This window comes from Podarcis melisellensis (assembly GCF_964234715.1).
Source record: "Podarcis melisellensis genome assembly, chromosome: 2".
Lineage (NCBI taxonomy): Eukaryota > Metazoa > Chordata > Lepidosauria > Squamata > Lacertidae > Podarcis > Podarcis melisellensis.
The window spans coordinates 116,380,415-116,519,300 of record NC_138529.1 but is presented as its reverse complement, the minus strand read 5'-3'; the positions used below and the strand labels follow the sequence as shown (position 1 = coordinate 116,519,300).

Here is a 138,886-nt window from a genome sequence, read left to right as displayed (position 1 = left end):
CCAAACATCATTAACCTTCTGCTTGTTTATTTCACGCAGAGAAGAAACCTTCAAGGACCCTCTTGAACTATAATAATAATAATAAATTTTATTTATACCCCGCCCTCCCCAGCCAAGACCGGGCTCAGGGCGGCTAACACCAGGTATAAAAAAACAATTGATTGAAATACAACTTAAAAAACAAGATTAAAATGCAACATTAAAATGCAGCTTCATTTCTGCAGAAACTCAAAAACTTTTGGGGGGATGAAAACATCAAATCTTTACCAAGGCTAACTATCCAGACTGGTCCTACGTGGGCCAGAAAAAAGCCAGGGAAGTCCCCAAGTAGGAGTTCCATCACAGATGGAACTATGCAGAATAGGAAAGATCTTTATACATCAGATCAATACTTTCTGTACTAAGAAATGCAAACTGACACCTTAGTCCTGCCCTCTCCTGCTCTCTGTGCCCGATGGGATCTTTGTTTTTGTTGCAGGTGCCGGCAAAAGAGAGAGGCCTGGATTTCGCTGCGGCAGAAGAGGCTCTGCTGGACTGTGACCCGAACCGGGCGTTTGGGGCGGGTGACACGGTTGCCACCAGCTTGCTGGGTAAGGATTAGCAGGGTTTTGGACGCTTTGAAGCCATCACAGTCTTTATCAGGAGGTGGAATGACGCCTAGATGGACAGGCCTAAGGTCCAGGACTGGCCTAAGGTCCAATGAGGCAGGGTCCTCAATCTGTGTATGCCAGAGATGGGGCAGAAAGTGGATTGTAATTATTTCTTGGTAGTTCACCTGAAGCATTTCTGACTCGCAAGGATTTAGCAACAGCAACAGGAGAAAGATTCCCTCCTCAAAGTTTGGGAGTTAAAATGTCTTGTTGGAGTAACTCAGGTGGTGTTTTTTTTAAGGGTCTCCCGTTTGCTTGTTTTTGTTTTTTAAATATTTATTGAGAATTTTCAATAAAGGTGTAGAGGCAGCAAAACAAGAAACAATAATTGGGTATACAGAAACAATAATTGGGTATACAGAATTCTAGAATCATAGAATGGTAGAGTTGGATGGGACCCTGAGGGTCATCTAGTTGAATGCCCTGCAATGCAGGAATCTTTTGCCCAAGGTGGGACTCAAACCTACAACCCTGAGATTAAGATTAAGAGTCTCGTGCTCCGCCAGCTGAGCTAGGCTCCTCCAGATGCTGGACTCAACGGGCTGTGGTCTGATCCAATAGGGGGCCCCTTTACAAACCGCCCAGGGAGAGGTTTCTATAATCTGGGCGCCACCTTGAAGCAGAGCCTTGGCAGAAGGTCTGAAAGACAAGAGGCGGGTTCTTATAGTTCCTTATTAATTACCTGATCGGTGCGTTTGAATAGCACCATTGTTGGTGTTGTGGTTAGGGCGGATAACTAGGACCAGGTGGACCACAGCTTGAGACACGCTCTCTCTCTCTCTCTTTTAAAATAATTTTTATTGAATGATTTTATGTGACAAAAAACATTACAACCATACTACCACAAAATATAATTGAGAAATAAAAATTACATACATCAATATTTTGTTTGTTATTTGTTATTTACCATCTTATTTCCTCCCAAACAATCCATACAGAACACACACCCGCAGAAACACACACACACACATATATAAATGAAATGATAGTGATAATAATGAAAATAAATATTTCCCCCCTTTTATCTTACAAAATCTTTTCTTCAATTTTGACTTCCTGTCAAGTCCCTTCGCATATATTTTATCTTACAATTGAATGTACACAAAACAATAAACCATTCTATATAGATTTTCCAATACATTCAGAAAACATAATAAATCCTTAATTGTTGCCCACCTCCTTTCACTTCCTTTGTCACTCAAACGCTAGCACGGAGTCAAAACTATTAGTGTATTTTTGAACATCTCTCTCTCTCTCTCTCTCGCCTACCTCACCGGGTTGTTCTGTGGATAAAAGTTAGCGTGGATCATGCCACCATGATCTCCTCAAGGTGAAACACAGGATATAAATGCAGCAAATAAAAGCAGCATACGGTTCTTTTCTTACCACCCCTTCCTGTGAGGTAGCTCAGACAGAGAGGCAGCAACTGGCCCAGTGAGCTGCATGTCTGGATTTGAACACAGATCTTCCTGGCAACATAGGTGGGCCCATGTATGATGGTTGCCGTAGCTCATTTTGAACCCTAAGCAGGCTTTCAAATTCTTCTCTCCTGTGTGGTGTAGTGGTTAAGAGCGGTAGTCTCGTAATCTGGTGACCCGGGTTCGAGTCTCCGCTCTTCCACATGCAGCTGCTGGGTGACCTTGGGCCAGTCACACTTCTCTGAAGTCTCTCAGCCCCACTCACCTCACAGAGTGTTTGTTATGGGGGAGGAAGGGAAAGGAGAATGTTAGCCGTTTTGAGACTCCTTAAAGGGAGTGAAAGGCGGGATATCAAATCCAAACTCTTCCTTCTTCTTCTTTCTGTCTACCTCAGCAGGCGAGGAGCCGATGACCCCCAATGAAGAGCGAGATCGGCCGGAGCGTTCCGATGACGAAGACGAAACAAGCGGGGTTGTGATGGGCAGCCTGGAAGAGGAGGGGGAGCCCCGGTGCGTTAAGCCCGAAGAGGCCTCTGCAAGTTGGCTGGGGCCCAAGGAGCTTCAAGGAAGTTCCCCAGTGGCGAAGCCCGTTTCTCCTCAGGAGAGGGACGAGACGCTCGGTGAAACCGTGAGCCAGCCGAGGATCCGCACAGTGAAGAACGAGGATGCCAGCATTGAGGACGCTGGCGGCTTCCCGGACAGCTCGAGCATTATCGAGTTCAAGGTGACGCACACGGGCGACATGCCTTACAAGTGCTTGGACTGCGGGAAGAGCTTCAATTACAGCACCAGCCTCGTCCGGCACCAGAGGATCCACACAGGGGAGAAGCCGTACAAGTGCTTGGACTGCGGCAAGTGTTTCTGCCAGAGCTCGGGTCTGACGATCCACCAGAGGATCCACGCTGGGGAGAAGGCCTACCAGTGCCTGGACTGCGGGAAGAGCTTCCGGGTCAAGTCTCACCTGGTCCGGCACTCCATCATCCACAAGGGAGAGAAGCCGTACAAGTGTTTGGAGTGCGGCGTCGGCTTCTGCGAGAGGTCAGAGCTGAGGATCCACCAGAGGATCCACACGGGCGAGAAGCCGTACAACTGCGCCGACTGCGGGAAGAACTTCTGCCGGAAGGCGGATCTCACCCTTCATCAGAGAATCCACACAGGGGAAATGCCCTACACGTGCCTGGAGTGCGGGAAAGGCTTCCGGTGGAGCTCGAACCTCATCACGCACCAGAAGACGCACTCCGGGGTGAAGCCTTTTGAGTGCGCCGAGTGCGGGAAGAGCTACTATTCCAACATGAGCCTTATCCGTCATCAGAGAGTCCACACGGGGGGAACCCCGTACATCTGCTCGGACTGCGGGAAAAGCTTCTGCGACAGCACCAGCCTCACCAGGCACCAGAAGATCCACACGGGCGAGAAGCCCTACGTCTGCCTGGATTGCGGGAAGAGCTTCAACCGGAACTCCAACCTTATCTCTCATCAGAGAACCCACACAGGGGCCAAGCCGTTTCTGTGCGCGGACTGCGGGAAAAACTTCAGGTCCAAGTCGGAACTGCACAGGCATTACACAGTCCATGCGGGAGAGAAGGGAGAGAAAAGCGCAGCCAGCGGGGATCCCGAGGTTCTTCCTCGCGAGAAAACCCACAGCGAGCAGGAAGTTAGAAACGAATAGTGGAGCGCCGGGGAAGAGATCTCTTTCTTCTAAGAATGTACTAATCCGTGCAATGTATCATCCTGCCCGTTGATGTACTTTGACACTCTGCCTAGCCTTTTTCTTCTCTTCCTTTGCAATCCCAAGAATTTAGGTTTTTATCCCTTCTCGATTTGGACAACCATCGTTACATCTCATGCCAGCTTCTTAATTTTTTTCCTCCCCTTGGGGTTCATGAGAAACCCTTCCCCTCTTTCTTCCCCCTGCCCCGGGGTAGGGGAGTTCGCGGGAAACGTTTTTTAAAAACTGCCTGTTTCGCTCTTCTCCCTTCTCAAGCTGGGATCCACGGGAAACTTTTAAAATGACAACTTCTCCATTTTTTATTTTTTTGAAAATCATGTTGTTATGTGCTGATTATATCATGAATTGCTAATTGCATGATTTGAAATAATTATATTCCATTTTTTGTTTTTTAAAAAAACACTAATCTTTTTGGCATTTTGGCATATTCCTTTAGGGCACTTGGCCGGCACCACATTCCAGGTTCTGCTGTGGTCTGGCTGCTTCTATGCCTTGGTAACTGAGCTCAGCTTCTGTTGATAATCTCTCTCTCCGCCCAGAGACTGGCAGGAGACCTTGCACTCTCAATCCTACAGGGGCGTGTCTTAAAAATCACGCAAGGTTTGCTACACAGATCTATCTATCAGCAGCATGTAGGGATGAAAAATGGCTAATACTCTAAGTATTTAAATAATGTAGGGTTTTATTTTGTTCTTTTTGAAGTACTTACTCCTAAGTTATCAGGAAATGTTTTGAAGGCCTGAAAGGCAGAAACTTAATAATATTGTTTAAGATTAAGCTTCCTTCCTAACAAACTTTGTCTGAGTTCCTCTTAAGAACCCTTTCCTGTATGTCTGTTTTAAAAAATATGTTGCTTTGCTCCTGTTATGTCTTGCATGATATTCCTTAGGTGGCGATTTATTCTTCGTTCCCCCTCTCCTCCATAGCTAACATGTTCTGAACATGTTTATTCAGTAAAATTTGTCTAAAGATCTGTTCCAGACGTAGTCATTATCACCTGGGTTGTATTATTATTATTATTATTATTATTATTATTATTATTATTATTATTATCATATTTCATTTATGACTCATTTTCTGTGAAGCATCTCAAAGTGATTTCACAATACAATGCATGAAATCTATTGGGAAAAAACATTATTATACATAAAAACATTATCGCATCTAACACACAAACAGACTGGGGTAAAAAATATCGACCTGTAAGGTTTGTTGAAAGGGGGAAATCTAGGAATAAAAGCAGAGTGATCCATTCTTATGATTATCCCCCAAAATGGATAGAACTGCAGTGTTTTCGGAGAGGGCGGCGATTTATGTTTTAAGGCAAATGTGGAGAATCTCTGGCTATTGCAGGTGTTGCTGATGACGTCTCCCATCAGCCCTGCCCAGTGGGCATCCTTTCGGGAACCAATCAGAGTTTTAGTTTAGCAGCATCATCTCCTCCCTGTTTTAAAGGAAGGAAGGTGGTCCATTCTGGACTTCAGTAATATATTGCATAAATTGGTAGGCATGCATTTTAAAAAGGTAAAGGACCCCTGGTCCAGTCAAAGGCGATTATGGGGTTGCGGTGCTCAGCTCGCTTTCAGGCCGAGGGAGCCAGCGTTTGTCCACAGACAGCTTTCCGGGTCTTTGGCCAGCATGACTAAACCGCTTCTGGCACAACGGGACACCGTGACAGAAACCAGAGCACACAGAAACGCCGTTTACCTTCTTGCCACAGCTGTACCTATTTATCTACTTGCGCTGGCGTGCTTTCGAACTGCTAGGCTGGCAGGAGCTGGGACAGAGCAACGGGAGCTCACTCCGTCACAGGGACTCGAACCATTGACCTTCCAGTCAGCAAGCCCAAGAGGCTCAGTGGTGCTTCAGGTTAAGAACAGACCTCCAGAACGAAGTACGTAATCAGAGGTACCACTGTGGCCGTGAAGAGCCCTGCCAGGCAATAAAAATCACACTGGTTGCCCTACTTATGGAGCCTCTTCTCTTTATTGCATCCCCCCAAACATACATCCAGAGTCTTATATGGGGCAGGGACCCATTTGTCCTTTGCTCATGCGACTCAAATACATCCAAATTATGTTCCATTATAAACAGACACCAACGATGCAATGTCAAAACATTAAATCCATTTCATTTTAATGTGGTAAAGTGTGGGAAAATGATTGCTTGTACATGAGAGCATGAGCAAAGTTCTTATTGTTATAGGGTGATTTCATAGCTAGAAGCATCCTTGGAACATGAACAGCGCGTGGACAGCTCGTGATGTCCTATATGATTGGCTAACGTGGCATGGCCTGATGCTCGCATGGTCTAGTGCGAAGGTTCTTATCTGCTTGCTAGAACAAATTGCTTGGCTTGTACTTTGTATCTTTCTGATTTCACACAATAAAAGCTGTGCTGCATGAGCCCTAAGAGCTGCCATATTTCGGAACCTATTATGGTGTGAGACTGATTTTTCCTTGAATGCCGAGCTGCAACTCGACAATTGGTGCCCCGTGTGAGGCCTTCGGACTTCACGTTGTTTTTCATTATTCAGCACTCACCAACACGTCGTTCATCCACGTAGTGGATCCCTGGTGAGTGCTCCCGTGTGACTGCCTTCGGACTTCACGTTGTTTTTCATTGTTCAGCACTCACCAACACGTCGTTCATCCACGTTGTGGATCCCTGGTGAGTGCTCCCGTGTGATTTCTTTCGGACTTCATGCTGTTTTACAACGTTCAGCCTCACCTCGCCCGGCAGGGCTGCAGACGCGTCGTTCATCCACGTAGTGGATCCCCGGTGAGAGCTCCCGTGTGAATGTGATTCTGGATCAGCACTTATCTCCGCCCGGACAGGGCAAAAGGCGCCTCCCTCATCCTCCTAAGGATCCCTCGGTAAGTGCTCCCTGCTCTTTTTTGCAACTCTTGCAATCATGGGAAAATCTCTCTCTGCACCACAGAAAAAATTTTTTAAAGACCTTAAATTCCTTTTGGCCAGTAACAACCTTGCTGTTCGGAAAGCTGACCTTAAGTCCCTTATAAAAGCCCTGGACACCCACTGCCCGTGGTTTCCCCAGGATGGAAATTGGGGGTTAGACGATTGGAAAAAAATTGGACACTTCTTTCAAAATCATCCGCAGATTGATGTGAAGGTTTTACATGCCTGGGGTAACGTCTACAAAGCTATGTCGTGCTTAACTCCTTCAAACATTCTTCTGGCTGCTGCACCAGCTTCTTCAGACGCCCCCCCGGTTCCCGCTTTGCCTGCCTCAAACCTTCCTCCTATAACTCCGGACATTCTCTCTTCGCCTCATCCTGTCACTCCCCTGCATTCTTCAAATTCTGCAGCACCCCCCGCTCTTCCACCTCCTCTGCCCAAGGCATCTGGCACCGCTTCCACCCCACTTCAAGAATCTCTTCGCGCCGCTGCTCCGTTGCTAGCTTTTGATTCTACAACTCCTAATCTTTTTCCTGTGATTGCTCCTGCCGCGCCAGGGGGAGGCCCAGCCCGGCACGAACAGTTTGATTTGAGATTCATAAAAGAACTGTATTCCTCTGTCCAGAACAATGGCTTGCAATCTCCTTACACCCTGGGTTTGTTAGGCACTATTTTTCAACAAAATTTGATACCAGAGGATGTTAAGCTGTTGGCCCGCACTGTAATGCAGCCTCATCAAATGATTTTGTTTATACAAGCTTGGCACTGGGCCTGCCAACGTCGTGTTGATGGGATTCGGAATAATCTTAATAATGTTGCATTGGCTAATCATCAGGCTGCTTTGGCTGCTGCCGCTGCTGGTGCCGCCCCACCCCCAGCCCCCGTCATGTTAACCCAAGCTGATGTCCTCGATGGGTTAACGGGAGGAGGCAACTTTCTTACTGTTGCCCAACAGCTAACTCTCGATCCTCAATATTGGGAGGCCACTACGGCTGCTGCTCAGGAGGCCTTGGCTTCTGTCCCTGATGACAAAACTGAGCGCGATGGCCGATGGGGGAGCGTTAGACAAGGTCCTACAGAGCCTTATGGACAATTTGTCGATCGCTTGTATAACACCCTTAAACGGCAAGTTCAGGACGTAGCAGCCCAAGAAGTGATTGTCCGCCAGCTTGCGTTTGATAATGCGAATGAGGACTGTAAGCAAGCACTACGCCCTTTGATGGCAACTCCCAATGTAGCCATTGCAGATATGCTTAAAGCCTGCCAATCGGTGGGGACTGAGATACATAAAGCTCGCTTGCTAGCCGCAGCTCTATCCTCCACTGTGTCCAAAAATCCTGCAAAGGATAAAACCTGCTATGGATGTGGCAAAGTGGGCCATTTTCGTGCACAGTGCAGATCTAATACAGAGCAATGTCGTCCTAGCAAAAAATGCCCCATTTGCAAAAAAGGTTTCCACTGGGCCAATCAGTGTCGCTCCGCCACGCCTCAGCAGAACCAGCAAAATCAGCCGACGGGAAACCGGCAGTCGGGCCCACCCCGGGCCCAGGCTCAACAATAGGGGATCCAGTGCATTCTCCAGCCATCCCACCTCCGGCTTTACCTCGCCTCCTTTTAATTCAGGACTTATACCTGCCAGTCCCCTTTGTACCACACCAAGCCAGGGTGTCGATAGGGGCTGGTTTTTCTTCTTCAGCACAATGCCTTGTTTTTCCACTGTCAGAGGTTTTGCAGCAAGGGATCCACCTTGTTCCAGATGTTTTACATGGATTACATCAAAATGACCCCTATGTGACTGTATTTTCTGATCGCGAGGCGCGTTTGCAATCAGGTTCTCCTATAGCAAAACTTATATGCGTCCCGAAGCCAACCCAGGACCATGACCCCCTCATTGCTGCTACCTTCCCAGTCACAGAGAAGCGTCCAAAGATCCACATGACCCTTGGGGGTCGCACGATTGAAGGGGTCTTGGACACGGGGGCAGACTGTTCTGTGATCGCTATCAAGGATTGGCCCTCTGCCTGGCCACTTGAGCCAGCTTCTTCTGTCATTGGCGTTGGTGGCGCTGCAGCTGCCCAGCGCAGCAGGAACCCTATTTTGATTCAAGGCTCACAAGGCTTTGAAATGACTATCTTACCACTGGTTCTAGACATTCCCGTCTCCCTTTGGGGGCGAGACCTGCTTGCTGCAGCGGAAACTACTATTTCTACAAATTTATGCTAAGGGCTGCCCCTGCCATGCCCCGGACTGCGCTTTCTCTTTGCTGGACCACAGACACCCCCGTATGGGTGGATCAGTGGCCTTTGCCTAGACAGAAGCTTGCAGTGGCAGCCCAGTTAATTGCGGAACAACTTGAACTGGGGCATATTGAACCTTCTACCAGCCCATGGAATACGCCTATTTTTGTCATCAGAAAAAAGACATCTGGAAAATACCGTCTGTTGCACGATCTACGAAGGGTTAACAACCAATTGCACCCTATGGGGACCTTGCAACCTGGCATTCTAAATCCCAACATGTTGCCACAAGACCATCAGCTTGCAGTCATCGATCTCAAGGACTGTTTTTTCTCTATCCCTTTGGCACCACAAGACAGACAGCGTTTTGCATTCACTTTGCCAGTCCTGAACAACTCCAAGCCAACCCAGCGCTTTCAATGGTCGGTTCTCCCACAAGGTATGAAAAATTCTCCGACCTTATGCCAGTATTATGTGGATAAGGCGCTTCAACCATTCCGTGAGCGCCACCTAGCGGTCATCTGTTGTCATTACATGGATGATATTTTAATTTCATCATCACACATCCCTGACACTCTTCTCGAGGACCTAATCCATACTCTGATGCAAGCAGGATTGACAGTGGCTAAAGAAAAAATCCAGCGGACTTTACCTATTACGTACCTGGGACACAAACTGACAGCATCTGCAGCCATTCCAGTTATGCCTCAACTACAGTTTCCTGGTCATCTTAGACTGGTGGATTTACAACAAATCCTTGGACAGCTGAATTGGATAAAGAGTTATTTGGACCTGCCCACCTCTACTTTGTCTCCACTATTTTCTGCCCTTAAAGGACATAAGGATCCAGCAGACAAGATCACAGTCACCTCTGCAATGAAAGAGGCTCTAACCACTGTGAACAACCATCTCCGCAGGTGTATGGTGGACAGGATTCCTTCTCTTTCCATGGCACAATTATCACTTGCAGTATTTGCCACCCCGCTCCTTCCAACAGCTATATTGTACACCACAGGCCAAAAGCCTGGGACTGTGTCTATTGTGGAGTGGCTTCATTTGCCTCATACTCCTCCACGGAACGTGTATGCTACACCCAACAGCGTCATGGACCTTGTTGCTAAGGGCCGACATCGAGCCCTTGCCCTCTCTGGAATGGACTTACAGTCAGTGTACCTGCCCTTTTCACAGGAAGAATTTCAGCATCTGATGATGACAGCCGTTTCTACCCAAATAGCTTTTGCTGATTTCTTGGGACATATCTTTCATACTCCTCCTAAAGACCCTCGTTTGTCTTTCCTTACAGGGCTACGTTATGTCTTGCAAACTGCTTTGTCCCCCTTACCCTTACCCTCCGCCCTTACTGTGTTCACTGATGGTAACAAATCCAGAGGGGTGGTGGTGTGGGAAGAGGAGGGGGGATGGAAAAGTTTGTATACTACTGAGCAGACCTCAGCACAACGTGCTGAATTGGCAGCTGTAATTTTGGCATTTCAACAGTTTGCTAATATCCCTTTCAATCTCATTGTGGATTCTCAGTATGTATATAATCTTTTGAATGTCTTACCATTGTCTTATATCACTCCTGCTATTGACAAAAATTTGTTTACATTGTTTTCCACTTTGCAGAACTTGGTACAAGCTAGAACTTGTCAGTTTTATGTTGCCCATCTCAGATCTCACACTGGCCACCCTGGGTATTTGGCAGAAGGTAATGCCCGGGCAGACCATGCTTTGAAAACTGGTATTTTTTCATTGTTTTCCGACCCATTTGAAAGTCATTCTGTATTTCATCAAAATGCTAAAGTTCTGGCAAAATCTTTTTCCTTGCCCATTTCTCAAGCTCGAGACATTGTGTCACAGTGCGCAGTATGCGCTAAATCTCCCACAGTCATTCCTTTTGATGCAGTTAACCCTAGAGGCCTGCATCCTCTGGCAATTTGGCAAATGGATGTCACCCACACGCCTTCTTTGGCTCCATTTTCTAGGGTACATCTCACTGTGGACACTGCCTCTGCTTTTATCTGGGCCACTCCTCTCAAAGGAGAGACCACTCGTCATGTTATTCAACATTTAATGCGCTGTTTTGCTGTTATGGGAAAACCCCATACCTTAAAAACTGACAATGGCCCTGCGTACACTTCTCAGGCCTTTTCTGATTTTTGTTCTTTGTGGGATATAAGGTTGACTCATGGCATTCCTTTCAATTCTACAGGGCAGGCGATAGTCGAGCGTTCTCATTTGACCTTTAAGACCCTTCTCAACAAGCAATTGGGAGGTCGATCGCCTGCTGTATCTGAAATACCTAATGCTGTACATCAAGTATTGTTTACTCTAAATCATCTCTTGTATCCCCACAATAAGGATTTTACGCCTGCTGAACTCCATTTCCGGAAGGAGGAAGTATTGCAACGCCCTTTAGTGTCTTACAGGTTGCTTCCAGATCCACAGTGGAAGGGTCCAACTTCCTTGATTTCCTGGGGTCGCGGGTTTGCGGCAATTGACGTAGACGGAGTTCCCCGATGGGTTCCAGCCCGCTGCGTTCGACCTTGGCGCTCTTCTGTTGCCTCGTCTTCGCCCGAGGAGACACCAGCACCTTGAAACCGTATTTTACGCTGTTTGCCGGTGATGACCTCTCACCTGACCTCAACCCACATTGCAGTTGGAGACATCGCCATATTGATGTGCCCTGGATTACGTCACCTTCCACAGCGGTTCCAGTGTTTCCTGGCACGTTGAAAGGCCATCTTCAACCCTATCGCGTTGGCCCCCCTTCCCCCTGGGAAGCCACCGTTTCTACCACTTATCGTTACAGTTTTGCCGCCTCTTGTCTGGGAAATGAACCTGGCTTTGAAGGATGCCCTCGTCAGACCGGCATCGCTTGGATTTTACCCCCCAGATATTTTTGTTTCTCCTCCCTCAGGAGTCCTGCCCTATGATGTGTTCCCCTGAGCATGTACAGAGGGCTGTCTTGAAACTATTGTGGACTCTTGGCAAGGGAGGGGGTGAGGGGGTTTTCAGTGTGTTCCAGTTGTTTCATTCTTGTGCTTTGGCATGGTTCCCGGACAGAAAGCAAGTTGCAACATGGTTTTTTTTTAACAAGGCCTGCGAAGACAATGGCCCCTGTTCTCGACCTTGTTGCAATCTTTTTAATTACAGCAAGCGGAATATGCTTGGCTAGTGCCTTTTAGCTGCTGAGAAAAATGATTTTAAAAAGCTTCTCGAAGCTTTGAGCCTTTTTTGGTGGTGGTATTCTAGCATTCCAGTAAATGCTTCATATAAGATTAGCAATAATATGAAGGACAATCGCATAAGTTTACCTCCTGTATTTCTATCGCTTGTAGAATTAGCTCCTTATTGTTTTCATTTTAATCACAATAGCAAAAAATTTTTAGGTCATTATCCATATTGTAATTGGACACATGAATACATTAATGGATCTTCTTGTTTTCTTAATGTTACAACCATGAGTGGCAGACCAAACGTTTTAATTAATAATGTCACAACTTACATGACCTATGAACAACAAGCTGCGTGTAGAGACTTTTATGTTTGGTTCGAATGGATGAGAAAGAGCAGCAGAACTACATGTTTGCTTCAATCTGATTTATGGTTACTTTGTGGCACACGTGCCTACAAAGAAATCCCCTCTGCCTTTTCTGGTACCTGCACGTTAGGTATAGTAGTACCCTTGGTATATAAAATAGATAAGCTCCCAGCGGTCCGTTTGCGTAACAAAAGGGAAGTACTATCACCTATTTCTCAATATACAGGGACGGCCATCTCTAGGTCCCTTCTGCCTTCTTTAGGTGCAGCCATGAATTACCGTGATTTGCATAAATTGGCAAACTGGACAGAAAATTTGTTTAATTCCACCATTTTGGCTTTAAAAATGATTAACAAAGAAATATCAGAAATAAGAAATGTAGTTCTTCAACATCGTTATGCTTTAGATGTGATCCTTGCTTCTAAAGGTGGAATTTGTGCCTTAATTCATTCTCATTGCTGCATGTATATAACTGATCAATCGACCAATATCTCTGCTACTATTAATCATATGGAACAAATGATAGCCCATAATCCTTTAAATCCACCTGAAGGTTTTGATCCATGGGAGTGGTTGTCTTCTTGGTTACCTAATGGATTGTGGTTAAGAAAAGTATTATTGATTGTAATTGCATGTATTGTTGGTTTTATTATGGTGTGTTGTTGCATTCAATGCATACCCTCTTTGATTTCCCAATGCACTGCATGGTGGTACCGACCACGGCCCACCACAGGGGTTACAAGAGGAATTTATGTTGCAAAGTGTAGACGTGTAGACGCTTAGGCAATGAAGTGTACGATTTGGACTAATGGTCCCTCTTTTCCTCTAATAATATAAACAAGAAAAGGGGATATGTGGGAAAATGATTGCTTGTACATGAGAGCATGAGCAAAGTTCTTATTGTTATAGGGTGATTTCATAGCTAGAAGCATCCTTGGAACATGAACAGCGCGTGGACAGCTCGTGATGTCCTATATGATTGGCTAACGTGGCATGGCCTGATGCTCGCATGGTCTAGTGCGAAGGTTCTTATCTGCTTGCTAGAACAAATTGCTTGGCTTGTACTTTGTATCTTTCTGATTTCACACAATAAAAGCTGTGCTGCATGAGCCCTAAGAGCTGCCATATTTCGGAACCTATTATGGTGTGAGACTGATTTTTCCTTGAATGCCGAGCTGCAACTCGACAGTAAAGGTAAAGGGACCCCTGACCTTTAGGTCCAGTTGTGGCCGACTGGGGTTGCGGCACTCGTCTCGCTTTATTGGCCGAGGGAGCCGGCGTACAGCTTCCGGGTCATGTGGCCAGCAAGACTAAGCCGCTTCTGGCGAACCAGAGCAGCGCACGGAAACACCGTTTACCTTCCCGCCAGAGTGGTTCCTATTTATCTACTTGCACTTTGACGTGCTTTCGAACTGCTAGGTTGGCAGGAGCAGGGACTGAGCAACAGGAGCTCAACCCGTTGCGGGGATTCGAACCGCCAACCTTCTGATCGGCAAGTCCTAGGCTCTGTGGTTTAACCCACAGCGCCACCCGCATCCCTTTTATTATTATATAACCCAACACTAATTCAGAGTTGAATCCCTAAGGCGGCTGGATGGCACCTTGTACCCCTCCTTCTGGCAACTGCAGCCAAGCTGGTGCCAAATTTACTGCTCTGGTTTCCTTTGGACCATATCAGTAAGGCCGAGAGGGGGGTTGTGTCGTCTGGCCAGCCCAGGACCTCACTTTGCCACTGCTATTGCAGCGGTTTGGCTCCACCCCCAGATGCACACTGCATTGCCTCTTGAGACAGACAGATGCCAACAACAACCGGGTAGGCATGCATTGTCACTTGTCAGCTTGTGAGACCGGTGCACCCATTGGCTGCCCTGCTCTGACATCATGGAATGTTCACGCACACTCTTAATGGCTCAGGTGACAGAGCAGCCATCACCCGCCCTTCAGTGGGTATGGCAGAATGAATATGGCATATAGGGGCACGGTGATACAGTACACATGTACTAGGAACAAGAAGGCAGTAGTGCAGGAGTAGAGCATGACAGCTGCATGTACTTGAGGCTGAGACGTTCTGTGGGGAAGAAGGATGGAGGTGAGATCAAGGTCCAGCTCTGAGGGCCTTCTGGCGGTTCCCTCACTGCGAGAAGCCAAGTTACAGGGAACCAGGCAGAGGGCCTTCTTGGTAGTGGCGCCTGCCCTATGGAACGCCCTCCCACCAGATGTCAAAGAGAACAACAACTACCAGACTTTTAGAAGACCTCTGAAGGCAGCCCTGTTTAGGGAAGCTTTTAATGCTTGATGTATTACGGTATTTTAATATTTTATTGGAAGCTGCCCAGAGTGGCTGGGGAAGCCCAGCCAGATGGGTGGGGTATAAATAATATTTTAATAATAATAATAATAATAATAATAATAATAATAATAATAATAATAATTAATGAGGAGGAGGATGATAATGTTAACCAAACAACAACGATCGCAATAACCGAACGCGAGGCAGCTGCTAAATGCACAGGAGCAGGGAAAAACATTTGGCAACCTTCCCATCTGCCAAGGAGCAGGGGAAGAAGGAAAGGAAATTGGGCCACCCTGTTGTCACCTGGCTCATCTGCTAAATGCACAGGAGCAGGAAGCGGCGAGCAAGCTGGCAACACCCCTGCCGAAAGCACAGGAGCCCTGCCAGAAGGGGGAAACAGGAAAGGTGGCAATCTCTGAGCAGCTCAGCACGGACCTGCGTTTCCAGCAGGAATGGAAGGGTTAAACATCCGAGCTGAGATTCCTAGAGGGGCCCAGAAATTGGGGGAGGAGTGGGGGCTCTCAGACAGAGCAGGCTGTTACTTCCTGCCCAGCCTTCTTTTTGTGTGTGTGCATTGGGGAGGGGGGCGTATTTGCGTGTGTGCATGTATTTTGGATTTCCTTTTTTTTTTCCTTTTTCCAAATAGCGACTCAGGAACAGCAGAGGCGGTGAGAGAGGCAGGTAGCTATGCACATATCTATAGACCTATATTTTGCATTTTGCAGGAGCTGATGAGCGATTTGCAAGGCTGGAGGTGTTGGGTTGGGGCCCCCGGATAATTTATTATTAGTATTGTTATTTACGAGGAAGATCTGCAGCCTCCCTAGCTTCTAGAACAACCTTGCAGGCCTTTTGATTTTTTTGAACCAACAGCCTGAATTGAATTCCCTTGGCTGCCCTCCCATCAGATTTGAGGTTTGCATTCCATCTTTTGGAAATCCGCTCTCTCCTTGTCCTGAAACGCTGTGCTGGGTTTCGGATCAATTTGATTATTTCTCGCCGGTTGTTTTGCACGTGTATTTTAAAATGTTCAGATGGGCGTTTTAGAACCCTGTATTTAAAGAAATGAATGAAAGTTTGAAAAGCCAGTTATACATTCTTTGCAAGATGCAACCTGGGGCCTTTTTGGAGATGCAGGTTTATGACGTTCACACATTACATTAAAGCAGTGTACAATCTGCGCGCTTGTGTACACCAATGGAAGATATTGTCCACTTATCCACATGTATGTGCAAGCAGCGCAGTTAAAGTGTTAGCTGCCCTGAGCCCGGCCTTGGCTGGGGAGGGCGGGATATAAATAAAATATTATTATTATTATTATTATTATTATTATTATTATTATTATTATTATTATTAAAGTATACAAATCGACATGTATGATCTCTTACATGCAAACACACGTGTAGAGGCAACATGTACCTGCCTTTAGTGTAATGTGTGAGCGAGTCTAAAATGATGAAGAAGGTGGAGGAAGGGTGGAGGTATGAGGATAGCTCAGTGAGGAAAGCTCAGTCGTACTATTTGGGGGGACAGGGGGCAGGCAGGTATGGGGGGCTACCTGGTCCTGAATGGGGTAACTGTGCCCCTGAATGACCAGGTGCGCAGCCTGGGAGTCATTTTGGACTCACAGCTGTCCATGGAGGTGCAGGTCAGTTCTGTGTCCAGGGCAGCTGTCTACCAGCTCCATCCGGTTTGCAGGCTGAGACCCTACCTGCCTGCGGACTGTCTCGCCAGAGTCGTGCATGCTCTAGTTATCTCCCGCTTGGACTACTGCAATGCGCTCTACGTGGGGCTACCTTTGAAGGTGACCCGGAAACTACAACTAATCCAGAATGCGGCAGCTAGACTGGTGACTGGGAGCGGCCGCCGAGACCATATAACACCGGTCCTGAAAGACCTACATTGGCTCCCAGTCTGTTTCCGTGCACAATTCAAAGTGTTGGTGCTGACCTTTAATGCCCTAAACCATCAGTGTGTTTTTACATGAGTAGAATGTGTCCTTTTATTTAAAATGCATCTCTGGGTTATTTGTGGGGCATAGGAATTTGTTCATAATTGTTTTTTAACATAATATAGTCCGCCCCCCCCACAAAGTCTGAGGGACACTCGACCGACCCCCTGCTGAAAAAGTTTGCTGACCCCCACCCTAAACAGCCTCAGCCCAGTATACCTGAAGGAGCGTCTCCACCCCCATCGTTCACCCAGACACTGAGGTCCAGCTCCAAGGGCCTTCTGGCTGTTCCCTCCCTGCAAGAAGTGAAGTTACAGTTAACCAAGCAGAGGGCCTTCTTGGTAGTGGTGCCCGCATTGTGGAACACCTCCCACCAAATGTCAAGGAAATAAACAACTATCTGACTTTTAGAAGACATCTGAAGGCAGTCTTGTTTAGGGAAGTTCTTAATGTTTGATGTTGTGTCGTGTTTTTAATATTCTGTTGTGAGCTGCCCAGAGTGGTTGGGGAAACCCAGCCAAATGGGTGGGGTATAAATAAATTGTTGTTGTGGTTGTTGCAGGAAACTTAATCTCCGGGTCATGGGTTTGAGTCCCACGTTGGGCAAAAGATTCCTGCATTGCAGGAGGTTGGACTAGATGACCCTCAGGGGTACCTTCCAACTCTGCAATTCTAAGGGGCTACCCCCCCCTACTGGCAATTATCAGTCTCGTGGTTTGTAGGCACAAGCGGAGGTGTGGATGAGTCCTTGGAGGAAACAAGGAAGACCTGAATGCAACAGCACAGCTCTTCCTGCCCGAAATTCCCAGGAGCCATTATTCAGAAGCAATTACTACCACTTGGAGTGGAGGGTCAGCGTTGCCATTCTGACTAGTAGGCATACTTCCTTTGTAAAGATGTCATAAAGGTAAAGGAACCCCTGAACGTTAGGTCCAGTCGTGGCCGACTCTGGGGTTGCGGTGCTCATCTCTCTTTATTGGCCGAGGGAGCCGGCGTTCAGCTTCTGGGTCATGTGGCCAGCATGACTAAGCCGCTTCTGGTGAACCAGAGCAGCGCACGGAAACACTGTTTACCTTCCCACCGGAGTGGTACCTATTTATCTACTTGCACTTCGAAGTGCTTTCAGACTGCTAGGTGGGCAGGAGCAGGGACTGAGCAATGGGAGCTGCCAACCTTCTGATTGGCAAGTCCTAGGCTCTGTGGTTTAACCCACAGCGCCACCCACGTCCCTAAGATGTCATAGAATCATAGAATCATACAATTGTAGAGCTGAAAAGGAGCCTGAGGTTCATCATATCCCCTGCAATGCAGGAATGGTAACAACAACAACAATTTATTATTTATACCCTGCCACTCTGCGTGGCTCCCAACAGAAAATTAGAAACACGATAAAACATCAAACATTAAATACTTTTCGTCCTGAATTTCTCACCATTCAGCTTCATCGGTTGATCCTGTTGGGTTCCGTTGTTCTCTAAGAGAGGGGAGAAACCTCCTCACAGTGCATCATAATTTTATACATCTCAGGCCTAACATGCATAGGATTGTGCTGCAGGATTGTCACTAACTCATTTTCAGAAATCTGAACGTTTCGGAAAACAAAGCTTGGATTCAAAGCTTCTTACTTTCTCAAATTTCGGAATGTTTCCTTCGTCATCACAGCCCTGTTCTCGATTTGTTGTCAGGACGAAAGGGCCGTTGAGCATGATGGAGCCGCCCTCTCAGAGCTTTCTGCTCCAGTCCGCGGGGATACAGTGCCGGGTGAAGCAGGAGCCCGACGAAGGTTGGGGGTCGCCCGAGTTCTTGACGGTCGTGCAGATCTCTGATGGGAGGCTCGGAAACCCGGACGCGCCGTGGGACGAGGCAGACGCTCCCATTGAGGGGGCTGGGAAAAAGCAACAGGCAGTGTGCGCTCCAGGCCTCAAAAGGGATTCCGAGCAGATGTATACTACCGGTAAGTGCCCAGTTTAATAATAATAATAATAATAATAATAATAATAATAATAATAATAATAATAATAATAATTTATTATTTATACCCCACCTAGGCTGGGTTTCCCCAGCCACTCTGGGCGGCTTCCAACAGAACACTAAAATACAATAACCTATTAAACATTAAAAGCTTTCCTAAACAGGGCTACCTTCAGATGTCTTCTAAAAATGTTCTTCTCTTTGACATCTGGTGGGAGGGCGCTCCACAGGGTGGGTGCCACTACCGAGAAGGCCCTATGCCTGGTTCCCTGTAACTTGGCTTCTCGCAATGAGGAAACCACCAGAAGGCCCTCAGCGCTGGACCTCAGTGTCCAGGCTGAACAATGCGGGTGGAGACGCTCCTTCAGGTATACTGGTGTGAGACTGTTTAGGGCTTTAAAGGTCAGCACCAACACTTGGAATTGTACTTGGAAACGTACTGGGAGCCAGTGTAGGTCTTTCAGGACTGGTGTTATATGGTCTTGGCAGTCATAGGATTGTAGAGTTGGAAGGGACCCCAGGGGTCATCTAGTCCAGCCCCCGCCCCGCCCCCGTACTGCTGTTTTATCTACAAAGCAGATCACTCTGATCTGTGGGGCAGCTTCCCCTTCCGACACCCAAAGGTCTCAGAAAGTTTTTCCACTGTGACGCGGGGCTTTTAGCGTGGATGCCCCTGTTCTGTGGAGCAGCATTATTGTCAAGATACGATGTGTCCCCGCTCTCTGCCCTTTCCGGAAACTTCCATTTTGACAGGTTTCCAGATAAACAAGTGCCTGCCGTACGGGTCTACTTATTGGGGCTGGAATAACAGCTAACAAATACAGCCGTACCTTGGAAGTCGAACGCAAGCTCCTGCAGCCAATCGGAAGCCCCATCGAACATCCGGCTCCCAAAAATAGTTCGCAAACTGGAACCGTCACTTCCAGAGTTGCGGCGTTAGGGAGCCAAAATGTTTGAGAACTAAGCTGTCAGATGCTGGTGGTGGTTGCTCGTGAGTAACCAGGCAGGACTCCGACCTGTCTTTTACAGGTTTTATTGTGCAAACTATTTACAGTGCAGATCCACAAAGTTCATGTCCGTCTTAGTCACTTGCAGAATCCGGGAGTGGCCCCTTCCGGCTTCTCCCCCAACATAAGAACTTAGGCACCCCAAACCTCCTCCTCCCCTCCTTGTCTTTCACCCCTCTGTGCAAGCTGGGCTACGGAAGTGGCATGCGTCCCTCCTGGTCACCTGGGGCTCTCAGCAGCATCCTTGAGCCCTTTCCTCGCTCGGCTGACCCCTTCCCTCTCTTCTCTCTCTTTTTTTAAAAAGATTTTTATTAAAGTTTCAAAAATTATATAAAAGCAAAACAAAACAATAATACAAACAGACAAAAATGAAAAACAAGTATAATTTCAATCCCTTATTTTCTTGTAACTTACTTCCCCGACTTCCTCATACCTCCCCTCTCTGTATTCCAATTTCTAATTTATTAATTCAGCAAATCCTTTCCCTTAATTTTCATTTAATTTTTGGCTTTTCTTTTCTTATTACTTATCCATTACAGCTGGAAACCACATAATTTCTAAACCAACGTCATTCTAACATTCATTAATTTTGCAATATTTTTTAAGATAGTCCTTAAATTTCTTCCAATCTTCTTCCGCTGTCTCTCTCCCCTGGTCTCGGATTCTGCCAGTCATTTCTGCCAGTCCCATATAGTCTATCACCTTCATCTGCCATTCTTCCAGGGTGGGTAGACCTTGTGTCTTCCAATACTTTGCGATGAGTTTTCTTGCTGCTGTTGTAGCATACATAAAGAATGTTCTATCCTTCTTTGGCACCAATTGGCCGACAATACCCAAGAGAAAGGCCTCTGGTTTCTTCAGGAAGGTATATTTAAATACCTTTTTCAGTTCATTATATATCATTTCCCAGAACGCCTTAATCTTTGGGCACGTCCACCAAAGGTGGAAGAAAGTACCTTCATTTTCTTTACATTTCCAACATTTATTATCAGGCAAGTGGTAAATTTTTGCAGCAGCATCCTTGAGCCCTTTCCTCGCTTGGCCGTCCCCTTCCCTCTCTTCTCCACTGGAGGTGTGGCTTTCCCCACCGCTGGAAGAGGAACTGCTCCTCAGGAGTTTTGGAGGCTCTCTGTATCCCAACGGCCCCTCTGCCTCCCTCCCCTGTTCCGATGGCAGTCCCCTGACATAAGCTGTTCAAAAACCAAGGTACGACTTCTAAATATTTCTTCCTTGTTGGACTAGATGTTGACAGAGCATCTCTGCAAGCCTACGAGAGCCGCGATGGAGAACGGGCGCCAGTGAAGGAAGAGGCCTTTTGCGAGTCGGATGCCCTGGAGGCAGAGGCCTACCGCCAGTGTTTCCGGGCCTTCCTCTACCAGGAGGCCGAAGGGCCAAGGGAGGCGTGCCGGCAACTCTGGGAACTTTGTCGGCACTGGCTGAAGCCGGAGAGGAACACCAAGGGTCAGATCCTGGAGCTGCTGATCCTGGAGCAGTTCCTGGCCATCCTGCCTCTGGAGATCCAGAGCTGGGTCAGGGAAGGCACACCAGAGACCTGCTCCCAGGCGGTGGCCCTGGCCGAGGATTTCCTCCTGAGGCGGGAAGAGGCGGAGGAGAGACAAGGAAAAGAGGTGAGGCCGAGATCAGGAGGGAGGGAGGGAGAAACCAGTGATACCTTAGCGTGGTGGTAGGGCACTGTAATGGTTATATGGGGTTGCTCGTGCGTAAGTTGCCGCCACTCCTGGCTAGGTAGCCTGGTTAAACCTTTCCTGGCTGGACAGCCCTTCACTTCGTGGCTGTTCAGTCGCTAGCAGAATCCGTCAGTGGGCGTTTCTTGAACTTCTTCCAGCAAAGACGTTCTTTGACGCCAAGTCTACGCCTACTTTCCCTGCGCGGAAGTCTTCTGCGCAGGGTGGGTGTGGGTAGCGGAGGACCCGTGCTCTCCCCGCTGGTCTCCAGCGAAGAGTCCTGGAGCCCCCTTTCCGATTCCCCCATCCGTCCCCCTTTATCCCTGGTGTTACGCTGATTTCCTTCCCCAGCCGATGAGTCCCCTCTCTCCTTGCTTGGCCCTTCTCCAGCATTGCTTGGGAGCCCTGCCTCCACTTCTGGCTCCAATGTCAGTTCCCTGACAGGCACCTACCGTATATTTCGCTCTATAAGACGCACTTTTTCCCTCCTAAAAAGTAAGGGGAAATGTGTGTGCGTCTCATGGAGCGAATGCAGGCTGCGCGGCTAAGCCAGAAGAGGGAGAGGGAACGCTGCGCAGCGCTCCGTCTCGCTGTTCTAGCTTTGGGCTTAGCTGCGCTCCCTCTAGCTATCCTGGCTTTTGGATACCCCCCGCAAAGCCTCCGTAGGGCAGCGGGACGAAGGCTCCCCGCTGTCCTGCGGAGGCTTCGTGCGGCTCTTGCGGGAAGAGGGGGGAAGGGACAGAGCGCGCAACTCTGTCCCTTCCCCCACCTCCCAGAAAAGCCCCCAAGAACCGCGCGCCCTTTAAAGAGCACGCGGTTCTTGCGAGAGATGGGGGAAGGTACAGAGGGCAGCTTACCCGCACGTAGCCTCTTCCAGGCAGGGGGAGCCTTCATCCCACTGCCTGGGAGAGGCTTCAGCGGCTATCCCAGAAGCCAGATCCCTCTTGCTGTTCTGGCTTCTGGGATTCAGAATTCCACCCCCCTTGTTTCCTCCCCCCCAAAACTAGGTGCGTCTTATTGTCTGGTGCGTCCTATAGAGCGAAAAGTACGGTAATTTGCGTGCAGAAGGTCCCAGGTTCAATCCTAAGCCTTCAGGTAATGGCCCCTGCCTGAAATGGTAGAGAACTGCTGCCAGTCAGTGTAGACAACACTGTGTTAGATGGTCTCCCTTAGTATGACACAGCTTCGCCCGTTCCTAGTCCTTTGCAGGGGAGCCCCAGCTCAGCAGTAGAGGACCTGTTTTGCATGGACACAGTTTCCATTCAGTCCCAACATTTTCAGGTAAGGCTGGGAGAGAGGCCATGTGAAACCCTGGAGAGCTGCTGCCAGTCAGTGCAAGCACTACTGAACTAGATGGACCAATGCCCTACTTTGGATTCTGACTTAAATCCGCCTGCTTTCAGGTGCTGCTTCACCAGGTGTCTGCCAGTCTCCCGGAATCAGATGGAGCTCCGTTGGGTATTGAAGCAAAACAGCTTTTCAGGGAACCTAAGCGGGAGGAGGAAGACGATGACGACGAAGGCACCGAAACTGGGGGTGAGAATTCCTTTGTGTTGTCCCTCTTCTGGCATAGCCTGAGTGGTGGGGTGGCTCTGGATATCCTCTCATGCCACTCTTTTCAAATACTGTTGAGCATGGCTTAGAGCCCTCGTATCTACGGGACCGCCTCTCCTGGTCTGCCCCGCAGAGGACCTTAAGGTCCCTGAATAACCATAGTTTAGAGGTCCTGGACCCTAAGGAAGTCAGACTATCCTCCACCAGGGCCAGGGCCTTCTCAGTGATGGCTCCGCCCTGGTGGAATGCTCTGTCCCATGAGACTAGGGCCCTTCAGGATTTAACCTCCTTTCATGAGGCCTGTAAGACAGAGCTGTTCCGCCTGGCCTTTAATTTGAATTCAGCCTGATCTTTTATTTCCCTTCTCTTCCCTCTCCCTCCCCTTTTATGAAGATCACCCGCTCTAAGACCTCACAGTTAATTCTTCCCTGGCCTCCTCACTGGCCCAAGTAGGACCAATTCAGCCAGCTAGCCCTGGGGATTATCTAATGCTTATTTCCCCTAAATTAATTTTTGATTTTTGATTTTTATTGTTATTTATGTTTTTATACTGTATTTTATGCTGCTTTTATAATTAAGTGTTTTAAATTTGTTGTTAGCCGCCCTGAGCCCGGTTTTTAAACCGGGAAGGGCGGGGTATTAAAAAAAATATATATTATAGTAGAAGTGGGCTGTGCATAGCATGGATTGGCTGGCACCTGTGACGTCTCAAACCCATTTCCCTTCCCCATTCCTAGAGCAGTTTCGCAATCTGGGCCTGGTTTTGCCAAGTGGGCCTGGTCTGGAAACTCCAGCTAACGCAGAATGTGGTGGCTAGACTGCTGCTGAGTGGGGAGGGAGAAGCAGATGGCCAAGAAATATGTGATACCACTGTTAAAACATCTGCATCCATGGCCTAACAGCTATTGAGCCAGGTTGAAGATCCTTGTATTCATTTACAAATCCCTGAAAAACTTGTGCCCAGGATACCTGAATCTTTAAGACCAAGCTCGACTGTGAAATTTTTTGGGGGGGAAATCAAATACCAACTTCGGTGGTATTTGCTCAGCTATACTGAATCCAACAGAAATTCTGTAGGCATCTTCATTACCTGCTAAATGTTTCTTGACAGTTTTTTTTTTTAAATACTGCTAGACTAATGCAGATGGTTAAGAAGAATCATTTCCATAACAGTGGCTTTACATTTCATACTTGGCTTTTATTGTGTTTATATTTGCCACAATCTCCTTTGCGGTTTCTAATGACATTGCGGTATCCAAGCAGGTTGCCCCCCAAAACCTTGTTATTGTGTGGCCTCTTTTTGGTGGGCCAAAGAGAAGGGCTTCTGATGAAGACTGCCAGGTCTGGGCTGGTTCATATGGGAAGAAGCCATCTTGAAGAACTGCAGCGCTGAGCCGTATAGGGCCAAAAGAGGTGCAGAATTTGTGAACCTGAAAAATGTGTGTGGTTTTTCCCCTTTTTGTTTAAAATAAATAACAACGGCAAGTGGCTAGTCCATAAGGAAGTATGGGTTTCATTTGCGCTCGATGCAGGATTTTGTTGTTTGTTTCGTACAGTGGTACCTGGGGTTAGAGACCCTTCAGGTTACATATGCTTCAGGTTACAGATTCCGCTAACCCAGAAATAGCACCTTGGGTTAAGAACTTTGCTTCAGGATGAGAACAGAAATTGTGCTCCAGCGGCGCAGCGGCAGCGGGAGGACCCATTAGCTAAGTGGTGCTTCAGGTTAAGAACCATTTCAGGTTAAGAATGGACCTCCAGAACAAATTAAGTACTTTAACCTGAGGTACCACTGTACTTGCAAATAATTTGGGGTCATGCCCTAATATTAGATTTGAGCTTATTACACCAATCCTGGTCTGACTGCACTGGCTACCAATTAGTTTCCGGGCCCCATTCAAAGTGCTGGTTCTGACCTATAAAGCCTTAAACGGCTCAGGACTGCAATTCTTCACGGACCGCCTCTTTCCATATGAACCTACCCTGACTCTGAGATCATCTTCTGAGGTCCTTCTTTGTGTGCCTCCTCCTCAAGAGGTCCAGAGGGAGACAAAGCAAGAACAGGGCCTTCTCTGCAGTGGCTCCCTGCCTGTGGAATGCTCTCCCCAGGGAAGTTAACCTGTCACCTTCATTATACACCTTTAGGCGCCAGGCAAAAATGTTCCTTTTTAACCAGGCCTTTGGTTGATCTGTTTGACATCCTATACCCTTTTAAAATGCGGCTCTTTTCATGGGGGGGGGGCATTATTGTGTTGTTATTTTTATTCTGATCTTATATGTTAGTTTCTTTTCTGTGAACCGCCCTGAGACCTCCGGGTACAGATCTGTATATAAACCCAATTAATAATAATAATAATAATAATAATAATAATAATAATAATAATAATAATAATAACAGCCTCAGTCCTGTATACCTGAAGGAGCGTCTCCACCCCCCATCGTTCTGCCCGGACACTGAGGTCCAGCTCTGAGGGCCTTCTGGCGCTTCCCTCACTGCGAGAAGCCAAGTTACAGGGAACCAGGCAGAGGGCCTTCTCGGTAGTGGCACCCACCCTGTGGAACGCCCTCCCACCAGATGTCAAAGAGAAGAACAACTTCCAGACTTTTAGAAGACATCTGAAGGCAGCTCTGTTTAGGGAAGCTTTTAATGTTTAATAGGTTATTGTATTTTAGTGTTCTGTTGAAAGCCGCACAGAGTGGCTGGGGAAACCCAGCCAGATGGGCGGGGTATAAATATTATTATTATTATTATTATTATTATTATTATTATTATTATTATTATTAGTTTGCCTGTTTTATGTGTTTCAGCTGGTTTCGGTTGGGCTCATGACGATGAGGAAGAAGAGAAGGAAGAGAGGCCGTGTCTGGGGGCCCCTGAGCAAATGGAAACGCAGGGTTTGTCCCGAGAAAGACTCTCCTGGTGCGAGGAGAATGGAGGCATTTCTTCTCATCAGCCCGACTCAGAACGGAAGACCCACTCTGGAAAACGACCAGGCAGCTCCCTTCCTCCTTGGGGAGGTGACGAGGATCTTGGCGGAAGTGAAGAGGAGGATATCCTCCAGCCCGAAGAAGAACGTTCATGCGTTCTGGGCGAGAAGACCCTTGGTCACATTTGCCACCCGAGGACCCACGCGGGAGAGAAACCGCAGAGTTGCGCGGTGTCCTCGAAAACCTTTGCGCCGAGATCTGGGCTGGTTGCCCACGAGAGGACGGCGCACGCAGGAGAGAAGTCCTATCTCTGCCTGCACTGCGGGGAAAGCTTTGACACGAGCTCCCATTTTGCCTGGCACTTGCGGAGCCACGCCGGGGGGAAGCCGTACGAGTGCTTCAAATGCGGGAAGAGCTTCCGCAGCAGCCACTCCTTCGCCGGCCACCTGCGGAGCCACGTCGGGGGCGAGCCCCTCGAGTGCTTGCGCTGCGGGAAAAGCTTCGGCGCCCGCTCGGATCTGACCCGGCACGCGAGCGAGAAGCCCTACCAGTGCTTGGATTGCGAGAGGAGCTTTGGCCAGAGCTCGCAGCTCGCCGCCCGTCGGCGGGCCCATGCGGGAGAGAAACCTTTCACGTGCGGCGAGTGCGGGAAGATCTTTAGCCGCAGCTCGCACCTCCACGGGCACCAGAGGATGCACTGCAGCGAGAAGGCCCACAAGTGCCTGGACTGCGGGAAAACCTTCAGCGGGAGGTCGCACCTCAACCGGCACCAGAGGATCCACACGGGGGAGAAGCTCTTCAAGTGCTTGGTGTGCGGGAAGAGCTTCTGCATGAACTCCGACCTGGTGGCGCACGAGAGGATCCACACGGGGCACAAGCCGTACAAGTGCGCCGACTGCGGGAAGAGCTTCAGCCAGAAGCAGCACCTTACCAGCCACCAGAGGACCCACACGGGCGAGAAGCCCTACGTCTGCCTGCACTGCGGCAAAGGCTTCAGCGTCAGCTCCAACCTCAACACGCACGAGAGGACGCACACCGGCGTGCGGCCCTTCAAGTGCTCCGACTGCGGGAAGAGCTTCAGCCAGAAGTCGCACCTCATTGGCCACCAGAGGATCCACACAGGGGAGAAGCCCTACCTGTGCGTGGACTGCGGGAAGAGCTTCAGCTCCAGCTCAAACCTGATGGCGCACGCAAGGACCCACACCGGGGGGGAGAAAGCATAGGGTCCTCTGGGAGACCCGCTGGAAATCCATCGGCGCCTCGGTTTTTGAACGTCTCCGTTGACCAACGTTTTGGTTTTCGAACGCCGTAAAGCCAGAAGTAAATGCTTTGGTTTTCGAACACGCTTTGGAAGTCAAACATGCCATGCAGCTTCCACTAAGTGCAAAATCCTGAGGCCTAAAAAGGTAAAGATAAAGGGACCCCTGACCATTAGGTCCAGTCGTGGCCGACTCTGGGGTTGTGGCGCTCATCTCGTTTTATTGGCCGAGGGAGCCGATGTACAGCTTCCAGGTTATGTGGCCAGCATGACTAAGCCGCTTCTGGCGAACCAGAGCAGCACACGGAAAAGCCGTTTACCTTCCCGCCAGAGCGGTACCTATTTATCTACTTGCACTTTGACATGCTTTTGAACTGCTAGGTTGGCAGGAGCAGGCACCGAGCAATGGGAGCTCACCCCGTTGCAGAGATTCGAACCACCAATCTTCTGACCGGCAAGTCCTAGGCTCTGTGGTTTAACCCACAGCGCCACACACGTCCCTATCTGACGTCCCATCCTGAGGCCTAGCTGTCGGCTATTGAGTTTTCGGTTTTTAAACGTTTCAGAACTCAAACTGTCTTCCAAAACGGATTATGTTCGAAAACCGAGGTACCACAGGAAATCCGACGGACAAGGGGTCTCAGTCAAGTAAACGCCCTACTTTCAGCAGCACTCATTCCAGCGGCTGCCGTTCAGAGACAGCCTCTAGACATGTCCTCCATGAATTTGTCTCGCCCCATTTTAAAGCCGTCCAAATCTGGCCTCCTATGGGAGCAGATGTCATAGCTGAACTCTGTGCTGTGGGATCAAGTACCTCTTTTTGTCTCTCCTGAATCTCCCGACGTTCACCTTCATTAGGATAGAGGAAGCGGCCGCATCCCAGGCCAGACCATTGGTCTACTTAGCTCAAGACTGTCTACACTGACTGGCAGCCGCTCTCTGAGAAGTTTCAGTGGGTGTTCTTCTCCTGCCTCCCTGGAAGATTTTGAACCTGTGATTTTCTGCCTCTGGTTTATATTTGCTCTCAAGAATTCGAATCCGCATTCGCCCAAATAGAATTCCCTTTTCCTTGTACCACCACCCCGATATTCCCAATGGGCGATATTGTAGGATTTGGGGATCTTAGGGGTGGGTTGGAGGGGGGGAAACTAAAGATATAAAGGACTATGTATGGCATGTTGGTGCTCAGCTGTTGGTGACTTGTAAGGCAATAAAAACTAAGACAGAAGAGGGCATGGTTGATCTCTGAGGCCCCCAGACACAGGGTTAGATCTTACCAGCGAGGAAATTTCAGCTGAGCATTGTGAGAAACCTCGATTCCACACAGACTGCTCTTTTATCACAGGGGCATTCTGCAACCTGACACATTCAACGTGCGTTCTGCAGCCTGCCAATAAGAGTGCAGTTGGCATGGATTTATACTGGACTGTCCACACATCATCCTTTATCAGTTTGTTCCCGACCCTCCCACATTATTGCATCTACATTTTAAGAACATACGAAGTGGATCAGGCCAGGGACCCATCAAGTCCAGATTCCCCAGTGGAAGTCTAATAATAATAATAATAATAATAATAATAATAATAATAATTTATACCCTGCCCATCTGGCTGGGTTTCCCTAGCCACTCTGGGTGGCTCCCAGCAGAATATTATTAATAAAAAGCGATAAAACATCAAACATTAAAAACTTCCTTAAACAGGGCTGCCTTCAGGTGTCTTCTAAAAATCAGATAGTTGTTTGTTTATTATTAAGCGGGACCTGAGTGCATCAGCACTTTCCAGCAACTGATATTCAGTAGTGTATGTTGCCTCTTAACTGTTGAGGCAGAGCATAGCCTTTGTGGCCAGTAGCCATGGTTTCGTTTAGCCACCTTTTAAAGCCAGCCAAGTTGGTGGCCGCCAATGTCCCTTGTGGCCCTCTGCCCATTCCACTGTCTCTGTTCATGCCATCTCTCCAAGCAGAGACTGGATACCGGGGCATAAATTTCCCCAGCGTGTTATTTTTCCACAGAAAATTCCTCCGCTTCTTTCCCTGCTCTCCTCTGCTCAGTATGCAAGGAGTTGCAGGTGCTGGCATTGTCAAACTAAATGGCCGTGGGCTGAGGAGGCACGTGGAAGGCTGTGGGCCTGAGGCCTACTGTTTGAGAAACACTGGTCCAGAAGTCAGAGGGTTTAGCCAGGACCTGTGAGGCCAGGGTTCAAACCCCTATTCAGCCATGAGGCTCACTGGGAGTCCTTGGGCCGGTCGCTCTCTCTCAGCCTGGCCTACCCGGCAGGGTTGTTGAGAGGAAAATATATAGATGAACAGAGGGACATAAATTTAATCCTTCAATGAAAGCCCCTCGGAGTTCATTTTACACTCCCAAGTAATGGTGGCAGCTGCCCCACATACAATGTCAGGTGTGGGGCAGGTGGCCATTGTTTATGAGGAATGAACTTCTGGGCCCAGATTTAGCCAATAGGGCCGGAAGTTCCCAATCCCTGCTGTAAATAAACCAGTGCCCCTTAACCCCAAATGTGCATGTGGACAGACTTCAGCTCTTCCCATTCTTGAAGCCACTTTTTCTACTACATGGCTTCAGGCCTATAAATCTGGCTCGGCCCAATCTGGTTGCCAAGGAACGTCAATGAAGTTCGAGTTCTGGAAAAAAACAAACCCAAGGATTTCCCCACCAGAAACAGCAGCCAACTGGTTCACTTTTTGCTTTCTTTCTTTTTTAACTTGATGCCGGGGCTCAACGTTTATTTAAAAAGAAAGAAAATACTTTATTTTTAAAATAGGGTTTTCGTTAGCTTTCGGCAATGGCAGAACAAACAGCTGTTATGGCGAAGCCTTCGGTCTGTTGATAGCGCTCTCTTTTTAACCCTAATGGGAAAGCAGGGGTGTGTGTGGAGAGGTTAACCGAATTAAAGAATGAAACACGGCAAGCTGAAAACCGCAAGCTCTTGTAGGGGATTGCAAAAGGTGAGAGTCAAGGGCTGTAGTTCTGAGGCCGCCTCCTGGTACGGGCCCTGGGTGTCAACGGCCGCCTGGGGACGCCCAGGCGGGAGGAAGAAGGGCCTGCCGGCCGGTGGTTGGATTGGGCCGTCCGTGGCGGCCATGCTTGCCGTGAGGGGGCAGTGGACATGGCCGCCGGAGTGGACTGCCGCTGCCATATGAGCAGCTCCAGAAGTTCTGTCTGCCGTTGCATGATGGCAATGATCTGCTCCGTGCCCACCCTGTCCTTCTCGCGGTCCTCCAGGTCTGCTTTGGCGTAGCCGTCGAGGGCGGAAAGGATTCTGTCGGTAGCCGCCTGCATCCGCAGGTCCGCTGCCATCGCCAGCTCCGCAGCCAAATCGTTCCTGGTCTTCTTGTGCCGGTTCCGGATGTTGGCAAGGCGTTCAGCGGCCGAGAGGCCCGTTGGCCCAGGCAAGGGGCTGTGGCAAGGGGTCGGGTGCACGTCTGGGAGCAATTTGGGAAGCGGGGAGGGTGAGAAACACAAAAGCAGAGTGAGGGCATTTTGAAAGGCTGCAAGGGATTCTGGGAAGGGGACGGTCAAGCTTATGAGCATCACTTGAAGGAGCTGGGATGGGGAGTCTGTGGCCCTTCCAGATGTTGCTCTAATTCACATCACCCTCAGAGGCCGGGGATGATGGGAGTTGTAGTCCAGCAGCACCTGGAAGGCCACAGCTTCCCTGACCCTGCTAATATTAAACCTATTCTCTGGGTGTGGATTTTTAAGGTGGTCAACATGCCAAGTTCCTGGAAAAGACCAGGCGACCTCTAAGGTCCCATCCAACTCCCTGAGGTTCTGCAGAATTCATTCAGCACTCTGAATTCATTCATTAAACATACGAAACATTCAGCATACGAAATTCATTCCGCATTCCCTCTTACCTGCTGTGGAGCCAGTGGTGGCTGGGCTGCCAGGGAGACTGGGCGGGGCAGGTGGCAAGGGGTTGAGCAAATGATCAGCTTCTAAAAAACAAAGGGAAGGGCATTAAATATAATTTTGCATCGCAATATACCGCCTCTTTCCACCCGAACCAACTCAGACCTTGCGTTCACCATCAGAGGCTCTATTTGTCCTCCCACCACTGAGGGTCGTGTGGAACGTGTTGACATGGGAACAGCCTTTTTAGTAGTGGCTCCTCGTTTGTGGAATGCTCTCCCCACGGAAGCTCACCTGGCACCGCTGCTGTCTGCTTTTAATCACCAGGCAAAGGCATTCTTATTTCCCCTGTCAGATATGTGAGCGGCCTTTGTTCCGCTCATCCTTTAAGCAGTGTGAGTAGGATTTAGTCCTTTTAAGCATTTTGTCAGATGACAATCTTAGCTCTTGTTTATTGCCGTTTTTATGTCTGATTATAATGCTTTCGTTATTTTTTTTTTAACGGCGTGAGTCGCTTTGAGGCAATGCTGAGGCTGCTGATAGCCTTAGCAAAGGCCACTGACAGCAGTAAATCACACCAAACAAGTTGGAGTTAACTATTTATTAGCAAAAACAGGAGTGTCAGGCCTAATGAGCACAGCAACTCATCTCCGGCAGGTATTGCCCCATGAAGCAATTGCAGAGATTGAAGGTCCCTGCCTCCCCTTGTCTCCAGGGTTTTACTGAAGCAATCTGAGACTACGCCTGCGTGAAGCTTACTTCTCCCTCCACCCTTTTCATGCCTCTCCTGGTTCTGGGAATTGGAGGGGAGCTTCTTGGAGCAGGAGGGGGAGACACCTGACCCATCTCTGCCTCTTGGTCTTCCTCCTCTCCTGCTTCAGCTTCTGCCTGATTCTAGACTTCTCTCTGCCACAGACTCTCCCCGCTCACTAAGCCCTGTTACCTCTTTGGCTTCCAACACTGCCTCCTCCCAGTCTTCTCCCTCCGACCCCTCACCACTCCCTGGGCTCTGAGCCTTCTTCCCCTGTAGGTTCCCCAGCTGGTTCCGCCTACCATTACTCCGGGTCCGGCCAGCCCATGACAGCCGCTAAACTTAGGTGGCTTAAAACAGCGGTGAGCAAGCGCTGGGAGGGAGAGATAATTCCCTGAGACAAGCAGCTGCAGAATGGCTGGATTTAATTTTAATATGCCAAACGCAGGATTTAGATGATGGCAATGCTGGGCTAACCAGGTCATGCATGGAGCGCTGGGCCAAACGGCAGGAGGACGAGCTAGAGGATTTGCTGAGCTTATCGACATGAAAATTGTGCATCCTCTCAAATTAGCTCAAGACTGGGTTTCCCACAGGAGGAGGAAAGTGCAAACTGGGAAACTGGCTCATAAGCTAAAACTAAAACTGAAGGCCAGAACGAAACCACAAAGAAGACTCCAGAGATATAAGAAGAGTCAAAAGGGGGCCCCATCCCCAAAACCTGGACCCACTCCAAAATAGTCTCCATCCCAAAACCACTAAAAGATAGCCTCAAAGTAGAATCATACCGCCCAATCTCATTAATAAACCAAGACTACAAGATATTCACATCAATCTTGGCCAACCGCCTAAAAACCTTCCTACACAAATTAATAGCCCCAGACCAGACTGGCTTTGTCCCTGGCCGCAATATAACAGACCCCATCAGGAAACTACTGAACCTGATCGAACACAGCAAGGCAACCAAACTCCCATTGACAATTATGTCCCTAGACATCCTCAAAGCCTTTGACTGCTTGGAGTGGAAATACATATTAGCAGTACTAACTAACATGAAATTTGGCCCCAACTTCCTACAAATCCTCAAACAAATATACTCCCAAGCCTCAGCAAAATGCAGAACTAATAATATGGATTCTAATACTATAGCTATCCAAAGAGGCACGAAACAAGGATGCCCACTGTCTCCCTTCTTATTTATCCTGGCTCTGGAACCCTTAGCAATCCGCATCCGAGCAGCCACAGACATCAAGGGAGTGGAAATAAAAGGCAGAACCTATAAATTAGGGCTCTTTGCAGATGACCTAATGGTCACAACACCAGACCCCATAAGCACAGCAACCTCCCTAATCAGAGAACTCAACACATTTGCAATGGTGTCGGGCCTACAGGTAAATTTTACAAAGTCAGAAGCTATGTGCTTTAACACCCCTCCTCACACCCAAAAAGAACTCACGAAGGTCACCAAAATAAAACTTTGCCACACCAAATTCAGATACCTAGGGGTACAAATAACCAGAAACCTCAATAAATTGTACCTCCACAACTACAACCCCCTGTGGCGACAAATTAACAAAGACCTAAAGAGATGGAATAACATGAATTTCACTCTCTCAGACAAAATAGCCATGATCAAAATGATCACACTCCCAAAACTAACCTACCTATTCCAAACCCTCCCAATCTGGATCCCCTCAACCCAATTTCGCAGTTGGCAGAGAAAACTACACTCTTTCATCTTCTCACATAAAAAACCAAGAATAAGCTCCAAATACCTGCACCTCCCCACCTCAGAAGGAGGATGGGGAATCCCCAACATAGAAGCATATTACAATGCCAACCAAATACGCCATATAATCCCATATATACTAGAAGATGAGACAAAACAATGGGTACACCTAGAGAGGGACACAATTGAAAACACCTGCACCACAACATACCCACTCCTCCCAAACAAACTAAAGAAAATTCCCACAACGCTTAACAGGTACACACAGACCATGCTCAAAGCATGGAAAACACAAATAGGCAAACTATCCCCAAGCCCATCCCCACTAATCCCCCTGGCGCACCACCCATTATTCTACCATGCAGCACAAAACCTCCAGACAAAAGCCTGGCGAACCAAAGGCTTATATCGCCTAATAGACTTTTATAAAAATAACAAACCCTTGTCAACACAAGAAATACAAGACAAACTAGAAGACACCCAAATGACCTGGTTAACACAACACCAACTACATGCCCTCTTAAACAACCCAACAGTAAAATCAGCAGCAACTAGGCCCCTGATAACCTTCGAAAACCTCCTCCTAACAACAAAGGGAAACGGTAAAGGGACGGTATCCGCAATATACAAAATACTACTCCAAAATCCCGCAAATCCCCTAGACGCAATCAAAAAACAATGGGAGAATGACATAGGCTATGAGATTAACCCCACTCAATGGACCAGAATGTGGTCTAAACCCCCCTTTAAATCCATATCAACGAAAAGAAAAGAACTCACACTGAAACTCACCTACAGGTGGTACCTAACACCAAGGAAACTAGCGCTAATACACCCAGGAACCTCACCAAAATGCTGGAGAGGGTGCACCTCCACAGGCACATACCTTCACATGTGGTGGGAGTGTCCCAAAATTCAACTATTCTGGACAACAGCCATACAAGAAATATGTAAAATAACTAAGCAAGTAATAGACATCACCCCAGAATTGGCCCTACTAAACATCTTCCAAGACAACAATGCCCATTTACACCACAAAGAACTCATAACCCACCTGCTCTCAGCAGCCAGAAACACCATAACCAGACACTGGAGAGACCTGTCAGGAGTAAGCATGGACCAATGGTTCCAAATAGTATGGGAAACAGCCCTACTAGAAAAATTAACTAATAAACTGAAACTGACACGGGGACAAACAGAAGAAGACGCCTTCACCCCGGTATGGCTCCCCTTTATCACATACACAGCCCAACAGGACAATGACAATAATCCACCAACAGCATACAAATCAATATGGCTAACCTGATCCAAAACACCCACCCACCTCACTCACACACGAAAACAAAGATCACCACAGCCAACCACAAGCAAACAATCACACCCTAGGCCAACCCCAACCTCTCACCACCAAAGGAACACAAGTGAACAACACAGGCAACGCTGACACCAAACTCTACATGCATGAAACATAATAGAAACACCGCCACCCGACCCCACCCCCATCCATCTTCCCTCTCTCCACCCCCTTTCTTTTTTCTTTCTTTTTTCTTCTCCCCCTAATGCCTCAACAAATGAAACAGATTTGTAAAAACGCTACGTGGAAGAAGAAGAAGAAAAAAATACGAGGCACTACACTTCTGTAAAACAAGAAAATCCTTAATAAAAAATATTAAAAAAAAAAAAAGATATAAGAAGAGTCAATGGCCCACGCAGTCCAGCATCCTTCTCTTAACATGGCTGACAAGTTGGGGAGTCCAGAAGAAGTACCTGTTTGCAGCAGTGCTCTCTCCCCTTCTGCGGTTTCTGGCAACTGATATTCGGAGACGCATTGCCTCCGACAGTGGTGGCAGAACACAACCATCAGGGGTAGCAGCCAGCCTTATTCTCCTTCGTGAGTTTGTCTCTTAAAGCCATCCAAGATGGCGGCCATTGCTGCCTCTTGTGGGAGCAAATATTATAGTTTAACTGTAAAGTGGGATGATACCCAGCTCTAACTCGCTTTTAAATCAGAACCAGTGAAGGCCGTGAATGTCCTGTGTGAGTGTCTGGAGGCAGATGGAGGATGGATGGGGGCTAACAGATTGAGGTTGAATCCTGACACGACAAGGGTACTATTTTTAGGGGACAGGGGGCAGACAGGTGTGGGAGACTCCCTGGTCCTGGACGGGGAAACTGTGCCCCTGAAGGACCAGGTGAGCAGCCTGGGAGTCATTTTGGACTCACAGCGGTCCATGGAGGCGCAGGTCAATTCTGTGTCCAGGGCAGCTGTCTACCAGCTCCATCTGGTACGCAGACTGAGACCCTTCCTGCATGCGCACTGTCTCACCAGAGTGGTGCATGCTCTGGTTATCTCCCGCTTGGACTACTGCAACGCACTCTATGTGGGGCGACCTTTGAAGGTGACCTGAAAACTACAACTAATCCAGAATGTAGTAGCTAGACTAGTAACTGGGGGCAGCCGCCGAGACCATATAACACCGGTCCTGAAAGACCTACATTGGCTCCCAATACATTTCCGAGCACAATTCAAAGTGTTGGTGCTGACCTTTAAACCCCTAAACAGCCTCAGCCCAGTATACCTGAAGGAGTGTCTCCACCCCCATTGCTCAGCCCGGACACTGAGGTCCAGCTCCAAGGGCCTTCTGGCAAGTGAGGTTACAGGGAACCAGGCAGAGGGCTTTCTTGGTAGTGGAAGCCACCCTGCAGAATGCCCTCCCATCAGATGTCAAGGAAATAAAAAGCTATCTGACTTCTAGAAGGCATCTGAAGGCAGCCCCGTTTAGGGAAGTTTTTAATGTTTGATGTTTTGTTGTGTTTTAAATATTCTGTTGGGAGCCGCCCAGAGTGGCTGGGGAAACGCAGCCAGATGGGTGGGGTATAAATAATATATTATTATCATTGTTATTTAAAGAAGGACTTTCTTCTGTCTCTCCTGAGCACCCCAAGCATTCTGCTTCGCTGGATGTCTCCCTCTGGGTTCCAGTGTGACGAGAGAGGGGGGGAAACCTCTCTCTATCCACACTTTCTCCACACACTTCTATTGTGTCACCACATTGCGCAACCAATTATTCCTTTTTGTGCAGAGAGAGGGAGGGAGAAGGGGACAGAAGGGAAGTGAAACCTGACCTCTCGTCTTCATAAATAACCACAAAAAATGGGGGCGCTTACCCGCAGCCGGCCGAGGGGTGCTTATCGGCTCCTCAGAGTCGTCCTCCGTTTTGCACACCACGGTGGTGGAGTCCACCGAATCGACGAGTTCGATGGAGAACTGGGCAGAGGGGTCGAAGAAGTCCTGGGGCTCATGGTAGTCCTCAGACTCACGGGGGCCCGCCTCCTCCAGGCCACACGGGGGACCATCATCTCCCCCCGACTCCTCCTGGTGTCCGTAACTCTGGGCCTGCCCCGCGGGTTGTGGCGCTCCGGAATCCAGAATCTGCTCCAGCTGGTCGTAAAAGGGGCAGGTGAGGCGCCCTGTCCCAGAGCAGTTGTTCTCTTTGACCTTCTTGTAGTCCCGGCGCATCGTCTTGGTCTTGGTGCGGCACTCCTGGGCTGTCCGCTCGTGGCCCCTCTTGGCCATCTCGTTGGCAATGACCTGGAAGGTGTCCATGTTCCGGTGGCTGCTCTGAAGGACCTGCTGGATCCTCTGCTCACCCCAGATATCCAGGAGATCAATCACCTCGGCGTACGACCAGTTGGTGCCACGGCGACTCATCTTCGGGAAATGTGGCATTGGCACGGCAGAACCAGCTCCTGCCAACAGGGAAGTGGGAGAGGGTGAACCTCTGCTCTTTTTTTTTTAGTTCAACTAAGGCAGAGGGGGGATGTGGGTGGCGGTGTGGGTTAAACCACAGAGCCTAGGGCTTGCCAATCAGAAGGTCGGTGGTTCAAATCCCCGCAATGGGGTGAGCTCCCGTTGCTCGGTCCCTGCACCTGCCAACCTAGCAGTTCGAAAGCACGTCAAAGTGCAAGTAGATAAATAGGTACCACTCCGGCGGGAAGGTAAACGGCGTTTCCATGCGCTGCTCTGGTTAGCCACAAGCGGCTTAGTCATGCTGGCCACATGACCCAGAAGCTGTACGCCGGCTCCCTTGGCCAGTAAAGCGAGATGAGCGCCGCAACCCCAGAGTTGTCCATGACTGGACCTAATGGTCAGGGGTCCCTTTACCTTTAAGGCAGAGGGAGGTCCAACCTTCTATACCAAGCGGGCTGCAAGAGTACCTTGACATGGAACTACCTTGTCGCTCATGGTGGCAGGGAGCCGAGGCCAAAATCTGAGCCCCCCACCACAGCCCTCGTGCTGCCTTCACAAAGCTGGATAAACTGAGAAAGCGCTGGCTAGGCTTCGGGAAAGAGACAAGAGGACTCTAGGACCCTGTCAGAGCCCTCACACCTCCTTCCCAAGCCCAGTGCTTCGCTTCCCCGCCTTTGGCAAGGTATCTTGAGGGCTTCAAATGTTGCCGAGGGCCGCCAAATGAGACCTCAAGGGCCACATGTTGGACCGCCTTGATCTAAGGCAATGTTGCAGAGGCTCAAGCCCGGAGTCCAAAAGTGGCCCTGCAGACATATTGACCTGGCCCCCAGGAGCCTCCCTAAGCCACACCCCTTCTTCCCAGACCATGCCCCCTCAGTGATCTTACACTGTGCCCTCTTAGGAGTCATTCTGCATGATCAAATGTCGCCTCGGAGCGAGATCACTCCTTTTTGCTTGACCGGATGGAGAGAACGGTGTGTGTAGAGAGAGGGACTTCTTTTTTAGGGTGGTGTTCCTTGCTGGAATGTAAGTCTACATTACAAAGGTTAAGAGTTACACCTGTTTCTTCTCCCACTTTTGCCTCTGCCCCTCCCCCGGTCATGTGGCCCTCGGAGGGCAGCTCATGAGGGAAAGCGGTCCTCAGATCAACAATGGCTCCCCGCGCCTGGTGTGTACAGTGGTACCTCAGGTTACATACGCTTCAGGTTACAGATTCCGCTAACCCAGAAATATTACCTCAGGTTAAGAACTTTGCTTCAGGATGAGATCAGAAATTGTGCTCTGGCGGCAGCGGGAGGCCCCATTAGCTAAAGTGGTACCTCAGGTTAAGAACAGTTTCAGTTTAAGAACAGACCTCTGGAACGAATTAAGTTCTTAACCCGAGGTACCACTGTAATTTGTTCCGGAGGTCCGTTCTTAACCTGAAACTATTCTTAACCTGAAGCATCACTTTAGCTAATGGGGCCTCCTGCTGCCGCCGGAGCACGATTTCTGTTCTTATCCTGAAGCAAAGTTCTTAACCTGAGGTACTATTTCTGGGTTAGCGGAGTCTGTAAACTGAAGCATATGTAACCTGAAGCGTATGTAACCTGAGGTACCACTGTAGATGCATTTCTGAGCTAGGTAAATCCCTGGTCTGATCCGGTACAAGGCAGCGCTCTGTGTTTTCTTCAGCTCAGAAATTTGCACATGTATTGCAAATACAAAGCTGCACACAGTTCTCCACCCGCCCCCTGCAAACATGCAAAAACTGCTCCCTCGCCTGCCGGTGGTCCTGTTTCCCTGCCCTGAGAAGATGTGGCACCCCCCCCCAAGAGCTGCAATCAGGCAAAGAAGTAATGGTAGTGACCGACAGGGGTTTTCAGGACGCAAAATTCAGCACACATAATACACACATGCCCCTGGCTGGTGTCTCGGGGGCAGAATGAGCCCTTACCGAGTGAGCTGGCTTCCCTCTCCAGCCTCTGCTTGGCCTCCCTGCGGAGATACCGCCGTCTGTCCAGCAAGGTGTGGTCGGCCTCCGGGGAATGGACGTTCATCTCGTCAAAAAGGACCGGCACCTGGGAACAAAGGCAGAGGGCTGTTGGTTCACACATGCTACGTGTTCATTTATTTACTGTAGTGGGTGAGGAACCCCAGGCCTGAGGGCCACACGTGGAGGGACCCCTCTCCATCACTGGAACGTTGGTCCCCAGGACAGATCTACTCCACAGTACACATCAACCCTCCTCCTTGTTATTCTTTAATTCGTTTTTTGAAATATTTATATTCCACGTTTTTCACTACAGTTGTACCTTGGATCCTGAACACCTTGGTAACTCAGACGTTTTGGCTCCCGAACGCTGCAAACCCAGAAGTGAGTGTTCTGGTTTGCAAATGTTCTTTGGAACCAGAACATCCGTCGGGGCTTCCAATAGGCTGCAGGAACTTCCTGCAGCCAATCAGAAGCTGTGCTTTGGTTTCCAAATGTTTTGGAAGTCAAATGGACTTCCAGAACAGATTCTGTTTGACTTCCGAGATACCGCTGTATGTTAAATTTAAGAAATTCAATAAATACAACAGTAAAAACATCTATGAATGCTGGTTAGCAAAAAGAAATTGACACTGCAAAACCCTATGGAGAAATCTCTGAAACAACCATGGGATATCAGCTCTGCCCAAGGTATGATGGAGAACAGCAACAACTGGGAAAAGATAGACATAACATCTTGCAAGGACAGGAAGAAACACCACAGGCAGAATAATTGCCACACGCAGGAGGAACAAGGATATAGTTTGAGTGCCTCAATTGTAGTTCTATAAATAATTTAATGTGTCAACACGTTATTAATATTGCAGTTGTTGTATAAGGGATTATTATTTTGACTGAAATGTAATTGAAATTAGTAAGATTTTGGAACGCAGAAATGAAGGAAATCATCAAACCATCAATTTTAGCATTCTAGCAATTCTAGCGGGGTGGGGGGGGGTGGGACCTAAATTATATAATTTGGTATTTGAACAATTGGTATTAGTACAGTCATACCTTGGAAGTCAAACGGAATCTGTTCCGGAAGTCCGTTCAACTTCCAAAACGTTCAGAAGCCAAAGCACGGCTTCTGATTGGCTGCTGGAAGCTCCTGCAGAAAATCAGAAGCCGTGGAAGCCCCGTCGGACGTTCGGCTTCCAAAAATAGTTCACAAACCGGAACAGTCACTTCTGGGTTTGCGGCGTTCAGGAACCAAAACGTTCCAGAATTAAGCTGTTTGAAAACCAAGGTACGACTTATAATTTGGTACTGTTATAATGAGGCTATTATTGGATTATAACTGAAAACTAATAAAAATAATTATTTAAAAAATGACATTGCAAAGGCTTGTCTGAATGACACAGGCAACATCTAAAAGCAGGAACGATTCCTGCTGTGCATCTACCCATAGCTGTCAACGTTTCCCTTCTTTTAAGGGAAATTCCCTTATTCCGAATAGGATTCCTCGCAAGAAAAGGGGAAAGTTGACAGCTATGCATCTACCAGCAGGGAGTTCCACAGGCCACAGCCTGTCATACTACATAGTAAAAGGCAACCAAACCTCAGGGGAAATGAGCGACCACAATAAGTCTTAAGGAGTTCGGTGGTCCTTAAGGCATTTCTGGTCCAGGTCGGTCAGGGCTCTGTAAATCAGCAGAAGCAGCCGACCTGCTCACAGGTGGGCAAGCACCTTGTTTTGATCCCCGGCTCCCTGCTTTTTACCTGCTGCTCCCGCCTCCTTGCTCCTCGTTGCCTCAGGATGAGCTCCTCCGGCTGCTGAGGGGGCCCCCATCCCGAATGAGGCGACTGGATGAGTCTCAGGTGCTCCTGGCCGTGGGCTTCCCAGCCCTGAGGCACCTCTTCGTCCAGCTCCCGCTTGACCTGCTCCGGCCCTGGCCATCCCAAAATGTCCCTCAGGCTCCCGGCCCGGATGACGCAAGGCCCTTTCGCCGGTCCATCTTCCTCTTCCTCATCCTCCTCTTCCATTTTTATCTGCAGCACTTGGTCTCCTGCCATCTGGAGGTTGGCCGCCGCTGCCCGCTTGGCAGCCATTTTGTCCTTTCCAGCTTTGTGCCAACGTCGGCCTGCACCGGGTGTTGCTCACAGACCTCCCTCTCTTGCTGCGAGCATTGGTCAAACGGCGGCGGTTCCTCAAACTGATCTCCCAGGGTCCTTTTTTTTTTCTTTTCCTGATCGTGCTACAAATTATTTACGGCGTTTAGACATACAGATGTCAGCATCACACACAAGGTTTTGCTCCTGCAGTGAAGACATACAGAAAACAGGAGGATGTAGAGAGAGAGAGAGGGGGGAAAAAAAAACACACCCAAAAATTAACCTGTTAAACTGATATTCTATGTCTGGGGTGGGAAATTTATTTCATTTTTAGGGCCTTATATGCACATTTTACTTTTGTTCAGAAGGCCAGTTTCTGCTCAAAGCTCTGTAACCACGTGATGGAATGATGGAAACAGAATATTATTATTTTGAGCAGGGCAGCTGCCGAAGGAGAAATGTGAAACTTTTTGCCATGTAAATTAAAAATGCTCTGTTTTGTCAATCACAATAATGTGTGCATTATTTTCGTGATTAACCAAATCCTAAAAGGGAGCCAAAAAGAACTTGTGTGAAGCTTGATGCTTTTAAAACTAAACACACAAACACACACATACTTTCTTGTGGCTGAGACAAATTAACGACACCGGGTTCAGTGTCCTGTCCTGTTTCCTGGATTTTGTAATATCTTAACCAGTCCATGAAACGCAGGAAGTTTATTCTTTTGAACTGTCTTCCTGTAAGCAATGCGGCCAAGGCTCTTCAGTGGGGTTGGTGGAGAAATTTGATTCGGTTTGCATTTAAATACAATCTTACGCAAATGGCATTTTCTGGAAAAAAAAACTCGCAAAATGGAACAGCCATCCTTTGAAATTTGCGCTTCTCCAATTTTTGCAATGCAGTCCTCCAGCCATGTAATGTGAACAAAAATGGATAGAGTGTGCATTGAAATGTATATATTAGTGAAAACAAAACAGAATTGTATTAGGAGAAACTGCAAACAAAACTGCATATTAGAGGAGTAACTAGCAGTAAAATGTGAATTGATTTTCACCAGGACTTGAAAATATAAATTGCAAACTGATGTGGAAGTGTGGAGAACAGAACTAAATATTAGAAAGCGAGATACCGAAAGAAATTGGATTTAATTTCTCTTCATCCCTACTCTTACGTATGTGCCATTAATAGCCTGGATAGTTCAGATGGGTAGAACGTAGTCCTGATAACACCAAGGCTGCAGGTTCGATACCCATATGGGACAGCTGCATATTCCTGCATTGCAGGGGGTTAGACTAGATGACCCTCAGGGTCCCTACAATTCTATGAAAAATATTAACATTCTGCATCCAAGCAACTCAAATTTCCCACTGCAAAACACTTGAATTCTGACGTTGGCATAAGTTATATGAAATGTGCATACATACACTCATTGTGCTAAGAGGGACCCATAAGAGGCAACTCAGCATGGCTTTAAAAGAGGATTAGATAATTTTGTGGAGGATAAGGCCATCCATGGATATATAGACACACACACACACAAACAGATAAAGACTCCATGGCACCTGTCATTCATAACACTTAATGCATCTGATGAAGGGGACCGTAAAGGTAAAGGTAAAGGGACCCCTAACCATTAGGTCCAGTCGTGGCCGAGTCTGGGGTTGCGGCACTCATCTCGCTTTATTGGCCGAGGGAGCAGGCGTACAGCTTCCGGGTCATGTGGCTAGCATGACTAAGCTGCTTCTGGCGAACCAGAGCAGCGCACAGAAACGCCATTTACCTTCCTGCTGGAGCGGTGCCTATTTATCTACTTGCACTTTGACGTGCTTTCGAACTGCTAGGTTGGCAGGAGCAGGGACCGAGCAATGGGAGCTCACCCCATTGCGGGGATTTGAACCACCGACCTTCTGATCGGCAAGCCCTAGGCTATGTGGTTTAACCCACAGAGCTACCCGTGTCTCCCCTCTGCCTTAGTTGAACTAAAAAAAAAGAGCAGAGGTTCACCCTCTCCCTCTTCCCTGTTGGCAGGAGCTGTCTCTGCCGTGCCAATACCACATTTCCCGAAGATGAGTCGCCGCGGCACCAACTGGTCGTACGCCAAGGTGATTGATCTCTGACCATTAGGTCCAGTCGTGGCCGACTCTGGGGTTGTGGCGCTCATCTCGCTTTATTGGCCCAGGGAGCCGGCGTACAGCTTCCGGGTCATGTGGCCTGCATGACTAAGCCACTTCTGGCGAATCAGAGCAGCACACGGAAACGCCATTTACCTTCGCGCCGGAGCAGTACGTATTTATCTACCGTATTTTTCACTCTATAGGACGCACTTTTCCCCCTCCAAAAATGAAGGGGAAATGTGTGTGCGTCCTATGGGGCGAATGCAGGCTCCTTGGCTTCAGCGATAGCAACGCGAAGCCTCCAAAGCACAGAGGGAGCGCTCCCTCCGTGCTCCGGAGGCTTTGCGCTGCTTTCGCTGAAGCCTGGAGAGCGAGAGGGGTCGGTGCGTACTTGAACTTTGACATGCTTTCTAACTGCTAGGTTGGCAGGAGCAGGGACCGAACAACGGGAGCTCAGCCCGTCGCAGGGATTCGAACCGCCGACCTTCTGATCAGCAAGCCCTAGGCTCTGTGGTTTAGACCACAGTGCCACCCGCGTCCCAAGGGGACTGTAGTAGCAGACAAAAACTTAAACCACAATAAATGTGTGCAGTCATTAAGGTTTCATCAGTCTGTCTGTCTGTCTGTCTTTTGCTACAGGAGACTGGCATACCTACCATGACTGGAATCAATAAAACGAACACCCCCGTCGCTTAGAACATTTCACCCTGTCTCAAAATAAACACACAGCTTCTGTTTGGCATCATGGGCATAGCCAGAATTTATGTTGGGGGGTGGACAGGACACCCACCTGTCACCATTCTCTACCTGTCTGGCTCCGACTATCAGATTCGGAATGAAGTGTCTGGACAACTTTTTTTTAAAAATTACTTTCTTTCGACCTCAAGTGCTCAGGAAAACCTGTCCAAATCTTTCCACAAATTATATTTCAAGTATTTTTATTTACTTACTTGAGGGGGGGGGGACTGCTTTCTTGCCTACGCCTATGTTTAGCATCCAAGTTAACTATAGTCCTGGCAATGAAATTACCTTAGTCTCCATAGAGAACAGGGCAGGAAAGAATCATGGGCTAGTGACTCTCAGGGCAGAAAACTGTCTGCTTAATGGAAGAGACAAACCAGACTGACACTGAACTTGGGAGAACCCACGACCTAGAAGGACGGCCTGGGAACAAGTATATGGGTCTGGTTTTTGTTGGCGTTTTAGTTTTGCAGGGGAAGTTCCAACTGTCCCTCTTTTCCAGAGACGTTCCTGGATTTACTGAAGCTGCCCCGCTTGCTGATTTGATCCCGGAATATCCCGCTTTTCCTTAGGACGTCCCTATTTTCATCGCAGAAATGTTGGAGGGTATGAAGTGCTCACACACACTTTGAAATAATACACCCAATAAAAGCCGGATTTGGCGCAGGATCATAGCTGTCAACTTTTCCCTTTTCTTGCGAGGAATCCTATTCGGAATAAGGGAATTTCCCTTTAAAAAAGGAAAACGTTGACAGCTATGCGCAGGATCCTTATACAGCATATTCTTTTGCAGTTCACGATGAACCTCAACACAACTGCAGTTAAATATACACACACACACACACACACACACACACAAACACACACAGTGGTACCTCGGGTTAAGTACTTAATTCGTTCCAGAGGCCTGTTCTTAAACTGAAACTGTTCTTAACCTGAAGTACTTTAGCTAATGTGGTCTTCCGTCTTCTGTTCTTATCCTGAAGCAAAGTTCTTAACCTGAAGCACTATTTCTGGGTTAATGGAGTCTGTAACCTGAAGCGTATGTAACCTGAAGCATATGTAACCCGAGGTACCACTCTGTGTGTGTTTGTGTGTGTACACACACACATATATATATATACACACACGCACATATACATATACATATATATATACACACACACACACACACACACACACACACACACACACACAGTATATAAGTTACGGATTCACTGACATGGGAAGGGTTTTGTGTGAGCATTTTGCTCTGGCCTGGGTGGAAAGAGGGAGGGGACCTCTCTGCTGGCTGACACCAGCTGTTCTTAACCTCCCTTGCGCCTACCAGCATTCATTAAATTCCTTCCTCTCTCTTTTTGCAATTGCAATGAATACAACTCTGCCCCCGCTACCCCTCCATCATAATACAGTGGCACCTCGGGTTAAGTACTTAATACGTTCCGGAGGTCCATTCTTAACCTGAAACTGTTCTTAACCTGAAGCACCACTTTAGCTAATGGGGCCTCCTGCTGCCTCCGCCGCGTGATTTCTGTTCTCATCCTGAAGCAAAGTTCTTAACCCGAGGTACTATTTCTGGGTTAGCGGAGTCTGTAACCTGGAGCGTCTGCAACCCGAGGTACCACTGGAAATGGAAGCTGCATGCAACCCACTTGAGAGCTCACCTCTGCGGGGATCTGGCCCCCTTCCTATGGGGCTCGGCTTCCTTCTGCTGCACATGCAGCCGCTGCGAGATTATCGATTATCGCTGCTGTTTGCAAGGATTCAATGAGGCCATTTCCTCCCCCGCCCCCACCAGGAAGCCGCTTTCATGCCTCGCCAGCTGCACAAAACGGGGGGGTTGCTCTTTCTCAGGCTTTCTAGGCAACCGGAGGAGCTCGCTCGGTTTAACCCTGCAGCGCCCCTCTGACACAAAACGGTGCAGGGAATAAATAAGGGCTTTAGGAGAGGCCCCACCCGCCCTACGCATTTATAAGGCAATAGCACCTTGATCGCTCATGAGATGGGGGCTGTAACATCTGGAAGGCCGCAGCTTGCCCTCCCCTGCTATCCTGCTAACATTAAACCCATTCTCTGGATGGGAATGTTGAATGCACACTGGAAGAATGGCAGATGCAACTGATGGACTATATGGAACTGGCGGAAATGACTGGCAGAATCCGTGACCTGGGAGAAGAAGCTGTGGAGGAGGACTGGAAGAAATTTAAGGATTACTTACAAAAACACTGTAAATTGTATGAATGTTAAGAAAGATGTAAGATTCGCAACAATACGGCACCAAGAAGTTAGTTAAAAGGAATATGAAGATAAATGTAATTAAAAGAAAAGATAAATTTTGGATAAATACTATGTTAAAATTAAGTTTTTAAAACCGGGATCTAAATTATCTAAAATTAGGGATATAATATTGGTAAATTATATTATAAGAATTGAAACAAGGTAATGAATTGCTGGCAAAGTTTGAGATTTTGGAATGCAGGGACAAGAGTTGTGAGGAAGTCCAATGAGGTGAATGAAATGTGGATATTGAAAAATTATATGTTATTTTGTATGTTTTCTTACTGTTTAAACAAAATTTTAATAAATATTATTATTTAAAAAAAAGGGAATGTTGAATGCAGTCAACAGGCCAGCTTCCTGGAAAAAAAGAGGGAGATCTCAGCAGGCTTGGGAAGAAACCAAGGTCTGCAGAAAAAGGAATAATAATAATAATAGTAACTGGGTGGGCGAGGGAGAATCCTAAGGGGTTTGTATGTGTCAAAATGGCTGAGCATGCTCAGTGGCTGCAGAATTTGGGCCATTGGTAGGGAAATGCAATGGAGTATCCTGGAGGAAGGGCATGGCTGGCAAAAACCAGGCACAAGGCAAGCATGCAGCATAAGTGTAGCCGGGGGGCAGGAGGGGCAGCTGCACCACCACAAATCAAATAAATAAAAATACTTATCTAACTGACCAATTGTGTTGCCGATAACTTGGTTCTGCCCCCCCCCTTAACATAAAGCCTGCCCCCCAAATAAATCCTGGCTACGCCCATTGCATTCACTATCGGCACATATTTATTATTCATTTTAAATGAAATGAGCAGTGAACAATTGTATTTATTTATTCCTTTATTCTCTATTCCACTTAATCACCGACGTCTCTAATAAAATTGCAAAAAGGGGAATGATAAAAATTCACCATGAAATCGAATGAGCAATGCCTGCTGAAGAAAGGAGGTCTTTGTCATGCGCCTGAAGTTCTGCAGAGCGTATGGCTTAGAATCATACAATGGTGGAGTCAGAAGGGGACCCTGGGGGTCATCTAGTCTGACCCCCTGCAATGCAGGAACTGCAGCTAAAGGGTCCCTGGCAGATGGCCATTCCAAACTCTGCTTAAAAACCTCCAAGGAAAGAAGAGTCCACCACCTTCACCAAAAGCATCCCAAGAACTATAAGGGTGTTAAAAGTTTTTCAGAGGCTTTCATTCCCCTCATGGAGCTAACAGTTCCCAGAGTGGTTTAATAATAATAATAATAATAATAATAATAATAATAATAATAATAATAATAATATATTTATACCCTGCCCTCCCTGGCCAAAGCAGGGCTCAGGGCAGCTAACACCAGTAAAATTACAATAATAATTATTTTTTTAAAACCAATTTAAAATACAGGTTAAAATATAATTTAAAATGCAGCCTCATTTTAATAGTAGCCCATAGATCAAAACCCTAAAGGGAGGGAAACATAAGGGTCAGACTGAGTCCAAACCAAAGGCCAGGCGGAACAGCTCTGTCTTGCAGGCCCTACGGAAAGATGTCAAGTCCCGCAGGGCCCTAGTCTCTTGTGACAGAGCGTTCCACCAAGTCGGGGCCAGTACTGAAAAGGCCCTGGCCCTAGTTGAGACCAATCTAACCACCTTGCAACTTGGGACCTCCAAGGTGTTGTCATTCGTGGACCTTAAGGTCCTCCGCGGGGCATACCAGGAGAGGCGGACCCATAGGTACATGGGTCCTAGGCTGCATCCCTTTCCTAGGGTTCTCTCTGCAAATTGTACCTCTGTGGGGAAAACAGGGGTCAACTCAGCAACTCTCAACACCCTTTAAAAAACTACAGCTCCCAGAATCATTTGGGGGAAGCTGCTGCAAGTGGTCTGTACTTCCAAGGGAGACAATGGAGTGTGCCTCCGGAGGTGAACTCAAACTGCTGGAGAATCTGTCACTTTGCATTTCTTAGTACAGAAAGTATTGATCTGATGTGTAGAGATCTTTCCTATTGTAATTACCAGTAGTTCAAAAGGGTTCTGGAAACTTCTCTGCGTGAAAGAAACAAGCAGAAGGTTATTTCTTCAGAGAAGCTGAGTACAGCTGGCTTAAATCGGTCCTGTTATCTCTTTCTGTCAAGGTCATTCTGACTGTAATAATAAGGCCAGAAGAGCCTGGATCTCACACTTTCTCTTTCTATCTCTTTTCCTCCTGGTGTGGTGTTTGGTTTATAGATAGTGTTAAGGTTTTAGTCTTATTTTAAGTTACTGTAAGTTTAAGTTAAGTCTGCTGCAACTGGATTTCTTATGGACAGTGCCAATCCTGAATATATTGGATTTGTGACCATTATGCTCATTTGACATCCGTACCAGTAAAGCTCTGCTGGATGAAACACAATTGCCTCTGGCCTATTTTGGGGGAATCTTGCAACGTGTTTAAGTTTTTACTCTGCTAACTATACGTTAAGAGTTCTGCTCTGGATCAATATTGAGTAGAATTCATGACAGAATCACAGTGCCTGCTGTGGCTAAAGGGACTAGTACCTAGACTAGTATTTTTTACTCTATAAGACTCACTTTCCCCCCCCCTAAAAAGTAAGGGGAAATGTGTTTGCGTCTTATGGAGCGAATGCAGGCTGTGCAGCTATCCCAGAAGCCAGAACAGCAAGAGGGATCGCTGCTTTCGCTGTGCAGCGATCCCTCTTGTTGTTCTGGCTTCTGAGATTCAGAATATATTTTTTCTTGTTTTCCTCCTCCAAAAACTAGGTGCGTCTTATAGAGCGAAAAACACGGTAACTTGTACCTGCTGCCTCCCGCATGGTAAGGTGTAGTTGTGGCAGCCATTTGCACTGTATTTCTAGATAACCAGCCGAGGCAGTTCAGAATGGTGCAACTAACCTGCTGACCGAATGCACGGGTATCATTTCAGAGGTTATCAAGGTCCTACAATAAAAGCAATCTGTGATATACTGGATTAAAATATAAATGGAGCGGCGCCAACTTCCCCCAAGGTTAGCCTATCTACAGGAGGGGAGGGGAACCAGATGCCCTCCAGATACCTCCGTTGGTTAGAGTGTGGTGCTGATGAGGCCAAAGTTGCAGGTTCGATCCCCGTACGAGACAGCTGCAAATTTCTGCATTGCAGGGGGTTAGTCTGGATGACCCTCAGGGTCCCTTTCATGTCTACAATTACAGGGAACCAGGCAGAGGGCCTTCTCGGTAGTGGCACCCGCCCTGTGGAACGCCCTCCCACCAGATGTCAAAGAGAACAACAACTACCAGACTTTTAGAAGACATCTGAAGGCAGCCCTGTTTAGGGAAGCTTTTAATGTTTGATGTATTACAGTATTTTAATATTTATTTGGAAGCCACCCAAAGTGGCTGGGGAAGCCCAGCCAGATGGGCGGGGTATAAATATAAAAATATTATTATTATATTATTATTATATTGCAATTCTGTGATGCTGGACTCCATCTCCCGTCATTTCTGACCATTGGCCATGCTGGCTGGTGTCACCCTACATATTTACAGGCCTGTGTGGGCTTTGGCTTCTTCCCCCAAAGAATCCTGGGAGCTGTAGTTTGTAAGGGTGGTGAGAGTTGTTAGGAAGCAGAATTGGATACGTGTCAGAAATGTAAATAAATAAAGGGACCTTTTTTTCATATGCGGTGGACATGTAAAAAGGTAAAAGAATATTGGGAAATGATCTATGATGAGTTGAAAAAATGTTTAAAATAACTTTTCCCAAAAGACTGGACTCCATTTTGTTTGGAAAAATTTAGACTGAAGTCCCTTCGTGTCAACAAAATTTATTTATGTATGCAACAACGGCAGCAAGAGTTTGGTTAAGCCCAAGATGGAAAGTGAGGGAGGCAAAGAGGACTCGCAATGTAAGATGGTAGAATAGGCAGAGCTTGCAGGTTTAACATATAGAATAAGAGAGCAAGAAGAACAAATATGGAAAATATTTATTGAGGATATGGAAAACAACGGTACACAGCTGAAAGCGCTGGCAGCCTTAAGATAAAATCAGCAGTGTAATTAATGTTTGAGCGATGTAGAAGTGAACAGACGAAAACGGCGACAGCAAAATATGCAGGAATGAAAGATAAATAAAATGAACCGAGGAAAGAGAAGGATGGAAGTCAGGGGATATCTAACAGCGTGCAAAATGCTTATTTTAAGATTTAAAACTGAAAATTTAAATTTTTTGGAGAGTTGTTAGGCCTCCTTTTCCCCTCACAAGAGCTCTCTGTAGGAAAAAACACTGAAGCCTAATTTGATTAGCAGAATACCCGGCCTCTAGTGGGCGGGGCTTTCATGCTGTACTCCAGAACGGCCCCTCCCTTCAGGCTGTCAGTTTAAAAAAGGGCTCAACTGTCACTTACCTCAAGGTGCTTCGTTTCCCTCAGTCAGCATGTTACTATACCAGTGTTTTTCAACCTTTTTTGGGCAAAGGCACACTTCTTTCATAAAAAAATCACGAGGCACACCACCATTAGAAAATGTTAAAATAATTAACTCTGTGCCTATATTGACTATATATAAAGTAATTCTCTTGAATAGGAATCAAATAAACACAAAGAAAGTATTTTATAATTACATCAGAAAAGTGGAGGGTGTCCCCCTGAGGAGCGCCAATCGGCGCCCCTGCTGGCCGAGGGTGGGGTCAACCCCTGCATACCCAGGACACAGTCCGGCGCCCGCCTAGTGGGCGAATATTTGACATTTTTTTAAAAAAATCTTTTGAATTTTTCAATTTTTCCCACGGCACACCAGGCAACATCTCGTGGTACACTAGTGTGCCGTGGAACAGTGGTTGAAAAACACTGTACTATACTACGTTTTATCTGCTATGAAAGCTTTGTTTCATATATATCCAGTGAGCTTTTCACCTCACTGGATGAAAAGACAAACTCTGCTAAAGGAGAACATGGAATAAGTTAAGCGGGACGAGCAAGGAGATATTTCTCTGACAGGAGGCCAGATTTTTATTCAACCCCCCAACAACACTTGTCACTCCCAGAGCCCCCTAGGAAAACTGTTAGACCACTCTGAAAAAGAAGAGCTCCGTGAGGGGAAGAAGGGTCTCTAAATAACTCTAAGGTGGCCATATTTCAAACAGTGAAAATCCGGACAGAAAAGTTGTTGAGGTTGTTGTGTTTTTTAAAAATATTTTTTATTTAGTTTGTTTTTTTTAGTTGTTGACTTTTAGTTGTTGACTTTTTTTTTTAGCAAATTCACCAAAAGCTGAAAAATGAACTTTCTGAGCTTTTTCTAAGGATAATCGACAAAAACAACACTGCCAACATGGATTGCCATACGTCCAGGTTTCCCCAGACATTATTATTATTGCCAATTTCCACCCAGACACTGCTTCCAGCTGTGGTATTCCGGATATGTCCGGGAGATTCTGGACATATGGCAACCTTAAGCAACTCTCACCACCCTTAACAGCTCCCAGGATTTTGGGAGTGGCATGATACTGCTTTATCGTTTTGATGACGCCTCAGAGTGGAGACACTGAAACATAACTTAACTTTGGGCCAGTGGGTCTATTCTGCATAGGACCTCAATAAATCCGCAGTTCCCAAAATGTGGTCTGCAGACTTCATTCAGGCATGCCCACATTTAATTTCATAGTGACTTTTAAATGAATTTCTATTGCTTCTTTCATTTGCCACATTGTAATTTATTGCATTACCATTTGAATGTTATTGGACGCAAACAGACACACGATTTAACAAATCAAAGCAGCAATGGAAATGCCCTTTTAAAATTACACAGCATTCAGCACAGTGTGTTACAATCGCTACAACAGGCAGCAAATCCATTAAGTGCCCCAGCAACACTTTCAATTTTCAAGCGGTCCATATGGCGCAGAAAGTTTGGGAACCACGGCAATTGGTATTTTTTCAAAACCAAATAGAAATGGGGAATAGACTCATGTCCATAAAGGTAGTCATCATGGCACTGTGTGGTATGGTCTTAAAAATGAGGATAACAAACTCATTTTTTATTTTACTTCTGGAAATGTAATGTAAGCCATAGAGGTGGACGTCTTCAAAAATCAAGTTCAAACTACCCGTCCTGTGATAGCAAACGGGTAACAGCTGTAGCAGGGAGGACAGAGAGAAAATAACTCCACAGCTGGCAAAAATGCAAATAGCAAATGAATCATTTCCAATCAATCAGTCAACTGTAAATGAACATTAAGAGGGAGACAGAAAGACGACATCTTCAGCTGAAATCTGGAAAAGTGACTGCTTGGATGGGAGGCAGACCTGTAAGAAAATGTTGGTTCTGCAGTTGGACTGGTATGTTTGAGCTTCCGAGTTATTTTCTGACCCTGATGTTCCACTCCCAGCTTGTGTCAGTGGCAGACCGTGGCTTTCAAATTTGAGCAGTGCCCTGGGCGATACCAAAATTTGGTGCCCCTGCCTCTTGCCTTATAAGTCATTGTTGGGGGGGGGCATGCAGCACCCCCCCAGCTCAGCACCCAGTGCGGACGAACCAGTTGCACGCCCCTAAATCCGCCTCTGCTTGTGAAGGTGCTCAGATAAACGAGCTTGTCAAAGTGAAGAGCTCTGGGCTCTTTTGCCTCTTCCTGGGCCGGGCAAAATCTCATCCTGTAGGAAAGTGTTTATTTGAAATGCAGCGGGAATAAAAAGATATTTCCACACAAAGATTTATTTGTTTTCTCCCCCCCATGGAGCATTTGCAGAATGTACAACCTGGGCAACATCGAGGTCTGCAAACACTGCTGGAAACACGTCGTTTGCTGACAAGAAGCAATTCTGTAGCCAGTGAAACGCCATGGTACACCTACATCAGCCTAACTTTCATCTGCTCAACGTGTAATAAAACGTGTCTCTCCCCCAGGTGCTGTAACTCTCCAATGGTTTGAACTTTACCCCCAAAGGCGCACGCCAACAACAAAACAAGGCTGTTCTGTTATTATGTTCTGCTATAGAGGAGGGGGTGGGTTTGCTCCTGATTGGCAGTGCTCATGTGACATCATACGTGAATACTAGCTCCTGACTGGACGGTGCTGATATGACCTCCCACCCTGATGTGTCAATGTGTCCCTTTTCCGAAAAAATGGTATGGGGGAGAAAGAGCAACGATGAAGGGGTCTTGGTGGACCACAAGCTGAACATGAGTCAACAGTGTGCTGCAACAGCAAAAAAGGCTAATGCTATTCTAGGCTGCATCAACAGAAGTCTGGTGTCCAGGTCAAGGGAAGTAATATTCTCTATTTTGCCTTGGTCAGACAACACCTGGAGTCCTGTGTCCAATTCTGGGCGCCAGAATTTAAGAAGGAATGTGTGCAGAGGAGGGCAACCAAGATGATCAAGGGTCTGGAAACTAAGCCTTATGTGGAGTGCTTGAAGGAGCTGGGTATGTTTAGCCTGGAAAAGAGGAGATTGAGATGAGATATGATAAAAGGTAAAGGTACCCCTGCCCGTATGGGCCAGTCTTGCCAGACTCTAGGGTTGTGCGCCCATCTCACTCAAGAGGCCAGGGGCCAGCGCTGTCCGGAGACACTTCCAGGTCACGTGGCCAGCGTGACAAAGCTGCATCTGGCGAGCCAGAGCCGCACACGGAAACACCGTTTACCTTCCCGCTAGTAAGCGGTCCCTATTTATCTACTTGCACCCGGGGGTGCTTTCGAACTGCTAGGTTGACAGGCACTCGGACTGAACGACGGGAGCGCACCCCGCCGCAGGGATTCGAACCGCCGACCTTTCGATCGGCAAGCCCTAGGCGCTGAGGCTTTTACCCACAGCGCCACCTGCGTCCCATGAGATATGATAGCCATCGTCAAATAACTTTCTTCTGCTCTGGAGGGTAGCACTCAAAACCAAGGGCTTCAAGTTACAAGGGAGGAGATTCCATCTAAGCATTTGGAAAAACTTTCTGACAATAAGAGCTGTGGAACAGACTTCTATGAGAGGTGGTAAGACTCTCCTTCCTTGGAGCTTTCTAAGCAGAGGTTGGATGGCCATCTGTCATGGATGCTTTAGCTGAGATTCCTACATTGCAGGGGGTTGGACTAGATGACCCATGGAGCCCCTTCCGATTCTATGTTTCTAAGTGACATCACAACCCAGCATGGCTGTTGTCTCCCACACCATACACCCCCGAACAGCGCAGCCATAGCTGAAAAGCGCAAAACTTGGACCTTAAATGTAATCACATCAGACCCTGAACAGGCTTTGCCACAGAAGCAGAAACAGTTTGGCCCCCCCTCCCCCGCATCAAGGCTCAAGTACGGTCATTTGACGCATCATGTTGTCTATGCGCTACGCTCCGTGAAGGGACGTGCACACCACAGAGGCTGGGAGCTGAGCAATTCTGGACGCACACATTCATAGCAAGTGAGGTTAGTCCACTTTTCTCTGCAGGGCAACCTCTGCTAGCCTTGGGGCAAGTATGTGCAGGAGATTGGACGGTGGCTGCCAGCCATGGTGCGAAAGACTGAGAAAGACAGCATTTCCCATCATCAGCTGTGGGAACAGAGAGCCAAGCACATCCCCCCACACACATAACACAAACAGGTCTCCCCACACCGTTCACACAATCATTTGGAGGGAAGTAACTTGGGACTCATTCCTGGCAGCAAGTGGCACAGCCTGAGAGGGATTTGGGATAACGGAAAGTCTGCTCTGCCAACAAACCCATAAAACATTGAAAAATGAAAAATCATTTTTTTAAAAAAAGGGTTAAAAGCCCTAGATTGGTCAGCAGCCTAGATTTCTCTCTCTCCTTTTTAAAAGGTGTTTGGTTCCTCATACAACATAAAAACATTCTGTCTTGCACAGATTCCAGGGTTTACTCCAAGGTTTACTCAAACTAAGAGTTTCAGCGGCAATCTGAGCATAGCTGTCAACGTTTCCCCTTTTTTAAGGGAAATTCCCTTATTCTGAATAGGATTCCTTGCAAGGAAAGGGAAAAGTTGACAGCTATGAATCTGAGTGTTTCTATGGCTTCTTTCCCATGTGGATTTTCTGACACAGATATATTTTAAAACCTAAGCAGTGTCTTTCTCTTGCACCACTGTTCCGTATGTAGAAATTTCAGGAGCTGTAGAAGATTTTCCGGAGCTCAGGAGCAGAACCTGGCTTTGTATGGCTCCAGGACCAATTCATTGTTTTGTTTTGTTTTAAAAAATGGATGGCCTCAAGTAGCAAGTGGCTATTCTTGGGTTCTTCTGTTCGTAAGCGATGGGAAAGTCTTTATCCTCCCGAGATCTTGGAAAGCTGAAGCCAATCAGAATAGAAAATAAAGGTCTGGATGGACAAATAATCTGAAAGGCAGTTTCAATGAGACCCCACTCCACTCCACCCAGTCTAGGATTCTGACTCTGCTTCTGTTAGGTTGATGAAGCGGGGTGCAAAAGATGAGCCAAGGCAATCTGTCACAAGCAGAGCAACTTCCTGAGGGCGACCTGGAATCTTTTAGAGTTGTCTAGAAACACCACCACTTGGCCCACTGTTGCTCATTCTTACAAGTTCGGGCAGTTTTCCTTAAAATGCCCTATTTTGGACAGAAGAAGGTGATGATGCAGCTGTCGAATCACCCTCGCATCCCGTATGTCCTGACCTGATGCAGATTCAAGTTCTGCCTTTTCGACGGAAAGATCTGAGCTCACAAGGGATGCTTCCCTTTGTCTAAAGCATTTGCCTCAGCTGATTCCTCCATGGCTTCACTGGTGAACAGCAAATTTTTGAATAATGATCAAAAAAGCTGTCTGCAGCATGGTGTTTTGCCAGATATATTTCCCTCGCCACCACCTACTGACTAATAAAATCCACTGTTGTTTAAGTCCATACACTTTTATGGCCTTCTCGAAGTGTATGGGCACATAATTCAGGATCCTGCTTCCTTAAGTGTGGATTCTCTGATGCTTAGTAAGGTTCTCACCTGAACAGAAGCTTTTCCCACAGTCTGAGCATTTATAGGGGTTCTCCCCCGAATGAATCCTCTGGTGCCTAATGAGGTTTGAGCTCTGGCTGAACCCTTTCCCACAGTCCAAACATTTATACGGCCTCTCCCCAGTGTGGCTTCTCTGGTGTACCACAAGCTGTGATTTGGTGACAAAAGATTTCCCACAGTCCAAGCATTTAAATGGATTCCCCTTCATGTGGATTCTCTGATGCTTAAGAAGCTTCATCCTGGAACTGAATTTTTCCTCACAGTCTGAACACGGGAACAACTTCTCTCCCTTGTGGGTTCTCTGGTGGACTGTCAGATGAGAGCTCTGGCTGAAACATTTCCCACAGACCGTGCACTTGAAGGGTCTCTCTCCTGTGTGTATTCTCTGATGGATGATCAGATATGATTTGGATATGAAAGATTTCCCACAATCCAAACACTTAGTACTATTCCCGTTGTTGTTGTTGTTATTGTTGTTGTTGTTGTTGTTGCTGTTGTTGTTGTGCAGCTTCTTTGTTGTGTGGATTCTCTTATGGGAAATAAGCTGAGAGTTCACCCTAAAGCCTTTCCTGGATGGTTTCTTCCCCACATGAGTTCTCTGATGAACAGTAAGGTGTGAATTCTGACTGAAGCTTTTGCCACAAACCAAACATTTGTAGGGTCTCTCTCCCGTGTGCATTCTCTCATGTATGATAAGGTAGGACTTGAAAATGAAGGATTTGCTGCAGTAGGAACACTTATGGGCTTTCTTTGCCTCATGAATCCTCTTGTGTGCAATAAGGTGAGAGCTGACCCTGAAGCTTTTCCCACAGTCTGAGCAACATAATGACTTTTTTCCTTTGTGAGTCCTTTGATGAGCAGTAAGGTGGGAGCTCTGCGTGAAGCTTTTCCCACAGGCCAAACATTTGTATGGCCTCTCTCCCGTATGGATTCTCTGGTGGGTCATGAGGTACGATTTGCCAAAGAAGGACTTCCCGCAGTACGAACACTTGTGGGTCTTCTTGGCTGTGTGGATTCTCTTGTGAGCAATAAGATGGGAATAGACTTTGAAGCTTTTCCCACAGTCAGAGCATATATAGAGGTTTCCACTTGTGTGGATGCTCTGATGCTTAATAAGGTTTGTGTTCGAACTGAAACTTTTCCCACAGTCAGAGCACTGGAATGTCTTCACCCCAATGTGCGTTCGTTTATGAACATTAAGGTGCGAACTCTGGCTAAAACCTTTCCCACAGGCCAAGCATTTGAACGGTCTCTCTCCTGTGTGGATTCTCTGATGGATGATAAAGTACGATTTGGTAAAGAAGGATTTCCCACAGTATGAACACTTATGGGGTTTCTTGGCTGCGTGGTTCCTCTTGTGAGCAATAAGGTGGGAATTCAGCCTGAAGGTTTTCCCACATTCATAGCATTTATAGGGGCTCACTCCAGGGTGGATTATTTGATGTTGGATAAGGCTGATCCTGGAACTGAAGTTTTCTCCACACTCAGAACACTGGAACGATTTTCCTCTTTTGTGCGTTCGTTGGTGGACCTTAAGGTGAGCCTTCTGAATAAAGGCTTTCCCACATTCCACACATTTATAGGGTCTCTCTCCAGTATGAACTCGCCGATGAATTATGAGGTGTGATGCAGCAGGGAAGTTCTTCCCACAGTCTGAGCATGTGTGTGATTTCCTTCCTGCATGGATTCTTTTGTGGGCGATAAAATGAGAGTGCACCTTGAAGCTCTTCCCACACACTAAACATTTATATGGGGCCCCCTTCACATGGGTGCTCTGGTGTTTGGTAAGGTTGGCGCTGGAACAGAAGTTTTTCCCACAGTCAGAGCACTGGAACGGCTTCACTCCTGTGTGGATTCTCTGATGGACACTGAGGTTGGAACTCTGGGCAAAAGTCTTCCCACAGGCCAGGCACTTGAACGGCTTCTCTCCAGTGTGGGTTCTCTGATGATTGATAAGGTGTGCTTTGGCAATGAAGGATTTCCCACAGTCCGGGCACCTGTGTTGCTTCCTTTCCCCATGTCTTCTTTTACGAGAAATGCAGTGAGAGATCACCTTGAAGCTTTTCCCACCATCAGAGCATTTGTAGGGCTGCTCCACTGTGTTGGTTCTCTCACGTTTAATAGGGCCTGTCCTCTGCCCGAAGCGCCATCCATCAACCTTGAACATGCCCTTCTTCTTTGGCATGTGGATGCCCTGTGCTTCCCTGCTTTCCTCAAGGAGTTCATCACCCTCCCAAATCACACATGTTTCTGCTCTCTCTGGTGGGCCATTTTCCTCTTTCTTCTCAGGGTGGTGCTCTTCCTGCTCACGAAAACAGGAGGCCTTGCTTTCTGCTCTCCTTCCGTTCGGAGCCCCGTTTGGGTATGCTTGATAAAATCCTTCCGACCGGGGTGTCTCCGTCTCAGTGGCACTCACCCAATCTTCACCTGCCACAACAAAGGGGACATTTTAAACATGGCAGAAAAAACAAAGGAGTGCCCTGCTGGACTGGACCAATGGTCCACCTAGCCCAGCTTCCTGTTTCCTGTAGTTGGCCAATAAGATGCCTCTGGGAAGCACCCCAAGCAGCTGGCATTTAGAGGTACACTGCATCTGCTCCTGGAAGTTCTATACAGCCATTCCACATTATTATTATTATTATTATTATTATTATTATTATTATTATTATTATTATCCGCCCATCACCCCAAGGTCCCAGGGTGGGTTACAGCGTTAAAACAAAACACCAAAAGCAATTTATAGCAATTGGCAATTGCTAAAAATAAGGTGGGTGCTAAAAATATAACCCTCAAGTGTCAAAAGTCAGTAGCCATTACACTCATGAAATATCTCATGAAACACCATTCAGCCCGGACACTGAGATCCAGCTCCGAGGGCCTTCTGGCGGTTCCCTCACTGCGAAAAGTGAGGTTACAGGGAACCAGGCAGAGGGCCTTCTCAGTGGTGGCACCCACCCTGTGGAATGCCCTCCCATCAGATGTCAAGGAAATAAACAACTATCTGACTTTTAGAATACATCTGAAGGCAACCCTGTACAGGGAAGTTTTTAGTGTTTGATGTTTTATTGTGTTTTTAATATTCTGTTGGGAGCTGCCCAGAGTGGCTGAGGAAATAAAGAAGGAGAAAGCAAGCCCAAATACTTGTCCTTCACTCTCGTTCTCTCTCTCTCAGTCCCCACGTGAGCCACGCATTTAAAGGAGTATCACACCACTATAAACAGTCAAGGCTGCCCACAGAGAATCCTGGGAGCTGTAATTTGTTCAGGGTGCTGAGTTATTAGAAGGCACCCCTGCCTCCCCCCCGAAGAGCTACGATTCCCAGAGTTCCCTGGTTGGAGGAACTGATTGTTAAACCACAAGATAAGGCTATCAACAGCTACTAGCAGAGATGACCATGCTCTCCCTCTGAGTACCACTTGCTAAGAATTGGAAATGCTGTTCCACATAGGTCCTGTTTGCAGGCTTCTCATTGGGTCATCTGATTGGCCATTGTGAGAGCAGGATGCTGGGATAGATGGGCCAATGGTAGAACTATTCTACCATTCTACAACTACTACTATAATAAATAATAATATTTTATTTATTTATACCCCACCCTCCCCAGCCAAGACCGGGCTCAGGGCGGCTAACAACCAATAATAAAAACAAGTTGATTAAAATACAATTTAAAAGATTAAGATACAACATTAAAACATTAAGATGCAGCCTCTTCACAGGAGGAGAAAGGAAAAAAGTAAGAGGGGGAGGGAGTAAAACTGATTCCAAGCCAAAGGCCAGGTGGAACAACTCTGTCTTACAGGCCCTGCGGAAAGAAATCAGATCCCGCAGGGCCCTGGTCTCATGAGACAGAGCATTCCACCAGGCTGGAGCCAGTGTTGAGAAGGCCCTGGCTCTGGTTGAGGCTAATCTAACTTCCTTAGGGCCCGGGACCTCTAGGGTGTTGCTATATATGGACCTTAAGGTCCTCCGCGGGGCATACCAGGAGAGACGGTCCCGTAGGTACGAGGGTCCTAGGCTGTGAAGGGCTTTAAAGGTCAAAACCAGCACCTTAAATATGACCCTGTACTCCACCGGGAGCCAATGCAGCTGGAAAAGCACTAATACTACTACTATTATTATTAATTGAATTTATATACAGTGGTGCCTCCCAAGACGAAAATAATTCGTTCCGCGAGTCTCTTCGTCTAGCGGTTTTTTCGTCTTGCGAAGCACGGTCATTAGCGGCTTAGCGCTATTAGCGGCTTAGCGGCTCTTGGCGGCTTAGAAAAAGGGGGGGGGGAACTCGCAAGAAGAAGCCCATAGGGAAATTCGTCTTGCGAAGCGCCTCAAAAACGGAAAACTCTTTCGTCTAGCGAGTTTTTCGTCTTGCGGGGCACCACTGTACCACCCTATACCTGCTGGTCTCAGAGCGGTTTACAGACTAAAATATAAAACCACAAAATCAATAATCAAAATAACAACACCCCTCCCACAAAAACCCCACATTTTAAAAGGGCATAGGATGTCAATCAAATCAAACAAAGGCCTGGTTAAATAGGTGAACTTCCCTGGGGAGAGGATTCCACAGACAAGGGGCCACTGCAGAGAAGGCCCGTTCAGAGACGGAGAGAAATCCTTGAGAAAGTCACATAGATTTATTTATTTTTTTAAATTCTCCTTTGTTTCATATATTTTACATGTTTACTAGTCCTTGGTTACTTGCTACTGCTGTTATCATGGAATCATAAAGTTGGAAGGGACCATCTAGTCCAATATGCAGCCGTCCCTTCCTGGGATTGAACCTGAGGCCTTGGCATGATCAGCGCCACGCTCTAACCAACTGAGCTATCCAGCAGGTCTGGATGCAGAATCATAGAATCTTAGGAGTTGGAAGGGAGCCAAGGGTCATCTAGTCCAACCCCCAGCAATGATGGGGAGTGGGTGGCGGTAGCGGCAGAAATAGCTCCTTCCTATCCTGACACTTGCTTACTGCCACCTGTTTGCGTTTTGCTTGTTTCCGTGACCACTGCAATGGTCAACCGCTGCCGTCGTTTTTACAGCAATTGGTTATTATACATTTTAGGGAGTAGACACAGAGTAGGCCCACTGCAGGGACGTGGGTGGCGCTGTGGGTTAAACCACAGAGCCTAGGACTTGCCGATAAGAAGGTCGGTGGTTCGAATCCCCGCAACAGGGTGAGCTCCCGTTGCTCGGTCCTGCTCCTGCCCACCCAGCAGTTCAAAAGCACGTCAAAGTGCAAGTAGATAAATAGGTACCGCTCCGGCAGGAAGTTTCCGTGTGCAGCTCTGGTTCGCCAGAAGCGGCTTAGTCATGCTGGCCACATGACCCGGAAGCTGTACGCCGGCTCCCTCGGCCAATAAAGCGAGATGAGCACCGCAACCCCAGAGTCGGCCACGACTGGACCTAACGATCAGGGGTCCCTTTACCTTTAGACCCACTGCAATTAGTGAACCTAAGTCAGTCATGCCCATTAAGTGTAATGGGCCTATTCTGAGGAGGACTAGGATGGGGCCTAGCCCATGTTGGCCAGTCTCAGCCTCACTGAAGAGAAGCCATTGGTGTTGTTTTTCAGTGGAAATAAACAGTCCTCCTCACCTAGTGAGGTCGCGTCGCTGTCGTCATCCTCCCTATTGGCCTCTGTGTAATCAGGGCTCCGCTCCCCATTCAGTGGGGTATCTTCTCCCTCAGAGAAATCCAGAGCGACCTCCTCAATTGGTCCCAACTCCTGGAATAAATAAATAAATAAATAAATAAATAAATAAATAAATCTTTTGCCTCGCCCATCTGACTGGGTTGCCCTAGAAAAGAAAGATAAGATCCCCCTTCAAAGAAGGATTTAGGAGCGGAGGTCATGAGGGGTGGCGGCCATGGGAAAGTGATGCAGATTGTGCCCCAGTGTAGCCTGGAGGGATTGGCTCTACCGTTGGGCAGAGCTGGTGCCATGGGGCCAAAGGGACACCTGGCTTGTTCAAGCAGTCATGGCCTTCACACACTAACATGGAACCTCTCAGGATTTTTATGTCAAGATCCCTTCCAATATTGACCTAACCAGTGCTATTTTTCTAGAAAAAGAGATGCGGGAACTCACCACAAACACCTTCCTTATTCTCTTAGAATGGGAAGGGCTCCCGCCTGAGAGGTGTCGAAACTGAGTTCCAGCTGAAGAAAAGCCCTGGATATTAGCTCACTTCCTTCCTCACGTGCCCCGTGCCTCATCTTTTACTCTACAAACTTGCTTACTTCTTTTAAATTCCATGAACTCTTAAGAGCGTGTTTATGTCATTTCCCGGTACGTGTTTCATGGTTTTATTTGCTCTTTATTTTTACGACATTTCTTGGTACACAAGAAAAAAGGAAAATATAAGAATAAGATGAGACGTGGGAACAGGAAGATAGGACTGGATAGAAATATGAACATTATTTGGACAGATTTGTGGATATTAACGAATTTAAAATTCGGCTTTGTAATTCGGAACTTATGTGATGTGATTTGATTTGATTGGTCGGTTAATAAAAATTATTTTTTTTAAAAAAAAAAAAAAGCCTGACAGGCTAAGCCTTTCTGGCCAACCAAACTGAGTTAAATGGACAACTTTATCAAGATTCTACTTTTATTTTATTTATTTTTTTTATATATAAATATTTATTAGGTTTTTTAAAGAAAAAAAATACAATAATAATAAACAGTATTATCTTGTTTTCACAAAGTTTCATATCATCCTTGAGCTTCCTCACGCCTCCCGCTCCCATTTACATCGTTAATAAATTTTTGTCAAGCAAATTATCATCTTATTTCCAAATTTTGTGACCGCTTAATTAATTACAATAAAATATTTCTCCTACAAATTTGTTTTCTCTTAATCTCTCTTGTCATCAATTCCTGATCTATTTTAGTGATGGCCAATTATTTATAACCAAGCATCTTTCTTAACATTCCATTAAATCACAATATTTTTGTAAGTAAATCTTAAATTTCTTCCAATCTTCTTCCATCAAGATTCTACTTTTAGAGCAAAATTCCAGGGTCGTTCATATAAAGGTTTCTAAATACAATGGGAGAGCCAGTGTGGTGTAGTAGTCAGTGAGAGAGACCAGGGTTCAAATGCAGCCATGCAACTCACTGGCCGACCTGGCACCAATCCCTGTCTCTCAGTCTAAGCTACCTCACAGGGTGTTTATGAGGGTAAAATAAGGAGGGGAGAACCTTGAGCTCCTTGGAGGAAAAGGCGGTCTATGAAGGTAATAAATACCGTATTTTTCGCTCTATAGGACGCACTTTCCCCCCTCCAAAAATGAAGGGGAAATATGTGTGCGTCCTATGGAGCGAATGCAAGATCCTTGGCTTCAGCGATAGCAACGCAAAGCCCCCGAAGCGCAGAGGGAGAGCTCCCCCCGCGCTCCGGAGGCTTCGCGTTGCTTTCACTGAAGCTGCCTGAAGCCCCCAGAGCACAGGGAACTCCCACTGAGCTCCGGGGGCTTCAGGCAGCTATCCGTAAGCCTTCAGAGCACAGCAGGAGTTCCCGCTGTGCTCCGAAGGCTTGCGGATAGCTGCCTGAAGCCTAGATAGCGAGAGGGGTCGGTGCACACCGATCCCTCTTGCTCTCCAGGTTTCGGTTTGCTGGAGTGGCGCGGCACAGTTTCCCCTCTCTGCGCAGCGCCCCTTCAGTGAAGCAGGAGGAGAAATGGAAGGGGCTCCCTTTCTCCTGCCGCTTCACTGAAGGGGCGCTGAGCAGAGAGGGGGAGAATATTTTTTTCCCTGTTCTCCCCCTCCTATGGTCCGGTGTGTCCTATGGTCCGGTGCGTCCTATGGAGCAAAAAATATGGTAAATACAGTGAATCACTGCCCACCCTCCAAAAAAACGCAGTTGAAAAGAGCGTCTAGAAACCTGAACAAGGAACAAACCATGCTGCAACTTTTTGTTGCAGAGCAAGCAACCCCCATCTCCTCTGCCTAGGATATTTGTCTGCTTTCATCATACCTGGACAAGCTCATCAGGCATTGCTGTCGAGAGCAGGGGTGTAACCTTGAAGAGAGAAGCTTATGGCCAAGCTGGAAAATCTAGACTCTCACCTGCTCTTCCCAACTCTCTCCAGCATATGCCCTCTGCAGGAAGTCCTCGGCCAGGGCCACCGCCTGGGAGCAGGTCTCCGGCCCGTGCTCCCCGACCCAGCTCTGCATCTCGGGCGGCAGGATGCTGAGGAACTGCTCCAGGATCAGCAGCTCCAGGATCTGCTCCTTGGAGTGCCTCTCCACCTTCAGCCACTGACCGCACAGCTGCTGGAGCCGCCCATAAACACCTCTTGGCCCCTCGGCCTCCTGGTAGCAGAAGCAGCGGAAGTTCTGGCGCTGCCTCTCCCTGATGATGGCATCCCCACGCAAAATGGCCGCCTTGACCTTGTCGTAGTTAATCCTGTCTCTGGTGTCCAGGTTGCTGAAGATCTGCTCAGCTTCCCCGCTGAGGGCTGGCAGAAGATGGACCATCCAGTCATCTCGGGGCCACCGGCACGCTTCTGCCACTTGCTCAAAGGAGGCCAGGAAAGACTTGGTGTTGTCCCACGGGGTGGGTTCCTCGAGGATCTGTGGTGGGTATTCCAGGGTCTTCAGAAAGTCCTGCCACTGGGTTTCCCAAAGCAGCCCATTGCCAGTTTCCTGGTCTCCGGGAGGCCTCTGCAGGAATTTGCGGATGCTTCCAGCCTGGATGATGTAAGGGGTTTCTTCCAACCCTTCCCCCGAGGTGGAATCCGAGGTATCCTCCTCCTCCATTTTGATCTGCTGGGGGACTCCTTGCTCAAGCTCTGCGTGGAACCGCAGGCCAAAGCCAGACTGTGTCCCTTCCCTGACGGCCATCTTGTCTCGGGCCCAGAATGGCCTCATCCGAGTTCAGTCTCCCTCTTTATCCCAGAGGACTTCTCACTTCCTCGCTGAAAGTCGGAACAAATATCCAGCCTCTCCTTAGATCCAGTTTGCCATGTTAAGGTGGATGGGTGTCATTCAGCAGGCAGCAGAGATGAATGAGGGCTTCTTCTTGGCTAACGTTTAGCTAGGTAGACGTTCCAGATGTGCGGAAAAGGCTCTCTCTGGGACGGGAGAGAAGTAAACCAGAAATTAGAATAACTGATATGATCTTGCATTTATATCCCTCCTTTCTTCCAAAAAGCTCAAGGCAGTGACATGGCTCTTCCCCTCTCCATTTTGTCCTCGCCACAACCCTGTGAGGTAGACTAGGCAAAGAGGATATTGGACAGGACACAGATCAGGAGTGGGGAACTTTTGGCCCTCCAGATGTTGCTGAACTTTAAATCCTATCAGCCCTGGCAAACACAGCCAGTAGCTAGGGGCGATGGGAGTTCGAATTCAGCATCAGGCTCTTTCATACCCGATACTGATTTTAAAAAGTGGCAAGGCAGGATTTTAAAAACCTTATAAATGTATAGATCTCTATATAAACTTCAGATTAGATTCTGGGCATGGGAGATGTCAGAGGAGTATAAAATTATGCACGGTTGTGGACTCTCCTTCCTTGGAAGTTTTTTAAGCAGAGGATGAATACCCATTTGTCATGGATGCTTTAGCTGGGATTCCTGCATTGCAGGGGTCTGACTAGATGACCCTCGGGGTCCCTTCCAATTCTGCAATTCTATAAAAGTGGATAGAAAGAGATTTCTCTCTCTCATAATACCAGAAATTGCAGACATGTGAAGAAGGAGTTTGGGAGATTCGGAACAGGCAAAAGAATAGAGTTAAACCATGTTATCCGCTCCCAATGATGATTTATGGCTAACAAAAGGAAATCAGGCAAGTTCATGGAAGGTATGGCTATGAACGGCCACTAACTCTGCCTCCACAATGGAAGGCAGAAATGCTTCTGAATGCCAAGGAAAAGAGAAAGGATAGCCAAGGCAAAGCCTACACAAATTTCCTGCTGCTCCACACTTGCCAGGGGTGCTAGTAACATCTTGCCAGAACCTTGGGCGCCGTGGGCAGTCTCTGGTTCATTTGCTCCATTGCCAAATCAATACTCTTGTTTGGAACAGCGCAAATGTCTTGGAAACGTGGCAGAATTGCAGGTCAGCGCCGTGCTAGGAAACCTTGGATTAGAGCAGCAGCAATAGGGAACCATCTTTTATTTGTTATTATTAGCTCCAGACTGAGGTTTCACATTCTCTGACAGGCAGGCAGCCTTCCGGGAAACGGGTCCTCCCATGACAGAAGTGGGCGTGGCCAAAGTAAAAAAATGGGTGTGGCAAAGGAGGGGACTCCTTCCTTTGAAGATCAGAGCACATTCCAGCCATGCAAGAACCCAGAAATTTTGACACCTACACACTTGCCTGCCATCCAGGAAAGCGAGAGGCATTTTCAGAATTTTGTGGCACATTCCAGATGGGAGGTTCAGAACATGGCCAGTGAGAAGTGTGGCCTGGGGAGAGCCAAGGGCCAGACAGAGAAGCCCACATTAAGCCTTCCTGGCACACTCGATTTAGAACCTCCTGTATTACATTCAATAGTCTATGGGGTTTTCCCTGTTGTGCAAGCTTCAGGAGAGGGGTAATATCTCTGGTGGGGGGCACACTGTGCTCCTTCTGGGGCAGTTTGTGCACCTCTGGTCCCCACCTGCACTCAGCTCTCACCTGTGGCTCCTAGAAGCTGTCAGCATGCGACAGCGGCCACGATCCCAGGGAACGGCTTCGAATAGCCATCTAAACCAGGTGAGGGCCTCAAACCCTTAGTGAGTTAGGAACTTTCCCTGCATGCACAGACAGACTCTGCGGATTGAGCGAACGAGACTAATCATGGGTCCAATGGTCAAGAAGGCAGTTTCTGCATGTGCTGTAGAGGGAAGTGAGGGGCAGATGAGGATTGTCCAACCAGGAAGGAAGCCCATCTGGGAGAAGGGAAACTCAGATCTTAAGCCTCCATCTTCTTGAAGGATATCTTCGGGGAAAAGAAAAGGCTCAGGAGTAAACACTACACTAATATTAATAATAATAATAATAAATTTTATTTATATCCCGCCCTCCCCAGCCGAAGCTGGGCTCAGGGCGGCTAACAACAATCAAAATAGTCCAACATTCTAAAAACATTCATTATAAAATTAATTAAAATCAAATTAATGGCAACCATCAAGCAAAATTCTGTGCAGATTGCCAGAGGAGGGGGTCAGGCTACGCCCTGACCAAAGGCCTGGTGGAACAGCTCCGTCTTGCAGGCCCTGCGGAAAGATGTCAAGTCCCGCAGGGCCCTAGTCTCTTGTGACAGAGCGTTCCACCAGATTGGAGCCGCGGCCGAGAAAGCCCTGGCTCTAGTTGAGGCCAGCCTAACCTCTCTGTGGCCTGGGATCTTTAGGATGTTTTTATTTGCAGACCGTAAATTTCTCTGTGGGACATACCAGGAGAGGCGGTCCCTGGAGTGGAGTCCCTAAGACAGTTGGATGGTGTCTTGTAAAGTGGTACCTCTGGTTGTGAACGGGATCCATTCCGGAGCCCTGTTCGCAACATGAGCAGAACTGCGTGTATCACAATTTGCCGCTTCTGTGCATGCACATGACGTCATTTTGAGCATCTGCGCATGCACGAGTAGCGGAACCCAGAAGTAACCCTTTCCAGTACTTCCGGGTTGCCGCGGGACGCAACCTGAAAAGATCTAACCTGAAGCAAATGTAACAAGAGTTATGACTGTACACCTCTGTCCTGCAACTCCTGCAGCCCAGCTGGTATCAAATGTGTTGCTCTGCTTTCCTTTGGACCACATCAGTGAGGCTGAGAGGGGAGTCTTGTTGTCTGGGCAGCCAAGGACCTCCAGACACACTGCCCAGACTTGAACCCCAGAGAGGTTACTTTGGTACTGCTAACGCAGTGGTCTGACTTCACCGAGACAGAAAAGGTCAACATCTCTATTGAGCTGAGCTGCTACAACAAAATCAAACCTTGATCGGAATCCAATGAATGTTGGTGCATTGGTCAGGATTTGGCCTGGTGTGCAGTGATGCTCACTGGCTCACTAGACAAACAGTATGGTGTGACCTTGGGAACAGGTGCCAATTTGCAAAAAGAGAGTCATCACGGTTGGCAGACCTTTGGGGAGGGGGCCTAAAAGGCTGATTCACCCCTGGCCACCATTTGGGGTTGCATATTCCACACTTGCACATAGTCCAGGCATCCCCAAACTCAGCCCTTCAGATGTTTTGGGACTACAATTCCCATCATCCCTGACCACTGGTCCTGTTAGCTAGGGATGATGGGAACTGTAGTCCCAAAACATCTGGAGGACCGATTTTGGGGGTGCCTGACATAGTCCCACTCCTCAGCTGATGGGTGAACACTGTAAGAGCAGCCCTGCAGGATCAGGGCCCAAAATCCAGCTTTCACAGAGGCTAACCAGATGCCCCAATGGGAAACCCACAAGTGGGACCTGAGGGCAACAGCCACGCTCTCCACACTTTTGAATTCCAGCAGCTGTTATTCAGCGGCACAGGTTGAGGATCACCACTGCGGCTAGTAACCACTGGTAGCCTTATCTTGCCTGAATGTGGCTGATCTCCTTTTAACGCTTGGTGGCCATGAGAGAGCAATATAGAAAGCACATGCTTACATACACGTACACATCCCACTCCTATCAAAATCGAGGACACAGAAAAAAATAGCTGGGGCCCCCCAAACTAGACCTCCAGACTGGAGCCCAAGTTTTCATTTTGGAGGATAAGTGCACAGCAACAAAATTTCGGGCAAAGCTCTACCCTGCTGAAACCCCTCTTCTGCATCATTTAAAAAGGCGTGGGAGTCCTTTCCTCGGTTTGCACCGGTCCAACCCCGCTTCCGGCTCCGTTTGCTTAACAGAAAAGCAACGTTCTCTTTTAGGGAAGTTTTTTAATGTTTGATGTTTGATTGTGTTTTTCCTATTCTGTTGGAAGCCGCCCAGAGTGGCTGGGGAGGCCCGGCCAGATGGGTGGGGTATAAGTAATAAATTTAATTAATAATAATAATAATAATAATAATAATAATAATAATAATAATAATAATTTGCTTAAGTGTTTAAATGGCTTGGTGGCTTCTTTGTTCTTGGCGCTTTTCCCTTTATTCCCTGGCTTCAGCGGCTGATTTTGCAGGCAGAAACTTGAACGCCAAGGGAGCAGTTGGAAGAAGAAAGAGGAAAAGCTTCCCCTGTTGGATTCCTGCCTGCCATCCAGCTGTCAGAAAGCGCAGGTCCCCCCGAGAGGAGAGAGGCTGGCTCCCGCCTGCCTTCCCTCCACGGCTGCGTACTCACCATCCTCCCCTCTCCCTCGCAAGCCGCTTTTCCTCCCTCGGCTCTTTCCTCCATTCATCCGCCGCTGAAGGCAAGTCAAACAGGAAGGAACTTTGGCGTTTTTTCTCTCTCGACCCCTTTCCCCAAACAGACACGTTCTTCCTGGGCCCTTCTAGGAGCTGCAGCTCGTTCTCCTTAACCCTTAGAGAGCCACGCGGAAGAGCTGCGTGCGATGGGCGTGCGGCTTATTATCTCACCCAAAACCTCGTAGAAATGTGTGGAGTCTTTCAGGAGGATTGTAGGAAGATATATAAGCAAGCAAACATATCTGTGGTATATATCTGAGGTACATATCAGATATACAGATGACACAGCCTTGATGGCAGAAAGTGAGGAGGAATTAAAGAACCTTTTATTGAGGGTGAAAGAGGAGAGCGCAAAATATGGTCTGAAGCTCAACATCAAAAAAACGAAGATCATGGCCACTGGTCCCATCACCTCCTGGCAAATAGAAGGGGAAGAAATGGAGGCAGTGAGAGATTTTATTTTATTGGGCTCCATGATCACTGCAGATGGTGACAGCAGCCAGGAAATTAAAAGACACCTGCTTCTTGGGAGAAAAGCAATGACAAACCTAGACAGCATCTTAAAAAGCAGAGACATCACCTTGCCAACAAAGGTCCGTATAGTTAAAGCTATGGTTTTCCCAGTACTGTAGTGATGTATGGAAGTGAGAGCTGGACCATAAAGAAGGCAGATCGCCGAAGAATTGATGCTTTTGAATTATGATGCTTTTGAATTATGGAGGTCCAGAGAGCTGCATTCCTCAGGTTCCTCAACCTTGAAGCAAAGCTTTTCCTGCAATTTAATTTCTGTGCTGGAGAAAAAAAGCACTTTAATTGAATGAGTATGTGACTTCCATGTAGCCGTAAAGAGCCCTGCCGGGAAATAAAAATCACACTGGTTGCCCTACTTATGGAGCCTCTTCTCTTTATTACATCCCCCCAAACATACATCCAGTCTTAAAAATGGGGCAGGGACCCATTTGTCCTTTGCTCATGCGGCTCAAATACACCCACGTTACGTTCCATTATAAACAGACACCAACGATGCGATGTCAAAACATTAAATCCATTTCATTTTAATGGGGTAAAGGTAAAGGGACCCCTGACCGTTAGGTCCAGTCGTGGCCGACTCTGGGGTTGCGGCGCTCATCTTGCTTTACTGGCCGAGGGAGCCGGCGTACAACTTCCGGGTCATGTGGCCAGCATGACTAAGCTGCTTCTGGTGAACCAGAACAGTGCATGGAAACGCCGTTTACCTTCCCGCCAGAGCGGTACCTATTTATCTACTTGCACTTTGACGTCCTTTCGAACTGCTAGGTGGGCAGGAGCTTGGACTGAGCAACGGGAGCTAACCCCGTCGCAGGGATTCAAACTGCCGACCTTCTGATCGGCAAGTCCTAGGCTCTGTGGTTTAACCCACAGCGCCACCCGCGTTAATGGGTTACATGCACTTAAATAAGGACAGATGCCCACAGAATAATAATAATTGGTTGACAGGACAACTTGTGGGTTCTGCGTCATGTTCCATTGTAAACATAGGCCCCCCCTAGTGAAACACTGGCAAGCTGTTAGCAAAACAGCCATACCTTGGTTCTCGAACGGCTTAGTTGCCGAACAAATCGGCTCCCAAACACCGCAAACCTGAAAGTTTACGAATGCTTTTCAGAAGCCAAACGTCCAATGCGGCTTCCGCTTGAGTACAGGAAGCTCCTGCAGCCAATTGGAAGCTGTGCTGTGGTTTTTGAACGCTTTCAGGAGTCGAATGTAATCCTGGAACAGATTAAGTTTGAGAACCAAGGTATTAGCAGATCCTTTCCACTGCAATAGCTGGAAACTGCCTGTTTCCTTCGCTTTTGACTATAAACCGTTGCATAAACTCATTTCCAATCGCAGCATGAGCTGTCACTTCCTGATGAAATCCCGTCGCTTTTTATACCACAAACACTCTGGTTTATTCCCTTTTATTCCATTAACATTGTGATGCAGCCAAAGGGATGGCATTAAGGATGTATCGCTGGGGAAGTGGCACAGAACTAATGAAGTGGAGTGACGTGTGGACAATCCACTATAAATCTGCCTCCAATGCACTATTATTGTGTCAATCAATGAGAGGTTTCAGAAGACACACACACACAGGCCTACCTTCTTGATCATTGTCTTTTGTCATTCTCTCTTTATTCAAGAGAGGTAATCTTTGTACCAAAGAGAACAGTCATCAGCAAACTTGGGTAATCACCAAGGGTTACAGAAGTACAAAATACCATATTTTTCTATGTATAACACTAGTGGGAGGTATGCAGGGGTACGCATACCCCCATAATAATAATAATTTATTATTTCTACCCTGCCCATCTGGCTGGGTTTCCCCAGCCACTCTGGGCGGCTTCCAACAGAAGGTTAAAAATACATTAAAAACTTCCCTAAACAGGGCTGCCTTCAGATGTCTTCTAAATGTCATATACTGTATTTTTCGCACCATAGGACGCAGTTTTTCCGTCTTAAAAACTAAGGGGAAAAGTCTGTGCGTCCTATGGAGCGAATGCAGGGGGGGGGGGGAGGCAGGCAGGAAAAGCCCCCAAGAGCCACACACAAGCTTCGAGCGGCTCTTGCAGGCTTTTCCCCAGGAGGGAGAAGGGACTGATACGGCCAGTCAGTCCCTTCTCCCTCCTCTAGAAAAGCCTTGCGCAATCTCTCCAGTCGTGGGAGGCTGCGCAAGGCTAAAGAGGAAGCCCAGGCAGCAAGCGCGATCCATCCCGCTCACTGCCCGGGCTTCCTCTTTAGCCGTGCGCGCCTCTCCAGCCGCGGGAGGCTGTGCAAGGCTAAAGAAGCCAACTTTTAAAAAATCTCTCTATCTCTACCTCTTTTTCTTTTTTCGTCCTTTCTCCACCCCCTTATTTTCCTCTGGATCATTGTTTTTATCTAGATTAACGTTTTAGTTTGGAGGGGGGGGGGAAATATTATAAAAAAGGAAACTTTGCAGCTTTTATTTTAGTATACAATAAAAACAGATTAAACAAAACACAAGAGAAGGAACTAGCATAGAAGAAGAAGAGAAAAGAGGGGGGGATACAAAGCCATTTACCAGAGGTGGATCTTAACCCTTGCCTCACCTAGGAGCTTCTCTGGGCAGGAATTCCCTCGGCTTAAGTGGGGTGGGGGAAGAGTGGCAGGTAGGGGGGTACCTACCTAGACAATGAAGCCACATGTCTCTCCAATGAAAATTGGGAGTGGGCATTGTGTGAAGTGGCTGTGGATCTCCTGCCGCAGAAGTGTAGGACTGTATAGAGTTGGGAGGGCCACCCGAGGGTCATCTAGCCCAGCCCCCTCACAATGTAGGAATCACAGCTAAAGAACGCCAGGCAGATGGTCCCCCAACTGCTGCTTAAAAGCCTCCAGTGGTGGAGACCCCCAACAACTTCCAAGGTCACAGAATTGCAGGGTTGGAAGGGAACCCCAGGAGTCATCTAGTCCAGCCCCGGTGGACAGCGGGCACGATCCATCCCGTTGTGCAAGGCTAAAGATGCTGCTCAAGGCTAAAGAGGAAGTGCGCAGCCTGTCCGTTGCTCTTTGGGGCCGGGGGGGGGGAATGATTTCCTCCCCCTTGATTTCCCCCTCTAAAAACTAGGTGCGTCCTGTGGTCCGGTGCGTCCAATAGAGCGAAAAATACGGTAGTTGTTTATTTCTTTGACATCTGATGGGAGGGTGTTCCACAGGGCGGGAGCCACTACCGAGAAGGCCTTCTGCCTGGTTCCCCTAAACATTTTGTAAATCTTTGTACTTTTGTCCATTTACTGTATTTATTTTCCCAGATCTGAACTTATAATTCTCGAGTCAAAATGAGAGTACCCCATAACATTTATTTTATTTTATTTATTTATTTTTAGGGGGGGAATCACTGTATAAGACGCCCCCATGTATAAGTCGACCCATATTTTTTTGAACCCAAAATTAATAAATCAATATTTTTTGAGCTTTTTTTTTTTGAGGGGGGTTGCCGCCACCAAAAGCTCACCCACCCACTGCCTATTTTTTTTATAGGAAATAAAACATCGTCTTACACACAGAAAAACACAGTAAACAACAACCAAAATATTAAGGGGTGTTGGGAAGCCCTACAAAGGATCCCAATAAATACTGAGCATGCTCAGTGGCCACGGAATGCTGACTGGTAGTGGTGAAATCCTGGAAACTGGAGAGGCGGAATGGAATGGAGAGGCTTGGCTTTTGGACATTTTCCGCACTGCAATGCTTGTTGTAGGCCCGTCTCGTACAGAGTTGGTTCCTGCTTACCAGATCCTTTTTCTTTAAAATGGAGACATCAGGGACTGACCACTAAACTCAGTGCTCTACTGCTGAGTTACGGCTCCTTCCTCCCCCGCAAAAAAGCACAAAAAAATCCCTAAACAAGATCCCAGAAATGATGACATCATGCATGCAGTAAAATCTAGGCATGTCACTCAGAAATACCCGCCCCCCCAAATCTCTCTGGGATTTATTCCAAAATTACATGTGGATGGGATGAGGCCATTAACAAAGTTCGTCTTTGTTCCTGCAGCGAAAATTATATAGTTTATTTACAAGGGTGGGTTTGCTTTCACTGATGATCACCCAGAAACCTTCCTACTGACTGAGCACCAATAATGCGTTGCCAGCACCGTGGGTTCGCTCATGTCTGGCAAGGTGCGCTTTCCGACTGAAGCTCCTACCGCAGTCTTTGCATTCATGTGGCTTCTCTCCCGTGTGGGTTCTCTCATGCGCCACGAGGGTGGACCTGGCGCCAAAGCATTTATCGCAGCATGCACATTTGAATGGTTTCTCTCCCGTGTGGTCCCTCTGGTGATTAAGGAGGTGTGATTTCTGGCTGAAGCCCTTCCCGCAGTCCAGGCATTTATGAGGCTTCTCTCCAGTGTGGATTCTCTGATGACTGTTGAGATTAGTCTTCTGGCTGAAGGTTTTCCCACAATCCGAGCATCTGTGCGGCTTCTCTCCCGTGTGGGTCCTCTCATGCGCCACAAGAGTTGATCTGCCACCAAAACACTTCTCGCAGTGTGAACATTTATACGGTTTTTCTCCGGTGTGGGTTCTCAAATGTCCAGTAAGGAGGGAGCTCAAGTTGAATGTTTTCCCACAGACAAAACATTTATAAGGTTTATCTCCCGTGTGCAGCCTCTGATGATTTGTGAGCTGTGATTTGTTGCTGAAACTTTTCCCACAGTCTGAACACTTGTGCGGCTTCTCTAAAACGTGGGTATTTTCGTGGGAAATCAGAACTGACCTCAGACCGAAACTTTTTCCACACTGTGAACACTGAAAAGGTTTCTCTCCAGTGTGGATTCTCTGGTGACTACTAAGGTGAGCCCTCTGACTAAAGCTTTTCCCACATTCGGAGCACTTATGGGGCTTATCTCCTGTGTGGGTTCTCTCGTGAGCAATAAGGACAGACTTGAAACTGAAACTTTTGCCGCATTCCAAGCACTTATATGGTTTCTCACTCGTGTGGATTCTCTGGTGTCTTCGAAAAGTGGCGCTCCAACTAAAAGTTCTCCCACACTCAAAACACTTATAGGGCTTGTCTCCTGTGTGGATTCTCTGATGACTAATAAGCTGCGAGCCGGCGCAGAACGTTTTCTCGCAGTAGGAGCATTTATAGGGCTTCTCTCCCGTGTGCATCCTCTCATGCACAATAAGGTTTGTGCTCCTGCTGAAACTTTTCCCACAGTGAGAGCACTTAAAGGGTTTTTCTCCCGTGTGGATTCTCTTGTGGATGTTAAGGTCCGATATCTGGCTGAAACACTTCCCACAATCCAAACATTTGTAAGGTTTTTCTCCCGTGTGAATCCTCTTGTGCTTGATGAGATCAGTTCTCCAGCTGAACCTTTCCCCACAAATTTTGCAAGTCTTTTGTCTCTCACCTGCTGGAGTCTCCTGCCAGGCCATGGTTTCACCGAAGCACTTGCGGAGGTCTGCTTCACTCTCTTGGCTGTCTCCTCTCCAGCTCTCAGGCCTGGACTGACTCTCAAATGTACTGTGATGATCCATGCACTGGGTAAGGCTGGCTTCTCCTTTCCCCGCTGCCGGCCTAGATGGTTCCACTCGATCGAAAAATCCAAGGACACCGTTTTCCTCTTCGTTTTCATGTAGCGTTGCTGTGGCAGAGGAACAATCGTTTCCTGCAAGGAAGAAAAAGAACCACACAACAGGAAAGCTTCTTAAAAAGCGTAATTTAATGTAGAGATAGCTCACCCACATCCTCCAGACTCAGGAAGGGTAATACTTAACAAAAAGAAAACAAAATAGCTTATGCAGTCTTAAAATATACCATATTTTTTGCTCTATAAGACTCACTTTTTCCCTCCTAAAAAGTAAGGGGAAATGTGTGTGCGTCTTATGGAGCGAATGCAGGCTGCACAGCTATCCCAGAAGCCAGAACAGCAAGAGGGATTGCTGCTTTCGCTGCACAGCGATCCCTCTTGTTGTTCTGGCTTCTGAGAGTCAGAATATTTTTGTTGTTGTTTTCCTCCTCCAAAAACTAGGTGCGTCTTATGGTCTGGTGCGTCTTATAGAGCGAAAAATACGATATTTTAAGAAGAGCTTTGTGGGATCAGGTCAAAGGCCCATTGAGTCCAGCATCTTGGATAGCTCAGTTGGATAGAGAGCAGTGCTGATAATGCCAAGGTTGCAGGTTCAATCTGTAATTCCTACTGGCAAAACCTATTGGTGTTTCGCAACTTTCTGACTAGCTGCAGGACCTTAGCCAGACCTAGCAGAGTAAACATAGAGTTCACGAAAGCAATTGGCAACTTGGCTGCAGACAGGATAGACAAAGCAGGAACCAGGAACTTGTAGTTAGGTGTCTATTGTATACAGTGGACTATTTACAGGAACAGAACAAAACACAGATCTTTAGCTAGCTCTCTCTTACACGACTCACAACTCCTGAACTCATACTAACACATTCCAGTTAGTAGGCCATTAATCATTGTTCCCGTGAGAGAGCTTGACCAATCAGGGAGCTGTCTCCATGCCTCTGTATCACCAGGCAGACTTACTCCTTCACATTGCCTTGGCTGCCTGCCAAACCCTAATTGACTCTGTGTGAGTAGCTGCACGTATTCAGATTCCCAACAATTCCTGCATTGTAGGGGGTTGGACTAGATGATCCTGAGGGCCCCTTCCAACTCTGTGATCCCCTTCTCACAGTGGCCAACCCAATGGGAAGCCTACAAGCAGGATCTTGAGATTCCCACAACTGGTATTCCGAGGCCTATGAAAGTGGAGGAATAATAGCAATGGCTTTGTGACTAGTTGTTTTTAATTAGACTGTGGATTTTAGCTGTACTTTATATCTAATTTTACCTGTGCCCTAGGCTCAGAGAGCCTTTTTGGTCAAGCAGTCTTGAAATCTTTTGAACAAACAAAGATAGCCCTCATGGCTAGTAGCCATAAGATGTCAGATTCTCATCATCCCTGGTCACTTAAGAGTGTGTTTTAAGAGAGGAGAACTAGCCCCACTGTACATTGGGGAGGGCTGTGTGGAGAGAGTCTCTTCCTTTAAATTCCTAGGAGTTTATCTCAGTGAAGACCATACTTGGAAAATAAATACAACCCAGGTGGTTAAGAAAGCCCAACAGAGACTCCATCTCCTCAGAGTATTGCGGAAGAATGATGTCAATCAACATTTTATGATCTCCTCCTACCGGTCAACAATAGAAAGTGTCCTTTCATACTGCATCACGGTGTGGTACGCTGGTTTGACATCATCTGATAGGAGGTGCCTACAGAGGGTAGTGAATACAGCACAAGATATTATGGGCTGTCCAATGAATCCGCTGGATGAAATAGCGGAATAACGTTGCCTTAGGAGAGTGAGGAAACTTCTCAGGGATGATTCAAACCTTGGCCGGCGCTTTCTTGATCTCCTGCCCTCAGGCAGAAGATATAGAAGCATGATTAGTCGCACCAACAGGGTAAAGAATAGCTTCTATCTGTGGCCTGTTAGGCTGCTGAACGAAAAGATAACAACAGGGCAACTGACTTTTGGGTTTGGTGGGTGTGCGTCAGTAAACGAGGGGAATTAAGACTAAGAGAGCTGAGTGGGGGGTGCTCGTGTAATCTCACTGTATACAAGTTGTACAAGTATTTCAATTTCAATATAGGAAAAATATATTTTTAAAATAAGTACAGTCGTACCTTGGTTTTCGAACAGCTTAGTTCTCGAACGTTTTGGCTCCCATAGTTTTGGAAGTTTTGAAAGCCGAACGTCCAATGGAGCTTCAGCGGCTTCCGATTTTCTGCAAGAGCTTCCTGCAGCCAATCAGAAGCTGCGCTTTGGTTTTCGAACGTTTGGGAAGTCGAACGGACTTCCGGAATGGACTCCGTTCGACTTCCAGGATACGACTGTAGATCCTTTTTGCACAATACACGTGACAGCTGAATGGGAGCTCTTTATCAAGAGAAAATCTCTCCTTAAGGAGCGGTTGCTGACTGGTAGGTTGCTGTAGCTAATAAGTATACACTTGTATACAGTGAGATTACAGGTTGTGACCCGATCCATCTTTGTTCTGAAGCAGCAAGAACCAAAGTGATCCGTCCCAGCACTTGTGAAGCCAACTGTAATTATTACCTATTATTCTGACTAGTACTATTTCTGCAGCAGCAAAGCTCATTCGTGGTGATTTGAGAGTTAGGCCAGCAAACAATCTAAAAGCGAGCTGATACCCACTTCCTCCAGACTCTCACATAACAACAATACTTGCCGACTATCTCGATGGCCTTGTCGCACTCCTGCTTGCTCTCCCCAGAGAGGCCCACGTCCGCTGGAGTCAGCTCTTCTTGGGGGGAATTCAGGGATTCGCCCTTCCTGACTAGCCCTCTGTACTGTAACAGAGAGAAGATGCTGCCTTATATACCAAGCAAATTTACATGCAATGAGAGGCAGTGCGGTGCAGTGGTTAGAGTGTGGGAGATGTGGGAGACCAGGGTTCAAATCTCCACTCAGCCATAAAGCTCTGGTTTGCCTGAAGCCTATGACCCTGTTTCTGGATCACTGCTGGATACAGGGATCAGGACAAGGGGCTAATAATAATAATAATAATAATAATAATAATAGCCCCCCCATCTGAGTGGGTTGCCCTAGCCACTCTGGGTGGCTTATTCATTCCACTACTGTGGCCTGTGTTTTGTTAACCCAAAAATGGAAAACGAGTGAGGTCCCAACTAAAGAAGAATGGCAACTTAAGCTGATGGAATATGCGCAGCTTGCAGACTTAACATATAGAACAAGAAGAACATATGTTTAAAGAAGATTGGAAGATGTTTATTGAATATATGGGGGGAAATTGCGTACACCTGAAAACGCTGGCATAAACGCTGGATAAATTCAACAGTGTAAATAAGTTTTGATGGATGTAATAATGGAATGCTGAATGGCTTAGTTTATGTAAAATATGCAGGGATTTATGGTATGCAAAATGAACCATGGAAAAACAAGGGAAGTCATTGATATTGTAAGGACGTTTAAACGAGTATTTAAAACTGTAAAACAGGAAATCTAACAAAAATTATATAAAATTAAAAATAAAAATGTAATGAAACATACAACATAAAAAACCTCCCTATAAAAGGCTGCCTCCAGTTGTCTTCTAAAGGTTGTATAATTACTTATCTCCTTGGCTCAGGGATTGCATAACTCCAACATCTCTCCAATGAATATAAAGGTAAAGGTCCAGTCGTGGCCGACTCTGGGGTTGTGGCGCTCATCTCACTTTATTGGCCAAGGGAGCCGGCGTACAGCTTCCGGGTCATGTGGCCAGCATGACTAAGCCGCTTCTGGAGAACCAGAGCAGCGCACGGAAACGCCGTTTACCTTCCTGCCGGAGCCCTATATATCTACTTGCACTTTTACATGCTTTCGAACTGCTAGGTTGGCAGGAGCAGGGACCAAGCAATGGGAGCTCACCCCGTCGCAGGGATTCGAACCGCCAACCTTCTGACTGCGCCACCCGCGTCCCACCAATGAATATAGAGACATCCTAAAGAAAAGTGGGACATTCCGAGATCAAATCAGAAACCGAGACGGCTTCTGTAAATCCAGGACTGTCCCTGTGAAATAAGGACATTTGGAGGGTCTGTGACTGAGTATACAAGGGGTGAGAAGATCTTTGAGGTAACCACATTAAATGAAACATACTCACTCGTTTCTCTAGCCTTCCATCCTCTTCCTGCCCTAGCAGGAAGTCCTCGGCCAGGGCCACCGCCTGGGCGCAGGTCTTTGCGCCACGATCCCTGACCCAGCTCTGCATCTCCGGGGGCAGGATGTTCAGGAGCTGCTCCAGGACCACCAAGTCCAGGATCTGCTCCTTCGAGTGCCTTTCTGGCTTCAGCCACTGACGGCAAAGGAAGGACAGTCGGGCGCAAACCATGCGCGGCCCGTCCCCTTCCCGGCAGCGCAGTTGCCTAAAGCGCTGCCGGGACACATCCCCGCTGTCCGGGATATTGTCCAACTTCTCTTCCTTCACCTGTGCAGCATCTGCCATGGCGGCGGCTTCCAAGAAGTCAAAGGTCTTCTGCCCGTCAAGGCTCGGCGGGATCAGATTTTCTCGTCTGGACGAACCCTCCGAGGAAGCCACGTGTGCTTGGGTGCCCATGGCCATGCTGGGCGCTTCCTTCAACTGTGGGTTCCCCCACTGCAAGTGAGGCGACTCCACCGTCTTCAGGAACTCTTGCCACTGGGCTTCCCAGTGCTGTGCCAACCCCTCGTCCGGCTCCTCTTTGACCTGCCCTCGGTTTCGAAATTCACCCCCGTTGACCTGAGAAGGGCTCCTTTCCTCCAAACTCTCCCTGGAGTTGAAGTCCTTTGAGCCTCCAGTCTCCATTTTCCTCCTTGGCAGCATCTTCTGCTCTACAGGAGTCTGGGAAGAGGAGCCCAAGGGTGTTTCCTACTTGGCAGCCATTTTGTCTTGGGCTGGTCCCCACTTCCTCTAAAGCCATCTCTGCCCTTTCACCCTCCGGTTCCCATTTTCTTCATGGCGTACATAGCAGGCGAAACTAGTCTTTGGTTTTCAATCCATCCGCAATGTTTTGCAACAAGGCAGTTATGCAGAGTTTGTCGAGTCCTCTCAGCAAGCTGAAGCTGCTGCGTCGAATGGGCTTGTGGTTGAATGGAAGCTACCTAAGGAAAATAATAAGAATAAGAATAATTTATTACTTATACCCCGCCCATCTGGCTGGGCCTCCCCAGCCACTCTGGGCGGCTTCCAACAGGATATTAAAAACACAATAAAAGATCAAAAATTAAAAACTTCTCTAAACAGGGCTGCCTTCAGATGTCTTCTAAAAGTCAAGATAGTTGTTTATTTCCTTGACATCTGGTGGGACAGCCTTCCACAGGGCGGGTGCCACTACCGAGAAGGCCCTTGGAATGGAATGAGGGGGAACACATGAAAGAAAAAAGGCTCTGTACATGCAGTTTCCAAAAGCTGCTTATTCAACAATCGAAGGCCTATTTAACAAAAAATTGCCTATTTATTATGGCAGGTGTGAGGAACTTCTTTCCCCCCAAATTATTTTTATTAATTTTCCAAATTATTACACATCAAACCAATTTAAATTAATTTAATACAATTTCTTAAAATCAGGTTTCCTGCTCCTCTTCCAAACATATTATCATCTTCATTTCCTCACATTGCTGCATCATTTCTTATTTAGAGTCCAGCTGACATCCTTCGCTTGCCGCGAGGGGAACTTCTAGCCTTCCAAATATTGCTCCTCCATCAACCCTTATTTATTAAGCTTGGGGCAGCAGAATTTCTAAATCTGGGCACTCTAGACTGTCACTACAATAAGCCTACAATTTGCATACAATTCAGCTTTACGCACTGGCAAATATATATATATATAAATTAAAAGGGGACTGGTGTCTGGTAAAAACGAGTTTTGTCACTTCCATCCGCCATTGAACCCAAGGTGTTTTGACTATACATGATTTGGGCTGCGTAAGTTGTGGGCTTACTGTATTTGCAGGATGATTTCAATCACGTATCAGCCAATTTCCGGGCCCTAAGGAAGTCAGATTATCCTCCACCAGGGCCAGGGCCTTCTCAGTGATGGCTCCGACCTGGTGGAATGCTCTGTCCCATGAGACCAGGGCCCTGCAAGATTTAACTTCCTTCAGCAGGGCCTGTAAGTCAGAGCTATTCCGCCTGGCTTTCAACTTGAACTTAGACTCATCTTTTATTCCCCTTCCTTCCCTCTCCCTCTCCTTTTTATGAAGATTACCTGCTCTGGGATCCCACAGCTAATTCTCCCCTGGTCTTCCCAACTGACCCAAATAGGACTAATTTAGCCAGCTGGCCCAAATAGGACTAATTTTTGATTTTATTGTTATTCACATTTTATACCTTATTTTATGCTGTTTTTTGTAGCATCAATTAAGTGTTTTAAATTTGTTGTTAGCCGCCCTGAGCCCAGTTTTCTGAACCGGGAAGGGCGGGGTATAAATTTATTATTATTATTATTATTATTATTATTATTATTATTATTATTATTATTTCCAGCTGTACAAAGCTGACTGGGAGGTCTGGCACAACAAAAAACCCTTCTCCAATATCTATCTATCTATCTATCTATCTATCTATCTATCTATCATCTATCTATCTATCTACCTACCTTCTCCAAAAGACCAGACTTTTCTGCTGTAAGCGATGGGGAAAACGCACAGGAAAGTATGGCACAACACTTGCTTTGAACTAACTACAAGCAGATCAGAACTAATGCCCAAATGTTGTTATTACTAATAATAACCTCCCTGCAAAACTGAGCAGGGTGGGTGCTCCATAAACAGGTGGTCTCTAGAGCACTCTCAAGAGAGAATTTGACAGCTGGAGTCAGGGAGCTCCTGCATCTATTTTTAACATCAAAATAGGACTAATAATTGAGACACACACACACCACCCAACCTGGCTGCCCGCCTCTCTCTCCTGCCCCTCCTGGCAACCAGATCAAAACGGTTAAAAACTGAGAGAATACTGCAAGATATTGCAACAAGCTAGAATTTGCAGCCCACTCTCTTCCCTTGCAGGTTGCAGATACCTATTGCAGTTCACCTTCTACCACAAGCCTTGCTCATCTCACAGCCTTCTTGCCTTTCTGCTAATGCGGCCACTTTCCAACAGGAAAGGCCTTTCCCTCGCTGTTGCACTCAGCTGCATATATTCCTTTTTCCATTCATTTTTGGCCTTGCTAGGAAGCTCTGCTCGATCTGTTCAACCCTTTGGCTTGGCTCATACGGTAAGAATGTCATATGCCCTATCCCCAAGAGCCCACCCTGTTTCTGGAAGTCTGGAATTTGGTTTGGCTCATTTAAATTCTGAATTTTTTTTAAAAAGACCAAATTATAATCCAAATTGTGTATATATATATGTGTGTGTGTGTGTTATTTTAATTGGATTATGATTGCAAATGTTAATTGGATGTTTTTTATTGGAAAATTAATAAAAATGATCAAATTCTGAATTTTAAATTGCTGTAACCCACTCTGGGACCTGCTGGCCAAGGACGGGTAATAATACAGTAATAATAATAATAATAATAATAAACAATAATAATAAATAAAAATAATACTGTATTTATGTATATGTTTATAAATGCTAGTCGCTTGGATACCTTTTGGTAGCAAGTGACTAATACGTTTTAATAATAAACAATAAAACTTAAAAGTCTCCAAGCGATTAACATTTAAAAACATATACCTAAAAATATTCTCTCACATCTACATCAATTCAGTGTTGTTGTTATTGTTGTTGTTGCTTACCTTCTTCTGTAGATCTCTTTCTCACAGGGCAATCCTATCTTTATGTCTTTGCAGATATAAGTCCCCTTCAAAACAAAAATACTTCCGGGGGGCTTTGAACCTGAAAAGGCTGCAATTGACAATATTCCTCACGTAGCCCAGTCCTGTCCATCCAATATTTACTCTGATTAAATCTCAGCTGTTTTCAGCAGCGGGTCGCCTTCCTTTGTTGCCTCGCTCGATTGCACGGCTTTCTGCACGTGCTCAGATGCTGTGTTTCATCACCGACGTTGCTGTTTTTTTTTATTAATTTTTTGCACTTAAATAGTTACTCTACACATTTTCTTTCTCAGGAATTTCTCGATCCCTAGCAAAAACCAATCCTGCCTGTGCCTGGGGGCTTGTGCACCCAACAGAGCCGAGATCAGGGACAGGGTCACCCAGTCCTGACCCCCTCCTTGCCATAGCTGTCAACGTTTCCCTTTTATCAAGGGCGATTCCCTTATCCCGAATAGGATTCCTCGCAAGGAAAGGGAAAAGTTGACAGCTAGGCTCCTCGCCCATTGTGCTAGAGCGGAGCGACAGCTCGTGTGAACGGCCCCTTTAAGAGCCGGGATCAATAGAGTTCCGGGTGCTAGAGAGGACCAAGCAGGGGTTTTTTGGGGGGGGTGGGGAGGGCCCCTTCCTTTCCTTTCCTGTCTGATGGAGAGGAAGCTGCACATTCTGCATGGCTGCAAGGAGCAGCAGAGGTGAGAGCCTTTTGCGCAGGGTATCAAAGGGGAGAAGCAGGGGAGGAGCAAAGCAAACGCATCAGTTAAAGGCGCTAGTCCCTTTGAGGCAGGCTGAAGATGCATCATTCTGGGCAGGGCTCCTGTGCCTTTCTTTTTTTAGGGGGGAAAGGGTTACCAATTAAGCCAGCTTTTCTCAACCTGTGGGTCCCCAGATGTTGCTGAACTACAACTCCCACCACCCCTAGCTAGCAAGGCCAGAGCTCAGGGATGATGGGAGTTGTAGTCCAACAACATCTGGGGACCCATAGCGGTAGGAGGGGGGGAAGGGTCTCGCTTTCTCCTTTTAACAGACCTTTGACATGCAGGAGTCGGGAGATGAATGCTTTCATTGCAGGGAGAGAAATATTGCATGCCGCAGATCATGCTCCCCTCCTCCCCTTCACACTTTCGCACTCACTTTCTTTTTAAGTATAAATTTTGCTTTTGCATTTTCTATTTTACATAAGCAAATGAATAAAATACATAAATATATAATACCTTCTGACACACACCCCCATTGTGGATCTTAATGTAATGATTTTCCCTTATTCATCTCTATCATAACTCTTATTTTTAATAAATCCTTTGCCTAGTTCAAATTTTTACTGCAAGTTTTCTGTCAATCCTGCCTATGTATGTAGTTGTTTACAATAGCTTTTCAAAAAAATTATAAACTTTCCCCATTCTTTATTAAAGACCTCCTCTTCCTGGTTTCTAATTCTTCCTGTAAGTTTTGCCATCTCTTTGGCACTCACTTTCAGAGATGCACCAAAATATTTCATTTCCAGCCTTAAAATCATAGAATCTTGAGTTGGAAGGGGACCCCCAAAGGTCATCTATTCCAACCCCCTGCAATGCAGGAATCTCAGCCAAAGCATCCATGACAGATGGCCATCCAACCTCTGCTTAAAAACCTCCAAGGAAGGAGAGTTCACAGTGTCCTGAGGGAGACCATTCCGCTGTCCAAACAGCTCTTGCTGTCAGAAAGCTCTTCCTAATGTTTAGTCGAAATCTCCTTTCTTGGAGCTTGAAGCCATGGGTTCGAGTCCTACCTTCCAGAGCAGAAGACAAGCATGCTCCCTCTTCCATGTGATAGCTCTTAAGATATTTGAAGATGGCTCTCATATCTTTTCTCAGTCTCCTCTTTTCTAGGCTAAACCCACCCAGCTCCTTCAAGCGCTCCTCATAAGGCTTAGTTTCCAGACCCTTGATCATCTTGGTTGCCCTCCTCTGCAGACATTCCAGCTTCTCAATATCGTTCTTAAACTGTGGTGCCCAGAATTGGACACAGTATTCCAAGTGTGGTCTGACTAAGGCAAAACAGAGTGGTACTATTACTTCCCTTGAACTGGACACTATACTTCTGCTGATGCAGCCTTACCTGTCTCTCCCCTTCCACATTCTTGTCTTCCTCCTCTCCTGGTCTGCCCCACAGAGGACCTTAAGGTCCATGAATAATCATAGTTTAGAGGTCCCAGGCCCTAAGGAAGTCAGATTATCCTCCACCAGGGCCAGGGCCTTCTCAGTGATGGCTCCGACCTAGTGGAATGCTCCGTCCCATAAGACCAGGGCCCTGCAGGATTTAACTTCCTTCCGCAAGGCCTGTAAGACAGAACCATTCCGCCTGGCTTTCAATTTGAACTTAGCTTGATCTTTTATTCCCCTTCCTTCCCTCTCCCTCCCCTTACCCGCTCTGGGATCCCACAGCTATTTCTCCCCTGGTCTCCTCGCTGGCCCAAATAGGACTAATTTGGCCAGAAAGCCCTGGTGATCATCTAATGTTTATTGGATGGATTTTCCCCATAAGTTGATTTTTGATTTTATTGTTATTCATGTTTTATACCGTATTTAACGCTGTTTTTTGTAGCATCAATTAAGTGTTTTAAATTTGTTGTTAGCCGTCCTGAGCCCTGTTTTCTGAACTGGGAAGGCAGGGTATAAATAAAATATTATTATTATTATTATTATTAGAGAAAAATGCCGTGCTGTCAGTCATCTGGAAAACCACCAGCTCCTGAAGATGCCCTCTGCTTCGTCTGAATGGGGAGCTTGCCCGGCGTTCCCCAGGATGAAGCAGTTTCGTTGACATACTCTGCTGAGGAATTGCAGCAGGACTGGAGGCTTGGACTTTTGATAGCGGACTGAGAGAGGCCTGAATCTTTGCTTGGTGGGTTTTGGGTGGGGCGAACACAAAAATGGCTACGGAACAGGAAGTGTCGGCAACCCTGGGCCTCCGTTTCCAGTCTGCGCCGGAGGATGTGGCTCTGCCCCCCGTGGACCAAGAGGGTCAGGATTCGGCAGCAAGGTTGGAAGGGCCTCACAAACTCCACCACACTGACCTTCGTGGGGGAAAAGAGGACCTCCTGAGCTGCAGTGGGGAGCAGGCGGTCAGAAGACCCAAATGGGGCAACCCACCACTCCTGCTTCCAGCCCCTTGGGATGTCACAAAGACTTGCCTGCCTGCCTTGGATGGGCTGGCCGATCCGAGCAGAGAACAGGCCACAGAAGTCCTCCCAGGCCACGGTGGGGAAGCCAAACCAGCCTCCAGCTGCTTGGACTCTGAGGTGGGCTACACAGACCCACAGGGGGACGCCTCGGAAAAGGGTGCCGTCGCCATGGAGGTACAGCGGCTGAACTTCCGCCAGTTCCGCTACCAGGAGGTCGAGGGACCACGGGAAGTGTGCAGCCAGCTCTGGTACCTGTGCCATCGGTGGCTGAAGCCCGAGAGGCACTCCAAGGAGCAGATCCTGGAGCTGGTGATCCTGGAGCAGTTCCTGGCCATCCTGCCACCGGAGATCCAGAGCTGGGTGAAGAGAGGAGGGCCTGAGAGCTGCGCCCGGGCGGTGGCCCTGGCCGAGGGCTTCCTGCAGGGACAATGGGAAGCTGGGAGTTGCGGGGAGCAGGTGAGGTCAGATCTGTCCTGGACGAGACTTTAGAAAATGGAGAAACAGAGCGAAGGAGAGTTAGCTGCTCCCAGATGTGTTTTATTCCACTGATCCATCACTTCCCATAGAATTGCATCTTGGAGAAGTACCGTATTTTTCGCTCTGTAAGATGCACTTTTTCGCTCCTAAAAAGTAAAGGGAAATGTGTGTGCATCTTATGGAGCAAATGCAGGCTGCGCAGCTATCCCAGAAGCCAGAACAGGGAGAGGGATCTCTGTGCAGCGCTCCCTCTTGCTGTTCTAGCTTCTGGCTTAGCCGTGCTCTGTCCCTTCCCCCACCTCCTGGAAAAGCCCCCAAGAGCCGCACTCTCTTTAAAGAGCCGCATGGAGCGTGCGTGCGGCTCTTGGGGGCTTTTCCCCGAGGAGGGAGAAGGGCAACCTCGGGGAAAAGCCTGCAAGCGCCGCACACACGCGCCATGCGGCTCGTGAAAGGGAGCGCTGAGCAGAGCCTGGGATGCATACAGGCTCTGCTCAGCGCTCCCTTTAAAGAATTTTTTTTCTTGCATTCCCCCTCTAAGAACTAGCTGCGTCTTATGGCCAGGTGCATCTTATGGAGTGAAAAATACGGTAACTCTTTTTCTTTTTCTTATGCATTCATGATGATTTGTGCTCTGGAAGGTATTAGGGCAGTGACACACAATCCGCCTTATGGGTGGTGCTGTGGTCTAAACTACCGAGCCTCTTGGGCTTGCCGATCAGAAGGTCTGTGGTTCGAATCCCTGCGACGGGGTGAGCTCCCATTGCTCTGTCCAATGCTTTTTTCTAAAAAATGTTTAGGGGTACTCTCATTTTCCTACTCATGTTGAAATACTGCCCCTCAGTGAGGCTAAACTTACATTCACAAAATGTTTAGGGGTATTTTCTGCATCCCCCCAGAAAAAAACACTGGCTCTGCCCCAGCTCCTGCCAACCCAGCGATTCAAATCCCCGCGACAGGGTGAGCTCCCGTTGCTCTGTTCCTGCTCCTGCCAACCTTGCAGTTCGAAAGCACGCCAGTATTAGTAAATAGGTACCACTCCAGCGGGAAGGTAAACTGCATTTCTGTGCGCTCTGGTTTCTGTCACAGTGTTCCGTTGCGCCAGAAGCGGTTTAGTCATGCTGGACAAACACTGGCTCCCTCAGCCTGAAAGTGAGATTACTGTTTGCAGCTGCAAATGTTTTGCAGGTGAACAGGTTGTGTCCTTTCCAATCCACGCATGGCCTGTAACTTTTTAAAACTGCAAATGTTGGGGTGTGGGTGTGCCACTTTTGTTGTGTTGTAGCGCAGGAGCGTCCCTTCTGGTCAGCAATAGCACAGTGACATTGGGGCAGCAGAACAGCTAGTAAATTGGGAATGATGTGTGGGCAGTCCAGTATAAATACACCACAAATGTGGCCGCTGGGATCACATAACACCTGTTCTGAGAGATCTGCTTTGGCTCCCAGTACGTTTCTGAGCACAACTCAAAGTGTTGGTGCTGACCTTTAAAGCCCTAAACAGCCTCGGTCCAGTATACCTGAAGGAGCATTTCCACCCCCATCGTTCAGCCCGGACACTGAGATCCAGCACCGAGGGCCTTCTGGCGGTTCCCTTGCTGCGAGAAGTGAGGTTACACGGGACTAGGCAGAGGGCCTTCTCTGTGAGAGCCAGTGTGGTGTAGTGGTTAAGAGCGGTAGACTCGTAATCTGGTGAACCGGGTTCGCTTCCCCGCTCCTCCACATGCAGCTGCTGGGTGACCTTGGGCCAGTCACACTTCTCTAAAGTCTCTCAGCCCCACTCACTTCACAGAGTGTTTGTTGTGGGGGAGGAAGAGAAAGGAAATTGTTAGTCACTTTGAGACTCCTTCGGGTAGTGATAGAGCGGGATATCAAATCCAAACTCCACTCCTCTGCGGCGCCCACCCTGTGGAACACCCTCCCATCAGATGTCAAGGAAATAAGCAGCTATCCAATTTTTAAAAGACATCTGAAGGCAGCCCTGTTCACGGAAGTTTTTAATATTTAATGCTGTATTGTTTTTAACACTCGATTGGGAGCCGCCCAGAGTGGCTGGGGAAACTCAACTAGATGGGCGGGGTATAAATAAATTGTTGTTGTTGTTGTTGTTGTTATTTTATTATTCCTTTCAAGCTCATCCAATCCGACTCCTGTTTCAAGTACTGTGGTACCTCGGGTTAAGTACTTAATTCGTTCCGGAGGTCCGTTCTTAACCTGAAACTGTTCTTAACCTGAAGCACCACTTTAGCTAATGGGGCCTCCCGCTGCCACCGCACGATTTCTGTTCTCCTCCAGAAGCAAAGTTCTTAACCCAAGGTACTATTTCTGGGTTAGCGGAGTCTGTAACCTGAAGCATATGTAACCTGAAACGTCTGTAACCCGAGGTACCACTGTACAGGACTTCTCTTGAAGAATCCTGGGAGCTGTAGTTTGTCAAGAGTGCTGGGGACGGTAGCCCTGTGAGGGGGTGGTGAATTCTGGGTATGGGGGGGGGAGTGTCCTGTGCTTTAAATGCAAAGACACCAGTCTGGAGGGGCCATAAAATCAGTTTTTAAAAGATGTATTTCTAGAGGAGGCAGCAATGCTTCCGAACACCAGGTCCTCATTGGCCCTGTGATGGAAATCCTCGCTTCTATTTTTTTCCAGGGGGTTTACCAGCAGGAGATGCCCATGAATCCCCTTGAAGATGGTCAGGCCCCTTCAGAGACAGGAGAGAAGCAGCCGGGTGCAGAGGTGAAGCAGGAGGGCAACAGGGGTGGCAGCTGCATGGGTAGGTGTGCTGATAGGGCAACATCGAATTTTCCAGCTTTCAAACCCCCCCAAAATCAGGGGTGCTAAAAAGTTGTAACATGACTTGGGGCTTCAAAAGATATTTTGGTGGAATTAATGTAATTCAGTTTTGCTCGCTACGCAAAATGTGTGTAAAATGGCATAAAAATTAATAATCACAATTTCCAAGTACTTGCGGTTTTATTATATATTAATATTATGTTTATAATTTAGTATCATTTAGCATTGCGTGACATTTTCAACCAAATTTCCTGCAGTTGTTCCTGAGATCAAGGAGGAGGTTTCCATCTATGTTTGCAGACCACCGGGTGCCATTTTGATTTAACCACAAACGTTTCATAACTGCACTGTTTTTAACCTGTGGTTTAAAAAATGGATCCGATTTTATGTGTTTGTTTGTAAGAATCCCTGAGCAGCCCTGCGTACGAGGCTACTAGCAGGAAACAGTTTGCCAAATGGACCTCTCTTAGTTCTCTGAAGGCCACCCTGTCTAGGGAAGTTTTTAATGTTTGATGTTTTATAGGGTTTTTAATATTCTGTTGGGAGCCGCCCAGATTGGCTGGGGAAACCAGATGAGTGGGGTATAAATAATAAATTATTATTATTTCACTCCCAGATGACAGACAGACAAGAGAAATGGAGGATTCACAGGTGAAAATTGCAGAGCCGGTGGAGCTGCCAGACAAGGGGGAAGTAAGGGGTTTCCTACCAACAACGGAGGAAGAAGAAGAAGATGCTCCTTCGACGCAGCCTGGACCCAAGAGGAAGTTGGGAAAGGTCCCACAAGAGAGCGTCGCTTGCGGAGAAGCCTCTGCTCACCCTGGCGAACCCGCGAACCAGCCGAAAACTCCCCGAGGCAAGCGGGAGACGACCTGCGGCGTTTGCGGGAAGAGCTTCAGCCGCCGGACGGGCCTGCTGGCCCACGAGAGGGTGCACACGGGCGAGAAGCCCTACAAATGCCCTCACTGCGGCCGCAGCTTCCGATCCAAGTCCACCCTGGTGGTTCACCAGAGGACCCACACGGGCGAGAAGCCCTACCGGTGCCAGGCCTGTGGGAAGAGCTTCCCGGTGACCACGCAGCTCATCGAGCACGAGAGGACCCACTCGGGCGAGAAGCCCTACCAGTGCGCCGAGTGCGGGCAGAGCTTCCGCCAGCGCTCGCACCTCAAGAACCATCAGAAGATCCACACGGGGCTCAAGCCCTTCAAGTGCTCGTACTGCGGCAAGGGCTTCAGCATCAGCTCGGACCTCATCCGGCACGAGAGGGCCCACACCGGAGAGAAGCCCTACCAGTGCCCGGACTGCGGGAAGCGCTTCTGCAACAGCTCACAGGTCATCACACACCGCCGGGTCCACACCGGGGAAAAACCCTACAAGTGCCTGGAGTGCGGGAAGGGCTTCGCCGTCAGCCAGCAGCTCATCCGGCACCAAGCGGTCCACACGGGGGAAAAGCCCTACCAGTGCCTGGAGTGCGGGAAAACCTTCGGCGTCAGCACCCTCCTGGCCGGGCACCTGAGGATCCACACGGGGGAGAAGCCGTACGAGTGCTCCGAGTGCGGGAAGCGCTTCCGCCTCCGCTCGACGCTCATCACGCACCTGAAAATCCACGTGGCGAGAAAAAGTTAGGGCCAGAAGGGGAAGAAAGAGAGGGGAGAGTTTGTGTAAAGAGGAATCAGTGCTAGGTAAAAAGGTTTGAATCCCCGCAAAGGGGTGAGCTCTTTCTCTTTGAAAAAAGAAAAGAAAAAGGTAAAGGACCCCTGGATGGTTAAGTCCAGTCAAAGGCGACTATGTTGGTGTTTTGCAACTTTGACTGGTTGCAGGACATTAGCCAGACCTTAGCAGAGCATATGCAGAGTTCTTGAAAGCAATCAGCTGCAGGCAGAATGGATGAAGCAGGAACCAGTAACTTGTTACTTATAGCTGTGTTTATTATTTATAGCAGACTTCAAGTTACTACAGTGGTACCTCAGGTTACATACGCTTCAGGTTACAGATGCTTCAGGTTAGACTCTGCTGGCCCAGAAATAGTTAAACCACAGGGAATTGTAACTCTCTGAGGGGGACCAAGGGTCTGCTAACAACTCATCAGTATCCTTAAAAAAAACCACAGCTCCCCGAATTGCTTGAAGCCAGGATTGCTTGAAGTGCTATCTTACCAGTTTAAATGTATGGGGGGGGGTGTGGCTGCTGACCCATTGATTTAAGACTTCGAAATGTCGAAAGCGCTTCTCGTACAGGACCCTAGTTTGCACATCGCACGAAGCCAAGCCACACAGGCTCCCAGGGACGCTTCACTCCTCGCCCAGTAATTTGCAGCTGTGCTAAGCTAAGCTTGGCTTGGCATGTCCCCCAAACCAGGGGTCATGGTTGAACTAGCCCTGGTTCAGACTAACCATGATTTGGCCTGTGGTTTACGGCTTGTAGTTTGGACAAGCTAGAACAGGGGTGTCAAACTCAAATTCATCGGGGGCCACATCAGCAGTTTGGTCACCCTCAAAGGGCCGGTTGTATCTATAGGACTCAATATGTGCTCAATATAAAAACCAGTGGAGGTTTCCTGAATGCATGTAAAGTGGAGGTTTCCTGTGTAGAACGGCCGGCGCCGCTAGAGGGAAGATGTTCTCTGGCTTGTAGGCTGCCGCGCATGCGCTGAAGAGGCGGCTTTCTTGTGTAAAAAAAAAAAAAGCGAGAATAAAAGGTGAAGGCTGGTGGCGGCTACACGGGTCACATGAAGAGCTCTGGCGGGCCGGATTCGGCCCGCGGGCCTTGTGTTTGACACCCATGAGCTAGACCCACAAGCCCAGGTTGGGATGGAGTGCTAAGCTAAGCTACGGCTTACAATCATCTAATCATATAGCTGGAAGGGACCCTAAGGGTCCTGTAGTCCAACCCCCAGCAATGCAGGAATCTCAACTGAAGCATCCATGGCAGACGGCCATCCAACCTCTGCTTGAAAACCTAAGTTCAGTCTAGAACAGCAGCCAAGCAAACAGGACAAGGAAAGTGGCTGCAATCTCCTCTCCCAAAGTCCACACATTCAAGCTAATCTAGTGTTTCCCCAACTTGAGTCAGCTGTTTTGGGACTACAATTCCCATCATCTCCAACCCCCGGTCCTGCTAGGAAGGGATGATGGGAGTCGCAGTCCCAAAACAGCTGGAGACCCAAGTTGGGGAAACACAGAGCTAAGCCATCGCTTGGCATGACACGTGAACCAGACTATCTTAACAACAACTCTGTAAGGTAGGTCAGCACAAAACCCATAGCGGAAAGACGAGATAGATTGTCTGAGGCAGGGGCAGCTTAAGAGTACCACAGGTGGGCGCGCATTTAGATCCTTCTGAACTACAACTCCCATCAGCCCCACCAAGCATTGGGGTGTTGGGAGTTGTGGTTCAGCAACATCTAAGCATGTGGTTTGAACCTTACCCGTAGTGCGGTTTCTTAGCGTTGTGCTCTGACTTTTGAGGAAGGCTGAAAGAGGGTTTGTGCGAGGAGATGCTTTGAAGAGCGATGGAGTAAGGAACGGGACAATATTGCTTGGAAGGTGGTTACGAGGCAAAGGGTGTTTGTGTGGATATTCAGTGTGTTAACATTTGACCCGTAGTGCAAATGTGAAAAACCACCAAGGAGGTGACTTGTAGGCCAATTGAGCCCAAGAGGGGCGTCCAGTAAACCTTTCCTTCCAAATAAATAAGCTCCAAACTTCCTGTCTCGTGTTTTCTGTCTTGGTGGTGTGCTTCAGGGGCTGGTGGCAACCTTTTTCATGTCAAGGCCCACCCAAAAGGACCTGGTGTTGGGTGAAGCCAAAAGCGAGGGGCCATTTCCCCCCCCTCCTGCTGCCACCCCCTTTTCTCTCTCCCTTTCTTTGACAGTCATGAGGATGTGTAGGGAAATAGCTTTTGATGGGGCTTTTGAAATTATTAATAATAATAATAAATTAATATAATTAATTATTAACAATTTATTACCTGTCCTTCACACCATGGCCCCAGGGAGGGTTGCAACCATTAAGATGCAATATCAAAAACAATTCAAAACAAGTTACAAAAATAAGACGCGTCTTTAAAATATACAGGCGTCAAAAGCCAACGCAAAAAGGTGTGTCTTCAGCGTTCACCAAAATTAGGTCTGGAGCCTAGAAGGATCATTGACACAAAATGATTGTGTATATAAAAACAGCTTTAAAATTGCATATATGGGTGCAATTAAAAGCCAATTACATATATTTGGAAACAAGAAGACGTAGGCAAAGTCAATTCAATTCAAATCCAGTTCAGATACAAACTGGAATTTTAAAGCAATGCAGTCACCTGTTGTGCCATCTTACCTTGTGACAAATGTCTGATGTTTTGAGGAGGCACCCTGACAAAGGGACTGCCCAAAGCAGAAGGGGTTTAACCCCCAACACACCCTTATTCAGGGGGAACTCTCTCGGGCAGCATCAAGGGGATGCTGTTTCAACGGTATTGTTCAATAAAGATCAGGCCTACTGGCAGCTCAAGGATTCTCGTAGGTCCATGCGGGTCTTTGGATTGCAGGGAGAATTTGCATTGGCTAAAATTCCCCCTGGTATTTTGACGTTATGAGTGCTGAGGCACCCCTGTTCCCTTCCGAGAGCTATGATTCCCTGGGAAGAGGCCAAGACTCCCGGTGATCAATCAACCCTGCATCTGGTTTACCTCAGCACAGCGCGGGAACGTACCTGCCAATCAAACGCCGCTGAGGTAAACCAGGTGTTTGAGTGGAAGAGCTGCCGCCGCTCGCCCTCTTCATTCCGTCGCCATCACCAGGAGTCTTGGCTTCATGGCGGGTTCTGGCTTTGCGATATGGGTCGGATTTATGAGCCGGGGGCGGGGGGCGCATCCAGCCCCTGGGCCTTAGTTTACCGACCAAGAACAAAGGACAATAGTCCCACATCACGGAACACAGTAGTAAAAAACATCCTGTCTCCGTCACTTCCCACACTGTGGAGTGAAAACATACACCGTCATGTGATAGACAACAATCCCATGATTGCAAACATGGAGCAAGAATCCTAACAGGCTACCCATCTCTAGGAAGGTTAGAAAATGTTCCATAGGGAGCCCATCATCTGGTGAGACATACCTTACAATAACAGTGAGCTGATCAACATGGGACAGGACAGATAAACTGAAGTACTCTGCAGTTTTTAAATCCTCTAAAATTGAGCCTCTTACTTTAAATGCCATCATTTGGATAAATTCATCACATATTGTTTTAGAAAGGTAGGACGTGACACCTGAGCCTCCATTTCCAAATTCTTTTATATGGTTTGCTAGAAAAGGATCAAATTTTGCAATAAGTTCAAGTTGTTGTTTAGTCATTTAGTCGTGTCCGACTCTTCATGACCCCATGGACCAGAGCACGCCAGGCACTCCTGTCTTCCACTGCCTCCCACAGCTTGGTCAAACTCATGTTAGTAGCTTCGAGAACACTGTCCAGCCATCCAGTGGCGTAGCGTGGGGAGTGCAGGGGGGGCCGGCCGCACCAGGCGCAACATCTGGGGGGGGCGCGCTCGCCGCCTCCGGAGTCGCCAAAGAGCCTCGGGCGCAGGCTGTAGCAGAGCCCCATGTCTCGCGGAACTGACGAGCTGTGGGGTTAGGGGCGCAAATTACTTGCCTTGCCCCTGGTGCTGACAACCCACGCTACGCCGCTGCAGCCATCTTGTCCTCTGTCGTCCCCTTCTCCTTGTGCCCTCCATCTTTCCCAGCATCAGGGTCTTTCCTAGCGAATCTTCTCTTCTCATGAGGTGGCCAAAGTATTGGAGACTTAGCTTCAGGATCTGTCCTTCCAGTGAGTTCAAGTAATCCAATGTAATTCCTGTTGTGGGGAGAACCAAATCTTTCCTCATCTCCTCTGAAGGTAAGCCATGCTCTGCCAGAGCTATTATGCCTGCAACAACTCATTCAAGAACATGTTTCCAGTGCTGCCATTCATTATGTGTCTGTTCTGCTAGTTGACAGTCAATTGTTGAGCCACCTTTTCTTCTTGTAAGATATGCTACTGAAGCTGTTCTATGGTCTTCAGAGTTTTCATGACTTGGAACTAAATAGGTGTTGCGCCAATCAGAAAATCCATCTGATGATAATGGCGTGGAAGAATTTGAAAAGAGTTTGCACACAAAACCAGTTTCTGGTTGATACGGAAGGAGCAAGGGGGGGGTACCCATCCTTCCCCAGCGCTTCCTGAAGGGGCCCGAGGCGATGACCTCTATAGTGACCAGCCTGGCCTCGAACCTTCAGCCCCCACACCGTTGCACAAGCACCACACTATACCCCTGCCTTGCCTTATGAATAAAAGGCTCCCTTTCCTGTCTTCACGCGGGCGGAATAAGCCCCATCTTTTCTATATCTTCCTCCTTCCTATTTCCAACGTGAGTCGACCGTATTACATTGTATCCCCATTCACAAAACGGGCCGCGCCTTAGCCAATCACAGCCGTGCATTCATCCTGCAGGAGCTAGCTCAAGGAGCTCTTGCACGCCTCATTGAACCTACTGACAAGTTGCTGACGGCCCCCCGCTGCGAGAACAATGGAATCGAAACCCCGGACCTCGTAAAACTGTCAAATTCGGAACCTTTACAAATTCATATAAAATCAACCGTAACTCCGATTTCTTTGCTTTTGGTGTCGTTCAACTCAGTTCCCTTTGGACACCATGATGCTACCCCTACCCCATAATCCCCGAGACGACAGGTCACGTACACAGGAACTTCTTAATCCTGTCAGATCGTTCTGCCTAGCCCTTCCTCTGGGCAATGCCAGGTGGCAGACGATGCATATCACTGGCCCATTGTCCCGCCACCACCGGTACTCAGGAGATGTTTATTTGTGCATATCTCTCACTCTGCATATTTCCCCCTCCCTTATCTCAAATGTTAATTAGTGCAACCCCACCTTTTCTTTAATATATTCATGACGTGTATAATGTAATCATGATGCAACCCATGAAACCCAACCTTCTCATAATGTATTCATGACGTTTCTTGCACTGTATTCTGGGACTTGGAGGGAACTTTTAAAAGTTTATGTCACCCCATACTCAGGGTTCAATCTCGTCTTGAACCTGTTGCGCAATAAACTCGGATCTCCGCATCTTGCTCCCGTCTCCGGCTGAGCTTATTTCTTCCGCTAGGACCCGCGGACTCTGTCCGATGAACCGGGTGGCAGGGCAACTCCGCACCCGGGATTTTTCCGTAACATGGTGAATATACTAACCATTCTCTAACCAGTAACCAGTATACTAACCATTCTCTAACCAGTCGTGTCTCTATCGGACACGACTAAACGACTAAACAACGACAACATGACTGTAAACGTCTTCATAAACAACCTGGTTCCAAACAGTTTGACTGAGATTACATACTGACTCTGCCCACAACTGAGGCAGACTGACTCTGACTGAAATCTTACTGAGAACACAGAGAGAAAATGGCTGCTCTTATAAGGAGAATGAGTCACCTGTCAGAGTGACTCAACAGGTGAATAACAGAGTGACTCAACAGTTAGCAGTTAGGCCTGAATAACTTTAGCAGGCCCAAATGACTGTGCAGTCCCAGCACTTCCCAGCCCGCTTTGCTGCTTCTGCTCTCATGTGCCTTTGTCACATGACAAGTTATTCAGGCCTAACTGCTAACATGACAAGTCCATGCTGCCTGATCATCTACAAACACTCTTTCATATTAGATAACAGGCACAACAGCTTGACTGACATTCAACTGAGCAGCACTGCAGTCTGCAGCTACATGCTACATGTTGCCACGCAACCAGTCCATGCAGATTGTAGGCACCCTAGACCAGTGTTTTTCAACCACTGTTCCGCGGCACACTAGTGTTGTGCCTGTTATCTAATATGAAAGAGTGTTTGTAGATGATCGGGCAGCATGGAGTGGGGCCCTAAGCTATAGCTTGTTTAGCTTCTATGTAAATCCGGCACTGGGTGTGGATCCTACGATGCAGCATCAGCGTTGCTCTGTAACTGAAGCTCTTCCCGCACTTGGGACACTCGCTCGGTTTCTCTTCCATGAGGCTGCTCTGATGCCTCCCTCAGATCTCTCGCTGGGGAAAGGCCTTCTCGCCCTCAGACTATTCACACAGTTCCTCTCCCATGTGCATCCTCTGGTGCTCAGCCAGGGTTGAATCTTGCTGGAAGCTCTCCCCGCACATGGGGCATTCGTAGGGATGTTCTTCGGCATTCAGCCTCCCCAGGACCCAAACTGTGCTGGCCGTTCCTCCCATAAGTTGAGGAGAGGGGCTTTTCACTAAAGGGAAGTTATGGGTGATTGCTGCATTCCTTTGTTTCCTGGTGTCCTTTGGACTCACCAGTGTGGTGTAGTGGTTAAGAGCAGTAGTCTCGTAATCTGGGGAACCGGGTTCGCGTCCCCGCTCCTCCACATGCAGCTGCTGGGTGACCTTGGGCCAGTCACACTCCTCTGAAGTCTCTCAGCCCCACTCACCTCACAGAGTGTTTGTTATGGGGGAGGAAGGGAAAGGAGAATGTTAGCCACTTTGAGACTCCTTAAAGGGAGTGAAAGGCGGGATATCAAATCCAAACTCTTCTTCTTCTTCTTTTGGTTTGCAATCTCACCTAACAAAGGAACGTTCCCCTGGGACATTCCCTCTGGCACAGCTTCCCCTGGGTGGGAATTCTCCATCTTGATCTCTCTCCTCTTACCTGCGGGTGACGGTGAAAACAAAAACATTTTTGTTATGTACTGAGTTGAATAGGATCCAAAATGCAGCAGTCTGATTGGTCCGCAGGAGCCACCCAATCCAGTTCCAGGTGGAAGTGAATCCACAACCTGATTGGCCTACAGGAGAATCCCGGAATTAGCCAATCACGTGCAGCCCATTGTGTAAATAATGTATATAAAGCAGATATTTGGGGGGAACTTTCATTCCTCCTCGCCACTATGAGCTGAATAAAGAGCATGAAATCCACTCTCGACTCCGAGTATATTTCAATTTTTTAAGCATTATGTGTCTGGGAAACGCCTAAGCAGGACCTGGGAACAAGATCCCCTCCCCTTCTAGAGTCTCCAGCAACCCCTATTGAGGAGCATAACTGCTTCAAACCACGGAGGCAGAGCATATAACCATCCAAAGTCTTATCCTCCAGGATTTTTATCTAATCCTCTCTTCCTCCATGTTTTTCAGCCATTGCAAGGGACCACACTTTATCAGGAATATAAGAAGACTTCACACTGTGTAGTAATATGGATGAATAACAATAGCCAAGATCGCACCAGGCATTCCTATCTAGGGAAGGAGCTCCATAACTTGCCTGCCGTACCACAGATGGTGCCTTCTGCCAGGCCAGCCCAATGGTCCATCGAAGTCAATATTGCCTCCACTGACTGGCAGCTGCTCTGCAGGGTCTTCAGGCAGGGGGCCTTGCCAACCATACCTGCAGATGTACCGGCCAGGGATGTCGGGAGAACTGGCGGAGGAAGGTGGGAGCGGGGGGGGTGCACAGCCGCGGGTGTCATCCCTGAGGGGGGTGACATTCAGTGTGCCGCCTGCCCGCAACTCGGACTCCCACTACTACCATGAGCCATCGGGGGAAGGGGGAGAGCTTCTTCGCCACTGGTAAAGCAGCACAGCAACTCCCCCTTCCCCCGACCCGACGGCTGGCGGTAGGCGTGGGAGTCGCGGGTGAGCAAAGCGCCATTGCCTGCCCCGCGCTTCCGACTGGAGGAGGCAGGCAGGAGAGAGGATGGGAAGGAGGCAGGTGAGCGGGAAGGGGAGAGGAAGGAAGTGGGGTTGGTGGGTGCGAACAGCCATCCCACGCATGGGAGGGCACCCTCCACACCCCAACCCCCTCGGGAGTGCGCCCACCCTGGGCATATGCGCCAACACTGGATGGGAGTTGTAGTTGTAAGCAAGCCGAGGGCACCAGGTTGGGAATGCTGAAAGCGTCTGTTTCAAACTGAAATTCTTTGCCAGCATGCTAAAAACGAATTAAGTTAAAATTAGCAAAAAGACTTTTCGGACTTTTCTTCACGGAATCAAGTCCCGTTTGCTATCCATTTAGGGCAGCAGCAGATTTTCTCCACTTCAAAAATGACAAGGAAGCCTATGAATGAAAATGTTACGGTATGAATACCACAACTTACTAGGTTTGTGTGGGTGTGTAATGAAAAGCATGGGAAGCTATCAAAATGGGGAAGCAGCATTCGCTGCTACTTGAAAAATATTCAGCAACTGCAAAGACCTGGAGACTTTAAAAAAAAATAAAAATTAAGATCACATGGTCACTGAGTTTGAGTCATTTCCAGGAAAGGAAACGCCCAGTGGCTGAAAACAGAGAAAGTGAAACTTAACTCACTTGAGGGAGCCATGGCTGCTTCTGGACGTCCCGTCCAGAATCTTTGCAAGGAAGCCACTTGCTCCATCTGCCTGGATTACTTCAAGGATCCAGTGATCATCGTAGAGTGTGGGCACAACTTCTGCCGATCCTGCCTGATCCTTTTCTGGGGGGAATCGGAGGCAGAGGCTTCCTGCCCTCAGTGCAGAAAAAGAGTCCAGAGAAGGAGCCTCATCCGCAACAGGCAACTGGCTAACGTGGTAGAAATAGCCCAGAATCTCAGCCTTCAAGAGGGAAAGGAGGAAGGAGGGAAAGGAGGAGTCTGCGAGGATCACCAGGAGCCCCTGAAGCTCTTCTGCAAAGTCCATGAAGCCCCCATCTGCCTGGTGTGCGACAAGTCAAAGGAACATGAAAATCACAAGGTGATTCCTCTGGAGGAGGCTTCGGAGGAATACAAGGTAGGAGATCCCTGGATCTTGAGGGGGAGAAATGGCTGTGGATTCTTCTTGGGAAATTTTCTTTTTAATTCTCAGGTCCAAAGTAGGCATGGCATGAATTGGTGGTTGTTTATTATGTAAAAAGCAGCCCAGGGGAAGCCTGAGGGCTCCTGGGATGACTGGGAGGAGGGAGTTGAATGTTGATATTTGCACCCCATCCGATTGCAAGAATCTCCTGATCTGATGTTTTGAGAAAAGAGGGGGCAGAAACTGCTCTTCTACTCTTCCGCTCCTGACTGACCTATGTAGTGACTAGATGGCCGAAGGGTGCTGTAACACTCCTACAAGCCAGTAGTTCTTTAGTTTGTAGTAGCTGTTAGAAATAAAAGGATTTTGCTTCACAGCTAGCTGGTGCTCACAATTCAGAGTTGTGGGTCCAGTGCACTGAGACCAGCTTTCCAGAATTGGAGGGTCTCTGAAAGTGCTCCAGTTGCCTAGCCCAGTCGGGGCAGAACCGGTTATTGAGCCCAGTCGCTGACATTGGTTGAAAGGTGTATCGACATTGAAGTCTTTCTCTCTGCCAGGGGGACAAAGGGATCTCCCTTGATATCCCTGAGTAGCATCTGCAAATACTAGGTAGAAGTCTGTAAGCAAGGGGTGACCTAAGTGGGTCCCTGAGCCCCACAGGGCTGGCACAGAAAAAAGGTAGCTGGTCCAGGGAGTCCTGGAAACAAAAAGGATGAAAACCTCTGGACTTTTATTTCCCCCAGTAAACTACTTTGCTATTGTAGCAAGGCCACTGGGCGCAAGAAGCCAGCATACTATACACCTCCTCTCTGTGTGTCTCAATCAAACCTGAGTTTACCCTTTTCTCTTCAGGAAGAGATCTGTCGCCGCCTGGAGATTCTGAGGAAAGAGAGAGAGGAAATTCTTGCCTATCTAGCAGCCCTGGACAAGGAATGCAAAGACCTCATTGTAAGTGCCACTCTTATTACTAGGGAGGGAACAAGCACTTGAAGAATCGAGTCAGGACTCAGAAGGGATGGGGAAATCTGCCCATTTCAGCTTCTCCCCATTTCTCATTTCTCCATATCAGTCTGTTTATTAATCTATTATTCTGAAAATAATAAGATGTTAGGGTAGCTACCTCCTTGTATAAATATTCTGATCTGTACTTTACCCTCATACATACATATTTTGTGAACATTACCTGGCTTCGTCAACCTTGAAAAATTCAGAGGTGTGAATTTCAAAGGATTGCTCTGTTTTGGTCTCCATATTTTTTCAGCAATAGCAAATTAGGTAAGTTTACCTTTGAGTGCCACTAAATAGAATTTATTTCCCCTTGTCCTTTATTTTGTGAATAGCAGTCAAGGAGACGCCTGAGGACTTGTGAGCTGAGAGAGTGGAAGCAATTCAATCCAGATCCTGATTTACCATAAATATTACTACAGAATTATCTTTCTAAATGTTGCTCTTGTTCATTTTTAGGAAACTCGGGCCATTTTGAACCTTTAAAGAAAACAGGGGAGCAATGGGGATGAACTCTGCACTTTGTCCTCCTCCTCCTGTTTCTGCTGCCTTCCTACACCTAAATGGCCCCAGTCTAAACTGAGGGGTGTTTTATGTCCATTAATGTTCTCTGAACAACTTTGAACTCTGGTTATACCATGCCCCAAAACATGCAGGGAATATCCATGGTTAGAAAAAAAGCTCCTTGCTTTAGGCTGTAGCTCTCTGGGAAGTAGAAGTCAACAGAAACAGCTATTCAGAGGGCTTCCCCTCAAAATAAAGGTTTACTTCTTTAGCCACTGGAGGTTTCATGTCTCTGAAAAATCAGAAGTGTCCTCCCTGTGAAATTCCCATCATGCTCTTCCTGATGTTTTGAAGGCTGAACACCTTCCACACTCAGACCTCCTCTTTTCTTGCAGAAATTAACAGAAACAGAGAGGCTGAAGACTGTGGAGAAGTTCAGAGAACTGCGCCAGTTCCTGGAAGAACAAGAAAAATGTCTGCTGACTCACGTGGAAGAGGTGGAGAAGGAGCTTGCAGGGAGAAGGGATGAGCAGCTGGCCAGACTCTCCTCTCTTGAGAGGATCATCCAGGAGATGGAGGAGAAGAGTCAGCAGCCAGCGAGTGAACTCCTGCAGGTAAGATGGTGGCAGGAACAGCCCAAGGCTCCAGGAAAAGGCTGCCTCCAATCCTTTATGTGCCCCTTTCATGTATGCAAGGAGCGCAGGTGTTGAGTTGATGGAGCCTCTAGTCAGGTTTGTAATGGACAGGAAGACCCAAGAGACCTGGGAAGCTTAACTCACCTGAATGCAGACTAGAGTTTCTTCTGTGTTCTTGATGGAACAGGAGGTGGTTTTCTGCTCTTCCATCTTGACAATGCTGCCTTCCTGCCCTTTGAGGGGCTTCACCAAGGATTCAGGTCTCCTTCTGACATGAGCCAGTCTCTTGGCCAAGCTTCTCTTCCTGTTTCCTCCACAACCTCTGGTTGATCCCCTTCACAATGGATCCAGATCAGCCCAAAATGGTGCTCAGTCACAGTGACCAAAGAGCAAGACAGAGGGACTCATCCAGACTGCTGCTTGTCCCACCCCTTTCCTCCAGGAAAACCCTCTTTTTACTGCTGAATGAGAGCAAACCTCAGCCAGGTTTTCTCTGGATTGATGTTTGCTTTGATGTTGCACTAAGGAGCAGGTTTTTCCTGAGGGAAAGCGGCAGGGCAAAGACAAAACCACTTGGACCCGTGTTTTCTGGGCACAGGAAAAGCAGAAGTGTGGATGAGCCCAAAGAAACACTGAACTGTTTTATTACCCCTTTGGAGGCATTTTATGCTGCAGGTGCTTTTTTAAATTTCCAATTGAAAAGTAGAATTTGAAATTTGGGGACTTCTAAGGAAGACAGTTTAGGACAGTGCCCTGGTAGGATTATCCTGTAGTCTTACTTCCGTCTGAATTGCACAATGCAAACTGGATTTAATAAATTATAATCTAAGACATGAGATGGGTTGAAATCTCCATAAATGTGAGATTCCCTTAAATGCTGGTGGATTTTCAAAAGGATTTTAAACAAGAATTGCAAACTGATGTGGAAATGTGGAGAACTTGATATTGGAAAAATTCACAATTTCAGACTGGGAAAATAAAAGCTATGAGAAACCAAAACTGGCCGATTCCGCCATTCCTACCCAAAACCTTGGCATGTGCCAGGCAGACTGACATCCCAGGGCCAGGGTCTGAGGGGGTCTTCCTAGTGTGGCCTGTGGTGTGCAGTGAATTCCCTTCTCTTTTTCCCTCTAGGATGTGAGGAGGACCTTGCAGAGGTAAGTGGATCTGGCTCATTTCCATTAGCATCACTCTTTGAAGCTGAGATGCAAAAACCTCAGACATGGCCCTCCAGGGGCTGCAGGGGGGAGACTGTAGGACTCACTCCCTGCGGCACCTCACAGGTAAAAGCAGGGCCCCCTCTTCTGAACTTGTAGCCCCCCAATTCTCCCCAGTGAATTAGCGCCATTTCCTTTGTGAGGTTTGGTTTTACTTTTGCCATGTGTATAATTTGTTTTGTATTGGCCAGAATGTCCTTTTGATGAATAATATGATTTGGTTGTGAATCTCTTTTCTTCCTCACCCCTTCTCTGGGGACATCTAGAGAAAGGAAATGTGTGCTGCACTCTCATCACCCTCAGACAATTCCTGCCCCTTGATACCATATGATTCTGCTTCTTCTTTGAATTGACATCAGTGGGGAGACCCAGAGGCCTGGGGTTGCTGTTTTGGCCCTTGGGGGTCTGGCTGAGGAGTCCGTAGTGAGGAAGAAACTCCCCACTCAGCGCCTGCCTGTCCCTCTAGGCTTCTTCCAGCTGACTTCCTCTCCACTCCTTTCTTTTCCTTTAACAGAAATCATGAGTTTGAATGGGCTGACATTGTTTTTCTTCTCACCAGGTATGAGAAAAGAGAGAGTCCAGCGAAGCCACTGCCTTTCCCTCCAGAGCTGAGGAACAGGATCTTGGAATCCTGTGATCTAAATCTCCTTGTGGAGGATGCAATGAAACAATTTAAAGGTAATGAATAATGGCTGCTAGGATTTCACACTGGGAATTCTGTTACTTCTTCAGAACTGAACATGCCAGGCTCTTATGGCATGGAATTGAGTAACCCCAGGATACCTTCCTTCTTGGTGCTCCAGCCTTCATTTCCTGTCCCCCAGAATGGCCCATGTATATTGTGACGTTTTCAATTATATGGAACCTCCTTTTCCTTTTGGTTACCTGTCTACACAATCTGGGGTTGTCCTTCTGGAGGTTTTCCTGCTCTGAATGGAGTCAATTCAAGGATGCTACATTATGAAGTGTTACTTTTGTATGGAGATTTATTTCAGCTGGAAGAGTGTTGCCCTTACGCTTTATATCTTTTTGCTTTCTCAGATGCTGTGTTATACAGAAAGCAGATTCAGAAAGGTAAGTTTCTGCATTGTTCAAATCGTTCTAGGGGAGGAACAATTTGACAGGAGGGATTGGGACTGATATTTCATGGGTGTTGAACCGTCTGTTCTGGGTTTGAAGGCTTGGACTGGGGGCAGAGCTTGTCCCTGCAAAGAACCTGCATACCAGTCTGAGTTCCATTCCTGCCTATAGACTAGTATCCTGGTTTCACCCTTGATTTTACAGATTTTGCTTTCTTTCATAAAATCTATATACTGCTTCTTAGAGCCTTACAATATCTTACAAAAGCCCTTAAGGAGAATCCTGCAGGGTCAGTCCAATGCCCATCTTGTCAGGTTCTCATGTATAAGGAATCTCTCTTACATTTTGTTTTCCTTCCACACAATCTGGAGAGGTTCTTTTGGGGCTTCTCTAGATTTGCTTGGATTTCCCCCTCGTGAAGTGTGTTAAAAGGGGCACCTGCCAGCACCCAGTCCCTCCTCCACCTTCAATCCAGGCTGGCTGGTCTCCCAGCAGCAGAGCAAGGCCTGAGCCGCCCTTTCCTCAGTTTCAACCTCATCAGCCATTTCTCTTGCTTCAGCCATCCCTATCTCCTCAGAGTTCCCACTGTTCTTATGAGATCAGCCCCATTCCATGAGGGAGGACTCCCCATTGCACGAGACCCTTGGAATTACATGGCAAAGCTCTGCAGCTTCTTCCTCTGCAATCTGGTTTGTCAACATGCTTGGAAATTCCATTTTCAACATCTTCTTCCCACCAGTTCACTTGGGGCAGATGTTAAACCTTCCTCCAGCCCTCCAGTACAGAGCCCCATTTCATTCGTGGATTTTGAATGATTTATTCTGCCATTTTCTAGAATGGTTTACCATTTCTGATATTCCCATGGAATCATGGAATAGTAGATTATTTAGTCCAGCTCCCTGCAATGCAGGAATCACAGCTAAACACGTTAGTTGTTTTAATTCCTTAGGCCTACAGTTGTTATCTTTGCAATTCTTTGTTCTATGACTTCATCTTTTGCTTGATATAAGGAAACAAGAGGAACTTCCGGGTTAGCGCCTCCGATAATGGCTGAACTCCTCTGATCGGGAGGAATTTGCTTCATGGAAATTAGGGTCTGGCCGCCACGGCGAAGGCGGGGACCCATCAAAAATCACAGGTGGGAGAAGCCTGTGAACGTGGGATTCGGCTGGCACCTTTTGCGCCTCCCCTACTCACGGGGAAACCTGGTTTCGGGGATCCGGAGCGACGTGGGGTGAGTGGCGCGGTGCTTCGAATTGACTGCTTCTTTCATGGAGTGAAGCCGCATTGCTGTTGCCGGAGAGCGCTGACTTTTTCCTCTGGACAATTTGATCTTAAAACAACTACCCGTGAGTAGAACGGAAAATTGGATTTTTAAACGTCTTAATTTGGCACCGAAACGGGGAGGTTTCAAACAGGAAGTCCGCCTTCCCCTTTTGTAAATAGACTGAAGCAAAGAGACTGCAAACTAAAGTCTTGGAAAGTCTTTCATAAAGGATTAAACTTCCATCGGCTAAACCATCAAGCCCCCCTTGGAAGCAGGAGAAGAGGGGGGAAATTTTAGATCGCGTAAAGCCTGCAGGAGAGAGTGAAGAAAGTCAAATCACCACCGCTCTGAACCTGGAAACGGGCTGCTAGTAAGACTGAAGTCTTGGATATGCTCATTGACTGTGAATAGATTGTTTGCTGACAGTAAGTCAAAGAAGAGAAATACATTGTTTCCATTGTCTCCTTCTGCGTTTAAAAAGGAGTAAAAGTAATTGAAAATTGAAACTAACTTTATTGTTTGAACTGTGCTTAAAAGGATTGATACAAATAGAAATTGTTTCCCCCTAGAGGAAGCCTTTGAAATTGTTACATGAGCTGAGCTGGGGAATTTCCACCTGCAAGATAAAACTGTGAGAATCTGGGATTGACCTTGGACCGTTAAGAATGTTGACAGAAGAAGCCTTAGTGGTTGCATTTTGTAAGATTAATGATTCACTGGAACAGCTCCATAAGAAGACGGATGCGAGGACTATAAAAATTGATAACTTGGAACAAAAAGTGACTAATTTGGGACAAAAAGTGAATATTAACACATAAATTATCCAGGAATTGATACAGGGATCTATTTTGACATGGCAAATTGAGGAGAAGGCGGGGGAGAAAGTTGTGGTTGTGGAACCTAAAGTTGCACAAGTGGAGAGGGAGAGAGCCCCAGCCTTACAGATGCAATTTGATGATTATAAGTTAATGCCTTTTAAGACTGAATTCAGAGAAAGTCAGACTTTGAGGATTGGAGCCCCGCTTGGACTGGAGAAGGAAAGTTGGATAGATCCCTTCATGCAGGGATTTATTGACTTTTGGGACCTGGATTTGGGTCAGGAGGAGACTGGAGTTGTGGGGACCGCCAGACTCGGAGGAACTTTGAAACACGACTGGAAATATCTTTTGAATTTCAGTTTTAACTATGGAGATTTGGCTGACTTGTCGAGAAGGAATAAAAACATTACTAGATGGGAATTTCCCCGAAATCTACTTTTCAGAATCAAAGGAAGGAAAATTAGAACAAGATCAGGAGAAGACAAAGTAAAGTGCATGTATAAATATGAAGAAGACTTGCAGAAGGGACTTGGAAAAGAGTTAAGAGCCTCGGACAGAAGATCACCAGGTTGATGGGCTATATGGAATTGACGGAAATACTGAAGAAACCAGAGGCCTTTCTCCTGGGCATGGTCGGCCAATTGGTGCAAAAAAAGGGCAGAACTTTCTTTATGTATGCTACAACAGCAGCAAGAATACTCATCGTGAAGTATTGGAAGACACAAGATCTACCCACCCGGGAAGAATGGCAGATGAAGGTGATGGACTACATGGAACTGGCGGAAATGACTGGCAGAATCCGAGACCAGGGAGAGGAGTCGGTGGAAGAAGATTGGAAGAAATTTAAAGTTTATTTACAGAAACATTGTAAAATTAAGGAATGTTAGAAGGATGTTGGAATGAAGTAATGTGGTTTTAGCAGAAATGCTATAAAGGATTAAGAAAAAATAGATTGTTAAATGGGGAAAGGAGGGAAAGTAAAGTTACAATATATTAAGATAAAATAGAGGACAAAAATAGGAAAAGATGGAAAGGACTTGCTGAAATAGCTAACTGAACTAGAATACAAAAAAAGGGAGGTGTGAGGAGGTTAAGGAAACAAGCAAATGAAAGATAAATTATGGAAGATTTATTGTGTGTGTGTGTGTGTGTGTGTGTGTATATATATATATATGCAGGCTTTGGTGTCCTCGGGTGTCTTCCCGTGTAAAAGTTGGGGTGTCTAGGCGACGTTTCGACGAGGTCTCACTCGTCATCTTCAGGCTGGTGCTTTCGGCTTCTTGTTACTGGAACAGAGCAGGATCTCAGTGTTTGAGTTCCTATAAATACTGTTGAGGGGGTGTGGTGTATAGCCTCCAATGTTCTGGGCAGAGAGGAAGTTCCCAGGCTAGTGTGCCTTTTCTTCTTTTGTTCCTTAATTACTTGAGGGATATCTTGAGTGATTTCTTGAGTGATATCCTGAGTACCACTTAGGTGGGTCATTAGGTGTGGATTAGTTGCTAAAGTCTTTGTGTCTTGACCTCTTGAACTTTGTGAAGAGTTTTTCTGAGAAGATGGCTGTACTGCACTTAGTTGTGCTCTGGCTTGGCTTCGTGTATAGGGGCGAGCTGTGGTTTTGTGGCCTGTGTCAGCCAGATCTGTGTAGGGATTGCAGGGGGGTGCAGCATCCGGAGGTGCCACCATGGTTTGGCTACTGGATGGTGTCTGTAATTTATCTGTGGAGAGGGTCTGGGTTTGGGTCTGGTGTGGTTGATTGGTGATGGCGTTCTGTGTGCCTCTGGATCTGGTGTCAGTTTTTGTGGGGAGGGCTAATTTCCAGATGTCTGGCAAGCGGGATGTGTCGTCACGCTTGTTCATGTTGTGAAGCCAAGCCAGAGCACAACTAAGTGCAGTACAGCCATCTTCTCAGAAAAACTCTTCACAAAGTTCAAGAGGTCAAGACACAAAGACTTTAGCAACTAATCCACACCTAATGACCCACCTAAGTGGTACTCAGGATATCACTCAAGAAATCACTCAAGATATCCCTCAAGTAATTAAGGAACAAAAGAAGAAAAGGCACACTAGCCTGGGAACTTCCTCTCTGCCCAGAACATTGGAGGCTATACACCACACCCCCTCAACAGTATTTATAGGAACTCAAACACTGAGATCCTGCTCTGTTCCAGTAACAAGAAGCCGAAAGCACCAGCCTGAAGATGACGAGTGAGACCTCGTCGAAACGTCGCCTAGACACCCCAACTTTTACACGGGAAGACACCCGAGGACACCAAAGCCTGCATGCCTGTACCCGTGAAAATCTACGAAAGCATATATATATATATATATATATATATATATATATATATATATATTGTGATATGATGTTCTGTTTTTCTGTTTAATATGCTGTTTTCTATTTTTTCTCTTTGTAATCTTTTAAATCTTAATAAATACTATTTAAAAAAAAGGAATTGATGGAAATGACTGGCAGAATCCGAAACCAGGGAGAAGAGACGGTGGAAGAATATTGGAAAAAGTTTAAAATTTATATATGGAAATAATGTAAAATTAATGAGTGTTAGAAAAATGTTGGAAGGGAATTATATGGCTTTAAGGAAGGAATTAAGTATAAATAAGTATCATAGTATTAATGGAAAACAAGGTTAAAATATGTTAAGATAATCACATGACAGAAAATAGAGAACGATGGAAAGGAGTTGCTGAAATAATTAATAGAAATGGAATACAAAAAGGGAGGTGAGAGGAGGTTCGATGAAACAAGGGAATGAAAGAGAGGATATTGAGATGGTATGATGTATGTTTTTTGAACTGTTTTTGCTTTCGTTTTGTTTCACGTGCTAATGTTAATGTTGTGTTGTGTATTGCTTATATATTGTACTGTATTGTTTTTTCTTTTGCTTTTCTTTTGCTTTTCTATTTCTTTTCTTTTCTCCTTTTTGTAAGGTTTAAAAGTAATAAATATTATTTTATAAAAAAAAAAAGATATAAGGAATCAAGAGATGCTATGTTATGGTGATGTTTTGTAAAAAAGATTTTCTTTGAGCTATTGCAGTGTAGCCCATGAAGCTTGTCCTTTTGGTTCCTCAGATGTTCAGTCATTCAGAAATCTCCAGAGAGATAAATTTCACATGGAGACCCCAATTCACAGGAGGGGTGGGGACTAGAGTTTCATGGGGGGGTCAAGAGTCTCTTCTGCCCTGTTGAGAACCATCCACAGCTTGACTCTAGCCCTGCTGTTTGTACCACAAAGGCAGAGAGGGTGGACTTGAAGGTGCAGAAGGGGGAGAGACTGAGCAAGGAAGAGTTTTATTTCTGCCTAGAGAGAGTTGGGTTGATTTTCCATGCCACCTTTTTCAGGCCTAGTTGCCACATGTCCTCTTTTCCCCAGATACGTCTTCTTTTTTCAGGAATAAAATTTCTGCTGGGCACATGTTTAAAATTTGGCAGAATATCCCAATATTCTTTCTTTCTTTTTCTTTTTCTTTTGGTTTACAGTAACCCATGAAATGTTTTCTAGTGTGTTAGACTCAGATCTAAGGCACCTGGCTAAACTTATCTGCAGCAGAGAATCGTGACAGAGCAGCATCTTAAGCTAGCAAAATCCCTTCTCTTGTGGCTGAACTAAAAGGACGCTGGCTCAGTTACAAGATCTTGGAGGAGTTTGGGAGGGCAAGAGTTAATATCCCCCTGCCCTTCATAATACCCAGTATAAATGACTGGCAGGTTAAAATGATAAATTATGCGGAGCTTGATAGAATATCAGGAAGATTAAGGGACCAAGACGAACAGAAATTTCATGATAATTGGAAGAAATATTTAATGTATATGGAATCTAAATCTCAGGTGACACTGGCGGGGTTGAAATAACTCTAACAGCGGGAAAGGCTTATGTAAAAGAGTTAAAAAGTACGTGATTATATAATTTATTCGATACTTACCTAAGAGGTGGAGGGAAGTCCAAGGCTCAGTTGAGATTAACTCAGTTATGTATTTTATCTATGATTTGTGAAGTGGATATAATTTGTATAAGGTATGTGGTGGATTTTTTGTTTATGTTTTTTCTGTATATATGTGCAAATATGAATAAAAATTTATAAGATTAAAAAAAAAATATCCCCCTGCCCTTCAGGGGAGTCCATATGCAGATGTTAAACAGTTTAATAAATTGTTCTGTGCACACTTATGTTCACCAAGATGTGAACATGAGCCCAAATACTTTCATGTGGCAAGCGAGGGAGCAATAGGTATTCTTTTTCTTTTTTTGTTGAAACTTAAGAACATTGCTACTAGCAATATGGGACACAGGTGGCGCTGTGGTCTAAACCACAGAGCCTAGGGCTTGCCGATCAGAAGGTTGGCAGTTTGAATCCCCACTACGGGGTGAGCTCCCGTTGCTCGGTCCCAGCTGCTGCCAACTTAGCAGTTAGAAAGCACATCAAAGTGCAAGTAGATAAATAGGTACTGCTCCAGCGGGAAGGTAAACGGCGTTTCCGTGCGCTGCTCTGGTTCGCCAGAAGCGGCTTAGTCATGCTGGCCACATGACCCGGAAGCTGTACGCCGGCTCCCTCGGCCAATAAAGCGAGATGAGCGTCGCAACCCCAGAGTCGGCCACGACTGGACCTAACGGTCAGGGGTCCCTTTACCCTTTACCTTTACTAGCAATATATCACAGCTTGTATAGCCTACATAGAGTAGGTGTATTTAAAATGAGAGTCGTCATAGCAATCTGTAGTTAAAAGTAGAAGTTGGCCAATGTGTCCTCTTTCTTGCTCTTCAAAATAGGGCAGCCCTACACTTGCCTATCATGACTGTCTGGTAACCTTTTGAGTTATCCCCCTCTTCCCCCAGGGAACTAGTCTTATGGTATATATTAAATCCAAAAGAGAAGCATGGAATAAGCAGTCCTTTGTACAATTGCCCTGCCATCTGCCTCCTCTTCCCTGGCGGCAAGGCCTAAACTTCCAAGATGGCGGGGAGGAAGGAAAGGAGAGACCAAGTGGGTGAGAGAGATGGAGAGCAGGAATAAACAGGCTCCCCACTTAACACAGTTTTGATTTGTGGGCACGAGGGCCCAGAACGTGACCCCCGGGAAAGTGAGGGGAGGCCTATATGTGTTTTTATGTTGTAGTTTTATGCTGTGAACCACCCTGAGACCTGTAGATGAAGGGCAGTAGGCAAATGTGATTATATTATTATTATTATTATTATTATTATTATTATTATTATTATTATTATTATAACAGGGGGGTCCTCATCTCCCAGCCCTACCCAGAGGTCCCCAAAGGCCAATTCCCACAGAGATTGTCAGAGGAAAGCAGCTTCTCTCCTCTCCTGCCTCCTCCAATTCTCCCCTCTTTCCCCTTAGATAACACAGAAGAGATGAGTAAAAGGTTTCCTGGGTGGTTTTTCCTCTTAGAAAATGCCTGGGTTGAGAGGAGGGCAGGAACAATATACATTGAATATAAGAAAGTAAAGGAAATTGATTTAAAAACCATCAAGGAAGATATTTATTCTGATGAGAGTCTGCAAGGAGAAGTCTCAGTCTAGCATGTGACGCAAAGAAATCCCCTTGATCTGAAAGGGAATCTGGGGTTTGGGGGTGTTTTTTATTTATTTATCAGGATGTCCATTTCTGTCTCTCAGCTGACTCTGCATATTCTTCTCTTTCCCTCATCTTCTCCCCAACAGCAAATGTGACTCTGGATCCAGACACAGCCCATCCCCAACTCATCCTGTCCGAGGATGGGAAAAGCGTGATACATGGAGACGAAGAGCAAGCCCTGCCTGATAATCCTGAGAGATTCAGCCACGAGTTTTGTGTGTTGGGGCATGAGGGGTTCACAGCAGGCAGACATTTCTGGGAAATCAATGTGGAAAGTGGGGAAGAGTGGTTTGTGGGGGTTGCCAGGAAGTCTGTGAGGAGAAAGGACTATTTTAACTTCAATCCTACGTGGGGGATTTGGGCTGTGTCAAAGTCTGTGGGGGATCTGGGAGGGGAGTACATGGCCTGCACCTCCCCTAAATACTCTCCTCTGTCCCTGTTTTGGGAGCCCAGGAGGATCCGGGTGACTCTGGACTATGAAGGGGGACGTGTGTCTTTTTCTGACGCTGACTCAGGAGCCGAACTCTACACGTTCTCAGGAGCCTCATTCTCAGGAGAGACCCTCCTCCCTTTCTTTTCTCTGAGGGGAAATAAAACCGACCTCAGTATCTCCTGAGGGGACTAAATCTGCCTCTCAGGCCCAGCAGGAGTTTCTCTCCAGACCACAGTGACTGACGTAAAAACCATTTACCCGCCAAGAGCAGGTTGGGCAGTTTTCCAAGGGCCCTTTGAGAGGATTCATTCCAGTCAAAATCAGCAAAAATAACAAAACAAAAATGGGTTGCTCTTGCTTTGCATTTTCCTTCCTTTTCCCAGAATTCCCTCTGCTGCTTCCTTCTTAGAGAGACAGTCACACTTTTAATAGTCCCAACAAATAATCTTATCCTCAAACAGGCTCCCTTACCTTCAATCTTCTTTTCCTTTTGAGATGTCTGATTTGGCAGAGCTCGAGACTCTTAACCCCAGGGATGTGGGTTTGAGCCCCACGAGGGGCAAACGTTTCCTGCACTGCAGGGGGTGGGACTAGATGACCCTCAACTCTGCAATTCTAGGAAACCTTCCTCTCCCCACAAGACCTCATGCAGCTGTTAAAATTCATGCATCATTGGATTAATAGATGACTGAAAAATGAACCCCTTCACCCACGTCAGGCAGGATAGTTCCTTGCTCTGGAGACCTTAGATGGGAAGAAAATGAAAAAGAAATTGAACCAGGGTATCAGCTTCAAATGCCCTCTGCAAATACAGCCTCTCCATCTCCACATTTTGACAGAAATAAACCTCCTTGCATTGAGTGGGGCTTCGGCCCAGTTCTATGTGTTTTGTGTGGATGCATTAACGTTCCTTATTTACATGGACATAGGAAGGGCTTCGTCCCTGTTCATTGGTTTGATTATGCTGCAATATATGAATATGTAATATTTAATGCTGTTTGGAACAAGGTATATAAACCCAAAGCCCCCAGGGCTCTGGGCCCAGGCTCTGGAAAACATTCCACTGGCTCTTTATTGCTCAGCAATAAATTTTTACTTTCTTTTTCTCCACTGCCGTGTCTGTCGATTCTTGAGCATATTTTGAGTGGGCAACAGGTATTCCTTATATCCTTGCTACAGTACCTGAGCTTGTTCCTTTCCTCCTCCCTTCCCATTCCCCTTTCCTTTTATGTCACCTATTTTGGCTTGTTTTTCATTGATTGGTGAAACTGCATTCTCATTTCCTCCGGTTAAATGTGTTTCGAGTGGATGCATTAACGTTCCTTATTTACAAGCTGGATTCTGTATATCGGGGCACCTAATGGGGTGTCCTCTTGATAGTGCTGGACTCCAACTCCCCTCTGACCCATCAGTATGGCCAGGGGTCAGAGAGGATGGGAGTTGCAGTCTGGCAGCTTCCAGAAGGGGCCCCATGGGCTGTCCTGCCTTATACATTTCTCAGGACACCATCCCTGTGTTCCTCAGCCCCCCCCCCCAAATACACAATGCTACCCCAAGGAGGGTCTTTTCGGCAGCAGGTGCATCTGATTTCTCTCCTGGGATACTAAGAGCTAGAAAAACAAATGCCTATGGAATTGACCCCTCAAAGATCAGACCGGACTCTCTCTGGCTCCACTATCAGGGCCGCTGACTACTTTTTTTAAAAAAATATATATTTATTAAGGTTTTACAAAACAAAAAAGGTTACATAATATATGACACACGAAATAAGAATAAAAAAAGAAAAACGAAATAAGAAAAATACAAAAATACAAGGAAAAAATTTCAAAATGCGAAATATTGAAGAAAAAAAAACACTTAAAAACAAATCCATCTTTTCATACCTTATACTTCCTTTACTTATTTCCCTGACTCCCTCACACCTCCCTTTTCTGTATTCCAATTCACATTATTTAGTTCAGCAAATCCTTTCCCTCTTTGTTTTAATCTTAATCCAATATCTTTACACATTATAACTTTATATTTTCATCTGTTATCAATCTACTGACCAGTCCTGCGTTTTCCACGTGGTCTTGGCAGATGTCAGAATAAATACACCTCCCCCCCCGCCCGCCTAAGGGCCGTCTCCCCTTCCTCCATCCCCTGCATGATGCTGGCGACGTTTGTGTGTCATCATAAGTTCCCTGTGAGCTTCCACTCACCCCGTGGAAAGGACACAAAAAAGTGTCCCATTTGGTCCAGCGCCCAAGAGGGGCCACCCAGACGCCTGTGGGAAACCTCCAAGCAGGACGAGAGAGCAAAAGCAGCCTTTCCCCCTCCCTCCCCCCCGGCAGGTTCTAGCATCTGAGATTTAGAAGCCTGCTGCCTCTGAACTGTGGAGGCAGAGCAGAGCCATTGGGGTTAAGAACCATTCACAGCCTAGTGCTCCATGAATTTGTTCCCTTGTCTTCTCCCCAGCTCGGCGGGTGGAGCACAGTCGTCTTAAGCTAAGGGTCACCGGCTTGAGCACCACGTTGGGCAAAAGATTCCTGCATTGCACAGATCTGGACTAGGTGACCCTTGTGGTCCCTTTCAACTCTGCAATTCCATGATTTTACGTTGGTTGCCATCTCTGCCTCCAGTGGCAGTGAGTTCCATAGCTCAATTATGTGCTGCACAACGAAATGCTTTTATCTGTCCTAGATCTCCCAACATTCAGCTTTCTTGGAGGGCCACAACTTCTACTGCTATGAGGATCTGCAATGCGGAGATAATGTGTCTCTGCCTCCCTGCCTTTATCATGGGCACCAGAGCAGGGGGTGGGCAGTTTGTTTGTCCCCTCCTGGGACAGGAAGCCTCGATAGGGAACTTTCTTGAATTAACAACAACAGCTGGTTTCTTGAGGCAGCCGGATAACATATCAGGAAGGAGCAGGCCTCTCAAACACAGCACAACATCTCTCAGCTCCAGCCTCCCTGAACTGGGGAAACAGAAAGTGAATCTTGGAGATGCCATGCACTGGCTCGTGTGTGTGTGTGTGTGTGTGTGTGTGTGTGTGTGTGTGTGTGTGTAATCGTGCTGCCTTGGTGCCTTAGATGCAGGGACATCTTGCTCTGCAGTGTCCACACTAAGTGGCTGTGCCTCTCCTGGATTTCATACTGACACCTTTCCCAGTCCAAAATGGGAGATGCAAGTGACTGAACCTGGAAGCTTCTCCATGCCAAGCAAACGCTGTTCCCCTGAGTCGCAGCTCTTCCCCATTTTTGAAGCAATGCTCATGACCTTCTTGATACTATTTGTTTAACTTTCTGAAATCCCAATTAATTCCTATGTTAGGTGAAAAGGAATTAATAAGGAGTCCGACAAGTTCATATACAGTGGTACCTTGGGTTACATATGCTTCAGGTTACATACGCTTCAGGTTGCAGACTCTGATAACCCAGAAATAATACCTTGGGTTAATAACTTTGCTTCAGGATGAGAACAGAAATCGCGCAGCGGCAGTGGGAGGCCCCATTAGCTAAAGTGGTGCTTCAGCTTAAGAACCGTTCCAGGTTAAGTACGGACCTCCGGAACGAATTAAGTACTTAACCGGAGGTACCACTGTATTCACATCCAAAAAGTCACACTCAGAACAAGACCCCATTTAGAGCCCCAGAGAGGAACATGCAGCTAAATGATACAGACCAGTCACAATGCTACAGTCACTAAACCAAGAGTGGAACAGAAAATGGTCTCCTCTTATCTTAAAAGGTCTTCACGACAAGGCAGTGCAGACCCAGAGGCCCATCTAGTCCAGATTCCTCTTCTCCCTGTGGCTGATCAGATGCCCTGTGGGAAGCCCCCAAGACGACCTGAGAGCAACACCCCTACTCTCCCCCAACCCGGGGATTCCCCACAACTGAAGCTCAAAGGCACCTGCTGCCTCCGACAGTGGAGGCCCCACGTAGCCATCCCTGAATAGGTCTAGTCTTCCAAGTCTTCTAAAGCCAACCAAATTGGTGGCCTTCCCTGCCTTTTATGTGAAGGAGTTCCAGAGTTTTACTGTCTTTTGTCAGTCCGGAATCTTCCACCATCTGTGATGTGATAGGAATTTGGAGGTCTTAGATATATGTTAAATGTTCATAAGTGTACCAACCAAGCACTTACATAGATCAGGACAGGAAGACTGCCCTGAAACCATTTTGATTCCCAAACTGAGCAAATGTTTTCTCTGCAAGGTCAAAGGAAAATGGAAAAGCTTCCCCATTGTTTTTTCCTTCACAAATCCTGTCTTAGGGGAACATTTAGGATGTTAATAGGGTGTGAGTGACCTGGCTCAGGAACTAAGTATTTATCATAACAAAAGACTGGCCAGGCTCCCCAGGCAATCCAATCAAGTGACCATTAAACAGGTAACCTGGCAGACAGGAGGTAAACAAACCTCTCAGATTTCTGCTGTAAACCGCCTTTTCTGTAATGTATGTATGATGTATGGAGGGGTGGTCTTGAGCTCCAGGGCAGGGAATTTAAAATGTCTATATAAGGCCTTGCGCCCCATTGTTCGGGGTTCCTCTTCCCTCCTGCGTGTGGTGAGTGAGGACCCTGTTGCAACAGATCAATAAAGATCGGACTTACTAGCTGCTTTGCTTCTCAATATTCTCTGGTTGGCCTCTGTTATTTTCTCCCACCAATAGGGAACCTACGTAAGGACTCTATATGGGCTCTTGGATACCCCAAAAGGGAAAAAGGGCAGATTTTGTTTACAACAGAGACTAAATGGACATTTGGCCTGATCCAACAAGGATCCCCTTCTTTTCTTTGCCAAGTATGCAAAAAGAGAGTGGAGTCCTATTCCTCCCATTTGTGGAGTTCACACTTCCCCATCTGTATAATACAGCGTGAGTCATTGGGAGCTCTTGTTGTCAGTGTGGGTCTGCCCTTGTGATGGGTCCCTGGCCTTCGTTCTGCACCATCAAGCCAAGATCTTTCGTAATGGAGTCTAGAACATTTGGGGACTTAACTAATTAACTTGGGGTGGAGTCTTGCTTCTTTAAAAGAAATAATAGCTATTCATCAACAAAACACAATCCATTTTGTTATCAACCCCCAGGGTGCACATTATTTTTCTAATTGGATCATCTATATCTTCTAGATTAATACCTATGATGCCAACTGTTTCTCCTCCTTTTTAAAAATCTTTTTGTAATAACTGAAAATATGGGTCCAATTTCTATTTTTAATCAGATATTACTTTAAACTTCCTGCTGAATCAATTTATTTATTTCAGTTTATTTTTGCTGGGTTTCTCTGTTGTCGTCCTCCTATGTCTTGTGATGTAGATAAGGTGTGGCTTCTCCACTGCAAATCAGGATGTAACCAACACTTCTCTCTTTTTTTCCTGTGGAATGTGGCACTTTTCAAGAATATTAGCTGGACGTATTCCCTAAATAAATTACCTGGTGTCTGATGAATGCCTTCTTCTGAATGAAGCTTTTCCCACAATCAGGACATTCATAAGGCTTCTCCTCCACGTGGGTTCTTTGGTGTTTGATCAGCATATCTCACAGAGAAAAGTACTTCCTGCACTCAGGGCATTCGTGAGGCTTCTTTCTGTTAAGGGAGAAATCTGAGGGCTCCTTTGGAAAAAAAACAAGGACACCAGGCAGGAATACCAGAACAAAACAGCAGCCAGTAGGCTTGGTCTTTATTGAAGACTGTCGCGACAGGACTCCCACCTGCCACAAGGTGGAACAAGATGGAAGCCCTGCACAAAAGAGCCCCCAAACATTTATTAGTTGCTAATCCCCATGTTTCATCCCCCCCAAACTACATCACTAATACATCCGGGTTACATCATGAAAGGGGAGGTCTGGTAGCAGTAATCTGAGCATCCTGGACCCTGCCCCATGGTTCCCCTTGGCCTCCACCAAACACCCATCAAGTGTAACAAAAGAGACCTTTACATTTCCCTGTTTCCCAGCCAAGTTAATCACACCCTTTTGTCTTCATCTGGCTTTGTTATTTCTGGAATGGCTACCTGTCTGGCACTCAGGTATCAGGATGCCAGGAATTATCACTCAGGCAGAGGGGCTACTGAGTAGCTGAGCTCACATGTCTATATGAATTTCTGAAGTTTTCCCAGTGAGCCAGTACATAGATACATTTATCAGCGAATTTAACAAGATGAACTTTAACAGGGAGAAATGTAAAGAATTGCACTTGGGCAAAAAAAATGAGAGGCACAAATACAAGATGGGTGACACCTGGCTTGAGAGCAGTACATGTGAAAAGGATCTAGGAGTCTTGGTTGACCACAAACTTGACATGAGCCAACAGTGTGACGCGGCAGCTAAAAAAGCCAATGCAATTCTGGGCTGCATCAATAGGAGTATAGCATCTAGATAAGGGAAGTAATAGTGCCACTGTATTCTGCTCTGGTCAGACCTCACCTGGAGTACTGTGTCCAGTTCTGGGCACCACAGTTCAAGAAGGACACTGACAAACTGGAACGTGTCCAGAGGAGGGCAACCAAAATGGTCAAAGGCCTGGAAACGATGCCTTATGAGGAACGGCTAAGGGAGCTGGGCATGTTTAGCCTGGAGAAGAGGAGGTTAAGGGGTGATATGATAGCCATGTTCAAATATATAAAAGGATGTCACATAGAGGAGGGAGAAAGGTTGTTTTCTGCTGCTCCAGAGAAGCGGACACGGAGCAATGGATCCAAACTACAAGAAAGAAGATTCCACCTAAACATTAGGAAGAACTTCCTGACAGTAAGAGCTGTTCGACAGTGGAATTTGCTGCCAAGGAGTGTGGTGGAGTCTCCTTCTTTGGAGGTCTTTAAGCAGAGGCTTGACAACCACATGTCAGGAGTGCTCTGATGGTGTTTCCTGCTTGGCAGGGGGTTGGACTCGATGGCCCTTGTGGTCTCTTCCAACTCTATGATTCTATGAATTCTTACATTTGGTATCGTGCAGCAGAGGCCCTTTGAATAGATAGGAAAAAGAAGAAGAAGAGTTTGGATTTGATATCCCGCTTTATCACTACCCGAAGGAGTCTCAAAGCGGCTAACATTCTCCTTTCCCTTCCTCCCCCACAACACACACTCTGTGAGGTGAGTGGGGCTGAGAGACTTCAAAGAAGTGTGACTGGCCCAAGGTCACCCAGCAGCTGCATGTGGAGGAGCGGAGACCCGAACCCGGTTCCCCAGATAACGAGTCCACCGCTCTTAACCACTACACCACACTGGCTCTCCTGTGTGGTTCAACTGTGATGAAGTGTTTTGTGGGGACAAATCACAAAAGTCACAAAAGTGATTGTGCTGATTTTGGTAGTGGGCTGCATGTGCATGATATCTGCTGGAGGGGCAAACCCCCCCAAACCTATACATAAATTCCTGCAACATCTCCCATGTAGATCAATCAACCTACAAGGATGGAAACTTTTCCCACACTCGGGGCACTCATAAGGCTTCTCCCCTGTGTGGGTTCTCTGGTGCTTGATCAGTGTATCCTGCCGGGAAAAGTTTTTCCCACACTCGGGACATTCATGTGGTTTCTCCCCTGTGTGCGTCTTCTGATGCTCAGTTAAGTTGCACGGGTGGCTGAAGTTTCTCCCACAATTGGGACATTCGTACGGCTTCTCCCCGTGTGAGTCCTCCGGTGATTGAGTAATCTATCTCTCCGGGAAAAGCTTTTCCCACAGTCCGGGCATTCGTGAGGTTTCTCTCCCGTGTGGATCTTCTGGTGCCTCTTCAAATGGAGTTGCCACCGGATGCCTAAACTGCACTGGGAGCATTGATACGGTCTCTCTCCCGTGGGATTCGCAGGTGACTCATCAAATTGGTCCTCTGGCTGAAGCTTTTCCTACAGTGAAAGGACTTGTGCGGTTTCTCTTCAGTGCCGGTCAGTGTAGATAATGCTAGGTGGACCCAAGGGGTCTGTCTGGCTGACTCTGCTTTTAATAAAACGGCTACTTTTAAAATGAGGGATGCGGGTGGCACTGTGGGTTAAACCACTTGCCGATCAGAAGGTCGGCGGTTCGAATCCCCGCGATGGGGTGAGCTCCCGTTTCTCGATCCCTGCTCCTGCCAACCTAGCAGTTCAAAAGCATGTCAAAGTGCAAGTAGATAAATAGGTACCGCTCCGGTGGGAAGGTAAACGGTGTTTCCGTGCGCTGCTCTGGTTCTCCAGAAGCGGCTTATTCATGCTGGCCACATGACGCGGAAGCTGTACGCTGGGCCAATAAAGCGAGATGAGCACCGCAACCCCAGATTCAGCCACGACTGGACCTAATGGTCAGGGGTCCCTTTACCTTTACCTTACTTTTAAAATGAGGCTGCATTTTAAATTGCATTTTAACCTGTATTTAAAATTGGTGGTTTTTTTCCTATTATGTTTTTACTGTAATTTTACTGGTGTTAGCCGCCCTGAGCCCGGCTCTGGCCGGGGAGGGCGGCATATAAATAAATTCATCATTATTATTATTATTATTATTATTATTATTATTATTATTATTATTCCAGGCTGTTTGCTCGCATGCCACCTCTCTGTTGGGTAGCTGCCCCACAGCCCCCAATGGGTTAAACGGATAGAGCCGTGTTTTGCAGAGAGGCCCAGGGAGCAGCCAGCCAATTCTGTCCCCTCCTTTTCCTGCCAGGGAACTCAGCTGCAAAACCCTGGCTGCTTTCTGCAGAAGGTCAGAGAGGTGAGTGCAAAGCTGTGTTTTGGGGCAACGAGGGAGGCGAGCCAGGAGGCAAGAGGAATTGGCAAGGAAAACGCATTCAGGGGGTTTGGAAGCGGCGAGGGGGTTTTGACATGTATGGAGTCAGACTGATGGTCCATCCAGCCCCGTATTGTCTGCACAGGCAGGCAGCAGCCCCCTGGGGCTTCAGGACAGCCCTGCTTAGGGATTGACGCTGCATGCAGAGCAGGTTCTCTGCCCACTGCAGCCCATGTCTCTCTATACCGACCCATACAGGAACATCACCATCATCATTCTGTATTTTGGAATCATTTTTATTTGATTTTACAAATTAAATTATTATTATTATTATTATTATTATTATTATTATTATTATTATTACCACCTGGAAATGCTGAGGGTTGAACCTGGAGGCCTTCTGCATGCAAATTATGTGTTCTGCTGAGCTGTTAACCTTTCCCTTTTTCCCAGCAGGGACAAAATTTTGCTATTTCTTGATTCCCAAGAAAGGCAGATAATACACAAAGCGCCATCTCTCTTCTCCCATCCCCTTCCACTCGTCTTGCGATATACAAGATAAAACCCACATAGCAAGAAAGGTGTTGTTGTTGTTGTTTAGTTGTGTCCGACTCTTCGTGACCCCCTGGACCAGAGCACGCCAGGCACTCCTGTCTTCCACTGCCTCCCACAGTTTGGTCAAACTCATGCTGGTAGCTTCGAGAACACCGTCCAACCATCTCTTCCTCTGCCGTCCCCTTCTCCTTGGGCCCTCCATCTTTCCCAACATCAGGGTCTTTTCCAGGGAGTCTTCTCTTCTCATGAGGGGGCCAAAGTCTTGGAGCCTCAGCTTCACGGTCTGTCCTTCCAGTGGGCACTCAGGGCTGATTTCCTTAAGAATGGATACGTTTGCTCTTCTTGCAGTCCATGGGACTCTCAAGAGTCTCCTCCAGCACCAGAATTCAAAAGCATCAATTCTTCGGCCATCAGCCTTCTTTATGGTCCAGCTCTCACTTCCATACATCACTACTGGGAAAACCATAGCTTTAATTATTCGGACCTTTGTTGGCAAGGTGATGTCTCTGCTTTTTAAGATGCTGTCTAGCTTTGCCATCGCCTTTCTCCCAAGGAGCAGGCGTCTTTTAAATTCACTAATTGAGCCACGAGAAACCAACTCTGCAGTTTAAATTCCAAACCATAAGCAGACTGAGGAACACAAATATGAATTGCTTCGGAATTGTGGCGGAACAGAACCGCTTTTATCTGCCGTTGAGGAGGTGTCCGGGATATGCACTTATAATGCCGTTGCATGAACCTGCTAAGCCTTTTCAGCTCAGTGCCGGAACATCTGCTTGGCATGCGGACGGTCACAGGTTCAGTTCCCGACATCTCCAGGCAGGGTTGAGAGAGAAATCCTACTGCTAGCCCAGAGATGAAATAGCAGAACAAGTTGATGGATTGTGCCAAAATGGCTAAAATGACTGGGAAGATCAGAAATAAGGAAGATGAAAAATGTAATGAGGAATGGAGGAAATTTATAATTTGCCTGTAAACAGAGACCACTGTAAATGGTTAAAATCGGTAGCGGGATTGCAATAACACTTGTAATGTAATGAGAACTATGGAGATATAAAAATCTGGATTATTATAAAAGATGCAGGAGAAAAGGTTTAACCATGAGACCCACAGAGGGGGAGAAGGGAAGTCTAGAGATTCGTAAGAATCTTGTAGTTTTGGAATGTGTTGTGGTATGATTGTAATTCTTAATACAGTGGTACCTCTGCTTAAGTACTTAATTTGTTCCGGAGGTCCGTTCTTAACCTGAAACTGTTCTTAACCTGAAGCACCACTTTAGCTAATGGGGCCTCCTGCTGCTGCCGCGCCGCCAGAGCACAATTTCTGTTCTCATCCTGAAGCAAAGTTCTTAACTTGAAGCACTATTTCTGGGTTAGTGGAGTCTGTAACCTGAAGCGTATGTAACCCGAGGTACCACTGTATGTAAAATAAAAAATTTTAAAAATGAGGAGAAAAGGGAAAAAATCCTAGAGAACTACTGCCAGTCAGTGCAAACAGCACTGAGGTAGTTAGACTGATGGCCTGACTTTCTATGTTCCTAATGTAACACAGTTCTTTGAAAAGAAAATTCCTCAGGAATAATCTTCCGTCTTTTGTCTCTGTTGGATTCAGGACAGGGTCGTTGCCAATGGAGCTTCTTACCTCACACCAGACTGAGTGTCTGAACCGAACGAAGCAGGTGACTGAAGACACGGTTTAGGAGCCGAGGTGGAGTGAGGCGCAGCTGTTGCATTTTTGCGCCAGAGACGGAACGAGAGATGAACCGGAGTGAAATCCAAGCTTTGCCAAATCGGGGCGCAGGTCCGGGAACACGAGCAAAGAGGCAGGACGGGGCAGGACCCAAATTGCATAAGGGGCCTGGAAGGGTCCAGCGGGAGGTTGTGGAGCCGTTTGCAACAGCCAGGCAGTCGCCAAACATGGGATGGAGAGGCCCAGGCTTGCTAGAACTTGCCCCTCCGGAAGACCCCATGCCTTGTCCTCTGTCCGCAGAAAGAACACACTACAGCAGTGGCAGCCCTGAAGGAGACAGTGCAAACAGCCTCCTGACAGGTCTTAGCAGAGCATCCGAAGAGGCCTACATGGGTTTGGATTCTGGGCAAGGCAAGGAGGAGCCCTGGGAAAGGGACACCATCGCCCTGGAGGCACAGCGGCTGAACTTCCGACGGTTCCGCTACCCGGAGGTCGAGGGACCACGGGAAGTGTGCAGCCAGCTGTGGTTCCTTTGCCACCGGTGGCTGAAGCCGGAGAGGCACACCAAGGAGCAGATCCTGGAGCTGGTGATTCTGGAGCAGTTCCTGGCCGTCCTGCCCTCGGAGATGCGGAGCTGGGTCCGGGAAGGAGGCCCAGAGACCTGCGCCCAGGCGGTGGCCCTGGCAGAAGGTTTCCTGAGGAGGCAGCCAGCGGATGAGAAAGAGGTGAGGGCATGTCTCTCTTTTCTTTTTTGAAATAATTTTTATTTGATTTTACAAGTATAAAGATATAACAATCCAACTATACCAATAATAATAATAATAATAATTTATTTATAGCCCAGCCACTCCATAGTTAAAGATTCCTTCAAATCTCTGGACTTCCACCTTCCCTTCCCTGGGTCCTATTGTTAACTTTTTCTACTGCATATTTTTCAGTAGTCCATACAGTGGTGCCTTGCAAGACAAAAAGAATCCGTTCCGCGAGTCTCTTCGACTTGCGGTTTTTTCGTCTTGTGAAGCAACCCTATTAGCGGATTAGCGCTATTAGCGGCTTAGCGGTTTAGCGGATCAGCTGATAAGCGGCTTAGCGGCTTGGGAAAAAGAGGGGGGAAAGGGAAAAAACCCCGCAGGAACTCGCAAGACATTTTCGTCTTGCGAAGCAAGCCCATAGGAAATTCGTTTTGCGAAGCACCTCCAAAACGGAAAACCCTTTCGTCTAGCAGGTTTTCCGTCTTGCGAGGCATTCGTCTTGCGGGGCACCACTGTATTTTATATTACTCCATGGTTTCTATAAATACTTGCTGCATTGCAAGTTGTATTGCTAATGTTTTTATCGGCTGATAGTGGTCTCCAAGGTAAATTATAAATTCCCCCCATTCTTTATTAAAGTTTTGGTCTTCTTGGTTCCTGAACTTTCCAGTCACTTTTGCCATTTTGGCATCGTCCAGCAGTTTAATTTGCCATTCTTCTCTGGTAGGGACTTTATCTTCTTTCCATCTCTGGGCTAGTAGCATCCGTGCGGCTGTCATCACATACATAAAAAGTCTTTTCTGCTCCTTTGGAATGTCTGCACCTATAAATCCTAATAAAAAAGCCTCTGGTTCTTTTTATTTACAAAAGTTAATTTGAACATTTTTTTCATTATCTAACATTCCCCAGAATGTTTTTATTACCTTACAAGACCACCACATATGACAGAAGGTGCCTTGTTTTTCTTTACATTTCCAGCAAATATTTGTACCTGCCTTATACATTTTTGCTAACTTACTGGGAGCCAGATACGAGAACATTTCTTTCTAAGCCGACCATGGTGGCATTCAAACTCTGTGATAATACCGCATTGTCGCCTGCTGGATTCCCAAACAATGTGTTGTTTTTTTGTGGGATTCTCAAAACAACGCATTGATGTTTGCCGGCTTCCGGAGACGTATCTGTTGGGTCACTGTGGGAAGAGAACGATGGACTAGATGTACCCTCCTTTTGAGTAGCCCATTGGAGGACCAAAGGTCCGCCCTTCTTTCCAGCACCCCTGCCCCTTTGCCCAGTACTTTTCCATCCTACCCTGTTGCCTTTCTCCAGCTACATTGACAGGGTTGTGTCCTCCTGGTTGTTTCAGGTACTGCCTATGTATCCCGCAGCTCCTTCCGAGGCCAGAGAGAACCTGCTGTGTGTGGAAGTCAAAGAAGAGGGTGGCAGAGGTGGGTCCTCTTCGGGTAAGGCGGACCTCCTTAGTTGCCTGGAGTACAGGCTTCTTCCTGTCCCGGGTTCTTAAACCTCAGCTCTGATCTTCCCTGTCCCTAGAACAGGAGGTGCCCATCTGATGTCTATGGGCGCACAAACCTACAAACGCTTTCTCTGGAGGCTGCAGGGTCAGTCCCGACAACTGAACTGGGGCTTGAAAGAAATGTCCTATTCTTCTTTGGGGATCCCTCGTAGCTGAGTAAGATTGTCTTCCAGGAACACGGCCTTAACAGTGAGTCCGTAAGTGACTGTGGAGGCCAATTCTGGGTCCACACGTCCTTCCACAGTGGGGACATAGGTTTCCAGGCGGGAGTTGATCACAGTGAGGGTTTGCCAAGCGTGCCTTCCTCTTAGCGTGTTTCTCCCTTGTGTCCTGAGTCTGAGCATCTTCAAAGCCCATGACACCTTTGGTAAAGGCTGTTCTAATTTTTAAAGATTTGCCTTCGGTTTATCCTATTGCAGTCAGTGCTTGAAAGGAGCTAGGCCATACATTCTAAGCGCTATGATACCTCTTTAAATTGTCATGGCTTCCCCCCCTGCAAAGAATTCTGGGAGCTGTGGTTTGTTAAGGGTACTGACAATTGCTAGGAAGCACCTATTTCCCTCCCAGAGCTGCAGTTCCCAGAGTGGTATAACTATCAATCCCTTCTCACAGGGAACTCTGGGAACTGTAGCTCTGGGAGGGGAATAGGGCTCCCCTAGAACATTCAGCACAACCACAACAAACTCCAGCTCCCATAATTCTTTGGAGGAAGCCATGTTTGCTTAAAATGCTATTGTAGGGGGGTGGGGAGGCACTGTGGTCTAAACCACTGAGCCTCTTGGGCTTGCCGATCAGAAAGTTGGCGGTTCGAATCCCCGAGATGGAGTGAGCTCCCATTGCTCTGTCCCAGCTCCTGCCAACCTAGAAGTTCAAAAGCATGCTAGTGCAAGTAGATAAATAGTTACCACTCCAGCGGGAAGGAGAAGCAGTTTAGTCATGCTGGCCACATGACCCGGAAAGCTGTCTGTGGACAAACACCGGCTCCCTCAGCCTGAAAGCGAGATGAACACCACAACCCCTAAGTCCCCTATGACGGGACTTAACCGTCTAGGGGTCCTTTTCCTTTTTTTACCATTTTACTTTAAAACTATGGTGTGAATGTGGTCTCAGTTTTGCCCCTTGTGGAACTCCGCAGAGAGGAAGACAGGGAGAAATCTTGTATAATTCCCAGAGTAGTTCACCGATCAACCCCTCGCCACAGGGAACTGGGAATTGTAGGCCTCAGAAGGAAGCCCTTAAAGAAATGTGGGCCCTGGACTGCAAAACTTACCCCACCCTTGTGATAAAAGTATTTCCTCAACCCCCGCTATAAATTTTGGTTTTGCCCCCCTCTCTTATGGACCAATACAGTGGTACCTCGGGTTACATACGCTTCAGGTTACAGACTCCGCTAACCCAGAAATAGTACCTCGGTTTAAGTACTTTGCTTCAGGATAAGAACAGAAATCATGCGGCGGCAGCAGGAGGCCCCATTAGCTAAAGTGGTGCTTCAGGTTAAGAACAGTTTCAGCTTAAGAACGGACCTCCAGAACAAATTAAGTACGTAACCAGAGGTACCACTGTACAGCTTCCTTTTGCCACTTACTAAGAACCAAGTTTAGCTGCAACAATTGTAATCTCAGCTACAACGTAAAACAGCAATTCAAAGCAAGCTGGTAGTATCAAGCTATACTAAACCCACATTAAACCACTCCCTACCAATTCACCGCAAACCATTCCTCTAGATTATTGTTGCTTTCCTCTCCTTTAGGTGACAGCTGGCTGAATCAACAGGAGGGTAATCCACAGCGGGAAAGGCCAACCCAAGTAGGCTCTCATTTGCAGTGTCAGGATAACAAAGCAGCTTGCCTGCCTTATTCAGAGGCAAAGATGGGAAGCCACCCGGAAGACAGTCTGAATGATCCTGAGAGAAACTCTGGGGATTTTGCTGAGTCCACAAACCAGCAGATCCCTCCCAAAGGCAAGAAGCAAAGGACTTGTGGCGTCTGTGGGAAGAGCTTCAGCCGCAGCACCGGCCTGATCGCACATCAGAGAATCCACACCGGAGAGAAGCCGTACGAGTGTCCTGACTGCGGGAAATCCTTCACATTGAAGTCGAACCTGATAGCCCACGAAAGGACTCACAACGGGCAGAAGCCGTACGAGTGCCAGCAGTGCGGGAAAAGCTTCAGCGTGAGCTCGCAGCTCATTAAGCACAAGAGGACTCACTCGGGGGAGAAACCGTACAAATGCGCCGAGTGCGGGCAGGCGTTCCGCCAAAGCTCGCACCTTAGAAACCACCAGAGAATCCACACGGGAGACCGGCCGTTCAAGTGTTCAGACTGCGGGAAAAGCTTCAGCGTCAGCTCAGACCTGATCCGGCACGAAATATCGCACACGGGGGAGAAACCGTACCAGTGTCCCGACTGCGGCAAGCGCTTCTGCAACAGTTCCCAGATTATTACTCACCGGAGAGTCCACACGGGGGAAAAGCCGTACAAATGTCTGGAGTGCGGGAAAAGCTTCACCGTGAGCCAGCAGCTCAGCAGGCACCAGCGAGTCCACACGGGAGAGAAGCCATACAAATGTCTCGAATGCGGGAAAACCTTTGGTGTCAGCACACTCCTTACGGGACACCTGAGAATCCACACAGGAGAAAAACCGTACGAATGTTTGGAATGTGGGAAAAGCTTCAGGCTGCGCTCAAACCTTATTGCACATCAGAAAATACATGCCGCAAGGAAATCCTAGGCATTTTTAGAGTGTGTGTGTGTGTGCTTGTGTGCTTGCTGGAGGGATTAAATTTGAATTCAGTTCTCTGATTTTTCACAATATTCACATATGGGACCTAGAGTTGCCATATTCTGAAGAGCGAAAAAGAGGACACATTTGCCAACTTTTCACTCTGGAAGATAACTCTCAACATGAAATAGAGGGCGTGTCCTAGAAAAAGAGGACATATGGCAACCCTACCGGCGGCCTGATCAAATCTATAGAATGGGGTAGCCCAGGGGTCAGCAAACATTTTCAGCAGGGGGCCGGTCCACTGTCCCTCAGACCTTGGGGGGGGGCGGACTATAGTTTTTGGGGTGGGGGATGAATGAATTCCTATGTCCAACAAATAACCCAGAGATGCATTTTAAATAAAAGCACACATTCTACTCATGTAAAAACACGCTGATTCCCGGACTGTCCGTGGGCCAGATTTAGAAGGCGATTGGGCCGGATCCATCGGGTAGCCACTGTGGGTCCCTCCAGAGGCTGGATTTCATCTTCCACCAGCCTTGGCTAGCACGGCTCAAAGTGAAAAAAGGATTGGAGTTCTAACTTAACAACCTCTGGAGGGGACCACATTGCTACTCCCTGCCCTAGAGCAGCATTCTTCAATCTTAGGTCCTCAAATGTTGTTGGAGTACAATTCCCATCATGTCCTTCGGCGAAACTGGCTGGGGATGATGGGAATTGTAGTCCAACAACATCATTCTCACAGTTTTTTTAAAAAATTACTGGACAGGAATTTACTCTCAAGGCGACCTCCTGCGTTAGAAGAATCCCTTCAATTTATTTGTTTTTAAACTGTCTTCACTGAAAGGTGTTTCGTTATAGGAGCGAAGGGTGACCCCATTGCAAAATATAAACATAGGAGGTTTGTCAAAGCCGCACGACCATCTTCTGAACAAACTCTTAAGAGAATTACAGTGGTACCTCGGGTTAAGTACTTAATTTGTCCTGGAGGTCCGTTCTTAACCTGAAACTGTTCTTAACCTGAAGCACCACTTTAGCTAGTGGGGCCTCCTGCTGCTGCTGCGCCACCAGAGCCCGATTTCTGTTCTTATCCTGAAGCAAAGTTCTTAACCTGAAGCACTATTTCTGGGTTAGCGGAGTGTGTAACCTGAAGTCTATGTAACCTGAAGCATATGTAACCTGAGGTACCACTGTATTGGCCGTTGAAATGATTGCACCAACCTGCTTTGTGAATATTTGTGTGCACCGATTCACCAAGCCTTGAAAACCTAGCGGCCACCTGCAATAATTTACCCAGTGGCCGTATCTCTACAGGAGAAGTGGGGTGGGCTGTGGGACACCTGCCTTGCGTGCAGAAGGTTCCCAGTTCAATCCAGGGAGGGCTGGGAGAGTTTCCCTGCCTGAAATCCTGGAGAGCCATTGCCAGTTTCCTTAAAAGGGACTGAACTAGATGGAGGAAGGGTCTGACTAAAAGACTGCTTCCTATGTTCTTGCCTGGATAGCTCAGTTGGTTAGAGCGTGGTGCTGATAACACAGAGGTTGCAGGTTTGATCCCTGTATGGGAACTCTGAGGCCTCGTTTGCCCCGTACAGTTAAAGCAACATCCTATCCTAATAATAATAATAATAATAATTTTTTATTTATACCCCTCCCTCCCCAGCCAAGACCGGGCTCAGGGCGGCTAACAACCAATAATAAAAACAACTTGATTAAAATACAATTTGAAAGATTAAGATACAACATTAAAACATTAGGGTGCAATCTCTTCATAGGAGTAGAAAGGAAAAAGAAAGAGGAGAAGGGAATCAAACAGATTTCAAGCCAAAGTCCAGGGGGAATAACTCTGTCTTACAGGCCCTGCGGAAAGAAATCAGATCCCGCAGGGCCCTGGTCCTCAAGAGACAGAGCAATCCACCAGGCGGGAGCCAGTGTTGAGAAGGCCCTGGCTCTGGTTGAGGCTAATCTAACTTCCTTAGGGCCCGGGACCTCTAGGGTGTTGCTATATATGGACCTTAAGGTCCTCCGTGGGGCATACCATGATCTTATGAAAAGATCATGGCTTCCCCCAAAGCATCCTGGGAGCTGTAGTTTGTTCCAGGTGCTGAGCTACAACTCCCAGGGTTCCCAGAGAAGAGGGATGGATTCTTAAACCACTCTGGGTATTGCAGCTCTGTGAGGGGAATTGGGGCACCCTAAAAGGGCTCTTTAAAGTGGCGTTATGGGCCCCATCTGCACCATACACTTAAACAACTATCATACCTCTTTAAGCAGCCCCTTTTCATAGAATTATAGAGTTCAAAGGGATCCCGAGGATCATCTAGTCCAACCCCCAAATGTGGGGCTCGAACCCAGGACCCTGAGATTAAGGAGTCTCATCCTCTACCGACTTGGAAAAAGCCAGTGCGGTGCAGTGGTTAAGAGCAGTCGATTCGTAATCTGGTGAACCGGGTTCGCTTCCCCGCTCCTCCGCATGCAGCTGCTGGGTGACCTTGGGCCAGTCACACTTCTCTGAAGTCTCTCAGCCCCACTCACCCCACAGAGTGTTTGTTGTGGGGGAGGAAGGGAAAGGAGAATGTTAGCCGCTTTGAGACTCCTTTGGGTAGTGATAAAGCGGGGTATCAAATCCAAACTACTCTTCTCTTGTCTATAACCTCAGAGAGCTGCTGCCAGTCAGTGTTGACAGTACTGAACTCGGTGGACTAGTAATCTGACTCGGTAGAGGTTTCAGTTAATTGGCAAGAATGGCTAATATATGGTCAGGTGTGGGGGACCCTTTGCCGTTCCAGATGTTGCTGGACCAGCTCCCGCCAGTGTGTGTCTTTCTAAATTATTATTATTATTCGCTTGGTTCTTTGCTCTGAATGCCCTGTCGAGGCTGTGAACTTCACGGAATGCTGTGAAACGTTATAAAAACATGGTAGATAAGTGAAATAAAAAGTTTCTTTTTTAAAAAAGAAGAAGAAGCCTATCTCTCCGTTTTTTGCTCAGCTGCCGAGATATAAGTGGATCAGGAAGATCCTGCATTTTTGTTTTGTTTTTAATTAATTTATTTGAGTGTAAAGATCCATAAGAACATGAGAAGAACCTGGCTGGATTAGATTAGTGATGATATTATTATTATTGTTGTTGTTGTTGTTGTTGTTGTTATTAGGCATCCATCTGACTGGGTGCCCCAAACACAGTAAAACGTCAAACATGCATGTGGGAAGCTACAAGCTGGATCTGAGTGCAATGGCACTCTGCCCACCTGTGATTCCTAACAACCGGCAGTTATAGAATCATGGAATTGGGGGGACCCCAAAGATCATCCAGTCCAACCCCCTGTCTCTGACCAGAGAAGCCGAGTTTAGCCATCTTGGGCAATAGCTACTGATTGCCTTAATCTCCTCCACCAATTTGCCCAGTGCCCTGTTACAACTGTTCCACACAGTTGTGGTGGTAATCAGTGGCTCCTGTGGAAGTGAGTTCCACAGTTTAACTGCACAAAGAAGTTTTGTTCTTTTGTCTGGACCGAATCCTTGAGTATTCAGCTTCACTGAATACTCCACGAGTTCAGGCAAGGAGACACGTGATGTCGATTTATGAAATTATGTAAGTTAATGGCAAGAGTTCCAACCAGAGGCGCCGACTCCATGGGGCCTGAGGGGGCCCGAGCCCCCTCAAAAATTCGTTTGAGGGGGCTCTGCCCCCCCAATAATTTAAGAAAATTATTAGTTATATTATGCTTTGTAAAATCACAAAATTATGTTGGTATTTTTTATTTTCCTTGTTTGACGATAGTTACCTTTTAAAATACATTCAGTAATGAATTAAAACAAAGCCACTCCCGATCTAGAGAGGGGGTGGGGTTGCGGGCTCTCGACCCATCAACAATCTCGCGGGGCTGGCATCAGCCCTGCGAGAAGCGGGGATTCCCCCTAGCTCATTAATATTCACCGCCCACGGCGGCAGCCAATCGGCTGCCGCAAAGGGCGGGCCCTCACAGGTTCACTTAAGGTCGGGGCAGCCCGGGGCTCGCCCCTTTCGTTCCCCCAGCAGCAGCGGTTTGGAGGTCTTGGGCCCCCCCAATATTTTTTATAAGTTGGCGCCCCTGGTTCCAACACTTTCTTCAGCTTAAGGGCCACATGACAGGGGAGGCAGAGGAGAGAGCGGAGGCTGTATGCAGAAACAAGCCTGCTGCACAAAGGTAAAATTTTCTTTTGTAATTATTATTATTATTATTATTATTATTATTATTATTTATACCCCGCCCTCCCCAGCCAAGACCGGGCTCAGGTATAAAAACAATTGATTGAAATACAGCTTAAAAAACAATATTAAAATACAACATCAAAACATTAAAATGCAGCCTCATTTCAGCAGAAATGCAACCAAAAACTTTTTTGGGAATAAAAAGTCAAGTCTTCACCAAGGCTAACTATCCAGACTGGTCCTCCATGGGCCAGAAAAAAGCCAGGGAAGTCCCCAAATAGAGTTCCAACACAGAAGGAGAAAGGAAAAAAAGAAAGAGGGGGAGGGAATCAAATTGGCTCCAAGCCAAAGGCCAGGTGGAACAGCTCTGTCTTAGACGCCCTGCGGAAATAAATCAGATCCTGCAGGGCCCTGGTCTCATGAGGCAGAGCTTTCCAGCAGGCCGGAGCCAGTGTTGAAAAGGCCCTGCCTCTGGTTGAGGCTAATCTGACTTCCTTAGGGCCTGGGACCTCTGTTGTTGTTTAGTCGTTTAGTCATGTCCTACTCTTTGTGACCCCCTGGACCAGGCAATCCTGTCTTCCACTGCCTCCCGCAGTTTGGTCAAACTCATGCTGGTAGCTTCGAGAACACTGTCCCACCATCTCGTCCTCTGTCGTCCCCTTCTCCTTGTGCCCTCCATCTTTCCCAACATCAGGGTCTTTTCCAGGGAATCTTCTCTTCTCGTGAGGTGGCCAAAGTATTGGAGTCCCAGCTTCAGGATCTGTCCTTCCAGTGAGCATTCAGGGCTGATTTCCTTAAGAATGGAGAGGTTTGATCTTCTTGCAGTCCATGGGATCTTCTTGCAGTCTCAAGAGTCTCCTCCAGCACCATAATTCAAAAGCATCAATTCTTCCGTGATCAGACTTCTTTAAGGTCCAGCTCTCACTTCCATACATCACTACTGGGAAAACCATAGCTTTAACTATACGGACCTTTGTTGGCAAGGCGATGTCTCAGCTTTTTAAGATGCTTTTAAAGATGCTGGGACCTCTAGAGTGTTGCTATTTGTGGACCTTAAGGTCCTCCGTGGGGCATACCTGGAGAGGCGGTCCCGTAGGTACCTGGGTCCTAGCTCCCCCCAGGGACCTCTGGCCCTCCCCATCACTGACATGGTTCAGGAGGGAACAAAACCCATCCCTGCAGAAAGTCCCATGTTCAATCCAAGAGCATCAGAAGAGCCTAGCTGCTGTATCAGGCCGAAGGGGACCTCACTAGTCAGAGAATCATAAAATGGTAGAGTTAGAAGGGATCCAAGGATCATCTAGTCCAACCCTCTGGAATGCAGGAATTTCAACATGTGGCTCCATAGTCATTGTGGCTAGGAGTAGCCGTGGGCAGCCTTTGTCCAATCCTCTTACAAGTTACCCACATTGGTGGCCTTCTGTTGCTGCCTCAAGTGGGAGGGAGTTCCGTAGTTTTAACACCGTGCTGCATTCTTTTGTCTCCGCTGAATGTTCCAACATTCAGCTCCATTGCATTTCTCTGGGTTCTAGAATTATGAGAGGGAGGGGAAATTCACTTTTTTTATACGCCTCTCTCATGACCCTCCGCCCCTTGCTCACCTGTTCTCTAAACTTACAAAAGACCCAAATGTCCTCTCTCTCTATAGGGAATTTCCTCTTCTTTCTTTCTTTAAATTTATAGGACTATTTCTAAATTAGCAACTCCTTTTAAAAAAAAATATCCATAGCGGGTTCCTTTAAAAATAGTATTTATTTATTTTTAAATAAAGGGGATGGAAAAAGTAGCAAACTAGACAAAATTATATTATTGAGAGGGTACCTGGGTCAAGGCTAAGGCAGCGGTGGCCACATTACAATTCCTTAAAAATAAATAAATACATTTTAAAAACAAACAAATAAAAAATAAAGAAATCTTAGTCTTAGGATCCCTGTGGCACTCGCCAACCTCCCTCGCCATAAAGTCCCCCTTGTCTTTTCCAATGCAATAGCTGCAGCCTGTATAGTTTATTTTTGGCATTTTCAATTTCACACGCAATAACTGAAAGAACAGAACAGAAAACGCAAGAGAGACATAAAGTCCCCGTCTCCCCGCTTTTGGGGTATCCTCATATGACGCTTTTCCCTCTGCATCTCCTTCTCCATTATTATAAATCCTTCGACAATCCAAACTTCCGAATTTTTACAACAGGCTTTCTATCAAGCCTACCGATGAATGAGATTGTTTGCAACCATTTCCCAAATACTGTACATTATAACCGTCCCCTGTTCTCTATTAAATTGCGCCTCTTCCTGCTTTCTAATTCTTCCTGTAGGTTTGGGGTTTTTTTTGCCATTTCAGCGTATGAATGAATGAATTTATTAATACGGTCACAGACCAGCATCAACACACACAATATCACAGATCATAAAAATATATCAGAAATACAAGGGACAATATGAATATAACAAGGCTTTAAATATAAAAATTAAAATTAATTGTTAGCATGTCCCCTGTAATTAACATTTAGAGGTTTGAACATTATGGGGTACCACTTGCTTCCTGCGATTGATTGCAGACGCACAGAATTTTGCTACATTTAATGTAGTCTTGGGATTCTTGTCCTCTAGCAGTAGTTTTAAACTATGGTATTCCGATTCTTTCCTGGACTTTTGCAAAACAGGTGTGATAAAAGTCAAAGGTATATCCTCATAAAGACGACAACGTAATAGTACATGTGAAGCAGTTTCAACTTCCAACGAGCCACAAGGACAGACCCGTGCTGTGTATGGTTTACCCTCAAATCTGCGTAAGTTCGTCAATTTTATAAGTGCAGCCAGTGAAGAAAGGGAAGAGAGATTATTTGGGGGGTTAAATCTGGAGAGAGACTCTTCTCCTAGAGAGGATGTGGAGAGGAAGTTGGAAGTGCGTCTTGGTGCGCTCCTGCCCCGCTTTTCCCACCCCGCCAGTGCAAAGGGTACAAGGGGGTGTGGGCTCCATCCTGCACCGCCTCCTTGTGGGTCGACTCTCCTGCGTCGCTCCTCTAAATGTGAATGCGGCTGCTGCCTGCCTGCTTTGATTTCTCTTCGGGTGCCACGGGGTGAGTTTTGGCTGCGCGCCTTTGCGCATCTCTTAGCCGCGCGTCCTTTTGTTGCTGCAGACGGATAGAGAGGGGACCATATCCTCTTTCCGTCTGGTTTCGCGGACCTGGGGGCTGGGTGTGTTTGGAGACTGGAGAGAGGAGCGCCTGAGTGCAGAAGGTCGGCAACAGAGAAAGCAGCCCCTCCAGGAAAGGCAACAGCAGACCCCTGGTCCATTTAGCTCAGCGTTGACTAGAGACTGATTGAAAGTCTCCAGGGCTTTGGGCAGGACAGTGGCGTAGCGTGGGTTGTCAGCACCCAGGGCAAGGCAAGTAATTTGTGCCCCCTAACCCGTGGATTTGCGCCCCCTAACCCTAACCCCCAGATGTTGCGCCCAGTGCGGCTGGCCCCCCCTGCACCCCCACGCTACGCCACTGGGGCAGGAGGCATTTCCAGAGCCACTTGGTGTGGTTGAACCCGAAACTTTCAGCATGCAAGGCAGTTGCTCTGCCACTGAGTCATGTATGGGACTTGGGTGGCGCTGTGGTCTAAACCACTGAGCTTCTTGGGCTTGTGGATCAGAAGGTCGGCGGTTCGATTCCACACAATGGGATGAGCTCCTGTTGTTCTATCCCAGCTCCTGTCTACCTAGCGGTCTGAAAGCACGTCAGTGCAAGTAGATAAATAGGTACCGCTCCGGCAGGAAGGTAAATGGCGTTTCAGTGCGCTCTGGTGTTCCATCACAGTGTCCTGTTGCACCAGAAGCGGTTTAATATGAAGCCACATGACCCAGAAAGCTGTCTGTGGACCAACGCCCTTGGCCTGAAAGCGAGATGAGCGCCGCAACCTCATAGTCACATTTGACTGGACTTAACCATCCAGGGGTCCTTTACCTTTTACTTAAGGTAAAGGGACCCCTGACCATTAGGTCCAGTCGTGGCTGACTCTGGGGTTGCAGCACTCGTCTCGTTTTATTGGCCGAGGGAGCCGGCGTACAGCTTCTGGGTCATGTGGCCAGCATTACTAAGCCGCTTCTGGTGAACCAGAGCAGCGCACGGAAACGCCTTTTACCTTCCCGCACAAGCAGTACCTATTTATCTACTTGCACTTGACGTGCTTTCAAACTGCTAGGTGGGCAGGAGCAGAGACAGAGCAACAGGAGCTCACCCCGTAGCGGGGATTTGAACCGCTGACCTTCTGATCGGCAAGTCCTAGGCTCTGTGGTTTAACCCACCACGCCACCCGCATCCCCTACCTTTTATTTACCACTGAGTTATGTCCCCTTCCCAAGGAGGGGAATAAAAAAGGGGTGGTGTTTGGGTGGGTGAGAGGCTTCAGGATGCAAATACTGTACAGTGGTACCTCTGGTTACAAGCTTAATTTGTTCTGGCGGCCCGTTCTTAATCTGAAACCGTTCTTAACCTGAGGTACCACTTTAGCTAACGGGGCCTCCTGCTGCCGCCGTGCTGCCAGCGTGCGATTTCTGTTCTCATCCTGAGGTAAAGTTCTTAACCCGAGGTACTACTTCCAGGTTAGTGGAGTCTGTAACCCAAAGTGTTTGTAACCCGAGGTACCACTGTAGAGGAAAAGTGGTCCCATGTCACGATTATGATTATCATTGAATCACCTCTTGCATCTGGCTCTGTAGAAGGCAGTTTCCTGCGTTCATATGATTTGGCAAAGAATCATAGAACTGGTTGGAAGGGACCCAAGGGTCATCTAGTCCAACCCTCTGCAATGCAGGAATCTCAACTAAAGCATTCATGACAGATGGCTATCCAAGCTCTGCTTTAAAATCTCCAAGGAAGGCAAGCCCACCACCTCACAAGGGAGTCCGTTCCACTGTCAAACAGCTCTGGTTTGCATCCTGCCCTCCGGAACAGAAGAAAAAAAGCCTGCTCTATCTTCCATTTTCAGTCCCCAAAGGGGAAAACATTGGCTGTTTTTACCAAGAGAGATGCTGAAAGGAAAAACAAGAAGAAACATTTCCATATGTGCTGTTAAATTCTGCCTTTCTGTCTCTTCCTTTCCCTCAGGGACACCGGTTGCCTTCTTGCAAGTTCCGTCTCTGTTCCCTGCGACGCGATGTGTTTCTATAGGTTGCCCTGTTTTGTTCGAGGGCAGCCAGAAGATGGAATTATTCCCCTGTGAAAATAGTAGGTGAAAATTGCGAGGTAAATAGTAGCCCCATGGAAGTGAGGCCATTGTTTCCCTGAGAGTCAAAATGGCGGTCAGTCGGGAGGCCGAAGGAATCCACTTCCAGGCTGAGTTAGAGCAGGGAATGCAGGCTGGGGTAAAAATGGAGGAACAAGACCCGGGTGGATTTGAACTCGGGGCAGAGTCCGTGAGAGGGGAAAAACCCTCTTGTGATCTTAAGGCCAGCAACAACCTGGATTTTCCAAACTGGGAGATGCCGGAGCCA

General features: G+C 47.2%; 9 protein-coding genes and 3 long non-coding RNA genes across 25 annotated transcripts in view; 7 read left to right on the top strand and 5 right to left on the bottom strand.

Moving 5' to 3' along the window:
- Positions 1-3,966, top strand: part of LOC309364480 (uncharacterized protein) — a 12,190-nt gene extending 8,224 nt beyond the window's left edge. For 3 of the 4 annotated variants that reach the window (XM_081901861.1, XM_081901863.1, XM_081901862.1), the window contains exons 3-4: positions 479-590; positions 2,463-3,966. In XM_081901861.1, the coding sequence (XP_081757987.1) occupies positions 479-590; positions 2,463-3,736 (1,386 nt within the window). In that variant the 3' untranslated portion in view covers positions 3,737-3,966. The remainder of the gene's footprint in view (positions 1-478; positions 591-2,462) is intronic. The other variant, XM_081901864.1, reaches the window with a different exon arrangement.
- Positions 3,967-6,078: 2,112 nt separating this feature from the next.
- On the top strand, positions 6,079-9,025 carry LOC309365458. Its single transcript, XR_014166166.1, has 2 exons — positions 6,079-6,407; positions 6,539-9,025. It is a non-coding gene; the product is annotated as an uncharacterized lncRNA (long non-coding RNA).
- LOC309365304 lies at positions 7,890-12,391 on the bottom strand. The gene is made up of 2 exons (XR_014165988.1): positions 11,653-12,391; positions 7,890-9,840 (listed from the first exon to the last, which is right to left on the bottom strand). It is a non-coding gene; the product is annotated as an uncharacterized lncRNA (long non-coding RNA).
- A 2,579-nt stretch (positions 12,392-14,970) lies between these two features.
- On the top strand, positions 14,971-43,214 carry LOC309364505 (uncharacterized protein). Of its 4 annotated transcripts, XR_014165851.1 has the most exons (6): positions 14,971-15,470; positions 18,426-18,694; positions 20,961-21,346; positions 22,807-22,939; positions 25,766-27,291; positions 42,926-43,214. XR_014165851.1 is itself a non-coding variant. In XM_081901958.1 (5 exons), exons 2-5 carry the CDS (start codon positions 18,445-18,447, stop codon positions 27,106-27,108), a joined length of 2,112 nt encoding a protein of 703 aa, XP_081758084.1. In that variant the 5' UTR covers positions 14,971-15,466; positions 18,426-18,444; the 3' UTR covers positions 27,109-28,377. The 4 variants fall into 4 exon arrangements, 3 of the variants coding, with proteins under 3 accessions (XP_081758084.1, XP_081758083.1, XP_081758085.1); XM_081901958.1 differs by lacking the exon at positions 42,926-43,214 and having other exon boundaries at positions 14,971-15,466; positions 25,766-28,377; XM_081901957.1 differs by lacking the exon at positions 42,926-43,214 and having other exon boundaries at positions 25,766-28,377.
- On the bottom strand, positions 30,045-45,991 carry LOC309364753 (uncharacterized protein). 2 transcript variants are annotated; one of them, XM_081902617.1, is made up of 6 exons: positions 45,831-45,991; positions 40,979-41,515; positions 39,185-39,308; positions 36,666-37,247; positions 31,023-31,103; positions 30,045-30,587 (listed from the first exon to the last, which is right to left on the bottom strand). In XM_081902617.1, the coding sequence occupies exons 2-6, from the start codon at positions 41,306-41,308 to the stop codon at positions 30,118-30,120; spliced, it is 1,587 nt and encodes a 528-aa protein (XP_081758743.1). In that variant the 5' UTR covers positions 41,309-41,515; positions 45,831-45,991; the 3' UTR covers positions 30,045-30,117. The 2 variants fall into 2 exon arrangements, with proteins under 2 accessions (XP_081758743.1, XP_081758744.1); XM_081902618.1 differs by having other exon boundaries at positions 36,666-37,244; positions 45,831-45,989.
- Positions 45,992-55,586: 9,595 nt separating this feature from the next.
- LOC309364351 (uncharacterized protein) lies at positions 55,587-69,745 on the bottom strand. Its single transcript, XM_081901413.1, has 4 exons — positions 69,610-69,745; positions 64,420-65,426; positions 61,944-62,073; positions 55,587-58,775 (listed from the first exon to the last, which is right to left on the bottom strand). The coding sequence occupies exons 2-4, from the start codon at positions 65,221-65,223 to the stop codon at positions 56,299-56,301; spliced, it is 3,411 nt and encodes a 1,136-aa protein (XP_081757539.1). The 5' UTR covers positions 65,224-65,426; positions 69,610-69,745; the 3' UTR covers positions 55,587-56,298.
- A 3,980-nt stretch (positions 69,746-73,725) lies between these two features.
- On the bottom strand, positions 73,726-76,080 carry LOC309364731 (uncharacterized protein). Its single transcript, XM_081902544.1, has one exon. It carries the CDS (start codon positions 75,900-75,902, stop codon positions 74,274-74,276), a length of 1,629 nt encoding a protein of 542 aa, XP_081758670.1. The 5' UTR covers positions 75,903-76,080; the 3' UTR covers positions 73,726-74,273.
- Positions 76,081-78,192: 2,112 nt separating this feature from the next.
- LOC309365084 (uncharacterized protein) lies at positions 78,193-84,000 on the bottom strand. 3 transcript variants are annotated; one of them, XM_081903226.1, is made up of 3 exons: positions 82,605-82,942; positions 79,847-80,819; positions 78,193-78,530 (listed from the first exon to the last, which is right to left on the bottom strand). In XM_081903226.1, the coding sequence occupies exons 2-3, from the start codon at positions 80,543-80,545 to the stop codon at positions 78,354-78,356; spliced, it is 876 nt and encodes a 291-aa protein (XP_081759352.1). In that variant the 5' UTR covers positions 80,546-80,819; positions 82,605-82,942; the 3' UTR covers positions 78,193-78,353. The 3 variants fall into 3 exon arrangements, with proteins under 3 accessions (XP_081759352.1, XP_081759351.1, XP_081759350.1); XM_081903225.1 differs by lacking the exon at positions 82,605-82,942 and adding an exon at positions 80,954-81,101; XM_081903224.1 differs by lacking the exon at positions 82,605-82,942 and adding an exon at positions 83,464-84,000 and having other exon boundaries at positions 78,339-78,530; positions 79,847-80,823.
- A 114-nt stretch (positions 84,001-84,114) lies between these two features.
- LOC309364619 (uncharacterized protein) lies at positions 84,115-93,629 on the top strand. Of its 2 annotated transcripts, XR_014165863.1 has the most exons (5): positions 84,115-84,191; positions 86,184-87,115; positions 89,779-89,902; positions 90,539-92,369; positions 92,722-93,629. XR_014165863.1 is itself a non-coding variant. In XM_081902287.1 (4 exons), the coding sequence occupies exons 2-4, from the start codon at positions 86,408-86,410 to the stop codon at positions 91,546-91,548; spliced, it is 1,842 nt and encodes a 613-aa protein (XP_081758413.1). In that variant the 5' UTR covers positions 84,115-84,191; positions 86,184-86,407; the 3' UTR covers positions 91,549-93,629. The 2 variants fall into 2 exon arrangements, 1 of the variants encoding a protein (XP_081758413.1); XM_081902287.1 differs by having other exon boundaries at positions 90,539-93,629.
- Positions 93,630-100,254: 6,625 nt separating this feature from the next.
- On the top strand, positions 100,255-114,388 carry LOC309365062 (zinc finger protein RFP-like). The gene is made up of 7 exons (XM_081903194.1): positions 100,255-100,708; positions 101,567-101,662; positions 102,619-102,837; positions 103,993-104,015; positions 104,635-104,753; positions 105,117-105,149; positions 112,932-114,388. Exons 1-7 carry the CDS (start codon positions 100,283-100,285, stop codon positions 113,459-113,461), a joined length of 1,446 nt encoding a protein of 481 aa, XP_081759320.1. The 5' UTR covers positions 100,255-100,282; the 3' UTR covers positions 113,462-114,388.
- A 7,339-nt stretch (positions 114,389-121,727) lies between these two features.
- Positions 121,728-129,223, top strand: LOC309364669 (uncharacterized protein). 4 transcript variants are annotated; one of them, XM_081902400.1, is made up of 4 exons: positions 121,728-121,945; positions 124,127-124,929; positions 126,323-126,419; positions 128,241-129,223. In XM_081902400.1, the coding sequence occupies exons 2-4, from the start codon at positions 124,273-124,275 to the stop codon at positions 129,218-129,220; spliced, it is 1,734 nt and encodes a 577-aa protein (XP_081758526.1). In that variant the 5' UTR covers positions 121,728-121,945; positions 124,127-124,272; the 3' UTR covers positions 129,221-129,223. The 4 variants fall into 4 exon arrangements, with proteins under 4 accessions (XP_081758526.1, XP_081758529.1, XP_081758527.1 ...); XM_081902403.1 differs by having other exon boundaries at positions 121,730-121,945; positions 126,323-126,404; XM_081902401.1 differs by lacking the exon at positions 121,728-121,945 and adding an exon at positions 122,001-122,057.
- Positions 129,224-129,703: 480 nt separating this feature from the next.
- On the top strand, positions 129,704-132,171 carry LOC309365487. The gene is made up of 2 exons (XR_014166194.1): positions 129,704-130,516; positions 132,001-132,171. It is a non-coding gene; the product is annotated as an uncharacterized lncRNA (long non-coding RNA).
- Positions 132,172-138,886: the final 6,715 nt, after the last annotated feature.

Bases quoted from the DNA above. Each gene is read 5' to 3' on its own strand.
- LOC309364505 (XM_081901958.1), top strand. From the start codon at position 18,445: ATGATGGAGCCGCCCTCTCAGAGCTTTCTGCTCCAGTCCGCGGGGATA. The intron at 18,695-20,960 runs GTAAGTGCCCAG...TTGTTGGACTAG, and splicing joins CGAGCAGATGTATACTACCG to ATGTTGACAGAGCATCTCTG. The intron at 21,347-22,806 runs GTGAGGCCGAGA...GCCTGCTTTCAG, and splicing joins AGGAGAGACAAGGAAAAGAG to GTGCTGCTTCACCAGGTGTC.
- LOC309365062 (XM_081903194.1), top strand. From the start codon at position 100,283: ATGGCTGCTTCTGGACGTCCCGTCCAGAATCTTTGCAAGGAAGCCACT. The intron at 104,754-105,116 runs GTAATGAATAAT...TTGCTTTCTCAG, and splicing joins TGCAATGAAACAATTTAAAG to ATGCTGTGTTATACAGAAAG. The intron at 105,150-112,931 runs GTAAGTTTCTGC...TCTCCCCAACAG, and splicing joins CAGAAAGCAGATTCAGAAAG to CAAATGTGACTCTGGATCCA.
- LOC309364669 (XM_081902400.1), top strand. From the start codon at position 124,273: ATGAACCGGAGTGAAATCCAAGCTTTGCCAAATCGGGGCGCAGGTCCG. The intron at 124,930-126,322 runs GTGAGGGCATGT...TGGTTGTTTCAG, and splicing joins AGCCAGCGGATGAGAAAGAG to GTACTGCCTATGTATCCCGC. The intron at 126,420-128,240 runs GTAAGGCGGACC...CCTCTCCTTTAG, and splicing joins CAGAGGTGGGTCCTCTTCGG to GTGACAGCTGGCTGAATCAA.
- LOC309364753 (XM_081902617.1), bottom strand. From the start codon at position 41,308: ATGGCTGCCAAGCGGGCAGCGGCGGCCAACCTCCAGATGGCAGGAGAC. The intron at 39,309-40,978 runs GTAAAAAGCAGG...CTTTGTTCCCAG, and splicing joins CAAGGAGGCGGGAGCAGCAG to GTGCCGGTCCTTTTTGACGA. The intron at 30,588-31,022 runs GTAAGAGGGAAT...AATTGCTCCCAG, and splicing joins CACCACTGGCTCCACAGCAG to ACGTGCACCCGACCCCTTGC.
- LOC309365084 (XM_081903224.1), bottom strand. From the start codon at position 80,545: ATGCTGCCAAGGAGGAAAATGGAGACTGGAGGCTCAAAGGACTTCAAC. The intron at 78,531-79,846 runs GTGAGTATGTTT...TCTCTGTTACAG, and splicing joins ATGGAAGGCTAGAGAAACGA to TACAGAGGGCTAGTCAGGAA.
- LOC309364619 (XM_081902287.1), top strand. From the start codon at position 86,408: ATGGCTACGGAACAGGAAGTGTCGGCAACCCTGGGCCTCCGTTTCCAG. The intron at 87,116-89,778 runs GTGAGGTCAGAT...ATTTTTTTCCAG, and splicing joins CTGGGAGTTGCGGGGAGCAG to GGGGTTTACCAGCAGGAGAT. The intron at 89,903-90,538 runs GTAGGTGTGCTG...TTTCACTCCCAG, and splicing joins CAGGGGTGGCAGCTGCATGG to ATGACAGACAGACAAGAGAA.
- LOC309364351 (XM_081901413.1), bottom strand. From the start codon at position 65,223: ATGAGGCCATTCTGGGCCCGAGACAAGATGGCCGTCAGGGAAGGGACA. The intron at 62,074-64,419 runs GTGAGAGTCTAG...TATTTATTCCAG, and splicing joins GAGAGAGTTGGGAAGAGCAG to GAGTTGGGACCAATTGAGGA. The intron at 58,776-61,943 runs GTGAGGAGGACT...TTGTTGTGGCAG, and splicing joins CAGCGACGCGACCTCACTAG to GTGAAGATTGGGTGAGTGCC.
- LOC309364731 (XM_081902544.1), bottom strand. From the start codon at position 75,902: ATGTGGGTGAGCTATCTCTACATTAAATTACGCTTTTTAAGAAGCTTT.